The following is a 139,919-nucleotide window of genomic DNA, read 5'->3' as shown; positions in this document are numbered from 1 at the left end:
TATATATATATATATATATATATATATATATATATATATATATATATATATATGCCATATATATATATAGATATATGAGAGTTAGATGATGGATTTGAGAGTATAGATATATGAGAGTTAGATAATGCATGTCAGAGTATAGATATATGAGAGTTAGGTGATGTATGTGAGAGTATAGATATATGAGAGTTAGATGATGCATGTGAGAGTATAGATATATGAGAGTTAGATGATGTACGTGAAGGTATAGATATATGAGAGTTAGATGATGGACGTGAAAGTATAGATATATGAGAGTTAGATGATGGATTTGAGAGTATAGATATATGAGAGTTAGATAATGCATATCAGAGTATAGATATATTAGAGTTAGATGATGAATGTGAGAGTATAGATATATGAGAGTTAGATGATGGATTTGAGAGTATAGATATATGAGAGTTAGATAATGCATGTCAGAGTATAGATATATTAGAGTTAGATGATGAATGTGAGAGTATAGATATATGAGAGTTAGATAATGCATGTCAGAGTATAGATATATTAGAGTTAGATGATGAATGTGAGAGTATAGATATATGAGAGTTAGATGATGGATGTGAGAGTATAGATATATGAGAGTTAGATTATGTACGTGAAAGTATAGATATATGAGAGTTAGATGATGTACGTGAAAGTATAGATATATGAGAGTTAGATGATGGATGTGAGAGTATAGATATATGAGAGTTAGATTATGTACGTGAAAGTATAGATATATGAGAGTTAGATGATGTACGTGAAAGTATAGATATATCCAATCCAATCCACTTTATTTAAATAGCACAGTTTAAATAAACACAAGGTTTCCAAAGTGCTGCACAAAAAGATAAAATAACAAAAATAAATAAAAGTAATAAAATAAAATAAAAGCACTGCCATATATATATATATATATATATATATATATATATATATATATATATATATATATATATATATATATATATATATATATATATATATATATATATATATATATATATATATATATATATATATATATATGCCATATATATATATAGATATATGAGAGTTAGATGATGGATTTGAGAGTATAGATATATGAGAGTTAGATAATGCATGTCAGAGTATAGATATATGAGAGTTAGGTGATGTATGTGAGAGTATAGATATATGAGAGTTAGATGATGCATGTGAGAGTATAGATATATGAGAGTTAGATGATGTACGTGAAGGTATAGATATATGAGAGTTAGATGATGGACGTGAAAGTATAGATATATGAGAGTTAGATGATGGATTTGAGAGTATAGATATATGAGAGTTAGATAATGCATGTCAGAGTATAGATATATTAGAGTTAGATGATGAATGTGAGAGTATAGATATATGAGAGTTAGATAATGCATGTCAGAGTATAGATATATTAGAGTTAGATGATGGATTTGAGAGTATAGATATATGAGAGTTAGATAATGCATGTCAGAGTATAGATATATTAGAGTTAGATGATGAATGTGAGAGTATAGATATATGAGAGTTAGATAATGCATGTCAGAGTATAGATATATTAGAGTTAGATGATGAATGTGAGAGTATAGATATATGAGAGTTAGATGATGGATGTGAGAGTATAGATATATGAGAGTTAGATTATGTACGTGAAAGTATAGATATATGAGAGTTAGATGATGTATGTGAAAGTATAGATATATGAGAGTTAGATGATGTACGTGAAAGTATAGATATATCCAATCCAATCCACTTTATTTAAATAGCACAGTTTAAATAAACACAAGGTTTCCAAAGTGCTGCACAAAAAGATAAAATAACAAAAATAAATAAAAGTAATAAAATAAAATAAAAGCACTGCCATATATATATATATATATATATATATATATATATATATATATATATATATATATATATATATATATATATATATATATATATATATATATATATATATATGCCATATATATATATAGATATATGAGAGTTAGATGATGGATTTGAGAGTATAGATATATGAGAGTTAGATAATGCATGTCAGAGTATAGATATATGAGAGTTAGGTGATGTATGTGAGAGTATAGATATATGAGAGTTAGATGATGCATGTGAGAGTATAGATATATGAGAGTTAGATGATGTACGTGAAGGTATAGATATATGAGAGTTAGATGATGGACGTGAAAGTATAGATATATGAGAGTTAGATGATGGATTTGAGAGTATAGATATATGAGAGTTAGATAATGCATGTCAGAGTATAGATATATTAGAGTTAGATGATGAATGTGAGAGTATAGATATATGAGAGTTAGATGATGGATTTGAGAGTATAGATATATGAGAGTTAGATAATGCATGTCAGAGTATAGATATATTAGAGTTAGATGATGAATGTGAGAGTATAGATATATGAGAGTTAGATGATGGATGTGAGAGTAATAATAATAATAATAATACATTTTATTTCAAGCGCCTTTCAAAACACTCAAGGTCACTGTACATGTAAAAACAATAAATGGTAAAAAGCTGTCGTCATAATTAAAAGAAACAACACAAATTACACAGAGGAAAGTAATATAAAATCATAATGAAAAGGCAATCTTGAACATGTGGGTTTTTGGGTTGTTTGGATTTTGAATAGGGGTTAAAGACTCGGTTTTTGCAGATGTCAGAGGGGAAGAGAATTCCAGAGTGTGGGCGCAGAACGTGAAAAAGCTCTGCTCCTCATGGTTTTAAAAACGGGCTGAAGGAACAACTAAGTGAGTGGTAGAAGAAGATTCTAAGAGTGCGGAGGGAGTAAGTAAATTTGAAGTAAATCAGAAAGGTATGGATGGGAGAGATTGTGAATAACTTTAAAAGTAAGTAGGAGGATTTTGAACTGAATTTATACTTCACCAGGTAGCCATGGAGCTGCTGCAGGACTGGGGTGATGTGATGAAAAGAAGGGGTTCTAGAAATGATGCGAGCTGCTGAGTTTTGTACTGAGTGAAGCATGTGAATGGATTTTTGAGGAAGACCGAAAAGAAGAGAATTACAGTAATCAATGCGGGAAGTGACCAGACTATGAACAAGAGTGCAGGTGGAGCTAGTGGAGAGAAGAGGGGCGGAAGGCGATTGATATTGCGTAAGTGAAAGTAAGCGGTAACGGGTAAGGTTTTTAAATGTGAGAGGGAGAAGGACAAGGTACTATCAAGGATGGACACCCAAAACTCTTGACCTGAGGTGAGGGGGAAATTTGGAGTTGTCAAATGAAAGGGAAAACTGTCAGCTTTGGATAAAGTAGATTTTTGTTCCCACTAAGAGGATTTCGGTCTTGTCATTATTTCAGTTTAAGAAAGTTGGAGGTCAACCAGGATTTTATTTCGGTTAAGCAGGAGATTAATGAAGGAGGTGGGAGTGAAGAGTTTGGTTTACAAGAAAGATAGAGCTGGGTTTTCATCCGCCATAACATTGAAAATTGATGTTGAATTTCCTAAAGATATTGCCAAGGGGGAGAAGTAGATGATAAAAAGTAGGGGTCCTAGAACAGACCCTTTGGGGGGAACACCCGGTGGGTAACTGAGAGGGGGTTGGAACGATATGACTTAATCTGAACAAACTGAGTGCGGCCCGGGAAAGATAGGATTGAAACCAGGCTAGGGGAGTGTGAGTGATGCCAATTGTATAAAGTCGATGGAGTAGGGTAGAGTGTGAAACTGTGTCGAAGGCTGCACTTAGATCAAGAAGAATGAGGATGAAATTAGACCAGAGTCAGCTGCTATTAAAAGATCATTGATTATTTTTAAGAGGGCGGTTTCAGTGCTATGACGGGGACGGAAGCCAAAACTGGAACTGTTCATAAAAGGTTGTTGTGAGTTAAGTGAGAATGAAGTTGAGAACGACTGTTTTTTCCAATATTTTTGAAATAAAAGGTACATTTGAAATTGCCTGGATTATTGTAATTGTTGGGATTCTAGTCCAGGTTTCTTCACAATAGGAGGATAATAGCATTTGAAAAAGAGATGGAAAAAATTCCAGAACCAAGAGAGGAGTGGATTTATGGCAGTTAAAGAAGGGGGAGGAGAGCGTGAAGGCAGGATTTAACCAGGGCAGAACGGGATGGGGTTAAGTGGCCAGGTGGAAGATTTAGATTTTGTTGATAAAATCAGAAATATCGAGAGGGTAGGGAGATAAAAGCTGCAAAAGGCTGGCAGGGTGAAGAGGGTTATAGGGGAAGGGGTGACAGGATAGGAGGCAAGGGACTGGTGAATTATTTTGATTTTATCATTGAAAAACTGCATAATCGAATTGGGGAGGCGTCAGTTGAGCATAGGTGGGGAGGAAGAGAAGCTGGGGATTTGAAAATATTGTTAAACAAACCCAAAAAAAAGAGTCCGAGAATTTCTTTCGTGTGAGGAGATCAGGTTGGAATAGTAAATGGATTTAGTTTTAGTGATTAGTTCTTTTATTGAGTTATCTGAGTTATATACATTTCACTGTGAATTGTTTAAAACCCGGTTTTTTTTTTTAAGTCTTTCAAGTTGACGGCACTTAGCCTTCATGGTCCGAGAGTTTAGGGGGTAAACCAGGGGGCGGAGTGGGAAAAGTTGACAGTCCGGGATTTTGTTGGGGCAAGGAGGTTCAAAATATCATTTAAGCCCGTTATTTTTATTGAGATGTCAGTTCATCCGGTGAGGAAGACGAATCCAGGATTAAAGTTCTTGGATGTGTGAAGAGAGAGTGTCCAAGTTAATGTTCTTATGTTCCGGTATGAAAGGAGCCGTGGGGTCTTTGCTGTGAAAAGACGGGCGGAAATGCTGAATAAAAGGAGGAAATGATCAGATATTTTGGAGATCCTCAGCTGAACAGTTAGAGGGGGTAAGACCAGAGCAACAAATTAGGTCAAGAGTATGACCTTTAGAGTGAGTTGGAAAATTGGAAAACTGATCAAACCAAAATTGTCCAGACAAGATAGGAAATCTCTGGCGAGGGAAGGTTAAAATTGTCCATGTGAATATTAAAAATCCCCCACCAATATTACATTGGGTGAGAGAGAGGAGAGAAGGGTTAGAAGATCTGTTAGTCATTTAAAAAATCACTATGTGGCTTGGGGGGCGAAAAGACGGGCCGCCAACAAACGGTAGGTGTAGGGCCAGAGAGTGTAAAAGGGACAGGCATTCAAATGGTTGTAGGAAGGCACAGTGACGGGAAACCCACCTTCCCTTTCTCGTTGTAGGAGTACCGCGAGGACCGGGCCCCTCGGCGCGTCACGCGGGGCCCGGGAAAGGTAAACAAACCCGGTGGAGTGGAGTCATTTAGTGTGAATAGTTATTAGGCTGTTGCCAAGTTTCCGTTAGAATCAGAAAGTCCAGTTCACGGTCAACAAGGATGTCTTGGACGAGATGACCCTTGTTTGGGAAGCGGAGCGGATATTGAGGAGACCGAAGTTGAGGGTGATGTTTTGGAGTTTTTACTGGAGGCTTAGCCGACCTAGCTGGGCTGGGTAGCACGCTGTGGTTCACAGTCCGATGGATTTACGTTGAGAGCGGCGAGTTTTAAAGGGCCAGTAGGATTTAACAGGTTTGGAGCGCTGGATGGAAAAAGTCGGGGAGATCCGCGGTGTGTGTATTTCCGGCGGGTAAGAGAGCAATTTTCGGGTAGAAGTTTAAAGATGCTGGCGGAGGTTCAGTCAGAAGTGAGCGGATGCGGAGGAGCTCTGTTGCGGTGTACTGGATTAGACCAAAATCCAGGATGGAGAAGAGGCAACATGAAGATCAGGATTATTACGGTCCAGGTGGGAAAAATTTTGGAGGCCACATCATTTGTAGCAGGGAGCTGGTCCGGAGGGTCGAAGGGCTGGATAGAGAGGCAGGTAAATATTACACTTTTGCCGAAACTTGACGAAGCATGAAGAGTATCCGTAACAAAGTTTCAGAGTAGCTCCAAGCGTTGGGTTGTGGAGGATTGTTTATTTAGTCCATGAAATTATTCGCAAAAATTGTAGAGCACAGCTGTCGGAGAGTAGCGGCGCCAGAAATCACGCCAGCGTCCACTCAACCGGATGTATATTAGAGTTAGATGATGAATGTGAGAGTATAGATATATGAGAGTTAGATGATGGATGTAAGAGTATAGATATATGAGAGTTAGATGATGCATGGGAGAGTATAGATATATGAGAGTTAGATGATGCATGTGAGAGTATAGATATATGAGAGTTAGATGATGCATATGAGAGTATAGATATATGAGAGTTAGATGATGCATGTGAGAGTTAGATATATGAGAGTTAGATGATGCATGTGAGAGTATAGATATATTAGAGTTAGATGATGAATGTGAGAGTATAGATATATGAGAGTTAGATGATGGATGTAAGAGTATAGATATATGAGAGTTAGATGATGTATGTCAGAGTATAGATATATTAGAGTTAGATGATGAATGTGAGAGTATAGATATATGAGAGTTAGATGATGGATGTAAGAGTATAGATATATGAGAGTTAGATGATGCATGGGAGAGTATAGATATATGAGAGTTAGATGATGCATGTGAGAGTATAGATATATGAGAGTTAGATGATGCATATGAGAGTATAGATATATGAGAGTTAGATGATGCATGTGAGAGTATAGATATATTAGAGTTAGATGATGAATGTGAGAGTATAGATATATTAGAGTTAGATGATGAATGTGAGAGTATAGATATATGAGAGTTAGATGATGGATGTAAGAGTATAGATATATGAGAGTTAGATGATGCATGGGAGAGTATAGATATATGAGAGTTAGATGATGCATGTGAGAGTATAGATATATGAGAGTTAGATGATGCATATGAGAGTATAGATATATGAGAGTTAGATGATGCATGTGAGAGTATAGATATATGAGAGTTAGATGATGTACGTGAAGGTATAGATATATGAGAGTTAGATGATGTATGTGAGAGTATTGATATATGAGAGTTAGATGATGGACGTGAAAGTATAGATATATGAGAGTTAGATGATGGATGTAAGAGCATAGATATATGAGAGTCAGATGATGGATGTGAGATTATAGATATATGAGAGTTAGATGATGTACGTGAAGGTATAGATATATGAGAGTTAGATGATGTATGTGAGAGTATAGATATATGAGAGTTAGATGATGGATGTAAGAGTATAGATATATGAGAGTTAGATGATGCATGTGAGAGTATAGATATATGAGAGTTAGATGATGGATGTAAGAGTATAGATATATGAGAGTTAGATGATGCATGTGAGAGTATAGATATATGAGAGTTAGATGATGGATGTAAGAGTATAGATATATGAGAGTTAGATGATGCATGGGAGAGTATAGATATATGAGAGTTAGATGATGCATGTGAGAGTATAGATATATGAGAGTTAGATGATGCATGTGAGAGTTAGATATATGAGAGTTAGATGATGCATGTGAGAGTATAGATATATGAGAGTTAGATGATGCATGTGAGAGTATAGATATATGAGAGTTAGATGATGTACGTGAAGGTATAGATATATGAGAGTTAGATGATGGATGTAAGAGCATAGATATATGAGAGTCAGATGATGGATGTGAGATTATAGATATATGAGAGTTAGTTGATGTACGTGAAGGTATAGATATATGAGAGTTAGATGATGTATGTGAGAGTATAGATATATGAGAGTTAGATGATGGATGTAAGAGTATAGATATATGAGAGTTAGATGATGTACGTGAAGGTATAGATATATGAGAGTTAGATGATGGATGTAAGAGTATAGATATATGAGAGTTAGATGATGTACGTGAAGGTATAGATATATGAGAGTTAGATGATGGATGTAAGAGTATAGATATATGAGAGTTAGATGATGGATGTAAGAGTATAGATATATGAGAGTTAGATGATGCATGGGAGAGTATAGATATATGAGAGTTAGATGATGCATGTGAGAGTATAGATATATGAGAGTTAGATGATGCATGTGAGAGTTAGATATATGAGAGTTAGATGATGCATGTGAGAGTATAGATATATGAGAGTTAGATGATGCATGTGAGAGTATAGATATATGAGAGTTAGATGATGTACGTGAAGGTATAGATATATGAGAGTTAGATGATGTATGTGAGAGTATAGATATATGAGAGTTAGATGATGTATGTGAGAGTATTGATATATGAGAGTTAGATGATGTATGTGAGAGTATAGATATATGAGAGTTAGATGATGTATGTGAGAGTATTGATATATGAGAGTTAGATGATGCATGTGAGAGTATAGATATATGAGAGTTAGATGATGGATGTAAGAGCATAGATATATGAGAGTCAGATGATGGATGTGAGATTATAGATATATGAGAGTTAGATGATGTACGTGAAGGTATAGATATATGAGAGTTAGATGATGTATGTGAGAGTATATGTATATGAGAGTTAGATGATGGACGTGAAAGTATAGATATATGAGAGTTAGATGATGGATTTGAGAGTATAGATATATGAGAGTTAGATCATGCACATCAGAGTATAGATATATGACAGTCAGATGATGTACGTGAAAGTATAGATATATGAGAGTTAGATGATGCATGTGAGAGTATAGATATATGAGAGATAGATGATGTATGTCAGAGTATAGATATATGAGAGTCAGATGATGCATGTGAGAGTATAGATATATGAGAGTTAGATGATGCATGTGAGAGTATAGATATATGAGAGTTAGATGATGTATGTCAGAGTATAGATATATGAGAGTTAGATGATGCATGTGAGAGTATAGATATATGAGAGTTAGATGATGTATGTCAGAGTATAGATATATGAGAGTTAGATGATGTATGTCAGAGTATAGATATATGAGAGTCAGATGATGGATGTGAGATTATAGATATATGAGAGTAAGATGATGTATGTCAGAGTATAGATATATGAGAGTTAGATGATGTATGTCAGAGTATAGATATATGAGAGTTAGATGATGCATGTGAGAGTATAGATATATGAGAGTTAGATGATGTATGTCAGAGTATAGATATATGAGAGTTAGATGATGTATGTCAGAGTATAGATATATGAGAGTCAGATGATGCATGTGAGAGTATAGATATATGAGAGTCAGATGATTTGAGATTTTAGAAACAAATTTCAGCAGAGAAGATGATGATGATGATGATGATGATGATGATGATGATGATGATGATGAGGCCCCTCCCTACAAGATGAAGATCAAAGTTCTGTTGAGGAGCGTTGCTCCTCTGGAATCTCAGACACGATGAATGGATGATCCTCAGCTTAGCCTAAAACATTTCTAATTCTGACGTCTTCTCTCTGATTTCATTTTATGGGATTTTCTCTAAAACAAAATTTCTATTCCCTCCATCCGCTCCTTATTACTGTAGATATTAATGTCTAGTTTAAAGCTGTAACAGGTGGGAAACAGTGCAGCTGAACTTCAGTAGAAAGTGTAAAAACGGCGCTCTGCTGCCATCATGTGGCACAGAGGAGGAGTTGCATCTTCACTCCTTTCCCTCTGTGTTGCTGGCATTGCCATGGCAACAGCCTTTGTTGCCCAGGTGAGCCCTGCTGAAGGGAGACAACAGAGCAGAGGAGACGTGTGAGGACAGACGGCAGTTAAAGATGAACAGCTTGTTTTCCAGGTAATTCCTTCATGCTTCTTTGCATCCATAGATGATACCAACATCTAACGGCCTTAGCTCTACATCTATGGTTTTCAATGTGATCTAGAAAGGATGTCCAGATGCAAGCCATGGAGCTGGTTCTGAACAACTCAGAGAAACACCTGGGGGAGCTGTGCTCCATCTTGGCCTCCTACACCAGGAAGACAGCCAAGCTCAGGGACAAGGTGGACATGTTGGTGTCTGCACTCTTTGACTTCTCCCGTTCAGAGGATCCAGAGTTTCAGGTCGGCCTCAACAACCTGGCAGAAGATCTGGCAATGGTTCAGGATTACCGGCACGCTCAGGTACAAGCTCCTCTGGATGCTAAGACCAGACTTTGTTTTTTTATCAGGAAAATCAAACTCCATCCTGCCATTCAATTCATTTTGTTATTGTTCCAGGTAGAGAGACTAGAGACAAGAGTCGTTTCTCCTCTTAAAGCCTATGGAGACATATTCAAACATAAAAGGGTGAGTTTATTATTCCATCGCTGTCCTTCTGCAGGATGCAGGAAAAACTGACATCATCTTCTTCTTTCAGACGGAGCTGAAGAAGTTCAGCGCCGACCTGAACAGAGAGCAGAAGGAGGTACAGAAACTGGAAAAACTCCGTCTGAGGAACCCTGCAGACCGGCAAAGACTCGTATCCTTCATCCAGAAACCGTTCTTCTACATCAAACATGACTCCTTTCACTGCGTCTCTATCCGAGTTAAGGGAACAACATCAACTACTTTCACTGCGTCTCTATACAAGTTAATGAAAACGACATAAACTCCTTTCACTGCATTTCTATCCGAGTTAAAGGAACAACATCAACTCCTTTCACTATGCCTCTATCCGAGTTAAAGGAACGACACAACTCCTTTCACTGCATTTCTATCCGAGTTAAAGGAACAACATCAACTCCTTTCACTATGTCTCTATCCGAGTTAAAGGAACAACATCAACTCCTTTCACTATGTCTCTATCCGAGTTAAAGGAACAACATCAACTCCTTTCACTATGTCTCTATCCGAGTTAAAGGAACAACATCAACTCCTTTCACTATGTCTCTATCCGAGTTAGAGGAACGACACAACTCCTTTCACTGCCTTTCTATCCGAGTTAAGGGAACAACATCAACTACTTTCACTGTGTCTCTATACAAGTTAATGAAAACGACATAAACTCCTTACACTGCGTCTCTATCCGAGTTAAAGGAACGACATAAACTCCTTTCACTGCGTCTCTATCCGAGTTAAAGGAACGACATAAACTACTTTCACTGCCTTTCTATCCAAGTTAAAGAAAACAACATAAACTCCTTTTACTGTGTCTCTATCCGAGTTAAAGGAACGACACAACTCCTTTCACTATGTCTCTATCCGAGTTAAAGGAACAACATCAACTCCTTTCACTATGTCTCTATCCGAGTTAGAGGAACGACACAACTCCTTTCACTGCCTTTCTATCCGAGTTAAGGGAACAACATCAACTACTTTCACTGTGTCTCTATACAAGTTAATGAAAACGACATAAACTCCTTACACTGCGTCTCTATCCGAGTTAAAGGAACGACATAAACTCCTTTCACTGCGTCTCTATCCGAGTTAAAGGAACGACATAAACTACTTTCACTGCCTTTCTATCCAAGTTAAAGAAAACAACATAAACTCCTTTTACTGTGTCTCTATCCGAGTTAAAGGAACGACACAACTCCTTTCACTACGTCTCTATCCGAGTTAAAGGAACGACATAAACTCCTTTCACTGCATCTCTATCCGAGTTAAAGGAACGACATCAACTACTTTCACTGCGTCTCTATCCGAGTTAAAGGAACGACATCAACTACTTTCACTGCATCTCTAGCCGAGTTAAAGGAACAACATCAACTACTTTCACTGCCTTTCTATCCGAGTTAAAGAAAACGACATAAACTCCTTTCACTGCGTCTCTATCCGAGTTAAAGAAAATGACATAAACTCCTTTCACTGCGTCTCTATCCGAGTTAAAGGAACGACACAACTCCTTTCACTGCCTTTCTATCCGAGTTAAAGGAACGACATCAACTACTTTCACTGCGTCTCTATCCGAGTTAAAGAAAACGACATAAACTCCTTTTACTGCGTCTCTATCCGAGTTAAAGAAAATGACATAAACTCCTTTTACTGCGTCTCTATCCGAGTTAAAGAAAACGACATAAACTCCTTTTACTGCGTCTCTATCCGAGTTAAAGGGACGACACAACTCCTTTCACTGCCTTTCTATCCGAGTTAAAGGAACGACATCAACTCCTTTCACTGCGTCTCTATCCGAGTTAAAGGAACGACATCAACTACTTTCACTGCGTCTCTATCCGAGTTAAAGAAAACGACATAAACTCCTTTTACTGCGTCTCTATCCGAGTTAAAGAAAATGACATAAACTCCTTTCACTGCGTCTCTATCCGAGTTAAAGGAACGACACAACTCCTTTCACTGCCTTTCTATCAGAGTTAAAGGAACGACATCAACTCCTTTCACTGCGTCTCTATCCGAGTTAAAGGAACGACATCAACTCCTTTCACTGCGTCTCTATCCGAGTTAAAGGAACGACATCAACTCCTTTCACTGCCTTTCTATCAGAGTTAAAGGAACGACATCAACTCCTTTCACTGCCTTTCTATCAGAGTTAAAGGAACGACATCAACTCCTTTCACTGCCTTTCTATCAGAGTTAAAGGAACGACATCAACTCCTTTCACTGCCTTTCTATCAGAGTTAAAGGAACGACATCAACTCCTTTCACTGCCTTTCTATCAGAGTTAAAGGAACGACATCAACTCCTTTCACTGCCTTTCTATCAGAGTTAAAGGAACGACATCAACTCCTTTCACTGCCTTTCTATCAGAGTTAAAGGAACGACATCAACTCCTTTCACTGCCTTTCTATCAGAGTTAAAGGAACGACATCAACTCCTTTCACTGCCTTTCTATCAGAGTTAAAGGAACGACATCAACTCCTTTCACTGCCTTTCTATCAGAGTTAAAGGAACGACATCAACTCCTTTCACTGCCTTTCTATCAGAGTTAAAGGAACGACATCAACTCCTTTCACTGCGTCTCTATCCGAGTTAAAGGAACGACACAACTCCTTTCACTGCCTTTCTATCAGAGTTAAAGGAACGACATCAACTCCTTTCACTGCCTTTCTATCAGAGTTAAAGGAACGACATCAACTCCTTTCACTGCGTCTCTATCCGAGTTAAAGGAACGACATCAACTCCTTTCACTGCGTTTCTATACAGTTAAAGGAACAACATCAACTCTTTTCACTGCGTTTCTATCCAGTTAAAGGAACAACATCAACTCCTTTCACTGCGTTTCTATCCTAGTTAAGGGAACAACATCAACTCCTTTCACTGCGTTTCTCTCCTAGTTAAGGGAACAAAATCAACTCCTTTCACTGCGTTTCTATCCTAGTTAAGGGAACGACATCAACTCCTTTCACTGCCTTTCTATCCTAGTTAAGGGAACAACATCAACTCCTTTCACTGCCTTTCTATCCTAGTTAAAGGAACAACATCAACTCCTTTCACTGCCTTTCTATCCTAGTTAAGGGAACAACATCAACTCCTTTCACTGCCTTTCTATCCGAGTTAAAGGAACGACATCAACTACTTTCACTGCGTCTCTATCCGAGTTAAAGAAAACGACATAAACTCCTTTCACTGCGTTTCTATCCGAGTTAAAGGAACGACATCAACTACTTTCACTGCGTCTCTATCCGAGTTAAAGAAAACGACATAAACTCCTTTTACTGCGTCTCTATCCGAGTTAAAGAAAATGACATAAACTCCTTTCACTGCGTCTCTATCCGAGTTAAAGGAACGACACAACTCCTTTCACTGCGTCTCTATCCGAGTTAAAGAAAATGACATAAACTCCTTTCACTGCGTCTCTATCCGAGTTAAAGGAACGACACAACTCCTTTCACTGCCTTTCTATCCGAGTTAAAGGAACGACATAAACTCCTTTTACTGCGTCTCTATCCGAGTTAAAGGAACGACATAAACTCCTTTTACTGCGTCTCTATCCGAGTTAAAGGAACGACATCAACTACTTTCACTGCCTTTCTATCCGAGTTAAAGGAACAACATCAACTCCTTTCACTGCGTTTCTTTCCAGTTAAAGGAACAACATCAACTCCTTTCACTGCGTTTCTATCCAGTTAAAGGAACAACATCAACTCCTTTCACTGCGTTTCTATCCTAGTTAAGGGAACAACATCAACTCCTTTCACTGCCTTTCTATCCAGTTAAAGGAACAACATCAACTCCTTTCACTGCCTTTCTATCCTAGTTAAGGGAACAACATCAACTCCTTTCACTGCGTCTCTATCCAGTTAAAGGAACAACATCAACTCCTTTCACTGCGTTTCTATCCTAGTTAAGGGAACAACATCAACTCCTTTCACTGCGTTTCTATCCTAGTTAAGGGAACAACATCAACTCCTTTCACTGCCTTTCTATCCGAGTTAAAGGAACGACATCAACTACTTTCACTGCGTTTCTATCCAGTTAAAGGAACAACATCAACTCCTTTCACTGCGTTTCTATCATAGTTAAGGGAACAACATCAACTCCTTTCACTGCGTTTCTATCCTAGTTAAAGGAACAACATCAACTCCTTTCACTGCGTTTCTATCCAGTTAAAGGAACAACATCAACTCCTTTCACTGCCTTTCTATCCTAGTTAAGGGAACAACATCAACTCCTTTCACTGCGTTTCTATCCTAGTTAAAGGAACAACATCAACTCCTTTCACTGCGTTTCTATCCAGTTAAAGGAACAACATCAACTCCTTTCACTGCCTTTCTATCCTAGTTAAAGGAACAACATCAACTCCTTTCACTGCGTTTCTATCCAGTTAAAGGAACAACATCAACTCCTTTCACTGCCTTTCTATCCTAGTTAAAGGAACAACATCAACTCCTTTTACTGCGTCTCTATCCAAGTTAAAGGAACGACATCAACTCCTTTCACTGCGTTTCTATCCTAGTTAAGGGAACAACATCAACTCCTTTCACTGCGTTTCTATCCTAGTTAAGGGAACAACATCAACTCCTTTCACTGCGTTTCTATCCTAGTTAAGGGAACGACATCAACTCCTTTCACTGCGTTTCTATCCAGTTAAAGGAACAACATCAACTCCTTTCACTGCGTTTCTATCCTAGTTAAGGGAACAACATCAACTCCTTTCACTGCGTTTCTATCCTAGTTAAGGGAACAACATCAACTCCTTTCACTGCGTTTCTATCCTAGTTAAGGGAACAACATCAACTCCTTTCACTGCGTTTCTATCCTAGTTAAGGGAACGACATCAACTCCTTTCACTGCGTTTCTATCCAGTTAAAGGAACAACATCAACTCCTTTCACTGCGTTTCTATCCTAGTTAAGGGAACAACATCAACTCCTTTCACTGCGTTTCTATCCTAGTTAAGGGAACAACATCAACTCCTTTCACTGCGTTTCTATCCTAGTTAAGGGAACAACATCAACTCGTTTCACTGCGTTTCTATCATAGTTAAGGGAACAACATCAACTCCTTTCACTGCGTTTCTATCATAGTTAAGGGAACAACATCAACTCCTTTCACTGCGTTTCTATCCTAGTTAAGGGAACAACATCAACTCCTTTCACTGCGTTTCTATCCAAGTTAAGGGAACAACATCAACTCCTTTCACTGCGTTTCTATCATAGTTAAGGGAACAACATCAACTCCTTTCACTGCGTTTCTATCATAGTTAAGGGAACAACATCAACTCCTTTCACTGCGTTTCTATCCTAGTTAAGGGAACAACATCAACTCCTTTCACTGCGTTTCTATCCTAGTTAAGGGAACAACATCAACTCCTTTCACTGCGTTTCTATCCTAGTTAAGGGAACAACATCAACTCGTTTCACTGCGTTTCTATCATAGTTAAGGGAACAACATCAACTCCTTTCACTGCGTTTCTATCCTAGTTAAGGGAACAACATCAACTCGTTTCACTGCGTTTCTATCCAAGTTAAGGGAACAACATCAACTCCTTTCACTGCGTTTCTATCATAGTTAAGGGAACAACATCAACTCCTTTCACTGCGTTTCTATCCAAGTTAAGGGAACAACATCAACTCCTTTCACTGCGTTTCTATCATAGTTAAGGGAACAACATCAACTCCTTTCACTGCGTTTCTATCATAGTTAAGGGAACAACATCAACTCCTTTCACTGCGTTTCTATCCTAGTTAAGGGAACAACATCAACTCCTTTCACTGCGTTTCTATCCTAGTTAAGGGAACAACATCAACTCCTTTCACTGCGTTTCTATCCTAGTTAAGGGAACAACATCAACTCGTTTCACTGCGTTTCTATCATAGTTAAGGGAACAACATCAACTCCTTTCACTGCGTTTCTATCATAGTTAAGGGAACAACATCAACTCCTTTCACTGCGTTTCTATCATAGTTAAGGGAACAACATCAACTCCTTTCACTGCGTTTCTATCATAGTTAAAGGAACAACATCAACTCCTTTCACTGCGTTTCTATCCTAGTTAAGGGAACAACATCAACTCCTTTCACTGCGTTTCTATCCAAGTTAAGGGAACAACATCAACTCCTTTCACTGCGTTTCTATCCTAGTTAAGGGAACAACATCAACTCGTTTCACTGCGTTTCTATCATAGTTAAGGGAACAACATCAACTCCTTTCACTGCGTTTCTATCCTAGTTAAGGGAACAACATCAACTCCTTTCACTGCGTTTCTATCCAAGTTAAGGGAACAACATCAACTCCTTTCACTGCGTTTCTATCATAGTTAAGGGAACAACATCAACTCGTTTCACTGCGTTTCTATCCAGTTAAAGGAACAACATCAACTCCTTTCACTGCGTTTCTATCATAGTTAAGGGAACAACATCAACTCCTTTCACTGCGTTTCTATCCTAGTTAAGGGAACGACATCAACTCCTTTCACTGCGTTTCTATCCAGTTAAAGGAACAACATCAACTCCTTTCACTGCGTTTCTATCCTAGTTAAGGGAACAACATCAACTCCTTTCACTGCCTTTCTATCCGAGTTAAAGGAACGACATCAACTACTTTCACTGCGTCTCTATCCGAGTTAAAGAAAACGACATAAACTCCTTTCACTGCGTTTCTATCCGAGTTAAAGGAACGACATCAACTACTTTCACTGCGTCTCTATCCGAGTTAAAGAAAACGACATAAACTCCTTTTACTGCGTCTCTATCCGAGTTAAAGAAAATGACATAAACTCCTTTCACTGCGTCTCTATCCGAGTTAAAGGAACGACACAACTCCTTTCACTGCGTCTCTATCCGAGTTAAAGAAAATGACATAAACTCCTTTCACTGCGTCTCTATCCGAGTTAAAGGAACGACACAACTCCTTTCACTGCCTTTCTATCCGAGTTAAAGGAACGACATAAACTCCTTTTACTGCGTCTCTATCCGAGTTAAAGGAACGACATAAACTCCTTTTACTGCGTCTCTATCCGAGTTAAAGGAACGACATCAACTACTTTCACTGCCTTTCTATCCGAGTTAAAGGAACAACATCAACTCCTTTCACTGCGTTTCTATCCAGTTAAAGGAACAACATCAACTCCTTTCACTGCGTTTCTATCCAGTTAAAGGAACAACATCAACTCCTTTCACTGCGTTTCTATCCTAGTTAAGGGAACAACATCAACTCCTTTCACTGCCTTTCTATCCAGTTAAAGGAACAACATCAACTCCTTTCACTGCGTTTCTATCCTAGTTAAGGGAACAACATCAACTCCTTTCACTGCCTTTCTATCCTAGTTAAGGGAACAACATCAACTCCTTTCACTGCGTTTCTATCCTAGTTAAGGGAACAACATCAACTCCTTTCACTGCCTTTCTATCCTAGTTAAGGGAACAACATCAACTCCTTTCACTGCGTCTCTATCCAGTTAAAGGAACAACATCAACTCCTTTCACTGCGTTTCTATCCTAGTTAAGGGAACAACATCAACTCCTTTCACTGCGTTTCTATCCTAGTTAAGGGAACAACATCAACTCCTTTCACTGCCTTTCTATCCGAGTTAAAGGAACGACATCAACTACTTTCACTGCGTTTCTATCCAGTTAAAGGAACAACATCAACTCCTTTCACTGCGTTTCTATCATAGTTAAGGGAACAACATCAACTCCTTTCACTGCGTTTCTATCCTAGTTAAAGGAACAACATCAACTCCTTTCACTGCGTTTCTATCCAGTTAAAGGAACAACATCAACTCCTTTCACTGCCTTTCTATCCTAGTTAAGGGAACAACATCAACTCCTTTCACTGCGTTTCTATCCTAGTTAAAGGAACAACATCAACTCCTTTCACTGCGTTTCTATCCAGTTAAAGGAACAACATCAACTCCTTTCACTGCCTTTCTATCCTAGTTAAAGGAACAACATCAACTCCTTTCACTGCGTTTCTATCCAGTTAAAGGAACAACATCAACTCCTTTCACTGCCTTTCTATCCTAGTTAAAGGAACAACATCAACTCCTTTTACTGCGTCTCTATCCAAGTTAAAGGAACGACATCAACTCCTTTCACTGCGTTTCTATCCTAGTTAAGGGAACAACATCAACTCCTTTCACTGCGTTTCTATCCTAGTTAAGGGAACAACATCAACTCCTTTCACTGCGTTTCTATCCTAGTTAAGGGAACGACATCAACTCCTTTCACTGCGTTTCTATCCAGTTAAAGGAACAACATCAACTCCTTTCACTGCGTTTCTATCCTAGTTAAGGGAACAACATCAACTCCTTTCACTGCGTTTCTATCCTAGTTAAGGGAACAACATCAACTCCTTTCACTGCGTTTCTATCCTAGTTAAGGGAACAACATCAACTCCTTTCACTGCGTTTCTATCCTAGTTAAGGGAACGACATCAACTCCTTTCACTGCGTTTCTATCCAGTTAAAGGAACAACATCAACTCCTTTCACTGCGTTTCTATCCTAGTTAAGGGAACAACATCAACTCCTTTCACTGCGTTTCTATCCTAGTTAAGGGAACAACATCAACTCCTTTCACTGCGTTTCTATCCTAGTTAAGGGAACAACATCAACTCGTTTCACTGCGTTTCTATCATAGTTAAGGGAACAACATCAACTCCTTTCACTGCGTTTCTATCATAGTTAAGGGAACAACATCAACTCCTTTCACTGCGTTTCTATCCTAGTTAAGGGAACAACATCAACTCCTTTCACTGCGTTTCTATCCAAGTTAAGGGAACAACATCAACTCCTTTCACTGCGTTTCTATCATAGTTAAGGGAACAACATCAACTCCTTTCACTGCGTTTCTATCATAGTTAAGGGAACAACATCAACTCCTTTCACTGCGTTTCTATCCTAGTTAAGGGAACAACATCAACTCCTTTCACTGCGTTTCTATCCTAGTTAAGGGAACAACATCAACTCCTTTCACTGCGTTTCTATCCTAGTTAAGGGAACAACATCAACTCGTTTCACTGCGTTTCTATCATAGTTAAGGGAACAACATCAACTCCTTTCACTGCGTTTCTATCCTAGTTAAGGGAACAACATCAACTCGTTTCACTGCGTTTCTATCCAAGTTAAGGGAACAACATCAACTCCTTTCACTGCGTTTCTATCATAGTTAAGGGAACAACATCAACTCCTTTCACTGCGTTTCTATCCAAGTTAAGGGAACAACATCAACTCCTTTCACTGCGTTTCTATCATAGTTAAGGGAACAACATCAACTCCTTTCACTGCGTTTCTATCATAGTTAAGGGAACAACATCAACTCCTTTCACTGCGTTTCTATCCTAGTTAAGGGAACAACATCAACTCCTTTCACTGCGTTTCTATCCTAGTTAAGGGAACAACATCAACTCCTTTCACTGCGTTTCTATCCTAGTTAAGGGAACAACATCAACTCGTTTCACTGCGTTTCTATCATAGTTAAGGGAACAACATCAACTCCTTTCACTGCGTTTCTATCATAGTTAAGGGAACAACATCAACTCCTTTCACTGCGTTTCTATCATAGTTAAGGGAACAACATCAACTCCTTTCACTGCGTTTCTATCATAGTTAAAGGAACAACATCAACTCCTTTCACTGCGTTTCTATCCTAGTTAAGGGAACAACATCAACTCCTTTCACTGCGTTTCTATCCAAGTTAAGGGAACAACATCAACTCCTTTCACTGCGTTTCTATCCTAGTTAAGGGAACAACATCAACTCGTTTCACTGCGTTTCTATCATAGTTAAGGGAACAACATCAACTCCTTTCACTGCGTTTCTATCCTAGTTAAGGGAACAACATCAACTCCTTTCACTGCGTTTCTATCCAAGTTAAGGGAACAACATCAACTCCTTTCACTGCGTTTCTATCATAGTTAAGGGAACAACATCAACTCGTTTCACTGCGTTTCTATCCAGTTAAAGGAACAACATCAACTCCTTTCACTGCGTTTCTATCATAGTTAAGGGAACAACATCAACTCCTTTCACTGCGTTTCTATCCTAGTTAAGGGAACGACATCAACTCCTTTCACTGCGTTTCTATCCAGTTAAAGGAACAACATCAACTCCTTTCACTGCGTTTCTATCCTAGTTAAGGGAACAACATCAACTCCTTTCACTGCGTTTCTATCCTAGTTAAGGGAACAACATCAACTCCTTTCACTGCGTTTCTATCCTAGTTAAGGGAACAACATCAACTCCTTTCACTGCGTTTCTATCCTAGTTAAGGGAACGACATCAACTCCTTTCACTGCGTTTCTATCCAGTTAAAGGAACAACATCAACTCGTTTCACTGCGTTTCTATCCTAGTTAAGGGAACAACATCAACTCCTTTCACTGCGTTTCTATCCTAGTTAAGGGAACAACATCAACTCCTTTCACTGCGTTTCTATCCTAGTTAAGGGAACAACATCAACTCGTTTCACTGCGTTTCTATCACAGTTAAGGGAACAACATCAACTCCTTTCACTGCGTTTCTATCCTAGTTAAGGGAACAACATCAACTCCTTTCACTGCGTTTCTATCCAAGTTAAGGGAACAACATCAACTCCTTTCACTGCGTTTCTATCATAGTTAAGGGAACAACATCAACTCCTTTCACTGCGTTTCTATCATAGTTAAGGGAACAACATCAACTCCTTTCACTGCGTTTCTATCCTAGTTAAGGGAACAACATCAACTCCTTTCACTGCGTTTCTATCCTAGTTAAGGGAACAACATCAACTCCTTTCACTGCGTTTCTATCTGGGTTAAAAGAACAGCATCAACATCAGTCCTGCTGTAGAAGTATTAGAAGCAGACATGTAAACACTCTGACCTGCCCAATGCGCCTTCCCAGGGTTTGGTTTGTCCATCCTGGTCTGATCAGGGGTGCACAGAAGGACCAGGGCTGCCGATACGCTCTGATCAATCATCTAACTGAGATCATTTTCCTTGACTTGCTTCATGTCTGCAGGCTCAGGTAAAATCATTTTGAAAAGCCTGGTATTTCAGAGCCAACAGTCCGTGAGATGAGACCATGTTGCTTTTGCAGGCAGAGGTTGATGCTCAGAGGGCTTCCACCAACGCCCAGCAAAGCATCAAGCACTTCGAGGAGACCATGACCCATTTCCAGAGGCAGAAACTGGAAGATGTTAAAGTCTGGATCTGTTCACATATCGCCGAGCAGATACTGCTTCCTTCTTTAAACCCCCTTTGTTCTTTCTCTTTGCAGAACATTTTCAGAGAGTTCCTCACAGTTGAGATGCTCTTTCATGCTAAAGCATTGGAGGTCTTCTCCCACACGTACCAAAACATGGAGGCCATGAATGCAGAGAAGGACCTGGAGGTCTGTATCTAAGCTGGAACAGTCTGAACAGAAAGAGAACAGAACTATTTCAGATCATCAAATGAACGCTGGCATCAGAAAAGAGGAACCTGAATAAAAAAAATAAACAAATAAAACCAACAACTCAAATAATGAATCAAGAGAGGAAGCGGGAAACTTCAAGGGCCTCATCTACTCAGCAGCATGGAGCTGCTAATTTCCTGTTGCTAGAGTTCCTGGTCCTACAGTTGCTGTTCTTCTAGTTCCTGTTCCTATAGTTCTTGGTCCTATAGTTCCTGTTCTTGTATTTCCTGTTCTTCTAGTTCCTTTAGTTCCTGTTCTTTTATTTCCTGTAGTTCCTGTTCCCCCTGTTCCCGTTCCCATAGTTTCTGTTCCTATAGTTCTGAATGCAGACAAAACAGAAGTTATAGTCTTTGGACCAGAGTCTCTGAAAAAGAAACTGATTAGCCAGTCACTTCATTTGGATGGGATTAAACTGATTTCAGATAATAAAGTAAAAAATCTTGGTGTTGTTTTTGATCAGGACCTGTCATTTAAATCCCACATCAAAGAGGTTTCTAGAATTTCCTTCTTTCATCTGAGGAACATTGCAAAAATTAGAAATATCCTGTCCAGGGGTGATGCTGAGAAACTAGTCCATGCATTTGTTACTTCAAGGCTGGACTATTGTAATTCTTTACTATCAGGAAGTCCACAAACTGTAGTTAAAAGCCTTCAGCTGATCCAAAATGCTGCAGCCAGAGTTCTAATGAAAATTAAAAAGAGAGATCATATCTCGCCTATCCTGGCTTCTCTTCATTGGCTTCCTGTTAAATCAAGAATAGAATTTAAAATCCTCCTTCTCACATATAAAGCCTTAAATGGCCAAGCTCCATCTGATATCAGAGATCTGATTGTTCCTTATGTTCCTAACAGAGCACTTCGCTCTCAATCTGCAGGTTTACTAGTGGTTCCTAGAATTTCTAAAAGTAGAATGGGAGGCAGATCTTTTAGTTATCAGGCTCCTCTCCTGTGGAACCAACTACCAGTTTTAGTCCGTGAGGCAGACACCCTGTCTACTTTTAAGGCTAGGCTTAAAACTTTCCTTTTTGATAAAGCTTATAGTTAGAGTGGCTCAGGTTATCCTGAGCTATCTCTATAGTTATGCTGCTATAGGCTTAGACTTTTGGAGGACATAGGGACCCCCATTTCATCATTCTGCTTCATTCTCTCTCTGTTCTCCTATTCTGCAGAATCTGTTAGTTCAATCTCTAACCTTCTGCTCTCTCTGCTTTTCCTCAGAGTAGCTTTGCCTCGTCTGTTCCTGTTTGGCTGTGACGTCATCCTGGAAAGAAACATCAGCTGTGCTGCTTCTATCAACACCCTTGTTTATAGATGTTGGAGATCGGCCTGTTTTCCAGTGTGGTCCTGTTTCTCTGACCGTGACTGAGTGGATGTGCTTTCTTCGTCCTCTGGCATGGGAGCTGCCTTGGAGCTCGTCTGCCTGGCTGTGTGTTTCCTGGACGGGGCCGCCTTTTACAGCTGCTTTTTCTATGTCTGCTTCTGTCTCCTTGAACCCCAGTCGGCCTCGGCAGATGGCCGCTCACACTGAGCCTGGTTCTGCTGGAGGTTTCTTCCTGTTAAAAGGGAGTTTTTCCTCTCCACTGTCGCTACAAGCATGCTTAGTGTGGGGGATTGTATTTGAGTCAATGAGTCAATGCAATCAACTGGTTTTCCTTAGATAGAAAACTTTGTATCAATTTGATCTGGTTGAACTGTAAAGTGCCTTGAGATGACATGTGTTGTGAATTTGGCGCTATATAAATAAACTGAATTGAATTGAAAAATAGTTCCTGTTGTTATAGTTGCTGTTCCTGTAGTTCCTGTTCCTACAGTTCCTGTAGTTCCTGTCCCTGTAGTTCATGTTCCTGTAGTTTCTTTAGTTCTTGCTCCTGTAGTTCCTGTTCCTATAGTTCCTGTTCCTGTAGTTTCTGTAGTTCCTGTTCTTGTAGTTGCTGTTCCTGTAGTTCCTGTTCCTACAGTTCCTGTAGTTCCTGTCCCTGTAGTTCATGTTCCTGTAGTTTCTTTAGTTCTTGCTCCTGTAGTACCTGTTCCTACAGATCCTGTTCCTGTAGCTCCTTTAGTTCCTTTTCCTAGAGTTTTTGTTCATGTAGTTTCTGTAGCTCATGTTCCTGTAGTTCCTGTTCCTGTAGTTTCTGTAGTTCCTGTTCTTGTAGTTCCTGTTTCTACAGTTCCTGTGCCTACAGTTCCAGTTCCTACAGTAGCTCTTCCTACAGTTCCTGTTGTTTCTGTAGATCCTGTTCCTGTAGTTCCTGTTCCTACAGTTCCTTTTCTCATAGTTCCTGCTACCATAGGTACTGTTCCTATAGTTCCTTTTCCTGTAGTTCCTGTTTCTGTAGTACCTGTTCCTACAGATCCTGTTCCTGTAGCTCCTTTTGTTCCTTTTCCTAGAGTTTCTGTTCTTGTAGTTTCTGTAGCTCCTGTTCCTGTAGTTCCTTTCACTGCTGTTCCTGTAGGTTCTGTTCCTATAGTTCATGTAGTCCCTGTCCCTGTAGTTCCTGTAGTTCCCGTTCCTGTATTTCCTATCCTGTATTTCCTGTTGTTATAGTTCCTGTTCCTGTAGTTCCAGTCTGTGTAGTTAGTGTAGTTCCTGATCCTTTATCTTTCTTGGGACCACAGAAGAACACTTTGCCTTAATGAATGCCATTATGAGACAGAAACACACCTGAATGATGCAAGTCAAATTAGAACTACAAGCTTCAGTGCAATGACTTGAACAGCTGAAGGCCCAGTATCTTTCAGGTTTTCTCCCTCTGTTGATGATGTCATTAGCATTTTTCTGTAACTAATGATGTCTAGATTTGAAAAAAGTTTGAACTCAGGTGTTCTTTGATGCTGCAGCCCACTGGATGATCTGAAATCTCTAGAGTTAGCTCAGTTAGGCTTCAGCAGTGAATGGTATGACCTCCTCCCCTGTCACAGCTCTTCACTGGCAGAATTAGGATGCTTGACTCCCAGATGTGGCCTCTAGAACGCTCCATCAGCAGCCGCTCGCCTCCCCCAACAGCCCATTACTCCAGCCTTCCTCTGGGCTCCTGGAGGGGCCGGGCCCTGGACTCCCCAGAGACCTCTGACCACAGCCGCAGACAGCAGCCCAGTCAGCACCATGGATCAGTGAGCACAGTAAGTCTGAGCATGATCTGGGCTAATGAAGAACACATGCTGGACATGCTGGTCTTCTTTTACAGCCTCACATCAACCCAAAACGCCATGGAGGCATGGAGGAGGAGGAGCTAGCACAGGAAGAGGATGAAGATGAAGAAGAGGAAGATGAAGAGGAGGAATCTGGAGCAGAGATGGAAGGGGATGAGAACATCAGGAGGTCCTATGCTTCGCAGTATGCCCAATCAGCCAAGAGGTGAAGCATCGGCTTTTAACAGGGGCACTGCCCCGTTGTGGATCTGCGGTGCCTGGGTATGCCTGGGGCACTGATTTTTTTATTGATTTATTTAATTATGCCTTTTAAAAAATGAATGGGGAAATCTACAGAATGTATGTTTACATTTTTTTTCTTAAAATAGTCCTATAGACTACCACTGTAGTTAGAATTTAAATCTGACATATGCAGAAGGAGTAATCAGAATCCACTTCCAGTAACGGCCACTCTGAGCATGCAGCAGCCCCAGAGTTGCCTTTAACACAGAGCCAGGAGTTTGTCATATCTTATCATAAAGAAACACAGTGGTCCTAGTAAAGAATCACTGATTATAACATTGATTGTACAACCTAACTGATAACCAGGTGGGAAACAAATGAGGCAAGAGAAAAATCCTCAGGATAGATTAGAAGTGAGCGATGGATGCAGAAACTAAGCCATGTAATGCCAGGTCCGCTCTGGCTCCAACTGTAAGATCCGCAGTACAGATGGATGAGCTGCCAGGCCTCACCAGCTCAACAGACACTCCTCCAGCCGGGTGAGCGCTCCCACCGCTGAGAGGAGAAAGAGGAGAAACGGCAGCAAGTTTATAATTAATGCTGATTACCGTTCAATACAGAAAACAATGTATGAATCCCGTTGGGCAGAAATTTAATTAAGATCATAATTATGAGGAGCAGAATGGGGCAAGACAGCCTTCACCATCCGCCATCATGTCGGTTGGTTTGGAGAACTCTCCAAATTAAGCCAGTCACAGCTGATCGACAGCTTCGCTAAAACGTAGCCGAGACGCTAACTCCAGCTTTCCCATCTTTCTGGCCATGATATACACCATCATAGGATCATCACCATCACACCGTCATAGGATCTTCACCATCAGAACCGTCATAGGATCATCACCATCACACCGTCATAGGACCATGTCTTTTGTTTGTTGTTTTCTTTTACAGTTGCACATTTCAAGTTTTCAGGTTCATGTTTGCTGACAGATATTTATGGAGATAAATTGTGCTTTCATCAGTAGTTGATTACATACAGTTAAGTTCACAAGTGGGTCAATTCAATTCAGTTTGGTTCAGGTAGATATTTAATGATGCAGAAAATAATCTGATTGTACAATAAATTTATGACGCTTTATAATAATAAATAGGTGCTTTAAAGTATTTCCTTGCATGCTTGCATTAATGATCTGAGCCAATGCTTTTTTTAAATAAATAATTTCCCAAAAAAATGTTTTGCCCAAGCGCCTTGCGTGCCCGCATTTTTTTTTTTGGTGCCCTATTGTGCCGCTGTATAGTATTGACGCCCCTGAGGTGAAGTAAGCGTCCTGAACAGAGGGGAAACATCTTTCTAGGGCAGCAGCTCAGTTCCAGTCTGCCCTTGTTTTGTTCTCCATCACGCACACAGCCTCATATAAAATATGTCTGCCTCATCTTAGCTGGATTTAGATATTAGGCAGAAAACTTTTAATGCCCTTTAGATTCTGCTGAATCCTATACCATCCTAACGTTGGAACTGCTGTCTGCTACATCTACTGAGCTAGACCTGTTTCCACTGTTATACTGCCACATAGCTCTGAGAATTTAGAATAGCATCTTGCTTCAGTAGTTGGTGTAACTCTGTTATCATGAGCAGATGATATGGAATATTATACAATAAAATTTTAACAAAGTCCCAACTTCCTGTTTCTGTAATGCGAACTTTGTGAACCTCTGCATGGCTCCACACTGCATTTCTGAAGAACTTTAACGGTCCTCTGCCGACAAAGTCTCCTATTAGATGTCTCTGTTTTTCTACCGTTAGGCTACTACTGTTAGGGCTCTACCATAAGGGCTCTACCATTGGGGTTCTACCGTTAGGGCTCTACCATTAGGGCTCTGACATTAGGTGTCTACCATTAGGGGTCTACTGTTAGGGCTCTACCATTAGGGCTCTGACGTTAGGTGTCTACCATTAGGGGTCTACTGTTAGGGCTCTACCATTAAGGGTCTACCATTAGGTGTCTACTGTTAGCAGTCTACTGTTAGGGCTCTACCATTAGGGCTCAACCGTGAGAGGTCTACCATTAGGGGTCTACTATTAGGGATCTACAGTTAGGGCTCTACCATTAGGGCTCTGACGTTAGGTGTCTACCATTAGGGGTCTACTGTTAGGGCTCTACCATAAGGGCTCTACCATTGGGGCTCTACCGTTAGGGCTCTACCATTAGGGCTCTGACGTTAGGTGTCTACCATTAGGGGTCTACTGTTAGGGCTCTACCATTAGGGCTCTGACGTTAGGTGTCTACCATTAGGGGTCTACTGTTAGGGCTCTACCATTAAGGGTCTACCATTAGGTGTCTACTGTTAGCAGTCTACTGTTAGGGCTCTACCATTAGGGCTCAACCGTGAGAGGTCTACCATTAGGGGTCTACTGTTAGGGATCTACAGTTAGGGCTCTACCGTTAGGTGTCCAACATTAGGACTCTACAATTAGGGGTCTACTGTTAGGGCTTTACCATTTGGGGTCTACCGTTAGGTGTCTACCATTAGGGGTCTACTGTTAGGGCTCTACCATAAGGGCTCTACCATTGGGGCTCTACCGTTAGGGCTCTACCATTAGGGCTCTGACGTTAGGTGTCTACCATTAGGGGTCTACTGTTAGGGCTCTACCATTAGGGCTCTGACGTTAGGTGTCTACCATTAGGGGTCTACTGTTAGGGCTCTACCATTAAGGGTCTACCATTAGGTGTCTACTGTTAGCAGTCTACTGTTAGGGCTCTACCATTAGGGCTCAACCGTGAGAGGTCTACCATTAGGGGTCTACTATTAGGGATCTACAGTTAGGGCTCTACCGTTAGGTGTCTAACATTAGGACTCTACAATTAGGGGTCTACTGTTAGGGCTTTACCATTTGGGGTCTACCGTTAGGTGTCTACCATTAGGGGTCTACTGTTAGGGCCCTACTGTTAGGGGCCTACCATTAGGGCTCTACCGTGAAGGGTCTACTGTTAGGGTTCTACTGATAGGGGTCTACCATTAGGGCTCAACCTTTAGGGGTCTACTGTTAGGGCTCTACCATTAGGGGTCTACCATTAGGGATCTACCATTAGGGCTCTAATGTTAAGTGTCTACCATTAGGGCTCTACCATTAGGTGTCTACTGTTAGGGGTCTACTGTTAGGGCTCTACCATTAGGGCTCTACCATTAGGGCTCTAACGTGAGAGGTCTACCATTAGGGGTCTACTATTAGGAATCTACTGTTAGGGCTCTACCGTTAGGGGTCTACCATTAGGGCTCTACCGTGAGAGGTCTACCATTAGGGGTCTACTATTAGGGATCTACTGTTAGGGCTCTACCGTTAGGGGTCTACCATTAGGGCTCTACCGTGAGAGGTCTACCATTAGGGGTCTACCATTAGGGGTCTACCGTTAGGGCTCTACCATTTGGGGTCTACCGTTAGGTGTCTACCATTAGGCTCTTTCATTAGATTCTACCATTAGGTTCTACCATTGGGCTCCGTCATTAGATTCTACTATTAGGTTCTACCATTGGGCTCTACCATAGGGATCTACCATTTGGCTCTACTATCAGTTTCTGCCATTAGGCTCTACCATTAGGCTCTATGGTTAGGTTCTAACATTGGGCTCTACCATTGGGCTCTAACATTAGCCTCTACTATTAGAGTCTATCATTAGCCTCTACCGTTAGATTCTACTATTAGGCTCAACCTTTAGAGTCTACCATTAGCCTCTACCATTAGATTCTACTATTAGGCTCTACCATTAGAGTCTACCTTTAGGCTTAAATTAAACTTCATTGCTGACACAGAGCAGAGGGTAAAACCAGCAGGAAGGCCAGAATCATAACAACTAGCCTCTACCATTATGTTCTACCACTAGGCTCTACCATTAGGCCCTTCCATTCAGCTATACCATTATACTCTAGCTTTAGATTATACCATTATAATTTACCATTAGGCTCTACCATTATGTTCTACCATTAGATCCTACAATTAGGTTCTACCATTAGACTCTACCTTTAGATTCTACCATTAGGCTCTACAATTAGGTTCTACTATTTGGCTCTACCATAGGGATCTACCATTAGGCTATACCATTAGGTTGTACCATTGGGCTCTACCATTAGGCTCTATGGTTAGGTTCTAACATTGGACTCTACCATTGGGCTCGAACATTAGGCTCAGCTATTAGAGTCTACCATTAGCCTCTACCATTAGATTCTACTATTAGGCTCTACCATTATGTTCTTTTAATAGGCTCTACCATTAGGCTCTACCATTAGATTCTACTATTAGGCTCTACCATTATCATCTACCATTAGAGTCTACCTTTAGGCTTAAATTAAACTTCATTGCTGACACAGAGCAGAGGGTAAAACCAGCAGGAAGGCCAGAATCATAACAACTAGCCTCTACCATTATGTTCTACCACTAGGCTCTACCATTAGGCCCTTCCATTCAGCTATACCATTATACTCTAGCTTTAGATTATACCATTATAATTTACCATTAGGCTCTACCATTATGTTCTACCATTAGATCCTACAATTAGGTTCTACCATTAGACTCTACCTTTAGATTCTACCATTAGGCTCTACAATTAGGTTCTACTATTTGGCTCTACCATAGGGATCTACCATTAGGCTATACCATTAGGTTGTACCATTGGGCTCTACCATTAGGCTCTATGGTTAGGTTCTAACATTGGACTCTACCATTGGGCTCGAACATTAGGCTCAGCTATTAGAGTCTACCATTAGCCTCTACCATTAGATTCTACCTTTAGGCTCTACCATTAGGTTCTTCCAATAGGCTCTACCATTATGTTCTTTCAATAGGCTCTACCATTAGGCTCTACCATTAGATTCTACCTTTAGGCTCTACCATTAGGTTCTTCCAATAGGCTCTACCATTAGTTTCTACCATTACGCTCTACATTTAGGTTCTACCATTGGGCTCTACATTAGGGATCTACCATTTGGGTCTAACATTGGATTCTACCATTACGCTCTGCGATTTGGTTCTACCACTGGGCTCTACCATTAGATTCTACCATTACGTTTTACCATTAGGTTCTACCATTGGGCTCTACCATGGGGATCTACCATCTGGCCCTACCGTTAGGCTGTACCATTGGGCTCTACCATTAGCCTCTACCATTAGGCCATGACATAAGGCTCTACCATTAGGCTCTACTGTTAAGTTTTACTATTAGGCTCTATCGTTAGGTTCTTCCAAGGGGCTTTACTATTAGGCTCTACCATTTGATTCTACCTTTAAACTCTACCATTAGGTCCTACCATTGGGCTCCAACATGAGTCTCTACCATTAAGTTCTACGGTTAGGTTCTAACATTGGGCTCTGCCATTGGGCTCTACTATTAGGCTCTAACATTAGGTTCCACCATTAGGCTGTAACATTAGGTTATAACATTGGGCTCTATCATTGGGATCTTCCATTAGGTTCCACCATAAGGTTCTACCATTGGGCTCTGCCATTATGTTCTACCAGTAGGCCCTACCATTAGATTCTACTATTAGGCTCTACCATTACACTATAACAAAGATTTTAACATAGATATGTTTTTATAATCTTTATGTTAAATTATAATCTAAAATATTTCAAAATATATAGATTTTTTTTACATGTGCAAGATCAATATTTTATCCTTAATGATAAGGAAACGTCATTTCATTTTTCGGTACTACTTTTAGGCTCCACCATTTTGCCTTACCATTACAGTCTAGCATTAGGCTCTACTATTAGGCTCAACCATTAGGCTCTACTATTAGGCCTTACCATTAGAGTTAACCATTACGCTCTAATTTTAATTAGAGATTTCCAGGATCTGGTCCACCACCTACAAACACTGAGAAATAAAACAAAGTTGTTAGAATATAGAGCTGGAACCATGTTAATAAGGAGTCAGTGTTTCTGTAAGGAATGTTTAATATCAGATAACATTTGAACAGAAAGTAGAAGTTGTTGACATAGCTGCTGTGCTGATCTGAGGCCAGACTCCAGCACGGAGCAGGAACACTGGAGACGAGAAGCACTGCTAGATCAAAGAACCAGAAGAGGAGGAGGCTGCTCGGTTACATCAGCACTCACCAGAGTTATAAAAAACACTTCTTCACAGTATAGTTATATCTATGTGTGTCACATCTCAGATGGCACTGTGTAAAACAACAGAACATGGCATGGAGAGGAGCTCAGAGCGGCTGGTTTCTCTCAGTCAGTGGGAGACGAGAGGAGAGTCAAACATCAGACTGAAGCAAAGCGCTAATGGTTCCTCCGGACCTCGGACCTTCGTCTGATGAGGAAATGGAATTTCCTTATCTTCTTTGGCTGGAGTCAAGTTTGGTGCATCGTTCTTCCAAAGAAGAGCCAAAGACAGAGTCCACAAGACACTGAAAACAACTTGGAAAGGATCCAAAAACACAACCTGTTTCCCTTTTAAAGCAGACAGAACCAGCATGAACATGGAGGCAACCATATCACATTATCAGATAATAACAGAAGAAGAAGTTGGCAAATCATAGAACAGAAGCATAGAGAAGTGGAGGAAACTTTTTCAGTCAGAAGTCCATTACACCCAGCAGAGGTCGAAGGTCTAAAGAAGCAGAGCGGTTCCCTCTGCTGTTTAGACCAGTGTCCACAGAGACTGCTCCCATGTCTGATTGTTATCCAACCAATAAAGTGCTTTCAAACCAGCCCGCCCCCATCCCATCACAGTCAGCTTCACCTGTCCGGTCCATGAGCCATCAAAGGTTTAGATGGGAAAGAAAAGAGGAACCATTGAAAGGGTCCATGCAGGCACCAGCAGAGAGCTCCTCTCTGCTTTGGTTCATTTCTTGAAAGGTGTCAGTCTACCTATGTTATGCCAGAAGGTGGTTTTGCGCTTTGGCTCGGCCAGCATGAAGACCTGCTGCTGGGGCAGGGCGGTGGGGAGGGACGGATGTTTCTGACGTAGCAGGAAGTCACAATACGGCCGGGTCACTGCGGGCAGAGAGAGCAGAACATGAGAGGCTGGACCAGCACTGCTGCCTTCAAACACGGACTCTACAAGTGAAGCTCCATCATTTATCAATGAGCAGAACATCCAGAACCACTGGACCCATTTGTTACTTCAAGGCTGGACTATTGTAATTCTTTACTATCAGGAAGTCCACAAACTGTAGTTAAAAGCCTTCAGCTGATCCAAAATGCTGCAGCCAGAGTTCTGATGAAAATGAAAAAGAGAGATCATATCTCGCCTATCCTGGCTTCTCTTCATTGGCTTCCTGTTAAATCCAGAATAGAATTTAAAATCCTCCTTCTCACATATAAAGCCTTAAATGGCCAAGCTCCATCTGATATCAGAGATCTGATTGTTCCTTATGTTCCTAACAGAGCACTTCGCTCTCAATCTGCAGGTTTACTAGTGGTTCCTAGAATTTCTAAAAGTAGAATGGGAGGCAGATCTTTTAGTTCTCAGGCTCCTGTGGAACCAACTACCAGTTTTAGTCCGTGAGGCAGACACCCTGTCTACTTTTAAGGCTAGGCTTAAAACTTTCCTTTTTGATAAAGCTTCTAGTTAGAGTGGCTCAGGTTATCCTGAGCTATCTCTATAGTTCTGCTGCTATAGGCTTAGACTGCTGGAGGACATAGGGACCCCTTTTTCATCATTCTGCTTCATTCTATCTCTATTCTCCTATTCTGCAGAGTCTGTTAGTTCCTCAGAGCTCATTTGCCTGGATGTGGTTTCTGTACGGGGTCACCTGTCACTTAAATGTCATCTAAGAAAGTAAATCAGACAGCTGATCTAGATGCTGCTGCCTGCATCCTCACTAGAACTAAGAAAGTAGATCAGACAGCTGCAGTTGATCCAGACACTGCTGCTGTTGTCCTCAGTAGAACTATGAAAGTAGATTAGACAGCTGCAGTTGATCCAGACACTGCTGCTGTTGTCCTCAGTAGAACTATGAAAGTAGATTAGACAGCTGCAGTTGATCCAGACACTGCTGCTGTTGTCCTCAGTAGAACTATGAAAGTAGAGAACATCTGCCTGGTTCTAAAGTTTAATTACCTGTTCTAACATGACCTGAAGATAAAAAATCTTGCAGCATTGCATCTCTGTGTGGTTTGTCTTATTCCCAAAAAGGACAGGTCCAATCTAAAAAGTCTGCAGGGGACCATCAGGGCCAGCTGTCCCGCTGTCTGTACCGGTACCGGTCCAAGGTCAATACTTTATTTCTATGTTTTGACATTAGAAATTTTCCCTCCCACCGTATTTAATGTTTGTTTATTGAGCTCAGAGTGGCAGAAAGGTCAGATTCCTTGGTTGTGGTCCAAACTCTTCCACTGTCACCCTGAAGAGGGCCCAAAGAGGTGTTTGCTGATGTTGGATGGTCTACAGACTGGATGTTCTGCTCTGGAACTATAAGAGCAACCAGGCTGCTGACCTTTGGGTTTCCCTGCTGGATGACCTCTGAAGGCATTCACCATGGCTTGTTTCTTCTGGACTTCGGTGAGAGAGAAGCCTGAAAAACAGATGGAGAAACGTTCTTAAGCAGAGATCAGCCTTCAGATTACGTCCTTCATCTCATCCAGGTCAGAAGGACAGCAGTAAGCTGATCTGCTGCCATCAGCACTTAAGACTGTTACCGTTAATAGAGAAAATGCTTATAGATCAGAGCTTCTATGTTATTTTTCTCTGTCCCCATGAACACCAGTCAGTCTCAGCAGATGGCCGCCCACACTGAGCCTGGTTCTGGTTCTGCTGAATGAACTGATTGGATTGTTTCTGGAGAGCGACTCCAGACTAGATGTTGTGGGCTAGAGCTGTAGAAATAAACTGAATAGAATGGGTCACCCAGAGGAACCTCGAAACAACCTGAAAGTCAAAGATAACTGCTGAACCTGTAGAACCTGGATGGAAGTTCTGGTTCTGGCCTCTGGTTCTTCAGAGAACATCAGCATCCTGCGGACCTGCAGATGGGTCGGGAGGAAGTTCTGCTTTGAACGGCTCCCTCTACCCTGAACTAAACCGGAAGCTGAGATAAAGTCAAACCTGTCTCCTGATCCTGGTGGACCTGCTTCCTCTCCTCTGCGAAGGCCCGGATCCAGCGCTGCTTCTGTTCGGGTTTCTTGGTACACAGGAGGTGGACCTCGTCGCTGCCCCGGACCCGCAGCTTCAGACCGTTCTTCACACTGATGTTGAAGTCCTTCTCTCTGCCATCCTCCACGTCCATCACATCTATCAGGTCCATGTCCATGCGTCCCTTGTAGTACAGGATGTCTCTGCGCAGAAGGTCCTGAAACAACAACAGAAGGTTCAGCACGAAGCCCCCTCCTGGCCCTGTCCTTCCTATTCAGCTTCTTCTGTCTCCCACCGGTCTCCTCTGGCTGAACTGGACCTGGACTCTGGATCCTGGATCACAGCTCATCTATTCCTCTCCAGGATGGATCCACTAAAGGCGAACATAGAAAGTTCCTCTGGTTGAGGAGAACCTGACCTGAATGCTGCTTGCTTCGAGGGATTGCTGCAGAATCAGTGACCTTCTGGGTTTCAGCGTTATAGGAACCGGTTCCTACCTGAGATCCAGCCAAAACGGACCGACAGACTGATACTTCAACAGGAATACCCCTACGTCACTCATGGTTTAAAACTCAGAGCACAAACTAAATCTTCCTCCTTCTCCTGGGTTCCATCGCCTGTAAGGAGAGACCCCATTTCACATGAAATGCTAAAAGAAAGCTAACTGGAAGTAGCTTTCATTTTCCTGCATCAAAAGTCACGGATCGCAGTGTCCCATCGTGCATAGCGGCCGCGCTAACTGGGGAGACAGAAACCTCCGTAGCTGAATGCTGAGTGGAGTCCCCCCCCCCTTCCTTTTTTTTGAGGACCTCGCTGCAGAAATCACGGCCTATCAGCAAAGGGACGCCTTTTTTTTTATAGTCTCCGTAAGTTAACTTCCTCCACCTACAACCACATCAGGCCCTCTGCTGTAGCATCAAACTGAAACTTTTCTGAGAACGGATCCTGTGGTGGAGAAGACCCACGTGTGGCTGGAGCCGGACCATCGTAACCCCCAGCCCCCCCTCCCGGACCGAAGGCATCTCAAAGTAATATCCCTCCACTTTTCTTTTGATGCATTAATGAGGTGCTGCGCTCGGCGAGAGAGACAGGTGATCAGGGATCTAAATTGATGCTGATGTTAATCTGTGTTGGTTATAAGAGTTCTGGTTCATTGGTTGAAATAACTGTGCTGTGAAAGCTGCAGGCGAGATTTCTTCCTCCTTCTCTTTCCTGTCCTGGTTTTGGTTGTTTCTGCTTTAAAGTAGTTATAGAGTTATCACATTCAACCGTGTGTGGTCACGTGGGTGAGGGCCAGTGTTACCACCCCCCCCCATCACATGAAGAGGGAGTCTCTCATACATTAACATGCCTTCCCCACACACACATACCTTTGCTAAAACGACTTCTGCTGCTGTTTGTTTAATGCATTTTAACTATTTGAAGCTGAATGTATTATTTTAATGTTGATTAATTGTACTGTTATTATACCTGCTGCTATTCCAACAGACATTAGTGAATGTATTAACATCTGGCCTATCTTCAACAGTCTCAGAAGCCACTTAAACTGACTCTTAGGGTTTTATTTTTAAACTATTCATTTATTCCTCCTTGTGTTTATTTTCTAGAGTGTAGTGTTTGCATAGATGTTAGATTTTCTGTAATCCTGAATTATTAGAATAAAGACGTCATTGTTTAACTTGTAGTAGTTCTGTGTTTCATATAGCGGACGATTTATCACTCAGGTCAGATCCACCCCCTTTGGTAACAGTGTGAATAAACAGAGATAAAAGCTTCTTTATTGGTAATTAATAGCTCTGCTGATAACTTAGCCTGGGTCACTAGATTGGTGGATACCTGGACTTAAACAGCCTTTCCAGGAACTATCCAGAGGTGAAACCACAAACCCTGGTAAGTAAGCAGACTAAAGCTACAATTATTCAACTAAGAACACAAAATTGATTTTACCCCCAATTTTGAATAAGTTAAATAATTAACTATAACTCCAGTTCTAGTTAATCATTTATTCATTATCTGCAGGATATAATTTTGCACAACAACTGTATACTAGCTGCTCTAAGAAGGCCTCCCCTCTGCTAGGAGGACAACCAAATGGCTGGAAGGTGAAGACCATTAATACTTTCTGAGCCTCAGATTTAATAGAAAATGGCTTCAGTACCTTTTTGCAATAAACCATCTGATGGTCAAAGAGGAAGAACATCCTCTGCTGGCCCTTGGTCTGTGGCTGGGATAGCTTGGTCATCTCCCCAGAGAAGATGAGCTCAGAGCTTCTGACCAGAACGTCCTCACCCTGCGGGAGCCAGAACAGACACTCATGCTACCTTTTCCTCAGCCCGCTAACAGATGTCAGAACAGCGTTGGGGACAGACCTCCCAGTCTTCTATTGAACTCTGCCACTGGGCGATCTTGTCAATGTTTTCCAGGCGCCGTTTCCTCTCGTTGATGAGCCTGGCCACGTTCTTCATGGCGTCCAAGGCTGCCTCCACATCCTGGTAGTCCCTGCAGGAATCAGAACAGTCCTTCAACACCACCGTTCAGGTCCCTCCGTATCTGATATGATTGCTGACTTTAATATTTAGACACATCTACAATCTAGAGGCCGAAGAAGGTCTCTGATCTCTGCTGGGAGAGATTATTAAAACCATAGAGACAATTTACCTAGAACCGATGGATAGAGCAGATTTTAGTTAGATAGAAGCTGCTGGTTAGATCACTGGGTTCACTGATTGATTAGGTAAATACCACCAAGGCCCACAGTAAAGGTCAGCCAGGACTGAAGACTGGTTCAGTTAGACTAGTCAATGTAGACTGGTTGATCTAGACTGGTTCAGTAAAACTGGTTGATGTAGTCTGGTATATCTAGACCGATCCATCTAGACCGATTCATCTAGACTGGTTCATCTGGACTGATTAATTTAGACCAATTCATCTAGACCGGTTCATCTAGGCTGGTTCATCTGGACAGATTCATGTAGACAGAATTCATCTAGACTGGTTCATCTAGACCGAGTCATCTAGACTAGTTCATCTGGACCGATTCATTTAGACTGATTCATCTAGACTGGTTCATCTGGACCGATTCATCTAGACTGGTTCACCTAGACTGGTTAATCTAGACCGAGTCATCTAGACTAGTTCATCTGGACCGATTCATTTAGACTGATTCATCTAGACTGGTTCATCTGGACCGATTCATCTAGACTGGTTCACCTAGACTGGTTAATCTAGACCGAGTCATCTAGGCTGGTTCATCTGGACCGATTCATCTAGACTCGTTAATCTAGACAGATTCATCTAGACTGGTTCTTCCAGACCAAGTCATCTAGGCTGGTTCATCTAGACCGATTAATCTGGACTGGTTCATTTGGACCGATTCATCTAGACCAAATCATCTAGACTGGTTCACCTAGACTGGTTAGTCTAGACCGAGTCATCTAGGCTGGTTCATCTGGACCAATTCATCTAGACTGGTTCATCTAGACCGATTCATCTAGACTGGTTGATCTAGACAGATTCATCTAGACTGGTTCTTCCAGACCAAGTCATCTAGGCTGGTTCATCTAGACCGATTAATCTGGACTGGTTCATTTGGACCGATTCATCTAGACCAAATCATCTAGACTGGTTCACCTAGACTGGTTAGTCTAGACCGAGTCATCTAGGCTGGTTCATCTGGACCAATTCATCTAGACTGGTTCATCTAGACCGATTCATCTAGACTGGTTGATCTAGACCGATTCATCTAGACTGGTTCATCTACACAAAGTCATCTACGCTGGTTTATCTGGACCGATTCATCTAGGCTGGTTCATCTAAACTGAGTCATCTAGACCGGTTCATCTAGACTTGCTGATCTAGATTGGTCTGTCTAGACCTTATTATATATAATTTCATTCTATTTTATTATTCTATTTTATGGAATGGATGACTGAATCAATGAATACTAGGCTGAACCGCAAGAGGAGCCAATAAAACCTCAGCGAACAAGCTCAAACTCTAAGCTTCCTTTGGGAAAACGTCTGTCATTCTGGATGACAAAGATGGCTGAACAGGTTGCTCTAGATCTAGATCACAAAAACCTGATCTACAGAGAACAGGAGAGCTGATTCTGGTCCGTTTCTACTTCGAGGAGGGGGAACCCGACCGAGTGCAGAACCCACATGAAAACTAAATGTTTACCATGCTTTAGCCTCTTATTATCCACCTCATTTCTGGGAAATTCGCCTATTTTGCATACCCAAATGGAAAAGCAAATAACTGAGTAACTGTAAGCCCAAATAACATGTGTGATACGTTATTTGAAAGCTAACACCTTCTAGATTCTGAATATATACATGAAACTTCGGTGAGTAAAATATCCAAGCTGCATCAGTTCAAACAAGACTCAAAGTTATTTTTTTATTCGCCAAATCAATAGGTCATTTTTGAACAGCAGTAATAAAGACATGCTTGCTTGTTAGGGCTGCTTTGTCATGCTACAGTATGACATGCTGCTGTGATTGTGCTTTGGTGCTCGCTATGTCCAAAAAATGAACTAGGTGGTTGAATTGTGGAGAATCTAAGCTTTCCAAAGATGTCTAACATGTTAATAATGGTAAACATTTTACCGCTGGAAATGTCATGCTTTCTGAGTTATAATATGTAAACCCTTTAAAATGGAGGGTTTTGGAAGGTTAGAGCGGTTCTGCTAAAGAAAACATCTCAACAGACCTGTTGGGTTATATTAACACTAGGTTGTGGACGGTTCTACCCGGCTCTAGGTTCTGACGGGTTCCGCTCAGCCAGTCACCTGTGCTGGGGGTTGGTGTACTTGAGGAGCTCGGCCAGCTGCAGAGGGTACTTGCAGATCTTCTGCACCGGGGTGAGCAGGAAGCCATCTAAGGAGATGTGGATCATCCTCTGTAGCAGCCGACAGGCCTCGAAGAAAAACACATACTTGTTGACTTTCATCAGCCTGGAGAGCTGGACGCAGGCGTTGGGGTGGTTGTTGCAGTACTCGGAGTAAATCTGGAAATCTGTTTGCTGGACAGAAGAGATAGGCAGTCAGGAGGCCTACCTCCAGTAGGGGTGCCCCGTCTGAGGGAGGCTGAACTGGAAGCAGGAACTCACGTGTTCCAGGAAGCAGCAGCCGATCTCGCTGAGGTGGGGCTGATCTTGGTTAAACCTTCTTTCCAGGCCCTTCAGGAACTTCCTCTGGAACCTATAGATGTCCTCAATGTTGCCAAAGATGGTCCGAAGCTGCTCCTCACTGAACATGTCTGTCCTCCTCCGGCACTGTTTGATGTAGCCCTGAGAGAACCAGAACCAAGGTCAGAGCACAACTACAACCAAGGTCAAAGCAGAACCACAACAAAGGTCAAAGCAGAACCACAACCAGGGTCAGAGCAGAACCACAACCAGGGTCAGGGCAGAACTAGAACCAGGATCAGGGCAGAACTAGAACCAGGGTCAGAACAGAACTACAACCAGCGTCAGAGCAGAACTACAACCAGGGTCAGGGCAGAACTAGAACCAGGGTCAGGGCAGAACTAGAACCAGGGTCAGAACAGAACTACAACCAGCGTCAGAGCAGAACTACAACCAGGGTCAGGGCAGAACTAGAACCAGGGTCAGGGCAGAACTAGAACCAGCGTCAGAGCAGAACTACAACCAGGGTCAGGGCAGAACTACAACCAGGGTCAGGGCAGAACTAGAACCAGGGTCAGAACAGAACTACAACCAGGGTCAGAGCAGAACTACAACCAGGGTCAGAGCAGAACCAGGGTCAGAGCAGAACTACAACCAGGGTCAGAGCAGAACCAGGGTCAGAGCAGAACTACAACCAGGGTCAGGGCAGAACTAGAACCAGGGTCAGAGCAGAACTACAACCAGGGTCAGAGCAGAACCACAACCAGGGTCAGAGCAGAACTACAACCAGGGTCAGAGCAGAACTACAACCAGGGTCAGAACAGAACTACAACCAGGGTCAGAGCAGAACTACAACCAGGGTCAGAGCAGAACCAGGGTCAGAGCAGAACTACAACCAGGGTCAGAGCAGAACTACAACCAGGGTCAGGGCAGAACTAGAACCAGGGTCAGAACAGAACTACAACCAGGGTCAGAGCAGAACTACAACCAGGGTCAGAGCAGTACTACAACCAGGGTCAGAGCAGTACTACAACCAGGGTCAGAGCAGAACCACAACAAGGGTCAGAGCAGTACTACAACCAGGGTCAGAGCAGAACCACAACAAGGGTCAGAGCAGAACTAGAACCAGTGTCAGAGCAGAACCACAACCAGGGTCAGAGCAGAACCACAACCAGGGTCAGAGCAGAACTAGAACCAGTGTCAGAGCAGAACCAGGGTCAGAGCAGAACTACAACCAGGGTCAGAGCAGAACTAGAACCAGTGTCAGAGCAGAACCAGGGTCAGAGCAGAACTACAACCAGGGTCAGAGCAGAACCACAACCAGGGTCAGAGCAGAACTAGAACCAGTGTCAGAGCAGAACCAGGGTCAGAGCAGAACTACAACCAGGGTCAGAGCAGAACTAGAACCAGTGTCAGAGCAGAACCAGGGTCAGAGCAGAACTACAACCAGGGTCAGAACAGAACTACAACCAGGGTCAGAGCAGAACCACAACCAGGGTCAGAGCAGAACTAGAACCATTGTCAGAGCAGAACTAGAACCATTGTCAGAGCAGAACTAGAACCAGGGTCAGAGCAGAACTAGAACCAGGGTCAGAGCAGAACCAGGGTAGGAGCGGAACAAGGCTCAAAGATGGCTGAGATGGCCTGCACCATGGATTGTTCCTACCAGAACAGGGCTGGTAGGAACCATAAAACTGCGTGAGACCAGGTGAGGAATAACTTTGCTCTGCAAACTGGATTGTTGCAAGATCTGAGTTTTGAGTCTCACAACAGCTCCTATCTTGAAAGGCCCCCGGTAATACGTCTGTCTTGTAACAATCAGCGGGTCGGACCAATGAGAGGCCAGCAGTGTTTTTAGGGGCGGGGCATGTAAGAATGAGGACAGTCAGAAGGGCAAACATGGCTACGCTGGAGGACTCACCTGTTGATATCGCAATTCTAGCTTGGTTTTAGCTAAAATACCAACAATTTCTAGTTTTAAAAAGGAGCAAAGAAGCACTTTGTGCATTTGATGGAAAAGATGTCTGTATTTTTCTTCCCAAAGGATTTGATTGATCACCTTAATCCACTGAAACATCCCGATTCGCTGCTACGATTGGCTGAAAGCGTATTATGGAAGGCGGCTCTTAGCTGATACTAACCTGGCCAAGTTAGGTCAGGGAGGGTTCCACATCAAAACCAGGCTGCAGAACCTCACACGGAAACTTAGAAATGACCTGAACACGGGAAGCTGCTCTAAGCTGGTATCTCTGGTTCCTAAGCGTCTGTTCTAGACTCAGCCGGTCACTCACCTCACAGATGTCCTTCAGGTGCTTGATGTAGTCCCGCTCCGTGCTCATGATCTCGTTGATGACGTTGGCCCTCATCTCCTCTTTGCAGGGTAATCCAGGTCCTAGCAGCCGGCCCAGAGCGGCTAGGTCCTGCTCTCCACACTGGGCCTCATCCAGGTGGCTGGAGAACTTCTCCATGGGTTCGTCCTGATTCACCCGCAGCTATGTGAACAGAGGTAACACACAGGCAGCGTCAGCACCTAAAGAGCAGCTGAGGCTCCAGGCGTCAGGAAACGGTTCTGGATCACTCACCCGAACAAAGCTGGCAGGAAACCAGCCCTCGCTTTCCACGATGCGGCCCCACCACCACTCCTTGTTTGTGGCGTCGATGACCTCGATGACATCACCGACCTTGAAGCCTAGCTCCTGGATGTCCATGGTGACGTGGTCCCACAGGGCTTCGGCGTACACCACGCTGCCGTCGCTGATCAGCTGAGGGATCAAACAGACAACAAGACAGCAGGTCGGTCAGAGCAGGCGGGACTACCCGTTTCTACCATGTCTGCCTGCTGACCTCTGAACTTCTGCATCATGAACACCATTTCTGGACATACGGATCTAGGAAAGGTTAGCCGGTAGCTCCTGGGGAGGCAAAGGTTTCCCAAGCCCAGCCCGACCGGGCCAAACCAGTGGCTGCCATAAGGTCGCTGCCTATGATCCAGGGCCCCTGTGCTGTCTGACAGTGCTTTAGGTCCTGGGGCCCCTGGTTGGGGTTAAGGGGGCATATCCAAGCATCACGCTGAGAGTGATGAAGATGGTCAGAATGACTCATGATGACTCATTGGGTCATCTCAATGATCCATTGACTGGTTCATCCCATGCTTGTGTTTCGTGTATGCAAAGCTCTGACCAGCCTGGTGTCCCTGTGATGGCATTAGTGATGTCAGAGCCGAGAGACACAGCGGGACTCATCAGGATGAGGAACCAGACAACAAAGCAGAATAGGAATGAAAATGAAGCCAATGAAACAAGAAGATGATGTTGGTGATTTTCATTGCACTGTCAAATGTCCAGCGGGACGCATAGTTGTCCTCCCTTATTAGGGAACTGGGCTTAAAGCCTTATTTCCATTTTTGCTGCGCTGTAGCCCAATATCCACTCATAGAATGTAAAAAATGCATTGACTATCTGTTCTAACAGATGATTGGCTAAAGCCTGGTTTATGCTCAGAAACCAGGTCGTCTGCATGTGTGTCGCAGTTAACGCAGACATGCCCCGCCCCCTCAACAGACACTCTGCTGCACCTCTCAGCTGTAGCTGACCGCAGACCGTGCCGCACACAGGGGGCCTCTGATTGGTCAAATCCACTTCCGCTCTACACTATGCGTATTTCCTGTTTGGTACCTTACCGGCTTGTTTTGTTCATATGACCGCCATTGAGGAAAAGGACTGATGAAGATGGACCAGCTAGAAGAGCGAGTCTGCATGGTCTTCTATTTCTAGATGGATCAGCTGCATCTCAGTCAATGTGCGCATCGCTGCAGTCTCCATTGTTGTTGAATGACCTCCGTAACTGGAAGAGAAACACGCCACCCACCATCCTAGCTAGTTCCTGATTGTCCCTCTGGCGTTGTGGCGTGGAATAACATAGCGCAGACCAGGCTTCAATATTGGGCATAAATCTAAGATATCTGCGTCATACCTGCAACATGCTAACTGCAACACACTGCTGCGGGAGGATAACCAGGCATTTAGAGTGGTGCCGTGTCAGATTAATATCTGCGTGTCATTGGTTAGATAAGCACACAGGCATTAGAGTGCTGCTAAGGACATTAATAGAAAGTTAGCATCATGCCAAGACTGAACAGACAAAAGAGCAAGAAACTATTACTTCTGCAGACTTGGTTGAGGAAAAGCTGCAGTTTAAAAACATGTGAGGATGGATTAGCATAAAAGTAATAAACGTGCGGGAGGTAGCTCGTCAATGAGTGCTTTATTTCATGACGTTTTGTTCGCCCTGGATGCTTAAATAACTGCTGCAGAGCTGCAAGGTTGACAGACTGTAAAACATTAGCAGTCCTACAGAAGTGGAGACTGTGGAGATTTTCAGGGACTCTCCCACAGCTAAACCTTAAAGTACACTGAAGAACTTTAGAAACAAATTTTTTGTTGTTTAAATAAATATTAGGCTTTTTTATTATGTATTTAAATATATATATACACTGCCTGGCCAAAAAAAAGTTGCCACCTGGATTCAACTAAGCAAACAGGTAGGAGCCTCCTATTGGATAATCACTGCATGGGCGATTATCTTTCAGCTGGAAACAAGTTATTTAACCCCAACTGGTGCAATGACTTGCTTCTCATTTCCTAAACAACCATGTGGAGAGAAACATCCCGTGGTCGTGGAAAAGATGTTAGTCTGATTGAGAAGGGTCAAATCATTGGCATGCATCAAGCAGAGAAAACATCTAAAGAGATGCAGAAACTACTAAAATTGGGTTAAGAACTGTCCGACGCATTATTAAAAACTGGAAGGATAGTGGGGACCCATCATCTTCAAGGAAGAAATGTGGCCGGAAAAAAATCCTGAATGATGGTGATCGGCGATCACTTAAACGTGTGGTGAGATCAAATGGTAGAAAAACAACAGTAGAACTCAGGACTATGTTTAATACTGAAAGTAAGAGCATTTCCACACGCACAATGGGAAGGGAACTCAAGGGACTGAGACTGAACAGCTCTGTAGCCGTAAGAAAACCACTAATCATTGAGAAAAAGGCTTCAGTTTGCAGGGAGCATAAAGTTTGGACTGTGGAGCAATGGAAGAAGGTCATGTGGTCTGATGAGTCCAGATTTACCCTGTTCCAGAGTGATGGGCCAATCAGGGTAAGAAGAGAGGCAGGTGAAGTGATGCACCCACCATGCCTAGTGCCTACTGTACAAGCCTGTGGGGGCGGTGTTATGATCTGGGGTTGCTGCAGTTGCTCAGGTCTAGGTTCAGCAACAGTATGAGCTCAAAGAATGAGGTCAACTGACTACCTGAATATACTGAATGACCAGGTTATATTCCAAGATGGCAATGCCAGGATTCATCGAGCTCAAATAGGGAAAGACTGGATCAGGGAGCATGACTCATCATTTTCACACATGGATTGGCCACCACAGAGTCCAGAGCTCAACCCCATTGAGAATCTTTGGGATGTGCTAGAGAGGGCTTTGCGCAGCGGTCAGACTCTACCATCATCAATGCAAGATCTTGGTGAAAAATTAATGCAACACTGGATGGAAATAAATCTTTTGACATTGCAGAAGCTTATCGAAACAACGCCACAGTGAATGCGTGCTGTAAAGAGCTAAATGCGGTCCAACAAAGTATTAGAGTGAATGACCTTTTTTATGGTGGCGACATTTTTTTTGGCCAGGCAGTGTGTATTTAACCTTTAAATCCACATGTTATGCTTTGTGGATTTCTACAGTTTGAAATATTGATCTCAGTGATAATTTTTGAACACCACAATGTATTTAGTAAATACAAATACTATGAACCAGTAATTTTCATTCATATATTTCCACATTCAGCTACAGAAGCATCCTCTTGAAACCCTTCAAAATTGTACTATTAATAAGAGTATGCAAGATTTGTTTTTTCCCCTTAGTATTTTAATGCTATGCTGCATAATGTCTTCCTTTTTGGTGATAAAGAAATGACCACCCTAGTTGTAGACTGTCTGCTCAGACCTGACAGACCTAACCCCAACAACCTGCTCTGTAATGATGGCGGCTCTCTCTGCCTGCACATCAGCTCCATTTTCCTGTTCCCTTCAGCTCAGTGCTGCTTTAAAAGCCAGGCTGCTACACTGAGCTCTCATGCTAATGAGGACAACAGGCTATGTGGCTGTTGCTAAGCAACACATGCACACCATCTAGCCGTTTTGATGCCACATCTGAAAAATCCCACTTTGACTGCATGTCACCACAAACTGTGGCAAACATGATGCTGTTATGCTACATAGGTTGTTATGTCAGTAATGGGGACATGACAAAAAACCCGACAATAAACTTACCATCACCATAGCATAGCTAAGCCTAACCCTAGAGTCACCATAGCATAGCTAACCCTACCCCTACAGTCACCGTAGCATAGTTAACCCTAACCCTCACCCACGACTGCCCACGATTGTGGGTGAGCGGTTAGGGTGTCAGACTTGGATCCCAAAGGTTACCGGATCGACTCCCGACCCGCCAGGTTGGTGGGGGGAGTAATTAACCAGCGCTCTCCCCCATCCTCCTCCATGACTGAGGTACCCTGAGCATGGTACCGTCCCGCCACACTGCCATTGAGGGCTGCCCCCTTGCACGGGTGAGGCATAAATGCAATTTCATGGTGTGCAGTGTTCACTTGTGTGTGCTGTGTCACAATGACAATGGGAGTTGGAGGAGTTTCCCAAAGTCACCATAGCATAGCTAACCCTACCCCTACAGTCACCATAGCATAGCTAACCCTAACCCTACAGTCACCGTAGCATAGCTAACCCTAACCCTACAGTCACCATAGCATAGCTAAGCCTAACCCTACAGTCACCATAAACTAGCTAAGCCTAACCCTACAGTCACCATAGCATAGCTAACTCTAACCCTACAGTCACCATAGCATAGTTAACCCTACCCCTACAGTCACCATAGCATAGCTAACTCTAACCCTACAGTCACCATAGCATAGCTAAGCCTAACCCTACAGTCACCAGAAACTAGCTAACCCTACCCCTACAGTCACCGTAGCATAGCTAACCCTAACCCTACAGTCACCATAGCATAGCTAAGCCTAACCCTACAGTCACCATAAACTAGCTAAGCCTAACCCTAGAGTCACCATAGCATAGCTAACCCTAACACTATTATCACCATAGCATAGCTAACCCTACCCCTACAGTCACCATAGCATAGCTAACTCTACCCCTACAGTCACCATAGCATAGCTAACCCTACCCCTACAGTCACCGTAGCATAGCTAACCCTACCCCTACAGTCACCGTAGCATAGCTAACTCTAACCCTACAGTCACCATAGCATAGCTAAGCCTAACCCTACAGTCACCATAAACTAGCTAACCCTACCCCTACAGTCACCGTAGCATAGCTAACCCTAACCCTACAGTCACCATAGCATAGCTAAGCCTAACCCTACAGTCACCATAAACTAGCTAAGCCTAACCCTACAGTCACCATAGCATAGCTAACCCTACCCCTACAGTCACCATAGCATAGCTAACTCTAACCCTACAGTCACCATAGCATAGCTAAGCCTAACCCTACAGTCACCATAAACTAGCTAACCCTACCCCTACAGTCACCGTAGCATAGCTAACCCTAACCCTACAGTCACCATAGCATAGCTAAGCCTAACCCTACAGTCACCATAAACTAGCTAAGCCTAACCCTAGAGTCACCATAGCATAGCTAACCCTAACACTATTATCACCATAGCATAGCTAACCCTACCCCTACAGTCACCATAGCATAGCTAACTCTACCCCTACAGTCACCATAGCATAGCTAACCCTACCCCTACAGTCACCGTAGCATAGCTAAGCCTAACCCTACAGTCACCATAGCATAGCTAACCCTACCCCTACAGTCACCGTAGCATAGCTAACTCTAACCCTACAGTCACCATAGCATAGCTAAGCCTAACCCTACAGTCACCATAAACTAGCTAACCCTACCCCTACAGTCACCGTAGCATAGCTAACCCTAACCCTACAGTCACCATAGCATAGCTAAGCCTAACCCTAGAGTCACCATAAACTAGCTAAGCCTAACCCTACAGTCACCATAGCATAGCTAACCCTACCCCTACAGTCACCATAGCATAGCTAACTCTAACCCTACATTCACCATAGCATAGCTAAGCCTAACCCTACAGTCACCATAAACTAGCTAACCCTACCCCTACAGTCACCGTAGCATAGCTAACCCTAACCCTACAGTCACCATAGCATAGCTAAGCCTAACCCTACAGTCACCATAAACTAGCTAAGCCTAACCCTAGAGTCACCATAGCATAGCTAACCCTAACACTATTATCACCATAGCATAGCTAACCCTACCCCTACAGTCACCATAGCATAGCTAACTCTACCCCTACAGTCACCATAGCATAGCTAACTCTACCCCTACAGTCACCGTAGCATAGCTAAGCCTAACCCTACAGTCACCATAGCATAGCTAACCCTACCCCTACAGTCACCGTAGCATAGCTAACTCTAACCCTACAGTCACCATAGCATAGCTAAGCCTAACCCTACAGTCACCATAAACTAGCTAACCCTACCCCTACAGTCACCGTAGCATAGCTAACCCTAACCCTACAGTCACCATAGCATAGCTAAGCCTAACCCTACAGTCACCATAAACTAGCTAAGCCTAACCCTACAGTCACCATAGCATAGCTAACCCTACCCCTACAGTCACCATAGCATAGCTAACCCTACCCCTACAGTCACCATAGCATAGCTAAGCCTAACCCTACAGTCACCATAAACTAGCTAAGCCTAACCCTACAGTCACCATAGCATAGCTAACCCTACCCCTACAGTCACCATAGCATAGCTAACCCTACCCCTACAGTCACCATAGCATAGCTAAGCCTAACCCTAGAGTCACCATAGCATAGCTAACCCTACCCCTACAGTCACCATAGCATAGCTAACCCTAACCCTACAGTCACCATAGCATAGCTAACCCTACCCCTACAGTCACCGTAGCATAGCGAAGCCTAACCCTACAGTCACCATAAACTAGCTAAGCCTAACCCTAGAGTCACCATAGCATAGCTAACCCTAACACTATTATCACCATAGAATAGCTAACCCTACCCCTACAGTCACCATAGCATAGCTAACCCTACCCCTACAGTCACTGTAGCATAGCTAAGCCTAACCCTACAGTGACCATAGCATAGCTAACTCCAACACTATTATCACCATAGCATAGCTACCTCCAACTCTACAATCACGATAACATAGCAAACCCTAGACCTACTATCACCATAGCATAGCTAACCCTACAATAACCACAGCATAGCAAACTCTAACTCTACAATCACCACAGCATAGCTAACCCTAGACCTACTATCACCAGTACTTATCTTACCATAAACCTAACTACAGTATACTCCTTAGTCCCAAACAAATTTTTTTACATGGCCCACTTCACAGCAGACGCTGCACCAATCTGCCTATCAATCTCCCGCTCTATCTTCCCAAGTGAACAAGACCCCAAGATACTTAAACTCCTCCACTAGGGGCAGTACATCCTCTCCAAACCCGGAGAAGGCACTCTACCCTTTTCCAGCTCAAGACCAGGCACTGATCCTCATCTCAGCTGCTTCACACTCGGCTGTGAACCACTCCAGTGAGAGCTGTAGATCATGACCTGATGGAGCCAACAGAACCACATCATCTGCGAATAACAGAGCAACAACATGCAATCATGAGGCCACCAAGACAAATGCCCTCAACACATTGGCTGCACCTAGAAATTCTGTCCATAAAAGTTCTGAACAGAATCGGTGACAAAGGGCAACCTTGGCGGAGTCCAACCCTCACCGGAAACAAGTCCGACTTACTCCTGGCAATGCGGACCAGACTCTGACACCGGTAATACAGAGACCTAACAGCCCCTATTAAAGGGCCCGGTACTCCATACTCCCGGAGTACCCCCCGAGGGACACGGTCAAATGCCTTCTCCAGATCCACAAAACGCATGTAGACTGGTTGGGCAAACTCCCATGCACCATTCAGAATCCTGCTGAGGGTATAGAGCTGATCCAGTGTTCCACGGCCAGGATGAAAACCACACTGCTCCTCCTGAATCCCAGATTCAACTATCCGACAGACCCTCCTTTCCAGAACCCCGGAATAGACCTTACCACGGAGGCTTAAGGCTTGTGATTCCTCTGTAGTTGGAGCACACCCTCCGCTCCCTTTTTTTAAATAGAGGGACCACCACCCCAGTCTGCCAATCCAGGGAAACTGCCCCTAATGTCCACGCAATGTTGCAGAGCCGCGTTAACCAGCACAGCCCCACAACATCCAGAGCCCTAACGTACTCAATGTGAATCTCATCCACCCCTGGAGCCTTGCCACCGAAGAGCTTTTTAACCTCAGTCACTACAGCAACAGAGATGGGAGGACCCAAGCCGGAGCCCCCAGGCTCTGCTTCCTCGATGGAAGACGTGTTGGTGGGATTAAGGAGGTCTTCGAAGTACTCCGCCCACCGACATACGACGTCCCGAGTCGAGGACTCGGGACGTCGTACACTATGGTTCTTACACTGACATGAAATCATGAGCACACACAAACCCAGAAAAACACACACCTATGTTTTAGTTACCAGTAGAGGATCTGCAACTGACTTCCAGTTATTTTCACCCTTATCTGTTGCCTAACCCTAACTGGGTCTAAAGTCTTACCCTAAGTCTAAGCTTGGCCTTAGCACCTTAGTCCCTGCTCTAGAGAACAACAAGGACTAGAAGAAGGTTCTCACTTTATTTCGTAGTCCTCACTTTACAAGTAACAAATGGTGTCTCATCATCTGCAAGCATGGGCGTAGGTTTGCATAGAGACCATAGGGACATGTCCCTACCAAAATTTTGGACCGACCTATTTGTCCCTAACAATAATTCGATTTGAATAAAATGTTTATATAACATGTTTATAATTTACAATTCAGCGTGGTGGATCACACACAGCCACTGTGTTAGTAGCTGCTGCCGCTCCGTCTAACTGCTGGCCCGTCTGTCCTGTCCCTTAAAGTCAGTAACTGTGCTGTTTAACTCCACTCTCATTGGTTGTTTTGCCTCAAGTTCCGCCTTCTCTCTTCCTGATTGACTGTTTTCTAGTTCGTGTGTGTGTGCGTGCGTTTTTGGAGCACGAAATAAGACTTTTATTCACGCTAGTTACATCAAATAATATTAGGCTACGAAACTAGTCCTAATGAAAAAAATTGAATTCTATCTACACTAAAACAGGTGAAAGCTGCTGATTGCTGACTCTTAGCCACAGCTGACTGAAAAAGAAAATGTGAGGGTTTCCCTTTTAACAATAATTCATTGCAATTACGGTTTTCATTTTATGACGACCCTTTAAGGGCAGTTCAGCTATAAATAGCAGGTGTTATTTCTTTCATAGAGTATAACAACACAAGATGGCGCTTTAACGTCTGATATTTTTTGTTTAGAAAGCATAATTATGGTTCCACATAATGTTGCTTTTTTTTCTTTGACTATTTCTACTTTTAAAAATAGAATTAAGCCAATAACAAACTGATTTTATTTTACATAGATTTCCACACGGTCCATAAGTTAATTAAACATTAACGTTTGGTAAAAATGCTTGATTCCGGCTGTTTTTTTGGGGATATCATTACATTACAGGCAAGATGACGTTATATTTTCTGTTAATAATTGTTAAAAGTGATTTTATATTGGAATAAATTTAATCCCATTCTCGGTGTTGTGTTTTGCAGATGATGCCACTAAATGTAAATAAAATAAATGTATTTGCAGTTTTATTTTATTTTATGCAGTTCATGATACAGAGAGAGCATTAAAAAAAAGAATGTGTTTCACCTGTTTACCTTTGCACAGTTATATATCTGCAAAAGAAAATACAGGATAAATCCTATATAACAGGCATATTTAGACTATATGTGGTTAAACTGGCACATATTTGCCTACTTCTTAGTCACTGGTACGTTTAAATGCAAACCTTTTTAAAGTGGAGAAAAGTCCTAATTCCACATTGATCAGAGCCAGTTAAGCTTCAGTCATCGATAAACAACATCTAGTGTGTGTAGTGCTTATAAAATTAGTATAAAGGTAGCAACAGGTGCTGCTTTTCTCTTTAAACGAAATACCCCTCTGATGCTCACGTCAAGCATTAAAAAAGCATGCATATTTTTGCATAGATAAAATGAAATTAATGAAACTGAGGACCAATAGTGTCCCTACCAAAGTTTTTTTTCTGCAAGTAAACAAACCAACAGACAAACTGTTTTTTTCTGTATTTACTAGGACTGTGTATTATCTTCTATTCATCCCCTGATCCCTAAGCATTCCCAGAGCGTAGCTAACCCTAATGGAGCGTCTGGTTAACATGGGAAAACTATTAGAGATGAAGTTTAGGAGCATTCAGAGGTCCAGCTGCACCATTCTAGCAGGAGACGGGACTACAGTTTTGTTTCTAGTGGCTGTAGCGGTCCAGCTTTCAGCATCCTTTTGCAGCTGCATGTAGAGCGTCAGCCAATGAGAGAAGCTGCTACAGGAGCTGCCTGGGAGACAGAAACTACATGAAAGCAGAGACCTCAGCATCTACAGAGCAGTGAGCAGGAAACTATGCAGAATGAAACAACTCCAACGCTTTTAAAAAGGAAGAATTTTATATGTACAAAGATCTCTGGTCATTATTAGTCTTCTAAAACTTTTTTATAAACAGCTAAATTAACTAAAAATGTTAAAACCTTTAAAGAAAAATGATTAAATTGTATATTTTGGTATCTTTTACCACAAATCAAAAAACTCTCTGATGATGAAGAGACCATTTCCCTAACCCTATACCGTCACCACTGTCGTACACCTAAAACCAGATCCAGAACCCCCGTATGATGCCTAGACTTTGGAAGGTAGAAGAAGAGGTCTGTCTTTACATTATGGTCTATGCTAAATAAATGGGTCTAACCCTGGAGCAGAGCAGAGCACCTGACCCTGTTAGCTGACGCACAGCTACGAGGACATGCTCTGTTCTTTGAGGGTCTGACCCCATTTTTACACACAATGAAACGTTAAAACATTGCCTTTGATGCAGAACTTCCTGTAGAACTCATTAGACACCAGCCTCACCACCGTCACCACTACTGCCACTACCATTATCACCACCATCGTTATCATCACTACATCAATATCATAACCACCATCCCTACCACCACTATTATCACCATCATAGTTATCATCACTACATCACCATTATCACCACTACCATCACCACCATTATCACCACAACCCCCATCACCATCATAACCACCATCCCCACTACCACTATTATCATCTTTATCATTACTACATCACAATTATCACCATCATAGTTATCATCACTACATCACCATTATCACCACCATCCCCACCACCACTATTATCATTATCATCACTACATCACCATTATCACCACTACCACCACCACCATTATCACCACAACCCCATCACCATCATAACCACCATCCCCAGCACCACTATTATCACCATCATCGTTACCATCACTACATCACCATTATCACCACTACCACCACCACCATTATCACCACAACCCCCATCACCATCATAACCACCATCCCCACTACCACTATTATCATCTTTATCATTACTACATCACTATTATCACCATCATAGTTATCATCACTACATCACCATTATCACCACTACCACCACCACCATTTTCACCACAACCCCCATCACCACCATAACCACCATCTCCAGCACCACTATTATCACAATCATCTTTACCATCACTACATCACCATTATCACCACCATCCCCACCACCACTATTATCATTATCATCACTACATCACCATTATCACCACTACCACCACCACCATTATCACCACAACCCCATCACCATCATAACCACCATCCCCAGCACCACTATTATCACCATCATCGTTACCATCACTACATCACCATTATCACCACTACCACCACCACCATCATAACCACCATCCCCACCGCCACTATTATCAGTATCATCGTTATCATCACTACATCACCATTATCACCACCATCCCCACCACCACTATTATCATTATCATCACTACATCACCATTATCACCACTACCACCACCACCACCATTATCATCACAATCCCCATCACCATCATAACCACCATCCCCACCACCACTATTATCATTATCATCACTACATCACCATTATCACCACTACCACCACCACCATTATCACCACAACCCCATCACCATCATAACCACCATCCCCAGCACCACTATTATCACCATCATTGTTACCATCACTACATCACCATTATCACCACTACCACCACCACCATTATCACCACAATCCCCATCACCATCATAACCACCATCCCCAGCACCACTATTATCACCATCATCGTTACCATTACTACATCACCATTATCACCACTACAACCACCACCGTCATAACCACCATCCCCACTGCCACTATTATCATTATCATCGTTATCATCACTACATCACCAATATCACCACCATCCCCACCACCACTATTATCATTATCATCACTACATCACCATTATCACCACTACCACCACCACCACCATTATCACCACAATCCCCATCACCATCATAACCACCATCCACACCACCACTATTATCACCATCATTGTTACCATCACTACATCACCATTATCACCAATACCACCATCACCATTATCACCACAACCCCCATCACCATCATAACCACCATCCCCACCACCACTATTATCACCATCATCGTTACCATCACTACATCACCATTATCACCACTACCACCACCAGCATTATCACCACAATCCCCATCACCATCATAACCACCATCCCCACCACCACTATTATCATTATCATCGTTATCATCACTACATCACCATTATCACCACCATCACCACCACCACCACTATTATCACCATCATTATTACCATCACTACATCACCATTACCACCACTACCACCACAACCCTTATCACCACAACCACCATCACCATCATCACGATCCTCACCACCATAACCACCATCTTCACCCTCACCCCACCATCATCATCACTATCATGATTAGCATTATATTTACGACCACCATCTTCACCACCATCATCATCAACATCCTTATTACCACTATAACCCTCACCATTAGCATTTGACCACCATTACCACAATTATCACCACATCCATTGTCAACATCATTATTACCAATATCATTATCACCACCATTATCACCATTACCATCATCATCAGCATTATCACCAACATCCATCATTATTACCACTATCACCATTAGCATCATCACCACAAACAACTTTTTCACCATCAACATTATTACCACCATCACCATTATTATCCTCACCATGACCACCATTATCACCATAATTATTATTACCACTATCACCATTACAACAATCACCACCAACATCATCATCAACATCCTTATTACCACCATCTTCACCACCACAATCATAAAATGTATTAATACCACTATCACCATCTCCAGCATCATCACCATTATCATAACCACCTTCACCACTATCATCTTCACCACCAGTACCACCATTAGTGACCAAGCTAGAGGGCAGAGCTGGTCTCCTCTCCTCGTGGAGACTACCTAAGCAGACAGGTTCTTACTCTCCCTCGGTTCCTCAAGGTGGACCTGGGTTCTGCTGCAGGCATCATGGACCTCCAGGAGCTCCGCCTCCATCCGCTCTCAGAAACTCAGCGGCTCCTCCTGTGCGACCCAGGTGTCTGTTTTTGGGTCGGGTTCTACTGGAAGGCCAGTAGGAACATCAGCACCACGTTGATGATGATGAGCAGCATCATGATGACAAACACCACCACCTTCTGGGTGTCTGGGGGGAGGTTACAGCGCAGGAGGGTGTTAAAGAAGCCTATCTTCTGCCTGCTCCACCTCCCAGAGCCATTTCCACGAGCCATGAGTGCCCTGGCTTCCTCCTCCTCCTCCTCCTCAGCGCCCCCCGTCCCAGGCCGCCGTTCTCTGAGCACTGAACCTCCACACCACACCGCGTCACCTCGTCCCGCTCCTGGATCGTCGTCCTGTAGAAGGGCCACCTCCCCTGCTTCTCCTGCCACTTTGCCGCTGCTCTCTGTGGCCCCTGGAGGCTGGGAGCCAATCTATGTCAGTCAGGGTGGATCTATAGAGCTATCTCTGGGAGCTCAGCACCATTTGCTTTCCTGTCTGTGCTCAGGAAGCGCCCCTCTGTTGGCTTCGTCTCAGGCTGCCTTTAGTCAGGATGTCAGGATGAAGACTGGGGGAGGGGATGGTCCTTCTCCTCCAGACATGATCATTCCTCCTGCTCTCCTCAGTCTCTGTGCTGCTTTTCTAGAAAATTGCTCTGCTTCTCTGTCCGACACGCTTTGCTGTCTCTGGATGTCAGCGGCTTTCCTCTCTGACTCTAAGATGGAGCTCAGCGCTGCTCCCTCAACCATCCATCTAACCACCACAACTGGAGGATTTTTTTCCTCCTTCCTTTCCTTCTGTCTTTGTGGGCCCGCCCCTGCATCGCCAACAGCCAATCAGAGTCTGTAGTGTGTCAGCACATCCTGGATACCAGACTGGTTGAGACAAGACCATAGCAACCCCTGGGAGGGAGGGAGGGAGGGAGGTGAGCAGAGTGGGGGTGGGGTGCAGAGGAGGCCATGCAGGCTGATCTGTAATAAAGAACGGTGCGGTTGGTTGGATGGGGGGGGGGGGGTAATGTGGCTGCCCTCCCTTTAAGCATCAGCTAGAACATAGAATATCAAAGTCTGCAGAGGTTCAGATCTAGAAAACACAATTCTGATTTGGCTTCAACCAGGAGATCAGATAGAGAAATATGTTTTTATTGTTTGCATCCTGCAGCCATCCATTGAAAACCTGCTGCAGGACATTAAAAACTACAGAGCTGGAGAGGTTTGATCCAAAACTTTTCAGCAGGGAATAAAAAAAGGAAAACAAGACTGAAAAAAGTGAAAAAAGATCTGAAACTGAAAAGATTAAAAATTAAAATAAAAACATTTTTGAAACTGAAACAAAGATTTGAAACCAAAAACATAAAATACTTTAAAAATAGACTTGAAATATATAATCAGAGGAACTGAAAATAAAAATTTTAAACTACTTTTTCTTTCAAATTGTGCTTTTAGTTTCAGTTTATGTCTGTTTTAGAGGCAGAGCTGGCAGTCCTCCCCCAGTGCCATCCGACCCCCACTGAGAGCCTTTTCATGTCCTTCCCTGGTTTACTGTGATCATTTACTGCTGACTTGCTGCATCCATCAGGAAAACACAGAAAAGCTGAATGAAAATCAGCTGTTTTTAATAAACTGCTCCATAAACTGCTGCTGCTTCGGTCCCAGATGCTGCTCTGCAGCGTTTAGAGCAAACTGTCAGATTTTTCATAATATGCCGAGGTTGACTTGATGCCAGTTCACTTCATTTCATCTCAGGTCACTTTCCAGTTCACCAGATCATCCAGTCAGATTGGTTTAAAGTTTTCTATCTAAGGAAAAACAGCTGATTGCATCGACTCATTGACTCTTCAGCAATCCCTCACACTAAGCATGCTTGTAGCAACAGTGGAGAGGAAAAACTCCCTTTGAACAGGAAGAAAGCTCCAGCAGAACCAGGCTCAGTGTGAGCGGCCATCTGCTGAGGCCCACTGGGGTTCAAGGAGACAGAAGCAGACATAGAAAAAGGATTCCCATAGGAATCCAATATAATCCCAAAGGAATAAAATAGGAATCCAATAGAAAGCCCAAAGGAATCCAAAAGGAATTCTATAAGAATCCTATAGGAATCCCATAGGAAACCAAAAGAAGTTAGATAGGAATCCAATAGACGTCCTGGAGTCGATTCCAGGCCTGGAATCTAGGGTCTCCCTGGGTACTCCAGCTTCGGTCTACAGTCTTAATCATGAACTTAAATATGTGGTTTTCCATCAATGGAATGTTTGTTCCAGAAATGGTTCCGTTCTACCCTTCTATGTCTATTTGCCATCTCCTGTTTCAACCAATTGGTTGAAGGCAGCGCTGGTCGTGAGCAGCGGGCGTTGCTCTATGGATGGTAGCAGCAGGACAGTGGCTTCGTTTCCGTCTGAGTTCACGTATTCTTTAATGGCTGAAGGAACAAAGCAGGAGCAGCGCCACCATGTGGGAACAATTACTTTGACCCAGGATGTGGAACCGGAATGGTGAGATAGCATTTAAAATGGATGGAAGAAAAGGAAACCGACAAAAGATTTAATCATCAAGGATTTTCTTACATAGATTTAATTCCTATTATTAAATAATCAAAGCAGAGAAACTGAAGGTTCATTAGTGCAGACGTGTAACTGAGCTGTGATATACTGGTTATACTGGTCTATAGAAAGTTTGCAGGGGGTCAGCCTATAGGGCTCAGGTGGAGGGCTTGGTTCTGCACCCAGTGTTTCCCCCCTGCTCGACTCTTCACCTGCCTACCTGCTGTTGGACGTCAGAGGGCACCGCTGGCAGCCTGGTTTCTGTTAGCATAGCTCACCACTGGCAGCGTGTGGATGACTGAATGCAAAGGGAAGTGCTATGGGGCACTCTCTGAGAATATAAGTCATTTACAATAGCAAGAAATGAACCCTTCTTTCTGGGATGGATAGGGCTGCATCGTCTGCATAAAGGTGGCATGTTTTGGTTGAACAGTTTGATGTGAAAAAGCTGACTACTCAGGGACATAGAACAGATCCAGGTCCCTGGATTGGCTCATGTGATTTTCAGAGGTCTGGAGACTGACACAGACCAACAGCCCAGCAGTCTTTATCCAGAAATAGTTACCTCATTAATGGCCAGCTGCTCCCCTCCGCCTCCACCCGGCTGCCCAAACCGATGTCCAGAAGAACGGAACTCCTCGTACAGGAAATCCTCCTCAGCGCCCAGTTCGTCTCCAAGGCCCGACTTTTCAGACGTGCCGTCGGGAACAACCAGTGCTAATCCAAAGGAGAAAAAGAAGAAAGGAGGGATGAGTGAATGAGAGAGCAGTAATCCAACAAAGTAAGAACGTCCATCAGGAGACAAAAGATGAAAAAATACTAAGTGGTAGAGACTGGAGTAGGACAACATGTGAACTCCAAAACAGCAACATCATCTCTATCAGACAGACTGTCTTCTTTTCAATCAGATAGAAACTGGAGCAATGGAATCCCAAAATATCCGCTCTCTGGACCGTTCTCTGGACCGCTCTCTGGACCGTTCTCTGGACCGCTCTCTGGACCGTTCTCTAAACCGCTCCCTGGACCGTTCTCTAAACCGCTCCCTGGACCGCTCTCTGGACCGTTCTCTAAACTGCTCCCTGGACCGCTCTCTGGACCGTTCTCTAAACCGCTCTCTGGACCGTTCTCTAAACCGTCCTCTAACCGCTCTCTGGACCGTTCTCTGGACCGTTCTCTAAACCGCTCTCTGGACCGTTCTCTAAACCGCTCCCTGGACCGCTCTCTGGACCGTTCTCTAAACCGCTCTCTGGACCGTTCTCTAAACCGCTCTCTGGACCGTTCTCTAAACCGCTCCCTGGACCGTTCTCTGGACCGTTCTCTAAACCGCTCCCTGGACCGTTCTCTAAACCGCTCCCTGGACCGCTCTCTGGACCGTTCTCTAAACCGCTCCCTGGACCGCTCTCTGGACCGTTCTCTAAACCGCTCTCTGGACCGTTCTCTAAACCGTTCTCTAACCGCTCTCTGGACCGTTCTCTGGACCGTTCTCTAAACCGCTCTCTGGACCGTTCTCTGGACCGTTCTCTAAACCGCTCTCTGAACCGCTCTCTGGACCGTTCTCTGGACCGTTCTCTAAACCGCTCTCTGGACCGTTCTCTAAACCGTCCTCTAACCGCTCTCTGGACCGTTCTCTGGACCGTTCTCTAAACCGCTCTCTGAACCGCTCTCTGGACCGTTCTCTAAACCGCTCTCTGGACCGTTCTCTAAACCGCTCTCTGGACCGTTCTCTGGACCGCTCTCTGGACCGTTCTCTGGACCGCTCTCTGGGTTTCTCTGGACCGTTCTCTAAACCGTTATCTGAACCGCTCTCTGGACCGCTTTCTGGACCGTTCTCTGGACCGTTCTCTGGACCGTTCTCTAAACCGTTCTCTGAACCACTCTCTGGACCGTTCTCTGGACCGTTCTCTAAACCGTTCTCTGAACCACTCTCTGGACCGTTCTCTAAACCGTTCTCTGAACCACTCTCTGGACCGTTCTCTGAACCGCTCTCTGGACCGTTCTCTGGACCATTCTCTAAACCGCTCTCTGGACCGTTCTCTAAACCGCTCTCTGGACCGTTCTCTGGACCGCTCTCTGGGTTTCTCTGGACCGTTCTCTAAACCGTTATCTGAACCGCTCTCTGGACCGCTCTCTGGACCGTTCTCTGGACCGTTCTCTGGACCGTTCTCTAAACCGTTCTCTGAACCACTCTCTGGAGCATTCTCTGGACCGTTCTCTGGACCGTTCTCTAAACCGCTCTCTGGACCGCTCTCTGGACCGTTCTCTAAACCGTTCTCTAAACCGTTCTCTGAACCGCTCTCTGGACCGTTCTCTGGACCGCTCTCTGGACCGTTCTCTAAACCGCTCTCTGGACCGTTCTCTAAACCGTTCTCTGAACCGCTCTCTGGACCGCTCTCTGGACCGTTCTCTGGACCGTTCTCTGGACCGTTCTCTAAACCGTTCTCTAAACCGCTCTCTGGACCGTTCTCTAAACCGCTCTCTGGACCGCTTTCTGGACCGTTCTCTGGACCGTTCTCTGGACCGTTCTCTAAACCGTTCTCTGAACCACTCTCTGGACCGTTCTCTGGACCGTTCTCTGGACCGTTCTCTGGACCGTTCTCTAAACCGTTCTCTGAACCGCTCTCTGGACCGTTCTCTGGACCGTTCTCTAAACCGTTCTCTGAACCGCTCTCTGGACCGTTCTCTGGACCGTTCTCTGGACCGCTCCCTGGACCGTTCTCTGGACCGTTCTCTAAACCGTTCTCTGAACCGCTCTCTGGACCGCTCTCTGGACCGTTCTCTGGACCGTTCTCTAAACCGTTCTCTGAACCGCTCTCTGGACCGTTCTCTGGACCGCTCTCTGGACCGTTCTCTAAACCGCTCTCTGGACCGTTCTCTAAACCGCTCTCTGGACCATTCTCTGGACCGTTCTCTAAACAGTTCTCTAAACCGCTCTCTGGACCGTTCTCTAAACCGCTCTCTGGACCGTTCTCTGGACCTTTCTCTAAACCGTTCTCTGAACCGCTCTCTGGACCGCTCTCTGGACCGTTCCCTGGACCGCTCTCTGGACCGTTCTCTAAACCGCTCCCTGGACCGCTCTCTGGACCGTTCTCTAAACCTCTCTCTAAACCGCTCTCTGGACCGTTCTCTAAACCGTTCTCTGAACCGCTCTCTGGACCGTTCTCTGGACCGTTCTCTAAACCGCTCTCTGGACCGTTCTCTAAACCGTTCTCTGAACCGCTCTCTGGACCGTTCTCTGGACCGCTCTCTGGACCGTTCTCTGGACCGTTCTCTGGACCGTTCTCTAAACCGTTCTCTGAACCGCTCTCTGAACCGCTCTCTGGACCGTTCTCTGGACCGTTCTCTAAACCGCTCTCTGGACCGTTCTCTAAACCGTTCTCCGAACCGCTCTCTGGACCGTTCTCTGGACCGTTCTCTAAACCGCTCTCTGGACCGTTCTCTGGACCGTTCTCTGGACCGTTCTCTAAACCGTTCTCTGAACCGCTCTCTGAACCGCTCTCTGGACCGTTCTCTGGACCGTTCTCTAAACCGCTCTCTGGACCGTTCTCTAAACCGTTCTCTGAACCGCTCTCTGGACCGTTCTCTGGACCGTTCTCTAAACCTCTCTCTAAACCGCTCTCTGGACCGTTCTCTAAACCGTTCTCTGAACCGCTCTCTGGACCGTTCTCTGGACCGTTCTCTAAACCGCTCTCTGGACCGTTCTCTAAACCGTTCTCTGAACCGCTCTCTGGACCGTTCTCTGGACCGCTCTCTGGACCGCTCTCTGGACTGTTCTCTGGACCGTTCTCTAAACCGTTCTCTGAACCGCTCTCTGAACCGCTCTCTGGAACGTTCTCTGAACTGATCTCTAAACCGCTGTCTGTACCGTTCTTTGGACCGTTCTCTGGACAGCTCTCTGGACCGTTCTCTGAACTGCTCTCTGAACTGCTCTCTGAACTGCTCTCTGAACCGTTCTCTGTACCCCTCTCTGAACCGCTCTCTGAACCATTCTCTGAACCGCTCTCTTAACCACTCTCTGAACCGTTCTCTGTACCGCTCTCTGAACCGCTCTCTGAACCGTTCTCTGGACTGCTCTCTGAATCGTTCTCTGAACTGTTCTCTGGACCGCTCTCACTGAAGGGTTCTCTGGACCGTTGTTTGGTCCAGAGAACTGTCCAGAATCAAGTTTGATGATCTGTTCTCTGAACTGTCCTCTGGACCTTTCTCTGAACCGTACTGGTCTGTGTATCTGTCAGGATTTGATGTTGGATTGAGGACCCAAATGCAGAGGCAAGTAGGCAGAGGTGAATTTAGGTGGGTTTAATGAGGTTCACAGGAACAGAGGCAGGAATAAAAAAAATCCAACAAAAAATAACAAACAAACCAGAACCAAGGAGACATCAGGGGAAAAACCAAACTCTAGGAGCCAGGGAGAGACGAGGTAAGCAGACAGACGTTAGACGAGGATCCAGCAAACAGGAACTGAAGAGGGAGGGCTTTTAAAGGGGACAGAGACAAAGAGAGGGCTAACAAGAGGATTGAAAACAGGTGAGGACAGAGCAGAAAACAGAGCAAGGGAAAGCGGACACAAGAGGGCAGCAGAGGACAACAAATGGAAAACCTGGAAGACAGGAACTAACAAGAAAATAATAATTAAAAACACTAAAACAAGAAGCAAAGTAAAGCTGAATACTCTAAATAAACATAACAAAACCAAGACTGTGACAGTATCGGATTGTCATTTGGTGAATGTGGATCTAGTAAAAGAGCTCTGAGGGCCAGTTTCACCAGAAAAGCAGAAAAGCACTTTTAAATTCAATCTGTTCACAGAAGTGATTGAGGGGAGTAAATTTGTGATTTCTATAAACCAGAAGCAGTTAAAATCAGTAATTATTTGAATCGAGGTCTAGTGAGAACATCAACTGTGACATGCCTACATCATTATTGGCGTATATAATAACATCATTATTTCACTAAAAACTTTGGTTCTTGTACATACAGGATTGTTTTGATAGATTCTGAGTTTTTGCAGCAGTTTAAAATGTATGAAGAGGTTCTGTCCTCAGAACTCGCTGCACTCGTTGCTTTCTATGTGCTTGGTCTGTTCTTCAACAAGCTCGTCCTGCTGGATCTCAGTGCTGCATTTGATCCAGTTGATCATAATATTCTTTTAGAAAGACTTGAATATTTTGTTGGAATTAAAGGAACAGCACTAGACTGGTTTAAATCTGATCTATCTGATCGAATTCAGTTTGTTCATGTTAATGATAGATCTTCCTCATGCTCAAAGGTTACCTGTGGAGTACCACAGGGATCAGTGCTAGGACCAATTCTCTTTACTTTATACATGCTCCCAATCGGTAGAATTATTAGACAGCATGGGATTAATTTCAGCTCAAACAAACAACTTTATTCATCCCGTAAAAGCTCAGTTCAGCTTGCAGCCTCCTCTGGTCAACATAGTAATCAATTCAGTAAAATAATAGAGTATAAACAATCTCATTCACAGAGTAAAAGGAACCAAAAACCAAGAGAGAGGAGCCAAGTGGCAAAACAGAGCTTAAAACCAACGTAGTGCCAAAGTAGGGGCATTAGCATCAACTGAGCTCTTAGGACATGGTTAGCTTAGCTTAGCTTGGATTTAGTTTTCAGAAGGACACTTTTCTTCCAATGGAGCTCAGGTCTGACATCTGGATTCCTGTAATCTGGCTACACATTTTAGCCACTGTTCAGACTGTTTTTGTCTTTGACGGGTAGTCCATGGTATTGACGTGTAACAGAAAAGAATGACTGGAAAAAAAGGTGTTTCATGCTGACGCCTTTTAATGATCGGCTCTGTTTTTAACAATCTGAAGGGAAGAATCAAACTCAGGATGAAGATAATTGTCACCTTTCATTGTTATGCTGATGATAGATACAAATATGTCTATAGATCCTGGTGAAACACGTCTGTTTAACAATTCTATTCAGTTTATTTCTATAGCGCCAATTCACATCATGTCATCTCAAGGCTCTTTCCAGTTCACCAGATCATCCAGTCAGATTGATTCAAAGTTTTCTAAGGAAAACCAGCTGATTGCATCGACTCATTGACTGGTCAGCAATCCCTCACACTAAGCATGCTGGTAGTGACAGTGGAGAGGAAAAACTCCCTTTGAACAGGAAGAAACAGTTACTCAGATGAACTCTGAGTCAGTTTTCAGTCAAAAGATTAAAAATAGCACAGCCAGTTAGTCACAGTCAGAGAAACAGGACTACACTGAAAAACAGGCCAAGCTCCAACATCTAGAAGCAAAGGTGTTGATGGCAGCAGCACAGCTGATATTTCTCTCCAGGATGGAGTCACAGCCAAACAGGAACAGACCAGATGAAGCTACTATGAGAAAAAGCAGAGAGAGCAGAACGTTAGAGATTGAACTAACAGATTCTGCAGAGTGGGAGAATAGAGATAGAATGAAGCAGAATGATGAAAAAGGGGTCCCTATGTCCTCCAGCAGTCTAAGCCTATAGCAGCAGAACTATAGAGATAGCTCAGGATAACCTGAGCCACTCTAACTAGAAGCTTTATCAAAAAGGAACGTTTTAAGCCTAGCCTTAAAAGTAGACAGGGTGTCTGCCTCACGGACTAAAACTGGTAGTTGGTTCCACAGGAGAGGAGCCTGAGAACTAAAAGATCTGCCTCCCATTCTACTTTTAGAAATTCTAGGAACCACTAGTAAACCTGCAGAGCAAATAGTTTTTTGATGTGTTAATGTTGTCTGGAACCTGAGTTTTGTTTTTCTATATTTCCTCCTAGAGGATCTCCAGCAGTGGTGCCATGATTCACATGTGTGGTGAAGGTGAACTAATCATTCTTCTCATGCTTTAAGACTTTAAACATCAAATTATCAAGTTTTGAACCCTAACTTTCATTTAGAGATGAAACAGTCAATGGGATCATCTGACTGAAGCATGAATGTGTTTAACTTCCACCCAGTGTTTGATCTCCATGTGAAAACTGATTATGATTTACACAAGTATTCACACCCAGAGATTTATGCTGCTGTCACCTTCATAGTCAAACACTCAGTTTTTCCTAACAGTCCTGGTTGAGTTTCTGCTGGCCTCTCAGGCCTGACGGCTTTACACAAGGAGGCGCTTTAACAGTACCTGTGTGACAGCCTGAAGCAGGCCGTGACCAGATGAGAAACAAACTCCTCCATCGGTCGGGAACAGTTGTTCCCTCAGAGAGCCGCAGTAAGAGAACTGATCTTCCACATGACAACAGTAGCTCAGAGGAATACATCCCTAGCAAATCGTCATCGTCTGGCTAGGAGCAGGGGCCGATTTAGGAAATGTGGGGGCCTAGGGAAAAGACAGGCAGGGGCCCTCTGAATGGAGAAGACATAAAACAGCCCCATTCTCCAGATAGAGAAATGTTAATAGAATAGACATCCATTATCTGTTCTAGGTTGTGTCCCTCTCTTCTTGTCCCTTTTCTTCTTGTTTTCCTCTCTATGTTTTGTACTCAGCTGACTTTTCATGCTGTCTCTAAAGGAATGAAAGATTTTTTCCAAGCACTAAGCTCACTTAGCTGATTGCTCCTTCCTGTGTTTCCAAAAAGGCCAAAGTAAATAACCCAGTCCTTCTTTTCACTGTAGACAAGCCATGATCTGCTTATCTGTTCTCCATTTTTCATTTGGATGAAATAATAGCTGCATGAATCATGACAGCAGACAAGATAGAGGAGAGCAGGAGGCGGGGTTACCAATCTACTCGCTCTGAGAGCAGAGTTCGCTGCTTTTAGATGTTGTCTCCAAAGTCTCCAGTAGCAGAAAAAAGTCTCTAGATTTGGCGCTAGGAGCTTTTTAGAAATCAAAGTGCTAGAGGGGTCTGAAAAGTGGCTAAATATAGCGACTAAAGCGCTAAGTTGGCAACACTGCTCTTTGCATGGTTTGTTTTCAAATGGTTTGCTGCTGTCTGTTTGGACCTTTCTGAACATGTGCAGCAAATGGACTGATCCAATATGGTGGACACTGAGGGGGGGGCTGAGACACACTTAATATTATCAGCGTTCTGATGGCATTTTAGTGAAAGGATCTTTATAATTAATGTGCAGAAATAAGGAATAGTTGTATTAACCACACATGGAAACAGAGTTTTATGGGGCCCCCAGGAACTTGGGGCCCTCAGCAGCTGCCTAGTATCGCCTAATGATAATTGTAAGGGACATCGTTATAAGAAGGAATGGAAGGTAATGATCCCACCATAGCTCAGACTCCTTCCTCTCCACGTTCTTTCATCATTTTACTGTTTTCCTTTTTTTAAACCTGAATGAGAAAAAAAACCTCTGCAGCTTTTTCAGGTTTCTTAATGAGAAAGACCAGATCTATGTCCTTCATTAATCTGTTCATTACTCAATGAAAAACCGTTCTTTTCTGATGACATAACACTGAGATAACAGGAGGTGAGTCCATGAAGGTCCACAGTTTGGCATCCTGTAAACCTTCTCTCTCCAACCTGGAGGCACGTGTTGTCGCCGTGGTGACGGAGCCAAATGAGGACTGATTGAAAGGGACTGAGGGACCTGCCACTGACTGCACCGTGATCCTGAGGGGGACCAGAGCCATGAATCAGCCTCTGAATGTAGGGTAAATCATGCTAGCCTTCACAGACAGAGCTGCAGATATGGATTGGTGTGCGTTGGGCCAGTTGGAGCGGAAGAGCAGCGCTTCCATTAGAGCCGCGTGTCTGCAGGCAGCGAGGGCGCGCTCCGGAACCACTCAGGCCGCCCCGTGGTCCCTCAACAATGGCTCCACTGCTTTTAGACACAGATATAATGCTGGTTTTAGAGACTTCACCTAACAACTTTAGTTTATATGTTCTAAGATCAGCTGAGAAGCTGTGCTCCATATGCTGGGAATCCATCCATCCTCATTTTATCTACTTTTATTCTAAAAGCTTGAAAAAAAATAAAATAGTGGATCAACAAAATGACAAAAGTAGATTTTTAAGAAGAATCAGAGGTTGTTGAAGTGCTGTAAAAACTCAAGGATTATTCATACGGTTATCAAACGCCTCGTCCATCTTCCAGCCTATCAGGATCCTCAGAAGAGGTCCTAATGTCCATCTCCCACCATCATCTGGACTCTGCACCAGTAAAGGTGTTAAACTGGTTTCAACCTGGGTACAGTGGTGACACTGGGGTGGCAGCACAGAGAGTAAACCAGTGGATCCAATGGTATGTGGTCATCTATGTTTTGCAGTTTGACAGCGACGGTGCTGAAAGCCTGGTGGCTGTGGAGGCCCTCAGAGTCCAGCAGCAGAAACCATAAATAGATGGATGTGAGTATGTGTCAATGTGCATCCGCGTTTTTTTTTCTTTTCTTTTATTTTTTCCTGTGTGGTGTGAGTGGGGGCATTAGGGTGGCCCCAACCCTTTAAAGTTTTTATATCCACCTGCCTGATGAGCTAAACCACTATTGAGCATTTTTCCTTTGGATAAACTTTACATGCACAAGTGCACCCTCACAAACAACTACAGGTGCTTGGTTCCAGGTACTTAGAGATTCACTTCCACACAGAAAGCCCATATTCTGATCTTCAGGTAACACAGAGTACATGTCAGACTTAATAATACTACTTCAGCGATAGTATCTAGGTGTTACTTTATTGTATGTCTCGAACCATGTCTGTTGGTTGTGCTGTTCTTTTTACATCTCTTTGCAGGTGATGAAGCAGACTGAAAATCATTATCTCCCTATTATCTCCTCTTTCTGTCATCTTTTCTCCTTTTTTCTGTTTTTCCTTTCCTGTTCTACTGACATTGCAGTGTCCATACAATCTGTAAAACTCCCTGCATAATCATAATAAAGCTATTTATACGCATAAATCAAGCAGAACACTATAGCGATAGCCGTACTGCTCCACTTGTGAAAGTAAAATCTGCTGGGCTCTTTTTGGCATCAAGACAATTATTCTTATTGCCACATTGCCAGACAGGACACTGTAAAAAAAAATAATTAATGGTGGATCTGGGCATGTTGTTAATAATGCTACTGTTATTGTTCCAGTTTGCTTCCAGTTTGTCTCCAGACATCCAGAACACTGAAACCAACAACCAGCAGAACAAACAAGCACGGATTCCTGCCTTATCAATACCAGCCAACAGGACCCAGACAGAATCAGAGCTTATCTAACATGCTGAGCATTTTTAGACCTTCTGCCTTTTGTTTACTGAAATTTTGGCAAATATCACAAATCAGAGCAGAAGTTCAGTTCTTTTCACTTTGAGTAACTCTAAAACAGGTCACAAAATGAGAAATGAAAAATTTCCAGTGACTGTGTCCTGCTCTATTTCTTAGCAAACCTACGTAAGGCCTTTCTTAGGATTTTACAAGCTAGACCACATGCTGCACATGCTCACAATGAGCAAATAAGGAAGTTACTGGAGCCAAGGAACTCCCAGTGAAAAGGTCCAAGAACTCCCAGTGGAAAGGTTGAAAAACTCCCAGTGGAAAGGTCCAAGAACTCCCAGTGGAAAGGTTGAAAAACTCCCCGTGGAAAGGTTGAAAAACTCCCAGTGGAAAGGTCCAAGAACTCACAGTGGAAAGGTCGAAAAACTCCCAGTGGAATGGTCCAAGAACTCACAGTGGAAAGGTCCGAGAACTCACAGTGGAAAGGTCGAAAAACTCCCAGTGGAAAGGTCCAAGAACTCCCAGTGGAAAGGTCCAAGAACTCCCAGTGGAAAGGTCCGAGAACTCCCAATGGAAAGGTCCAAGAACTCCCAGTGGAAGGTACAAGGACCTCCCATAGAAAGATCCAAGATCCGGTGGAAAGGAGCAGAAGAATGTTTGACACTGAGAGGGATCATAGATGAGAAACAATGGAACACAAGGTGAAGGTTTGTTCACTGATGCAGAGACGATGGAGCAGTGAGTCAGTCCCGCCACCAGATGGCGACTTTGGAAGCTTTCAGGCCTTGAAAGGACCGGGTGAACCCTGTATATGTCTCTGTGGAGATGGTGGGTCCCCTGGAATGGTCCCTCAGTGGACCCCATGATGCTTCAGCAGTAGATCAAACCATGATGTTCAAAGGCGTTAAACCAGCAGAGTGACGTGTGCAGATTGATTAAACACGCTCTAACAGAACTCACTGCAGGCTTTGTGTTCCTGGACTAAACTTGCAGTGAAACTTCAGCAGGAAAACAGACGCCTCGGGCTCAGCGCTACAAAGGCGACCTATTTTCTACAAAACCGCGCGTCTGAATGTCTCTGTGATGGATGCTTTCAGACAGTCCTCTCATCACTGCTTCCTGCCTCAGTTATGAGGGCGGCGGGTAATGTGTGTGTGTGCCTGGGCAGCCCAGCGTTCTCCTCCATTACTGCTCAGCTTCCTACTAGAAAGGCCCTGGGTCATTCAGGTGCAGAGGACGATAGGCAGGGAGATACTTGGTTCCACATCAGGAGGGCAGCGCTGCTAAGCCAGACAATCAATCACTTCATTAATGGATCAGCAGCTGCAAAGCTCAGTTAGGTCAGGCTTAGCTGGAGCGGCTCGGTCCTCTGATCTCTAGAAGGGCTCTTTCTGGTTCTCAGCACCTCCTGTGAATCACTGGAGGCAAAATCTTCATTATCATAAAAGCTGTCAGATCCTTCTTAGCATCTGAATCCCAGAATTCCACACTGGGAAGAAGCAAAGCACCCTCCTGATGCACTCTGGGTAAAAACACAGAGAGCAACAGAGAAGGAGAGGCCTGGGAAGAAACACAGCCTTTACAGAGTGTTTCTAGACATGATTTGAAACGTTAAAGTTCAGGGATTTAAATTAACAGCTGGCTAAGAAGGAACTAAAGCCCAAAGCAGAACGTTTCTGTGGATAAATCGTCCGTCTGTTCAGTTCTGCACCATCCATCCTAAAACCTCCCAGCTAGCAGCTAACATAGCCAGCTAATGTAGCCAGTTAACGAGGCCAGCTAACCCAGCCAGCAAACATTAGCCAGCTATTGATGAGATTTTTTCCTGTTCAAAGGGAGTTTTCCTCTCCACTGCTGCTGCAAGCATTCTTGGTGTGAGGGATTGCTGAAGAGTCAATATCTTCTGTCTCTAGATGCTCATCCAGGAGGAAAAAATCCTGTATATCCTGATGCAATGAGCTGGTTTTCCTTAGATAGAAATGTTAAACTTTTAATCTCAGTGGGTGATCTGATTTATCTGGATCTATACAGTGACCAGAGAGTGAATGCGGTGTAAAAATTCCAAGCCTGACAGGAGAAAACAGCAGCACATGAAACCTTGATTACCATGGCAACAGCCCAATGCTTAAGCTCAGGTCGACCTTAACAAACTAAGGCCTGCATCCTTTAAGAAGGAGAAGCTAAAGCTCCAGTAACATCCACGCACATCTGAAGCAGACCACAGTCTGATGGAAGCTCTGTAGTTGTGGAAGGAAAAGGTCAGGATCATTGGACACCATAGTGAAAACAGCAGCAGGAAGTTTTCTAGGCAAAGCTGTAGCAGATATGAAGAACTGGGATTCACCATCATCCATGTTTGCTATGAATGCTGTTACCTCCCTCACGCTCTACTACATGCTAACAACACTTCATTAGCCTCATCACCATGACAACATCCAGCTGTGTTGCTGTGTTTATCGTCAGGCCCAGTTTGATCCCAGTAGCTCTGCCCCCTCCCAGTTGACCCTTGCTTCCACTGCTATGGGAAACGCTCCACAGCAGGAGGAGAGGAGTCCATCAGCTCAGAAATGGGCCGGCCGGCTCCAGGTCCAAATCCACACAGAACAGGACGTAGACATGCTTCACCTAGATAGGACACAGATTAGCTTAGTGCTCCTGGCTCTGACCCTGAACCTGTGAATAAATAACCCTGTGTTCCAGTACAATACCAGCACTAATACTGGTAACAGTAGCAGTAGCAGTACTAATACTGGTACCATTAGCAGTACCAGTACCAGCATCAGTGCCAATATCGGTACCAGTACCAGTCCACTGGATTCCTAGGGTCCCTAGCTGCTCATTGGACATGTTCTCTGGGCCCTTTGGACCAATCAGTTCTGCTGCTTCTAACACCTTCTAGAATAATCCAGGCCGTTCATTAGAAACAGGATCAGGAACATGGATCCTACTACAAAACCACAGCCAGACCACTGTGATCTGCAGAGCTTTCCTTGTCCCAGTCTGCTTTATGGGTGGAGGTCCAAACCACAGCTGGGTTCTGGTGATACAGAACCTGATGACTACAAACGCTTGGCTTCCTCTGCCACAGGTCTGGATTGATCTATTTTCCTAAAGTTTCGCAAACACTGCCCCCTCTGCAAAGACTTAGCTCTGAACTTTTACTACTGGGCCCAACAGGACGATGCCTGGTGTGCAGGAGGACGCTATCGGTGTGCAGCAGGACAGTACCGGGCCCAGTAGGATGGTATCGGTGTTCAGCAGGACGGTACCATGCCAAACAGGACGGTACCAGTGGGCACTAGGTCGGTACCGGGCCCAGTAGGATGGTGCCGGTGTGCAGTAGGACGGTACAGGGCCCAGTAGGATGGTGCCGGTGTGCAGTAGGATGGTACCGGGCCCCAGAGGGCGGTATCAGTGTGCAGCAGGACGGTACCATGCCAAACAGGACGGTACTGGCGTGCAGTAGGACGGTACCGGGCCCAGTAGGACGGTGCCGGTGTGCAGTAGGATAGTGCTGGTGTGCAGTGGGACGTTACCGGGCCCAGCAGGATGATGTCTGGTGTGCAGAAGGACAGTACCGGTGTGCAGTAGGACGGTACCGGGCCCAGCAGGACGATGTCTGGTGTGCAGAAGGACAGTACTGGTGTGCAGTAGGACGGTACCGGGCCCAGCAGGACGATGTCTGGTGTGCAGAAGGACAGTACTGGTGTGCAGTAGGACGGGACCCGGCCAAACAGGACGATACCTGGTTTGCAGTAGGTCCAGTGGACCAGAGAGCAGGATCCCAGTGAACCCAGAACTCCCAGCTGAGCAGGTGACATCCAGTCCTGCAGCTCTAGGCCCACTGGGTTTGGACCTGGACACGTCTGCTTCCTGAACGTTCCTAAAGGGGCTGAGCTGAGGTCAGGTGTAGCAGGTGATGTCGGCTCAGATAGCCGGTAAAGGGACAGCATCATGCAGGATGAACCGGAGCGATCAGGTGATGTTCTCCCTAAGGTGGTTCTGATAGGACAGCTCCCTGCCAACACCCAGAGGAGGCTGTGGATGCCACCTGACCATCCTGATGCAGAGCAGCCTTACCTGTGGTGGAGTGCAGACTCTCCAGGCTCCAATAGCGAGACAGGACGCCCCTCAGAGTGCCGCCCAGGCTGCCTCCGCCTCCACCCATGCATCCACCCAGACCTCCGTCCGCCGCTCTGGCCGGGCTCCCTCCGCCGGACTCGGAGCCAGGCGACAGACAGGAGCTGCCGCTACTGTCCCCGGGCAGGGGCTCGCCCCCCTCCGAGCCCTGCTGGGTCCGCATCCCTGCGTGGATGCTGAACAGGGAGGGGGGGCCAGAAGTTCACAGGGAGGATGTGGAGGAAGCGAAGAGGAGCAGAGGAGGAAGAGGAGGGGGAGGTGTGGTAGCTTCAGAGCCTCCCTGCTCTCTCCCTAAGCTGCTGCCTCACTCTGTGCTAAAGGACCTGCATGCCTCCCTCTCCTCCCAGCTCTCCCTCCCTCTCTCTGCCTGACATCAGTGGGGGCCCTGCAGGGGGGTTTTCGCTGCTCGCAGAGCTGGCTGGCCGGCAGTGACTGGAAGCTGCACTGAACCTCCATGAAGGGACTGCAGCCCCCCCCCATCACCCCCCCACCCATCATGTCAGCTAAAAGTTCAGCCTGATGACCGTCCTTTGGTTCTGTTCTAGCATCTGGTTATGTGGTTCTAGCAGATGGTATCAGATCTACCGCACGTCCTGCTGCCGCTTTCATTCAATGATTGACTTTTTTTTCTGCGTCCCTCCAGCTGTAGGCTCTGATCCAAGCCTTTTAGCCCAGTTCTTCTATCCTGGTTCTTCTAGCCTGGTCAGGAAAACTTTAAAGAAGAATTATAAAAGATCACTAATGGTTAAACAAAGGAGATTACTTAACTACAAAAGAAGAGTCGCACATTCCAGATTAGTGTAACCCTTTATAGGGGAAGTCAGCATTTTTAATCATTTGCATACCCCTTACAAATGGAGTCCCAACGACAGATAAAGACAGGAAGTCCCTCTCCAACATGGCCGAAAGGTGAAGGTGGTTGGTTATAGAAAACGGACGACTGGGTGAAAAATATCCAAAAGTTTAGGTTCTACTCTTCAGACGTTCTGCAGCAAAGGTAACTGCTACAACTCCTGGAAGGCCGATGTTCTACATGGACAAGGAGAGTTTCTCCATGACTTACAGGGTTTACTAACAGGTTTATCCCTGCTTTAAAGCCAGGAGCAGACAACAGATGGAGCCAAAGGTCTTCTTGCTGGATGGTTTATGATCTCAGCCTCAGAGAGGAGAACAGGAACTTCTGCTAGGCTGCAAACTCCAGCGATCATGAGCGCCTCAACTACGACCAATCAGCTTTATAGAATATTGTTGGAAAATTTCGATTTCTCTTCTATTATATATTAAATTATCCTATTTACTCACCATAAAAGTTTTCACTCAGTCTGTTTTTCTCTGAAGGCCACACAATTCTCAGCTGGATGGTGTTTGTAGACCAGACATAGCTTCTTCCCATAACAAACCAGGTTCTTTCTTAAGGTTTATTCATAACATGTTACTGTTTAACCAAAGTGTTTGTAATTAGTTTTGACTCTGACTGCTTTCCATTGTTGTCAGTAAGGAGGAAAGAACGCTGCCCAGGCAGAACAGGGCAGAATGCTGCCATTAGGGCTGATATGATGAACTGTTCTCTCTTTGCAAAGACATGAATAAATGTGCCGACTGAGTGAAATCCATCGATCTCCATGCAGGGTGAATAGTTGAATACTTTTTTCCCACTACAAGAACCACGTCTGTCACCTAAACTCCAGCAAAACCCTGCTTGAGTCTCCACCGTTATGCGCCTAATGCTGCCTGTCCAGCTGAAAGTAGAGAAGCATGTTTCTACGGATGTACAGAGATGAAACCCATCTATGTCACCTGGTTACCTGTGAGGTATTAAACAATAGTGTTTGGGAACAATAAAGGATTTAGTTTGGTTGAGGGTGAATGAAAGACCTTTTAATAACAGTAGCATACTTTCTCTGAGGTTAGGGTGGAGAAACAGACAGTTAGTCGGTGTGTGAGGCGTTTAAGTCGGCCTTTCACTGTACGATCATCAGAAGCTAGCAGGTGTTCTTCAAACTGCTAACGTGAATTGTCTATGCCATGCTACAATGTGGGATTCAGAAAAAGATGCTGAAATGTCTGAAAGGTCGGACACAGGCGAGAGCGTATCGGGAGACGGAGACCAACCAGACCTCCCTCATCCTTGGCCCTATCTCAGAGGATTTTTAAGAAATCTAAGAATTGAGCTTTCAGTTCATATAGTGGCATCACGCTGGTTTTTTTAAAGGTTACTTTATACTTTTATAAGTAGTGATACTTCAACTTTTACCAGAGTGTTTTTAAACTGCAGCATCTATACTTCTACTGAAGTAACAAATGTGTGAACTTTTGACACCGCTGCCTATTCTCCAGTCGTGCGAGAAATTTTTTGATCGGGCTGAATTTCAGCCTGATGGCTTTCAGCACAAAATAATCCAAATATCCAAGGCAGCGCGTTTCACTCTAGTGAGCTTCATATTCCTCTTCTACTGGTTTAGCTTCTGGATAGACGAGTCTGAGTAGCGCCATCTCACTGCGGAGCTTAGTCCCACCTGGTTTTTAGCCGTACAGTGTGAGCAGGTAGATCACATCAGAGCATCGGGTCGCACAGTGTGAGAGCAAACACGTTGAGCTTTGAACTTTTCATCGTACAGTTGAGCTGTAGCTGCGTGCAATGATTAAAAAAAATCGTACAGTGTATGCCCGGCTTTAGGAAAGGAGAAAGATGGACAGCTTCCTGGAACCGAGGTGAAAGAATGGTCTCAAGGCATTTTAAATCGTCTTCATTTTTTAAAGCAGTTAGTCTGTTATATCCCTGGGAGAGGATATTGGCTAAGGGGATCTTTCTTTATTTTAGTTTTATTTATTACCAGCATTTTATCATCATTCCACCATCACACGTACAAAGAAACGAAATTCACTCTCTGCTTTAAACCCATCCCGTTGGAGAGCAACCCAGTCTCATGGGAAAATGTACCCTCACTACGTTGGTCCACACTGCAAAACGTAGTGGAGGTACATTAATGGCCATTTTTTTGTGGTACTGTTACGTTTCTTCTGCCTATACGCTTTCTATTGTTTTACGTCCTAGTCACGTGACTTTCAAGATTCCAGCTGGGAGAAGAAAAAAATATATATATGGCCGACATTCGCTCATTTTTTTGTGGAAAGATTAATAACTTGAGTTTGTTTTTGCATTAAAATTAGTTTTGATTACATTTCTAGTGAGAAATGTATAGTTTGTTGCCAGAATATTTACTCAGGGAATGTACATATTCACTTGCTTGTTCGTTTCTTGCAAAGATTTTTCAAGATAATGTGAAACTGTAACATTTTGGTATAAACATGGCTGAGATTTCTCTAACTTTTAGTGGGAAAATCAATAATTTCAATCAGTTTCTGCATTTAAATGGGTTTTGATTACATTTATAGCGAGAAGTGTAGGGTTTATTTACATAATATTTACTTAGTGAACATACATAATCACCCGCTTGCTAGTTTTTGCTACAGTTTTTCGGATCTCGTCAGGATTATGTGAAATTGCAACGTTTTGGCTGCTACCCATCGCCTAGCATTTAGCTGCCGCCCCGATTCAACATTGAATCCTTTGTGATTTAACTCCATCTGACGGATCAAACCCTCGCCACTGCGTGCGTTGCGTCTGAGGATGATTTTCAGATCAATGCATTACGGATTCCAAAGCAGTTTTAGAAAGTATTCAGGGAGAAGGAAATAATAAGAAAGATTTAGTATTAGAAATTGAGATTATACAGGAGTGGCATTGATATTTGGTTTTGTTGGGTTCCAGCACATGAAGGGGTAAAAGGAAACAAATTAGCAAAAAGGGCTTTAGAGGAGGCAATAACAATTACAATTCCTTTAGGGAAAGGGGAAGGAAAATCATTTAAGAGGAAAGAAACTAAAAAATGGCAAAAAAGGTGGAATGAAGATAAAAAAGGAAGAAGGTTATATAAAGTCAGTATTAAATAGAAATATTAATGAGAGAAACCGAAGGGAAGAAATAATAATGATCAGATTAAGAGTAGGTCATACTTATTTAAATGACAATTTATACTTAATAGGGAGGAAAAATAATGATAAATGTGAAGGATGTGGAGAGATAGAAAATGCAGATGTATTGATGAACTTTAAAACATCTGGACCTGAAAGGAAGAAATTGAAAAGAGGACAGGCCAAGAATGGAGTCTTAAAGGATTATTGGGAAATAAAGGAAATATAAAAGATATTTATAGATTAAGGAAAGCATTATTTATTTATGTTCAGAATACAAAATTAAAAAATAGAATTTAATAGATGTAAAACAATGTTGCTACACACTCAGTAACAGTAGGTGGCGGTATGCCCGCCCCTTCCCTAGAGCCCGGTGGGAGCGAAAACATTTTGAATGGAAATCAGTGGGGAGAAATTAATAAACTTCTGGTCCCAGTCGCTCTCTGTCACTGATTCCAGATATGCTGGTTGTGTATTCAAATTGTTTTTTGTTTTTTTGAGTTCCTCTTTGGTCAAAATCTGGTCAAAACCCATCAATGAGATCGCACCAAACAGGAAGTTAATTGCACAAAGGATCCGGTAGATTTCCAAATAAAACACATCCGATCTTAACCCATGATCCTTTTTTTAACTAGTTTAATTAGTTTCTCCCGTATGCCACGACGTAATGCATTGATCTGAAAATCAACCTCAGACGCAACGCACGCAGTGGCGAGGGTTTGATCCGTCAGATGGAGTTAAATCACAAAGAATTCAATGTTGAATCGGGGCGGCAGCTAAATGCTAGGCGATGGGTAGCAGCCAAAACGTTGCAATTTCACATAATCCTGACGAGATCCGAAAAACCGTAGCAAAAACTAGCAAGCGGGTGATTATGTATGTTCACTAAGTAAATATTATGTAAATAAACCCTACACTTCTCGCTATAAATGTAATCAAAACCCATTTAAATGCAGAAACTGGTTGAAATTATTGATTTTCCCACTAAAAGTTAGAGAAATCTCCGCCATGTTTATACCAAAATGTTACAGTTTCACATTATCTTGAAAAATCTTTGCAAGAAACGAACAAGCAAGTGAATATGTACATTCCCTGAGTAAATATTCTGGCAACAAACTATACATTTCTCACTAGAAATGTAATCAAAACTCATTTTAATGCAAAAACAAACTCAAGTTATTAATCTTTCCACAAAAAAATGAGCGAATGTCGGCCATATATATATATTTTTTTCTTCTCCCAGCTGGAATCTTGAAAGTCACGTGACTAGGACGTAAAACAATAGAAAGCGTATAGGTAGAAGAAACGTAACAGTACCACAAAAAAATGGCCATTTATGTACCTCCACTACGTTTTGCAGTGTGGACCAACGTAGTGAGGGTACATTTTCCCATGAGACTGGGTTGTGGAGAGCAGTGGGCAGCCATTGTGCAGCATTCGGGGAGCAGTGTGCAGTTAAGGGTCTTACTCAGGGACCTAGAGTGGCAGGCTGTGGGGCTCAAACTCAAAACCTAAGGACCCCCACTGGCAGCTCATTCCCCCCAGTTGGGATAGGAACCCAGGCTTCCTGTTTGCAGGACGGGGGACTCACCACTTTAACTAGCCAGTGGCTTCCATTGGGGGTATACCTTTAAATGTGGGCCATAAATGTTTCTTTTAGAGCTTCGTCTCCTGCTCTGGATAGCAGTTGGCCATTGCTCTGCTCATGTCTTCTCTATAGATGGTGTTTCTGGCATTATTTCAGGTTTCAGTGAAAGCTGTTCCACACCAGGGGGAGGAGGCACTAAACCTGGACATAGCTGAAGGGAGGAAAACTCTGAGGAGAGTCAACCCAAGGAAGGCCCCAGGGCCTGATAACATACCTGGGCAGGTGTATAAGGAGTGGTCAGATCAGCTGGCTGGTGTCCTCACAGACATCTTTAACACCTGGCTGGACCAATCCATAGTGCCAGCATGCTTCCAGTCTGCCTCCATTATTCCAGTCCCAAAGAAGCCTCAGGTCGCCTCCCTCAATGATTAGCGGCCTGTCGCTCTGACTCCCATCATGATGAAGTTCTTCCAAATGCTGGTTAAAGAACACATCGTCTCCAGTCTGCCGCCAACATTCCACCCGTTCCAGTTCGCCTACCAACGGGACCGCTCCACTGAGGACGCCATCTCTGCTGCTCTCCACCTGAGCCTGGCACACCTGGAGGAGAAGATCCCCCACGTGGGGATGCTGTTCCTGGACTTCATTCAGCTTTCAGCACCATCATCCCACAGCATCTGATGGGCAAACTGGAACAGCTGGGCTTCAATACACCCCTCTGCTATTGGCTGCTAGACTTCCTCACCAACAGACCTCAGTCAGTCCGGGTCGCACCAAGCTCTTTAGACGCCATTTTAAAAAATGTTTTGTGGCGGTTACTGATGTGCTTTCCCACCATCTATGGATGTCCAATAAGCATAATTATGTAATATCTCTCCATATTCTTATTGATTTTTCCCCTGATAATGAAAAGCCGATAATATAATGCCTAGATTTTTGTGAAATATGCCAGAATTAGCACTTCCACTGCCGCTCCCAGATCCCGGATGACGTCATTAAACCCGCCAAACAAGTAGAAGAACAAGAAGAAGTCATCATTAAACTGCATCACCCGACTAACTGTGTAGCAGAAGGCAGCTAACAAATATAAAAATGTCTGCAGTGTGGAACTTTTCTGAAAGTTTCAGATGATGACTTGAATTTTGCGGTTTGCAGTGCATGTGAGGTCCTTGTCATGCATGGGGGAACCCGGACTTTGTCCTTCAACACTTCTAATTTAATATCTCAGGCAGGGAAGCTCTACCGTAAGGACACACCTCCGCTTCACCTAGACTCCACGTAAAAAAATAAAAAATCCCAAAAGTGGGTGGGGCTAAGCTACACAGAGGTCCAGAAGGGGTGTGGTTTCTCCTGGTTTCTAAAATCAAAGCGTCTGCTGACTAACTGATAAAGGTTCCTCTGATTCAGTGACATGGACCCTGGAGAACTGCTGTACTCACAGAGGGAGGAGACGTGCTTCGTCCAGCCCAGGCAGTCCAGATCAGTGGGGGTGCTGTGAGAGAAGCAGTGGTTCTGCAGAGACCTCCCCCAGAACGCCCCGCTGTGCTCCATGGAGACTGCCTGAGGAAACAACAGGACTTTATATTAACAAAGTGAGCATGAAGCAGGAGGAGGTTAGGGTAGAAAGAGCTGGAAGACATCAGATGGAGGCGGAGGGCAGGTCTGATGGAGCCAAACTTCCTGTCTTACTTTGGGAAGGTTGTCAGAGATGAGAGGCGGCCATGCTGCCTCTCCCTCTGCATGGCCTCAGCGCCTCCATCCAAACAGCATCTGAACACTTTGCTCTTTGTTGCTCGGGAAATGCTGTGGAAGCTCTCCTCCAGCCAGGAGCTGGTGCTCCCACAGCCACACACAGAGGCCTTTGTCTGGGCTGGCAGGCAGGGCGGCATTGTTCTGTCACCTTTAGAGCGCAGAATGAGCGGTTAGTCAAAGCAGCTCCATCTACCGCCGCACTTCCCATAGAAACTCTAAAACAGTCAGAAAATAAAAGAGAGGAAACGGGATCTGCAGCCTGTTGGTCTGTGTTTGCTGGCATCACTTAGATCACAGGAGCATTTAAAACACACCAGGAGGGAGATTCTATCAGTCAGGCTGCAGAAAGCAACAATGGGAGGATCTCTGACACTCAAAGAGAAACTGAGGAAAACATATTTCTAGCAGAGATCGGATGAGAAACTAGATCTAAAAACACCAGATAGAAAAAACACAGACAGCTTTCAGAGGAGCAGAGAGAAACAGTCAGAGTCTAAGAAAAGGGAAGTGCTTTTATTTGATTATTTATTATAAATTATCTTTCAAAAATCTTATCTAATCAGCTTATTTCTATAGCTCCAATTCACATCATACCATCTCAGGTCACTTTATAGATCCAGATAAACCAGACCATCCAGTCACATTGATTCAAAGTTTTCTATCTAAGGAAATCCAGCTGATTGCATCGACTCATTGACTCTTCAGCAATCCCTCACACTAAGCATGCTTGTAGTGACAGTGGAGAGGAAAAACTCCCTTTGAACAGGAAGAAACCTCCAGCAGAACCAGGCTCAGTGTGAGCGGCCATCGGCTGAGGCCGACTGGGGTTCAAGGAGACAGAAGCAGACATAGAAAAAGAAGCATAGATACAAAAGGCAACTGTCAACCAGCTCCACAGGCGGCCCCGTCCAGGAAACACACAGCCAGGCAGACGAGCTCCAAGAAACTAACAGATTCTGCAGAGTGGGAGAATAGAGATAGAATGAAGCAGAATGATGAAAAAGGGGTCCCTATGTCCTCCAGCAGTCTAAGCCTATAGCAGCAGAACTATAGAGATAGTCAATGACGTCTCGCTTCCCATTCCAGAAGCTTTGTTGCAATGAAAGCTGGATTTTTAAGTCCAGCCACTCTGTTTATGGTTGGTTTTTCTTTCTTAACATAGATGGCATGTTGGACACAGAAGACAGGAGTTTGAGAGGCGTGTGAAGGCAGCCAACCAACAACCTTAACCGTAAACCGAGGGGGTCGACTCTGATTTCAGATTTCAAAAATCTACAATGCATCGATAGAGTTGATTCCCATTATCATTGCAACGCCACCCCCCTATTCAGCCAGGCCAACAATTCCCTCCAGCAACCCCCCCTTTCAGAGACATAGACAGGTATGGGGCATTACAGGTGATGTGATACATTGTCCCTGACCCGCAGTAAAAACACTAGCTTCGTATATTAGTGTTCTATTTTGGCGGTGGCTCTGCACTGCTAACGGCTAGACAGAAGCGCTCCCAGCTGAAGGCTACGCTACATACTAACCAAATCAGAGAAGTCTGTGGTAGCTGGACTGAGCCAGACTGCCTTTTTCCTGCGATTCAGAAGGAGCTGAACGCAGTGTATCCTGAAACCTGCTGCATCAGGATTCAGGACAAAACAGCTAATCCAGCTCTGCTAACCACCGAACAATGGGCGCCCTGATCTCTGTTCGCCAAAGGAGCTGTGGACCGTGACCGCCTGTGAGGCAGAGAGATGGAGTAGTGCTGAAGAAGTGCTGCTAAAGGCTGCAGCTACGTGCTAACCACCGTAGCTAAAAGGGAGACGTCCGGCATGCTACTATGAGTTATAAAATGAACCCCCTTGCAAATCGCCTCTAATTGTTGCATCCGATTGATCCAAATCTCTTTGAGCTGCTGTTGGACGAACAGACTGGACTGAAGACAGGCCTGCAGCGAACCGGACCGAGCTGAAGGCCTTCCCTCCACCAAACCAAACAGTACCCCTGGGGCCAGCTAAGCTAACGTTCTTTCAGCCTCATCATAGTTTAATGCATTCCTGACTCATTATTCATTTTCCACAACGGAATGAAACTTCACTGTTTTGACTGCAGTTAACATCTGTGTGTGTGTCAGGGTTTATTTACATTTTATCTGCTCCTGTTATAAAGGACACTTTCAAATGCATTAAGCTTAAACTTCAAACATCAATAGACTATGAACGGACTCTTAAACCCTTCTTCCCCTTTTATTTCTTTATTCCACTTATTTTCAGTAGTGTTCAGTGTTTGGCTTAGATATTAGATATAATACTGTGTGATTGTAGCTAATAAAGGTGCATTTTAACTCGTGGTCTTTTGCGCTTATTATACACAGTGAACGATTTATCACTCAGGCTGGATTCACTCTTCTTTCAGTAGCATCTGAATGAACTGAGACACATTTATTTGGTTGGTGATTAATAACGCTGCTAAGAGCCAAAGCCTAAATTACTAAACTGGTGAAAGACAACTGGATTTTAAACAGCCGATTGAGGAGTCCAACCTTTTAGGAAAGAGGCTAAAACCCTGGTCAGTAAGCAAGTTACAGTTATAATCAACTGATAATAATAACTAGTTTTACCCCTGGTTTGAATAACTCATTGATTAACTAACTTCAAGTTCTAGTTATTTAATATATTCATAATCTTCTGGTTAGCTAAGTGACACAACACAGGCCAACAAAAAACCCAAACGACCCCCATTGCAAAGGGATGGACACTTCTGTTTGAATTTGCATGTTTTCTAAACTTAAACAAGGCTTTGTTGGGCTACTGTATAAAACCTGGAACTCAACGCTATTTCTGACATTTTGAATTGAAAAAGCTTCATGGGTGGGAAGAGAAACGTCTCTAACTTGGAAACAAATCGAGTGGATTTTTTTTTTTTTTACTTTTTTGGAAGTAGAATAAGATTACATTCAGTAACAGCAAAGCTTCACTGCAAATTAATCTGACATCTAACGACAGGAGAACAGCAGACAATGAATCAGTCCTATTTAACATAAACTGTACATTAAAACAAGTCATTATTCAGTAAAGTTACTCATTGTTAGTAACCAGACATTTTACTCCAGTAATTGTAACCGAGTAATTATAACTAGTTACTGCTCACCTCTGAAAATACTGAAATGATCCCAAAGCAAAATGAATAAGACAGATAAAGGACACGTCTCCAAGTACAGAGGGACTAAATGAGAACCGGCTTGAAGCCAGTTACATGGATTTTTTAAACACAAGTTCAAGCCTAACCAAAACACATGAAGGCCCGAAGCTAATCCACCACCACCCTCCGCTAGAGCTAAAAACATCCTATCTAGGCTGACAGGGCAGAGTGAGGCCGCTCCTGATACTCTGACCCATTACCCCACAGCCACCATGTTAACAGGTACTCCATATCAGTCAAGTTACAGTCTGTTGACCTAGCAGATGTTTTCTCTCTCACCTGCAGCTGATGGATGGAGCCGCCGTCGTAGAGGCAGATGTGGCACTGACTGTCTGTCCACCTTCTGGTTCCCTTCAGAAGTCTGAACCCCAGAGCCAGAGGCCTAACAGCTGGTTTGAGGCTCTTGGGTCGTTGAGGAAGGCGTGTCCGTTGCACCACAACGGCTGATGGACCTCTCAGATTGGCTCTGGTGCAGTGAGAGGAAGGAGCTACCAGCCTTCGGCTGTTAGTCTTTGGGCTGTCTGGACTCAGAGGACTCTCAGTCACACCGTGAAAGGCTCCTGGCTGGAGCCTGGACTGACCGGACCAATGCTGATGACTTCCTATGGTTGATGAGGACAGACTGGAATCGTCTACAACAGGTTGGCTAGAAGTGCAGTCCGTCCTCTCTCCCTCACTGACCGGGGAAGGCATACGGTCTCCCTGGAGACCAGGCCTCATCTCTGACTCCAGCTCTGCCTTTTTCAACCCAGTCGGGTGGTTTAGGAGACGAGAGCAGTGGATGTCTCCTAAAAGGGGTGAAGCGTCTATCAGTCCCTCAGAGGATATCAGGTATCCTGGGCACGCACTGATGCTAGCAGGCAGACTGAGGCCCATAACAGAACATGGATGCTTAAGCGTGTTGACTTCTGGTGGTGAGGTTGAATGTGTCTTCTCTTGGTTCTGAGCTGGTCCATCATCAGATGAGGCTGAGAAGTTCTCTGTTGTTTGGTAAAGGCTCCTGTGAGATGGCAAACCCATAGAGCACTCTGCTTCCTTCAGCTGACTCTCAGACTCTGAACTCTCTGGGGTATCTGGTTCATTAGAGACCACACCTTCACCCACGGTATCCAAACCAGCTGGGCTTCTGTACAGATGACAGTGACCACTGATCTCTTCCTCCCTCTGAGGAACTGGTTCTTGTCTAATGAAAGACCCAACACTGAAAGCTCCAGAGAACAGCGAGGGAGGTTCCTCCATTTCTCGGATGTCAGACAAACTAATCCGGTTGTCATAGGAATGGCTCCGGCATACCAACAGATCCTTACCGATGACTACTGTTGTCCAAGTTGAAAGGCTATAGGGCTGATCATCCTCTGCAGCCTCCTGCTCTAAGCATGAATCAGAGCCTGTCTCCTCCTCAAGGAGTTCCTCCCCCATGGACATTGAAGGAGGTGGGTCATCCTGAGAAACCTTCTGAGCTACATGTGGAGGAGAGGATGTTCTCTCTGTAGATGAGGTGTCATTCAGTGGGGCGGGTTCTGGCTCTTCTGGGAGACACGGATCTGACCCGCATGTTGTTGGCAGGGTCACTGTGTGTGAGCCACAGACATCCTCCAGCACCTGAACCTCTTCTTTCTGCCTTTTTGTGTTCGTCTTTGTGCCAGGTACCTCTGGGGTCTTTAGGCTCATAGAACCACCTTCTTTAAGGGGTTGACAGACTGTGAATATATTCATTCTGTCACATTCTGTTACATGATCAAACTTTGTAAAACATTGATCTGTTTTGTCTTTATAATCCTCCACCATTTTATTCTCCACAGAAAGGGTTTTGCCTCCAGAACTGTTGCATCTTTCTAAGGCAGAGTTTTTGTCCTGGTAGAAGCTGCTGAACACGTTTCTGTTCTCACCATCCAACATTTTAGACGCCTCGTCATGTTTCATCCTGGGAATTTTCAGATCTATCTCTCTGATGAGAGGCCATGATTTGTGATTAGGCGAGATTTGCTTTTTCTTTGTGTCCCTAATGTTGTCCTTGGTTGGATCTATTGGTACAGTGCAGGTCTCTGAGTGATGATCTCCATCCAAAGGACGGAGATTGCTTTCTACAGGATGCTCATGCATTGTAAGACTTGGAGCCTCCTGCAGACGTTTAACATTGCCATCAAATATTTCTGGCCTCAGGAGGAGCTTGAAGGAAATATTAGCCTCTATATCTGGGCTTCTCCTTCTGCTACAACTTGACCGCCTTGCATAAGTCTCTGTTGCTTCTATGTAGCTGGTTCTGACTAAAACTGACTCTCTCCTTTGAGGGTAGGTCTCTCCTAACAAGCTAACACAGTACCCTCTGAAGGAGTCAACATTTTCCTTAAATGTGCCGCCTTCCTCTATGCTTCTCTCACATCGGTCCAGAGAATAACACCCCTCCTTCAGGGCCAGCTGTTCACCAAGGCTTAGCGGCCCTCTGAGGGTCTCATGGGACTGCAGAGAAGGAGAGGGAAAGACAGACGTCAGTCATGTAGAATAAGCAGGAATTTACTCAAAACAGAATAAATTCTGGGTTTTAAAATGTGAGAGCAACTTCATTTCATTTCACATGATTACATTTTGGTGGCTGAATTCTGATGATGGTCACTTTCTAATCATTGTTGTCCTTAACTTAAGATAGAGGGGAGAATGGGTTCGGCTACACCAAAACCAGTGAACACAAACAATAAACAGATATGTTGGAGGTGGTAAATGTTGTCTTATCTGGAGAAAAAACTCTGGAGAAGCACTTGGTTTGTGTTCATCAGATTAATTTATTTGATCTCACAGAAACCTGGCGGCAGCTTTTCATTTTTAGATTACTTCATGCTATATTATTCCTCTTTTACCTCTTTTACCTTTGGTTTATTTTGTATAACAAAGGAGAAATATCACAACCGTAGTTGGATGTTTAATTGCAATGCGACCCCACAGTCCAAAGTGAAATGAGCTGCAGAGACAAAAACACAGCAACATCCTAGACTGAAGCTCAGCATGCGGTCAAGTTCTCCAGAACGCATGCTTGACTAAGGCCCCGTCCACACGAAGTCAAAACGAACACGAAACGCTGATATTTTCCAAAACGTTTGCCGTAAAGACGGAGACGTAAAATAAATGTGAGCGTCCACACGAATGCATGAAAACGCTGCAAAATGTATGCCAGGCCTGTAAGTGGCGCTGTGGTGCCAAAGCAAAAATAAGCGACGAAATGTTGGGCATGCGCACTAATATTTATACATGGTTGCCCTGCGGGTCCATTTTCGTGGTTCAGTCAAATTCAGGTGCTGAACTATGTGGTCGATATTGCTCTGTTCTTCCTGGAGATATTCCAGAAGAAGAAGATTCTGTTGTAAGCCCGACAGCAGGGTGAGTAGCATTAGCAGCAACGGTGCCATTGTTGTTGTGATGTGTCGCGCATGCGTGTTTAGAGGCGACGCTATGATGCATGCGTGTAAAAGAAAATATGTGGTTAGAGCGTAAAGATGAAAACGCGAAAACGGCGTTTCAGAATCTTCCCACTCTGAAGGCTGAATAAAAAAAAGATCGTTTACAGACCCCCGAAACGCCGGCTTCGTGTGGATGAGAGGCTGGTTTGGTGAAAAATTTGTGCGTTTAGGCCAGGGTTCGTCTTCGTGTGGACGGGGCCTAAGGTGTGTTAATGCAGAGGCACATCTAAAAGGCACATCTAAAAGATCCAGGATCTTGAGAGCTGTAATTGTGGAACTGTGCAACATACTGTTACAGGTGAAACTGCCTCCCTGACCAACCATTGATCTATCGATCGTTTTCTTTGCTACTCAGAACAAATGAGCTACAAGAAAAAAAAAGCGACTTTCCAAGTGGAAAACCCCAATAAAGAAGTATTGTAGAGAGTTGTTCTAAGTTGGTGCTAGTGGATGAGTGGCATTAAACTTAATTGAATGTCCTACAAAACATCCATTCAGCTACTCATGTTTATAGTCATACTTTGGACCTTGTTCTGACACAGGCTTTGCTTGATTAATAACAGTACGCCCTCACAACCCTGTCCTGTCTAACCGCTTTGTTTACTTTTGAGTTTAGCTTATGAGAGCAAATCAGCTTTGAAACCAAATTTCATTTTAGCTGATAATTATCATACAATTTAAAAAAAAAAAACAGCTTAGCCAAAGTCCGGCTGCCTGTAATTGACAGCTGTTTTGTGGCTCTAGAGAAGATTTTACTCAGAAGAATGGATCCTAAAGGGAAGAATATTGTGGACAACCCTGAGCATTTTCACTGTCAGACTGTTGAACATCAAAAGAGTGTCTTCAGACAGAGGCTTCTTGAAAGCTACAGCAAGACAGACCTTTCAAGACAGTGTTTCATATAGAATAGAATAGAATATTTGGGAGGTTCACAGAAGACAACAAATAAAGAAAATAATTTAAAAAATTCAATCACCTGTAATTTAGACATGAAGACAAGGGGTAGCATGATTGGTAGGGTCCCTATGTCCTTCTTAGGAGAAACATTAAACATTTTTAAAGTTCTACTTACTCTCCAGATTCTCAGTGCATCACTAGTGCTCAGAACTGCTGCACAAATACGTGCAGCAAACCAGCTCAGAGCTGCTCCCATGGTTCCTCTGCAGGCTTCTCCTACCACCACCACATGCTAGTACCTTCTGCCTGCATGGTTCCTCCTTGTCTCTATGCGTATTATACCAATCCCCAAATCTGAAATGATGCATCCATCCATTTCTCTTCAACCTGAAAAGAAGCCATCAGGAAGAGGAACTCATCCACAAGCTCTACTGAAAGTAACAGTGTGGTCCTTCAGCAGCTCCGCCCTAATCCAGCCTCCAAACATTATAACAGTGACCTGTGCGTAACGGAGAGAGACGCTTAGCAGCCCTGCTATAAATACAGCGCTGCAGCTTCAGGCCGTTAGCTCCACCACATGAGGACACGCTCTCTAATGAGAGCTAACACAAATCAGATTAGCTAACATTACAGGCCAGGAATTAAGCACCATGGAGTCATTGAGCAAAAACCCATGTGCTGCAGTCTTCTCAATGCTGCCTCTTCTAGTTAGTTAGTAAGTTAGTTTTTCATGTCCCTGAGCAAGACCTTTAACTCCACACTGCTCCCGGCGGGCGCCACACAATGGCAGCCCACTGCTCCCCTAGGGGATGGGCTAAATGCAGAGGGATAATTTCCCCATAGTGGGACAATAAAGGATTTACATTTTTTTTTGATGAAGTCAACACTTAGTTTTGTGGTCCCCTCACTCTGAGTTGTATCAAATGACAGTAAATCCACCCTGAAGGAGCTGGTTTTCCAATCTGCATGTTCTGCTTCTAACCGACCATGCCTGTGAACCACACTAGTTCATCAACATTTTGATTTCCCTTGAATCAAGCACAGATGAGTGTTTATAAAGAGCTTAAAAGCTTAGCAGAGCTACCTTTCCAGCAAATAGTGGAGTAGTAGATTGACTCCTCACTGCGGCCATCTGAGCCTCAACATAATCCAGATTACCAACGTGCTAAAATACTCCAGTCATGACAAAGTGCAAAGGAGGGGGAAATATTGACCAATAAAAGAGTGGAGACACTTTATGGTCTTATGGTTATCTTCCAGACTCCTTCTCTGCTTTAGATGTTACTAACAGACCAGAACTATTTTGTGTCACTTGATATTTGTGTTTTATGACAAACAAGGATCCTTTCTTGACCTCTTTTTAAATTCTGTTTACGTAAATACGCTGATGATGAGATTATTTTTGCGTCCCCACAGAGTCCTGTACAATACCTGAGTCAGAACGTCCACTAGATCATGGATGGACAGGTCAGACTCTCCTACAGCTTAGTACAGAACAGACAGATGTTATTAGTGTTGTCCCTAAAAGAGCAGCACTAAACTGTGGTGTTGTCTGGCATTGGCCTAACTTTAGCAGACATGAAGCCAAATAGAACCGATAAATCAGTAATCCCATGGCTGTACCAGGCTAAACATTCAACATGATCAAGTTATATCCCAGGGCTTGATGTTAACCATCGCCCGATCGCAAGTAGTTTTTATTGTCGGGAGAGTTTATAAACCCATAAACAGACCATTGGTGAGTTTATAAACCCATAAACAGACCATTGGTGAGTTTATAAACCCATAAACAGACCATTGGTGAGTTTATAAACCCATAAACAGACCATTGTTGAGTTTATAAACCCATAAACAGACCATTGGTCAGTTTATAAACCCATAAACAGACCATTGGTGAGTCTAAACCCATAAACAGACCATTGGTGAGTTTATAAACCCATAAACAGACCATTGTTGAGTTTATAAACCCATAAATAGACCATTGGTGAGTTTATAAACCCATAAACAGACCATTGGTCAGTTTATAAACCCATAAACAGACCATTGGTGAGTTTATAAACCCATAAACAGACCTTTGTTGAGTTTATAAACCCGTAAACAGACCATTGGTGAGTTTATAAACCCGAAAACAGACTATTGGTGAGTTTATAAACCAATAAACAGACCATTGTTGAGTCTAAAGATTCATAAATAGACCATTGTTGAGTTTATAAACCCATAAACAGACCATTGGTCAGTTTATAAACCCATAAGTAGACCATTGTTGAGTTTATAAACCCATAAACAGACCATTGGTCAGTTTATAAAACCCATAAACAGACCATTGGTGAGTTTAAAGATCCATAAATAGACCATTGGTCAGTTTATAAACCCATAAACAGACCATTGGTGAGTTTATAAACCCATAAACAGACCATTGGTCAATTTATAAACCCATAAACAGACCATTGGTGAGTCTAAAGATTCATAAATAGACCATTGTTGAGTTTATAAACACATAAACAGACCATTGGTCAGTTTATAAACCCATAAATAGACCATTGTTGAATTTATAAACCCATAAACAGACCATTGGTCAGTTTATAAACCCATAAACAGACCTTTGTTGAGTTTATAAACCCGTAAACAGACCATTGGTCAGTTTATAAACCCATAAACAGACCATTGGTCAGTTTATAAACCCATAAACAGACCATTGGTGAGTCTAAAGATTCATAAATAGACCATTGTTGAGTTTATAAACCCATAAACAGACCATTGGTCAGTTTATAAACCCATAAATAGACCATTGTTGAGTTTATAAACCCATAAACAGACCATTGGTCAGTTTATAAACCCATAAACAGACCATTGGTGAGTTTAAAGATCCATAAATAGACCATTGTTGAGTTTATAAACACATAAACAGACCATTGGTCAGTTTATAAACCCATAAACAGACCTTTGTTGAGTTTATAAACCCGTAAACAGACCATTGGTTAGTTTATAAACACGAAAACAGACCATTGGTGAGTTTATAAACCCCTAAACAGACCATTGGTCAGTTTATAAACCCATAAAAAGACCATTGGTGAGTCTAAAGATTCATAAATAGACCATTGTTGAGTTTATAAACCCAAAAACAGACCATTGGTCAGTTTATAAACCCATAAACAGGCCATTGGTCAGTTTATAAACCCCTAAACAGACCATTGGTCAGTTTATAAACCCATAAACAGACCATTGGTGAGTCTAAAGATTCATAAATAGACCATTGTTGAGTTTATAAACACATAAACAGACCATTGGTGAGTTTATAAACCCATAAACAGACCTTTGGTCAGTTTATAAACCCATAAACAGACCATTGGTCAGTTTATAAACCCATAAATAGACCATTGTTGAGTTTATAAACCCATAAACAGACCATTGGTCAGTTTATAAACCCATAAACAGACCATTGGTGAGTTTAAAGATCCATAAATAGACCATTGTTGAGTTTATAAACACATAAACAGACCATTGGTCAGTTTATAAACCCATAAACAGACCTTTGTTGAGTTTATAAACCCGTAAACAGACCATTGGTTAGTTTATAAACCCGAAAACAGACCATTGGTGAGTTTATAAACCCCTAAACAGACCATTGGTCAGTTTATAAACCCATAAAAAGACCATTGGTGAGTCTAAAGATTCATAAATAGACCATTGTTGAGTTTATAAACCCATAAACAGACCATTGGTCAGTTTATAAACCCATAAACAGGCCATTGGTCAGTTTATAAACCCCTAAACAGACCATTGGTCAGTTTATAAAACCCATAAACAGACCATTGGTGAGTCTAAAGATTCATAAATAGACCATTGTTGAGTTTATAAACACATAAACAGACCATTGGTGAGTTTATAAACCCATAAACAGACCTTTGGTCAGTTTATAAACCCATAAACAGACCATTGGTGAGTCTAAAGATTCATAAATAGACCATTGTTGAGTTTATAAACCCATAAACAGACCATTGGTCAGTTTATAAACCCATAAATAGACCATTGTTGAGTTTATAAACCCATAAACAGACCATTGGTCAGTTTATAAACCCATAAACAGACCTTTGTTGAGTTTATAAACCCGTAAACAGACCATTGGTGAGTTTATAAACCCGAAAACAGACCATTGGTGAGTTTATAAACCCATAAACAGACCATTGGTCAGTTTATAAACCCATAAACAGACCACTGGTCTGTTTATAAACCCATAAACACACCTTTGTTGAGTTTATAAACCTGTAAACAGACCTTTGTTGAGTTTATAAACCCGTAAACAGACTATTGGTCAGTTTATAAACCCATAAATAGACCATTGTTGAGTTTATAAACCCATAAACAGACCATTGGTCAGTTTATGAACCCATAAACAGGCCATTGGTCAGTTTATAAACCCATAAATAGACCATTGGTGAGTTTATAAACCCATAAACAGACCATTGGTCAGTTTATAAACCCATAAACACAACTTTGTTGAGTTTATAAACCCGAAAACAAACCATTGGTGAGTTTATAAACCCATAAACAGACCATTTGTCAGTTTATAAACCCATAAACAGACCATTGGTGAGTCTAAAGATTAATAAAGAGATCATTGTTGAGTTTATAAACCCATAAACAGACCATTGGTCAGTTTATAAACCCATAAACAGACCATTGGTGAGTTTATAAACCCATAAACAGACCATTGGTCAGTTTATAAAACCCATAAACAGACCACTGGTCTGTTTATAAACCCATAAACACACCTTTGTTGAGTTTATAAACCCGTAAAAAGACCTTTGTTGAGTTTATAAACCCGTAAACAGACTATTGGTGAGTTTATAAACCCGAAAACAGACCATTGGTGAGTTTATAAACCCATAAACAGACCATTGGTCAGTTTATAAACCCATAAATAGACCATTGGTGAGTTTATAAACCCGTAAACAGACCATTGGTGAGTTTATAAACCCGAAAACAGACCATTGTTGAGTTTATAAACCCATAAACAGACCATTGGTCAGTTTATAAACCCATAAACAGACCATTGGTGAGTCTAAAGATTCATAAATAGACCATTGTTGAGTTTATAAACCCATAAACAGACCATTGGTCAGTTTATAAACCCATAAATAGACCATTGTTGAGTTTATAAACCCATAAACAGACCATTGGTCAGTTTATAAACCCATAAACAGACCATTGGTGAGTTTAAAGATCCATAAATAGACCATTGTTGAGTTTATAAACACATAAACAGACCATTGGTCAGTTTATAAACCCATAAACAGACCTTCGTTGAGTTTATAAACCCGTAAACAGACCATTGGTTAGTTTATAAACCCGAAAACAGACCATTGGTGAGTTTATAAACCCATAAACAGACCATTGGTCAGTTTATAAACCAATAAACAGACCATTGGTGAGTCTAAAGATTCATAAATAGACCATTGTTGAGTTTATAAACCCATAAACAGACCATTGGTCAGTTTATAAACCCATAAAAAGACCATTGTTGAGTTTATAAACCCATAAACAGACCATTGGTCAGTTTATAAACCCATAAACAGACCATTGTTGAGTTTAAAGATCCATAAATAGACCATTGGTGAGTTTATAAACCCATAAACAGACCATTGGTGAGTTTATAAACCCATAAACAGACCATTGGTCAGTTTATAAACCCATAAACAGAACATTGGTGAGACTAAAGATTCATAAATAGACCATTGTTGAGTTTATAAACCAATAAACAGACCATTGGTCAGTTTATAAACCCATAAATAGACCATTGTTGAGTTTTCAAACCCATAAACAGACCATTGGTCAGTTTATAAACCCAAAAACAGAACATTGGTGAGACTAAAGATTCATAAATAGACCATTGTTGAGTTTATAAACCAATAAACAGACCATTGGTCAGTTTATAAACCCATAAATAGACCATTGGTGAGTTTAGAAACCCATAAACAGACCATTGGTCAGTTTATAAACCCATAAACAGAACTTTGTTGAGTTTATAAACCCATAAACAGACCATTGGTAAGTTTATAAACCCATAAACAGACCTTTTGTCAGTTTATAAACCCATAAACAGACCATTGGTGAGTCTAAAGATTCATAAATAGACCATTGTTGAGTTTATAAACCCATAAACAGACCATTGGTCAGTTTATAAACCCATAAATAGACCATTGTTGAGTTTATAAACCCATAAACAGACCATTGGTCAGTTTATAAACCCATAAACAGACCATTGGTCAGTTTATAAACCCATAAACAGACCATTGGCGAGTTTAAAGATCCATAAATAGATCATTGTTGAGTTTATAAACCCATAAACAGACCATTGTTGAGTTTATAAACCCATAAACAGACCAATGGTGAGTTTAAAGATCCATAAATAGACCATTGTTGAGTTTATAAACCCATAAACAAACCTTTGGTGATTTTTTTTTAAACCCATTAACAGATCATTGGGGAATTTATAAACCTGTACATTTTACAGAAATCTTTTTTTACTTTTATTTTTATCAGGACCAGACAACCTTGGCAGAGATCAGCGTCCCCGTTGGAATTCCAACCAAACCCACTTCCCTGCTCTTGCCCATGTTGCACCTACCTGTGCCCTGCACGGGTAGAGACAGTGAGCAGCTGTCTGCTGCTGTTTCCCGTGTCATTGATGAGAAGAGGAATCGTATACATTGCAATAATGTTGAGATGCTCATTTTTCATCAAGAAAAATCCTTCTCTTTTACATTAGTACAATGGTAGGTACTATCATTGTAATAGTAGGACTATCTTAATCCTCATTTTTTGCGCTTCATAGGCAGGACTAATTCGGAAAAAAGGAAATTTTAAATTAAGCTGTTTCTATTTTTGATGCTTTTTGAATCTCTCTGTTCTTTTTATCTACAAATCAGAATGAGCCTGTCATGATGGGTTCTCAAATGGAGACCCAGTTTTGCAGAACACCACAAGGCGGACACGAGGATAAAAGTTTAACAGTTTATTTAAGCACAAACACAGAGTGTACTGGAATCTGGTTCGGACCTGGGTCCTGGTTTCACTGGAGTCTGCGTGAGAGACAGAGCTGTTATGAACTGCTGGCAGGGTTTGGTTTTCAAGTGAGCTCAGATAGTACCTTGAGGGTTCTTGAGTTATTCTCCTTGGGAGAGTTTCTGTTGGTTCTGGAGAAGAGTTTATCAGCAGAGTCCGTAGCTGCTTCAGCGTCTCACGTCTAGCTCGTACAGACCTTGGTTTGGTTTTCCAGCTCTAGTCCTGAGCTGCTTGGGGGTTCTCAGAAAGTCTTCAGGGTTTGGCTCAGAGGGTCGGCTCGGCAGGTTAGCTCTCCTAGAGCTTTCACAGAGGAGACTCGGGTTTCCTGGGAACACAGAGAGAGAAGTTAGAATCCAATCTGGATTCAAAGTCATGGAGATTCACAAGGAGCAAGGCTTTAGCGCTGACCAACTGGAACAACACTGCGGCGTTGAGGCAAGGTCTGAAGGCAGCTTAAGTAGTGGATCCTCTGATGGTCTTGATGAGCTGCACCTGTGCAGGAGGCTCCCTCAGAGGATCCACGGCGGACTCTGCTGGAGAAAGATGGGATTTTCTCCAGCTCCCAACAGAGCCCAGTTTACACTTCACAATAGCCGAAATAATGGGCTGTTCCATTTGCTTCTTACCTCTTTTATAAAAGATCTTTTGTATCTTAATGTAGGAGGTTTGATATTTTCAGCGATCCTTTACTGCCAGTCTGTCAGTTCCAGACCTGCTCTACCATCACAGTTGAGATGATGTGCACCCTATTTATAGAATAGAATTCAACTTAATTGTCATTACACTGTCACAATCACATGGCAACAAAATGAATTCTCTGCATTTAACCCCTCCCCTTGGGGAGCAGTGGGCTGCCATCTCACAGCGCCTGGGGAGCAGTGTGGGGTTAAGGGTCTTGCTCAGGGAGCCAGAGTGGCAGCATGTGGGAGTGGGGGATTGAACTGAGAACTTCAGGATTCCAAGCTCTATGCCCTAACCACTAGGCCACCACTCCCCAGTTGTATATCGATACCCATATCCAGAAAACAACATGGGATTTTATCAGTTGCTGTCTAAAATCTCCAATATTTTCATGCTGATAGAAACTCTCTCTTTCTGTTAGAAGTTTCTGCAACTCATTGGTTATTTTTACAGGGGTTGGTTGTTTCCTGTCAGTCCTGCTGGGATGAAAGGAAAAGATTCAAGTCCAACTGATAAAATGTAGAATATCTTCTAAAATGTGCTGGTTTAAATAAATAAAGCTGTCTGTCAGTCTTCTCCATCATCCATAGTTACCCATTTTGTGCCGTCATCAACAAACATCCATCATCTTTCCCTGCGCTGCTCCAGTCCTGGTCTGTAGCCTCGTTGCACCCGAGCGTCTGCAGCTCTCTTCTTGTTGGTCTTCCTATCCATCAGCTCCAGAACTCAACGGCTCATTTAATCATCAAAATCTTTCATTCCATCTCTTCACCTCAGTCCAACAGGATCTTCACTGTCTTCCTGTAGCTTCAGTATCCAGTCAGTTCAAAATCCTCCTGTGTGCTTCAAGGTCCTCCCTCCATACTCTTTCTGTAGAAACATCTCAGATCTCCTCGTAACCATGAGGAGCAGCGCTTTCTCCTGCTCTGCTCCCAAACTATGCATTCACACCCTCCTGATATTTCATAATAATGAAACTTTAGGTCTGTGTAAATCTGGTTGCCTCTGATTTAAGCCTCTTGGTTATTCTTTAAACCACATTTTAGACTCAAATAATAAGTTATTGTTTAAAACGAAGCAATGTGAGCCAACATTAAAGCTGATTACATACTGATCCCTGCTTCTGGAACAGCAAAACACAGTTCTATGCTTAGTGACAGAGTTGGCTTAATTTATTTTGTTGTACAGCTGGAACAGCGAGGAGTTCCTGGTGAACTCTGACAGATTTAGGCCTCTACTCTTTGGGACACAATGCTGACTTTAATTTGCAGGTACTCTTTTATTGATTCATCCTTACACTACACCATTTCACAACACATGTGAACTCAATCGCTTCAAAGATTATCTAGAAACAAAGGTGTTGATGGCAGCAGCACAGCTGATGTTTCTCTCCAGGATGGAGTCACAGCCAAACAGGAACAGACCAGATGAAGCTACTATGAGAAAAGCAGAGAGAGCAGAACATTATTGAACTAACAGATTCTGCAGAGTGGGAGAATAGAGATAGAATGATGAAAAAGGGGTCCCTATGTCCTCCAGCAGTCTAAGCCTATAGCAGCATAACTATAGAGATAGATCAGGATAACCTGAGCCACTCTAACTAGAAGCTTTATCAAAAAGGAAAGTTTTAAGCCTAGCCTTAAAAGTAGACAGGGTGTCTGCCTCACGGACTAAAACTGGTAGTTGGTTCCACAGGAGAGGAGCCTGAGAACTAAAAGATCTGCCTCCCATTCTACTTTTAGAAATTCTAGGAACCACTAGTAAACCTGCAGATTGAGAGCGAAGTGCTCTGTTAGGAACATAAGGAACAATCAGATCTCTGATATCAGATGGAGCTTGGCCATTTAAGGCTTTATATGTGAGAAGGAAGATTTTAAATTCTATTCTTGATTTAACAGGAAGCCAATGAAGAGAAGCCAGGATAGGAGAGATATGATCTCTCTTTTTCATTTTCATCAGGACTCTGGCTGCAGCATTTTGGATCAGCTGAAGGCTTTTAACTACACTTTGAGGAAGATTTATCATTACTCTGATATTCATTACCTCTTCATCACTCTGTCACCCGTAGAACCACTGAGATCTAAACTAGCTAGATATTGCTGAGAAGTTTTCTTGGAGGCTTTCTTGAATATCCAATTCTACCAATAAATGCTCAACTCTCTACAAAAAAAGAACATCTTGCTTGAGAAGAAAGAGGCCAAAAGCATGCCCAATCAGAGCCTTTCATCAACAGTACAGGAAAGAAAAATGCAAATGAGTTGGAGGGACGCTGAGGGGTCTGTAGCTCTGAGCTTCAAGGTCCTGTTTGCACCTCAGCACCCGTTTGTTATGCAGATTAATGAGCGGATAAATGATGCTGACTTCCTGTAACCGTTGGTTACGCATTAGACATCAGAGCCAAACTGCCATTTTCTGCCTCAGGGTAGAAGGCAGGTCTGGGTCAACGGCGCCATCTAGAGGCACAGCTTTACAGAAAGATGACCTCCATCCCTGCAGCTCATCTCTGAAGCATTGCTGGTTCCTGCAGGGAATCTGTTTTTTATTTAAACCTATGGATTCAAAAGGCTCTACTTTATCACTTTATGATCAGAAGTAAACTCTAACTAAAGCTTTTATCTGAGCTAGAAAAACATTTTCATTTTAAAGAGGAAAAGGAACTATGTGGATCAATGTTGGCCTTCAAACTAAAACCTGACCAAACTGTGATGAATAAAATGGAAAACAAGAGGAATTTGATGTGGTTATGATGGAGGAGACGTATGCAGATGTGCCTACAGGCATGTATGAGGAAGCTCTGCACTGGTGGTCACATATAGCTCTGCTGGTGGACACATAACTTTGCACTGGTGGTCACATATAGCTCTGCTGGTGGTCACATATAGCTCTGCACTGGTGGTCACATATAGCTCTGCTGGTGGTCACATATAGCTCTGCTGGTGGTCACATATAGCTCTGCTGGTGGTCACATATAGCTCTGCTGGTGGTCACATAACTCTGCACTGGTGGTCACATATAGCTCTGTACTGGTGGTCACATATAGCTCTGCACTGGTGGTCACATATAGCTCTGCTGGTGGACACATATAGCTCTGCACTGGTGGTCACATATAGCTCTGCTGGTGGTCACATATAGCTCTGCTGGTGGTCACATATAGCTCTGCACTGGTGGTCACATATAGCTCTGCTGGTGGACACATAACTTTGCATTGGTGGTCACATATAGCTCTGCTGGTGGTCACATATAGCTCTGTACTGGTGGTCACATATAGCTCTGCTGGTGGTCACATATAGCTCTGCACTGGTGGTCACATATAGCTCTGCTGGTGGTCACATATAGCTCTGTACTGGTGGTCACATATAGCTCTGCTGGTGGTCACATATAGCTCTGCACTGGTGGTCACATATAGCTCTGCACTGGTGGTCACATATAGCTCTGCTGGTGGTCACATAACTTTGCATTGGTGGTCACATATAGCTCTGTACTGGTGGTCACATATAGCTCTGCTGGTGGTCACATAGCTCTGCACTGGTGGTCACATATAGCTCTGTACTGGTGGTCACATATAGCTCTGTACTGGTGGTCACATATAGCTCTGCTGGTGGTCACATATAGCTCTGCTGGTGGTCACATATAGCTCTGCTGGTGGTCACATATAGCTCTGCTGGTGGTCACATATAGCTCTGTACTGGTGGTCACATATAGCTCTGCTGGTGGTCACATATAGCTCTGCTGGTGGTCACATATAGCTCTGCACTGGTGGTCACATATAGCTCTGCTGGTGGTCACATATAGCTCTGCTGGTGGTCACATATAGCTCTGCTGGTGGTCACATATAGCTCTGCTGGTGGTCACATATAGCTCTGCTGGTGGTCACATATAGCTCTGCTGGTGGTCACATATAGCTCTGTACTGGTGGTCACATATAGCTCTGCTGGTGGTCACATATAGCTCTGCTGGTGGTCACATATAGCTCTGTACTGGTGGTCACATATAGCTCTGTACTGGTGGTCACATATAGCTCTGCTGGTGGTCACATATAGCTCTGCACTGGTGGTCACATATAGCTCTGCTGGTGGTCACATATAGCTCTGCTGGTGGTCACATATAGCTCTGCACTGGTGGTCACATATAGCTCTGCTGGTGGTCACATATAGCTCTGCATTGGTGGTCACATATAGCTCTGTACTGGTGGTCACATATAGCTCTGTACTGGTGGTCACATATAGCTCTGCTGGTGGTCACATATAGCTCTGCACTGGTGGTCACATATAGCTCTGCTGGTGGTCACATATAGCTCTGCACTGGTGGTCACATATAGCTCTGCACTGGTGGTCACATATAGCTCTGCTGGTGGTCACATATAGCTCTGCACTGGTGGTCACATATAGCTCTGCTGGTGGTCACATATAGCTCTGCACTGGTGGTCACATATAGCTCTGCTGGTGGTCACATATAGCTCTGTACTGGTGGTCACATATAGCTCTGCTGGTGGTCACATATAGCTCTGCACTGGTGGTCACATATAGCTCTGTACTGGTGGTCACATATAGCTCTGTACTGGTGGTCACATATAGCTCTGCTGGTGGTCACATATAGCTCTGCTGGTGGTCACATATAGCTCTGTACTGGTGGTCACATAGCTCTGCACTGGTGGTCACATATAGCTCTGTACTGGTGGTCACATATAGCTCTGTACTGGTGGTCACATATAGCTCTGCTGGTGGTCACATAGCTCTGCACTGGTGGTCACATATAGCTCTGTACTGGTGGTCACATATAGCTCTGTACTGGTGGTCACATATAGCTCTGCTGGTGGTCACATATAGCTCTGCTGGTGGTCACATAGCTCTGCACTGGTGGTCACATATAGCTCTGTACTGGTGGTCACATATAGCTCTGTACTGGTGGTCACATATAGCTCTGCTGGTGGTCACATAGCTCTGCACTGGTGGTCACATATAGCTCTGTACTGGTGGTCACATATAGCTCTGTACTGGTGGTCACATATAGCTCTGCTGGTGGTCACATATAGCTCTGCTGGTGGTCACATATAGCTCTGTACTGGTGGTCACATATAGCTCTGCTGGTGGTCACATATAGCTCTGTACTGGTGGTCACATATAGCTCTGCTGGTGGTCACATATAGCTCTGCTGGTGGTCACATATAGCTCTGCACTGGTGGTCACATATAGCTCTGCTGGTGGTCACATATAGCTCTGTACTGGTGGTCACATATAGCTCTGCTGGTGGTCACATATAGCTCTGCTGGTGGTCACATATAGCTCTGCTGGTGGTCACATATAGCTCTGCTGGTGGTCACATATAGCTCTGCTGGTGGTCACATATAGCTCTGCTGGTGGTCACATATAGCTCTGCTGGTGGTCACATATAGCTCTGCACTGGTGGTCACATATAGCTCTGCTGGTGGTCACATATAGCTCTGTACTGGTGGTCACATATAGCTCTGCTGGTGGTCACATATAGCTCTGCTGGTGGTCACATATAGCTCTGCTGGTGGTCACATATAGCTCTGCTGGTGGTCACATATAGCTCTGCTGGTGGTCACATATAGCTCTGCACTGGTGGTCACATATAGCTCTGCTGGTGGTCACATATAGCTCTGTACTGGTGGTCACATATAGCTCTGCTGGTGGTCACATATAGCTCTGCTGGTGGTCACATATAGCTCTGCTGGTGGTCACATATAGCTCTGCTGGTGGTCACATATAGCTCTGCTGGTGGTCACATATAGCTCTGCTGGTGGTCACATATAGCTCTGCTGGTGGTCACATATAGCTCTGCTGGTGGTCACATATAGCTCTGTACTGGTGGTCACATATAGCTCTGTACTGGTGGTCACATATAGCTCTGTACTGGTGGTCACATATAGCTCTGTACTGGTGGTCACATATAGCTCTGCTGGTGGTCACATATAGCTCTGCTGGTGGTCACATATAGCTCTGCTGGTGGTCACATATAGCTCTGCACTGGTGGTCACATATAGCTCTGCTGGTGGTCACATATAGCTCTGCACTGGTGGTCACATATAGCTCTGCTGGTGGTAGCTAACCCTGCTGGGACGTGTTCATTAGAAACAAAACTGACAATTTTAAAGGTTTTTCATCTGTTTAATGGATTTCTGTGACAAACAGCAGAAATCTGCTGGAAATAGCAGCAGTTAGAATCATAAAGTACTAAACAGCATCACTGATTCTGCTGTTCAGTCACAATGAAAACAATCAGGATTAAACGATCCAAACATGGAAACCAGAAACAAGCTTTTCTTCTCCTCCAAACACACTGGGGACAGGTCAATGGTTTCCAATGCTCTGCAGGTCCTCCATGGTGATGAAGACCACCTGAAAAATCAGAAAGGAGACCATAAACATTATGTAGCAGATGGTTGAAGACAGCAAAGAATGCTTCAGGCTGCATCAAGGTAGACCTGTTAGCCCTGACCAAAAACAAGAGTTTATTGGTTGGTTAAAACATCAGCTGTTTATTAACACTCTGCCCGCTGCCATTCCTGAGCAAGCTCTGCACTGCTGGCAGCCCCATCCCGCAGCTGAAACACTTTTCAGAGACGGTCCTGGCGCTTGCTGGTCTTTCTTGGGTGACTTGGAGCCTGTTTGGCAACAATGGAACCTCTCTCCTTGAAGTTCTTGATGATGCCATAGATTGTTGACTGAGGTGCAATCTCTCTAGCTGCCATTCTCTTTTAAATAAAATATTTACCACCCCTACCAGTGTTAAATATGGAAGCTAGGTCCCCCTGAAGGCGGCTGCGCCTCGGGACTTCCCTACCGGTTCTTTTCCTGGGAGCAAGTTATCTACTACTCTTAACTCAAACTAAACAGGAGTAAAAAAGTAACAGAGTTTATTCCAGAATAGGTCGTTACAGGACAGAGAAAAATGCTTCGAGCTATGCACAGCTGTGGTCTCAAAAATCACGTCCGCAAGCGTCCGGCAAAGTTTGAGCCCCTCGAACAACGTCATCACCTGCTTCTTATACCTTCTGAGTCTGTGTTGCATCATGTGGATGCTTAGCTGTCCGTATCAGAAACTGACACGCCATCCATGTCTTGAACTCCATGCAGGTTGCCTCTCTGTCTCAGGGTTACAGATACAGCAGCTCTCCTATCAGACCGGCTCCAAGATGTGCCCATATTCTGTATACTCTTAGAGACACGAAGGCTGTCCTGATTAGATGACCTCCGTACACACCACGACATCCACAATGTGAAGGAAGGCCTTCTGCTCTGTCTAATCTGACTAACAAATTAACAGTGCACATGATGTATAAATAATAAAACCTAACAAAATATAGAATTAAAGATAGGTTTTTTTTAGACTGTAAGTAATTTGCTTTTTAGCCAGAAACAACCTAACATTGAAAAAACTGCCGTCTCAATATCAAAGATGGTATTTAGTATTTTTCTTAGCATCTGTCTGGAGTTTGTAATATCATGACAACCCTAGTCTGTAGTTATTGTGTCGTTGTTTCTCCATAAAGTTGTGGTAAAGCGGAACTACAGGACAAAGCTCTGGGTTCAAAGACTCTAACCCTCTCCTGGAGAACATTAGCGGGATCCAGCTCCTTGTCCGGTCCAGATCCTGACCCAAAAAACAAATGACAGAAGACCCCAATGAAGTCCCAGAACTCACTGTAGGATAGGAGCCTCCTTCTGGCCACTGAAACTTTAGAATCTAAGAGGCATTGATGGAGAGAAAGTGGTTCTAGTTCCATAAACAGTTCCTGTCTACAGGATGACCTCAGATATGCACCAGAATGAACCCCAGGGTCTAAAATAGTGTAAACTCACATGGTCATGGTCGGGGTCAGCGTAGCCACAGACGTCGTCTGGGAAGGCAGAGCGCAGCAACATCTTGACTTCCTCAGGGTAAACGTAGGTAGGTGGGCAGTGATTCCCCTCTTTAACACCAACCCCATGACGCATCTGGAACAGGCAGAACAGAGAACGCTGAGGGAGTTCTGCTACAGGACAAACGCTGACTTCTACCAGGCAGGTCATGTTTAACTGGGGTTGGCTTGCTCTTTGCTTAAAAAATATCTCGTTTTATTCCTTCAGACAAATTAATAAAAAGTCAGAGGAGTTATTCTGAGTATTTAATACCACTATCTATCAATATGAGACCCAAACATCACCTAGAACACCCAGAGAACCAGGTGAGAAACGACAGAAACACCTGGAGGGGCGTGATCTGGACAAACAGACCCCCAGCTCTGAACCTATATTATAGTATTCAATATGAAACCTTAGTAACTTATTTAATAGTTTCCATGTTGCTTTCATATTTCCTTTGTCTCTAAGTTTCTTATTATAATAATCTTTGAATCTCTTAAAATCATTATGAGGTTATTTTTGCATGCGCTTTATTTGAAAAAAACTACTTCTGTCTGAGTTTCAGGAACTTTCAGATGCTTGAAGATGTTGGAGGTGTGGAGCATCTATTCAATTCAATTCTATTCAGTGTATTTCTATAGCTCCAATTCACATCATGTCATCTCAGGTCACTTTCCAGTTCACCAGATCATCCAGTCAGATTGATTCAAAGTTTTCTATCTAAGGAAAACCAGCTGATTGCATCGACTCATTGACTCTTCAGCAATCCCTCACACTAAGCATGCTTGTAGCGACAGTGGAGAGGAAAAACTCCCTTTGAACAGAAAGAAACCTCCAGCAGAACCAGGCTCAGTGTGAGCGGCCATCTGCTGAGGCCCACTGGGGTTCAAGGAGACAGAAGCAGACATAGAAAAAGAAGCATAGATACAAAAGGCAACTGTCAACCAGCTCCACAGGCGGCCCCGTCCAGGAAACACACAGCCAGGCAGACGAGCTCCGAGCCAGCTCCCATGTCAGAGGATGAAGAGAGCACATCCAGTTAGTCACAGTCAGAGATCAGATCAATCAGATTCTGCAGAGTGGGAGAATAGAGATACGAAAAGTGGTCCCTATGTCCTCCAGCAGTCTAAGCCTATAGCAGCACAACATCAACATCTGAGAACAAAGGACTTCCTGACATTCTAAGATGCTAATACTGGTAAACATAGCTTTTCCTAAATGGAGACCAGCACAGGTAGAGGACTGGCACATTTAGAGAAAGAGTTTCCAGTTAAACATTTTGTCTTTCTGGTGATTTTTGACCATTCAATCAAGACAAGCTAACAGGTTTAGCAGAATGTTTGGAGCTGTTGTCTATAAAGCTTAAACAAGCTTTATTTCACTAAGGATTAAACACTAATATGATATCACTGTTCAGGTGTTTCCTCATTATAATTCATTATTAAATTACTAAATCAGCTAGCTATTAGCTCGGTCAAAGACGACTTATAATCATTTAAAGGTTATTGATCTTTGATTAAGCAAATCATTCAATAAAACATTATTTGGCTAAATAATGTTTTATGCACCTCATGGATTTTCAATGGGAATTAGTTTAAAAACATTCCGGTCGCTCTAAATTAGCTTATTTGATCTCATCCTAAATTCTTCAAGATAAACTTTGATTCTCAAACTTTAAATCCAGATAAACTGTGATGTCATTGCTTCATTTTATGGCTTTCAACAATGTATCATTCCTTCCTCTTTGTTCATAGTAGTTTAGTTTAGTTGAGTTTTACTAGTTTTAGCTAAGAGTTTTTAACTAAAATCTGTTTGACTTGGATCTGATTAATTTCTGTTAATAAACTCTTATATTTTAATGGAAGTTGTGGTGAATTTATTCCATATCTGTGCAGATTTATCTGTTTGACCATGATTGGAGCTCCAATCACTCTTTCAATTGTTGTTCTAACATACAGCCAGCAGGGGGCGTGGTCATAAAACATTTATCACAGTCTAAATGTTATCTGATTAAATGACATAATACCCAGCCTTACTGGGTAGGTATTAAATTCATCATAATAAGTATCCTTTTACTGATCTAAGTCGTGTTTCACAGATTGATTTAAATCGATTCCTAAATGTACGACTTTAAATATGTTGAAATCAAACCAAAAACAGCCGATCGTAACAAAACAGTGGAAAAATGAAACGGTTAAATGTTAACCGCTGGCATTATTTAACCAACTGCTTTTAATGAAGATGAGCCAAATGCTGGTAGTTCAGAAAATTAAACATTTATTTTTTTTATTGCTGTCTGATAATACCTGCTGGTTATGTGTTAAAGATAACGTTTTCCATGTAGTTTATCTAATTAGGACGGTTCTTCTGTCAGGATGAACAGTTATCATCTTCATTATGTTCATAACAGGGATTTGGGAATGAGGGAGAACAGACAGAGCGAGTCTATGGCAGGCCATATTGACATTTATTAGAAGCGCTGTCCTGTCATCTGTTGATCTCTAAAGAACATTCTTCCTGGTCTAAACTCGTTCCTACCTGGAAAACTGCACACATAGATATCCTGAATTACATTTTTGGAAGCAAAAATTACATTTCAGGATGCTAAAACTATTATTGTACTATTAAGAATAAACGTTAAGATACCTTGAAATCTTTACAAATTTTAGGCGGCCCTTTTCACATCTACTAGCTTGACTGAATATATATTCCACATGTCTCAAATGCATTTCTTCTGAGTCAAAATGAACATCTAAAAAAGAACTCTAATGAGGATAGACTCTAATTTCAGATCTCTATAATAGAGTTACAGCTAGATAAGAATTGGATTACAGAGATCTGAAATTCATTTTTAGACTAAAGTGTTTACATTAGATGTGAGTGATGTCATTTCAGTTATCTGAAAGTAACGGCCCAATGAACAAGCTGCGTGAAGCTGACACCCCACCCACGTCAAAAAACTCTGCAAATAGACTGAATGGTTAGTGCAACGTTAGTGCAGATTTGTGCAGAAAAAAATATTGTTTGTGCTACTTTTCTTTAAGAGATATTAAAGATTATTTCTTAGGTCATCCAGAGGTCACCATCCCCCCATTAAACTCCAATTTGAACGAAACTGGTCTCCTTTTTTAGTGCTTCTTTGTGCTGATTTGTGCCGTTAAAACGGTCATTTGTGCTATTTTAGTTTTTAAGTTATAATCATTTTAATTTTTGGCTGATGACGTCACCATCCCCCCATTAAACTCCGATTTGATCCAAAGTGGTCTCCTTTTTAGTGCTTCTTTGTGCTGGTTTGTGCCGTTAAAACCAACTGTGTGCTGCTTGCATGTCCGATTCAAACTATATTCTCTATACTTGCAGGTGATGATCACAACCGACTACATTTATTACACATCTACAACTAATTTCACCTGCTGCTGTTTTTTTTTCAGGCCGCTTTTTATCCTGTAAATTCAGTCAGTAATTTAGTCTGGGACTAAAGTAAATTATATCTCACTGCCAACACTGGAAAGAAGGGAAGTCTTTTTAAAATGTTTCTACTGATAAATCAGAGTCATTATTATGAAGATTACCGAGCCTGTTTGTCCCCTTCTTGTTAGATTATTTATATATTCATGCTATTGGCAAAGATCTCTAGGGAAACGTGTTTTTATTGTTATTTTATTTTTTTTTTTTTTGTACTTTCCACTGTTATAAGAATACTTATTTTCTACAGTGGCTTGGTTGCCCCATGCTGGAAAGGAAAGTATTTATTCAACAACAGCAGTTGTTGTCCGCTGTCAGAACGCCTTGGTGGAAGAAGATGTGGCCAGATGCACCGTTTGGTCTAACCACTGTTCTCAAGAAAGCAGTTAATTTCATATATTTGTTTTATATTGCAAGTTGTTTTAGCTGTTATTGTAAAATGTGTTTTATATTGTTTTGTATTCCCTAATAAAGATTGATTGCAGCGAGATTTATTGTGCCTCATTTAAAGAACTTTGCTTTAGATAGCAATGTCAACAAAGCCACCAATATATTAACCTTTCTCCACAGAAATGCAATATTGTCGTCTCACAAATGGAGAGGGGGACACACCAGCCTGAGCCTGCACATGATCTAATCCTCACATTCTGCAACAGTTATATACTTATACAAACTTCTACAAATATTTTACCTGTTACTTATATTCCTTTATTATTATTCTAATATTGTAACTGTGATTTCTTTTAAGGTGGTTTTGATAGTCGTATTCACATTGTTGACCCCTATTTTCCGCACATTGAGCAGCAAACTGGTTTAAAAAGATAACTGAGATGCGCCAGAAGGATGAAGTTAGAAGTGCACAGCGCGTAGGCAATATAGTGTCATTTCAATTAACCAACTTCTTTATGCTTAAATAAAATGCATCAAGCTTTAATTTGTAACTTATGACATTAAATGTAAGAGTTATTAAAACGGCATTGACCGTTTGGCAAATTTGAAGTCCTCACAAGACTTTACAGGGAGTGTGTGTAACTGATGACTTACATGTCATCAGTTACACACTTGAAACATCCACTAACATGCAGAGGTGACTCTAACTAACTTAGACGAGACTCCTTTGCTTTGCTGCTGACTTGTTCACTTCCGCAGCTCTCTAATAGGGGGATGGCGACGTCCCCGGCCTAAATTTTTATTTATTATATCTTAAAAACTAAAATAGCACAAATGGCCGTTTTAACGGCACAAATCAGCACAAATGAAGCACTAAAAAAGGAGACCACTTTGGTTCAAATTGGAGTTTAATGGGGGGATGGTGACCTCTGGATGACCTAAGAAATAATCTTTAATATCTCTTAAACAAAAGTAGCACAAACAATTTTTTTTTCTGCACAAATCTGCACTAACGTTGCACTAACCATTCGGTCTATTTGCAGAGTTTTTTGACGTGGGTGGGGTGTCAGCTTCACGCAGCTCAATGAGCATGATATCCAAACCAATATATGTTAAAATGGCCGCCTAGAATAAGTCAAGTTATAGATGTCTGAAATATAGTTCTGACCAATACAAATCTGATTCCTGAATACTTGGTTTGATTTCTGCTGGTAGAAATGTAATTAGTGAAATCTAAAATAGAATTCTGGCTAGGAGTGATGTCATTGGGACTAGGTAGAATGCTTCAGTTCTATCTATAATAGAAATGTGACTAGGTAGAATGCTTTAGTGCTATCTATAATAGAAATGTGACTAGGTAGAATGCTTTAGTGCTATCTATAACAGAAATGTGACTAGGTAGAATGCTTTAGTGCTATCTATAACAGAAATGTGACTAGGTAGAATGCTTTAGTGCTATCTATAACAGAAATGTGACTAGGTAGAATGCTTTAGTGCTATCTATAACAGAAATGTGACTAGGTAGAATGCTTTAGTGCTATCTATAACAGAAATGTGACTAGGTAGAATGCTTTAGTGCTATCTATAACAGAAATGTGACTAGGTAGAATGCTTTAGTGCTATCTATAACAGAAATGTGACTAGGTAGAATGCTTTAGTGCTATCTATAACAGAAATGTGACTAGGTAGAATGCTTTAGTTCTATCTATAACAGAAATGTGACTAGGTAGAATGCTTTAGTGCTATCTATAACAGAAATGTGACTAGGTAGAATGCTTTAGTTCTATCTATAATAGAAATGTGACTAGGTAGAATGCTTTAGTTCTATCTATAACAGAAATGTGACTAGGTAGAATGCTTTAGAGCTATCTATAATAGAAATGTGACTAGGTAGAATGCTTTAGAGCCATCTATAACAGAAATATGACTAGGTAGAATGCTTTAGTTCTATCTATAATAGAAATGTGACTAGGTAGAATGCTTTAGTGCTATCTATAACAGAAATATGACTAGGTAGAATGCTTTAGTTCTATCTATAATAGAAATGTGACTAGGTAGAATGCTTTAGTTCTATCTATAATAGAAATGTGACTAGGTAGAATGCTTTAGAGCTATCTATAACAGAAATGTGACTAGGTAGAATGCTTCAGTTCTATCTATAATAGAAATGTGACTAGGTAGAATGCTTAAGTTCTATCTATAATAGAAATGTGACTAGGTAGAATGCTTTAGTGCTATCTATAACAGAAATATGACTAGGTAGAATGCTTTAGTTCTATCTATAATAGAAATGTGACTAGGTAGAATGCTTTAGTTCTATCTATAATAGAAATGTGACTAGGTAGAATGCTTTAGAGCTATCTATAACAGAAATGTGACTAGGTAGAATGCTTCAGTTCTATCTATAATAGAAATGTGACTAGGTAGAATGCTTAAGTTCTATCTATAATAGAAATGTGACTAGGTAGAATGCTTTAGTGCTATCTATAACAGAAATGTGACTAGGTAGAATGCTTTAGTGCTATCTATAACAGAAATGTGACTAGGTAGAATGCTTTAGTTCTATCTATAACAGAAATGTGACTAGGTAGAATGCTTTAGTGCTATCTATAACAGAAATGTGACTAGATAGAATGCTTTAGTGCTATCTATAACAGAAATTTGACTAGGTAGAATGCTTTAGTTCTATCTATAACAGAAATGTGACTAGATGGAATGCTTTAGTGCTATCTATAACAGAAATGTGACTAGGTAGAATGCTTTAGTTCTATCTATAACAGAAATGTGACTAGGTAGAATGCTTTAGTTCTATCTATAACAGAAATGTGACTAGGTAGAATGCTTCAGTTCTATCTATAACAGAAATGTGACTAGGTAGAATGCTTTAGTGCTATCTATAACAGAAACGTGACTAGGTAGAATGCTTTAGTTCTATCTATAACAGAAATGTGACTAGGTAGAATGCTTTAGTGCTATCTATAACAGAAACGTGACTAGGTAGAATGCTTTAGTTCTATCTATAACAGAAATGTGACTAGATGGAATGCTTTAGTGCTATCTATAACAGAAATGTGACTAGGTAGAATGCTTTAGTTCTATCTATAATAGAAATGTGACTAGATAGAATGCTTTAGTGCTATCTATAACAGAAATGTGACTAGGTAGAATGCTTTAGTTCTATCTATAATAGAAATGTGACTAGGTAGAATGCTTTAGTTCTATCTATAACAGAAATGTGACTAGGTAGAATGCTTTAGTTCTATCTATAACAGAAATGTGACTAGGTAGAATGCTTTAGTGCTATCTCTAACAGAAATGTGACTAGGTAGAATGCTTTAGTTCTATCTATAATAGAAATGTGACTAGGTAGAATGCTTTAGTTCTATCTATAATAGAAATGTGACTAGGTAGAATGCTTTAGTTCTATCTATAACAGAAATGTGACTAGGTAGAATGCTTTAGTGCTATCTATAACAGAAATGTGACTAGGTAGAATGCTTTAGTTCTATCTATAATAGAAACGTGACTAGGTAGACCGCTTTAGTGCTATCTATAATAGAAATGTGACTAGGTAGAATGCTTTAGTTCTATCTATAATAGAAATGTGACTAGGTAGACCACTTTAGTGCTATCTATAATAGAAATGTGACTAGGTAGAATGCTTTAGTTCTATCTATAATAGAAATGTGACTAGGTAGACCGCTTTAGTGCTATCCATAATAGAAATGTGACTAGGTAGACCGCTTTAGTGCTATCTATAATAGAAATGTGACTAGGTAGAATGCTTTAGTTCTATCTATAATAGAAATGTGACTAGGTAGACCGCTTTAGTGCTATCTATAATAGAAATGTGACTAGGTAGAATGCTTTAGTTCTATCTATAACAGAAATGTGACTAGGTAGAATGCTTTAGTTCTATCTATAACAGAAATGTGACTAGATAGAATGCTTTAGTTCTATCTATAATAGAAATGTGACTAGGTAGACCACTTTAGTGCTATCTATAATAGAAATGTGACTAGGTAGAATGCTTTAGTTCTATCTATAATAGAAATGTGACTAGGTAGACCGCTTTAGTGCTATCTATAATAGAAATGTGACTAGGTAGACCGCTTTAGTGCTATCTATAATAGAAATGTGACTAGGTAGAATGCTTTAGTTCTATCTATAATAGAAATGTGACTAGGTAGACCGCTTTAGTGCTATCTATAATAGAAATGTGACTAGGTAGAATGCTTTAGTTCTATCTATAACAGAAATGTGACTAGGTAGAATGCTTTAGTTCTATCTATAACAGAAATGTGACTAGGTAGAATGCTTTAGTTCTATCTATAATAGAAATGTGACTAGGTAGACCGCTTTAGTGCTATCTATAATAGAAATGTGACTAGGTAGAATGCTTTAGTTCTATCTATAACAGAAATGTGACTAAGTAGAATGCTTTAGTTCTATTGTTGTGATTCTATAGTTAAATTCTATTCCCAGCCCGCTGGGAATTTATGTTTCTGATACTGTAAGATGTTTATTGCCCTCCCCTGTAGGGGTGGTGAAATATCTTATTTAATCAGATATTATTTCAGCTGTTATATACTGTTTATGACACACAGTCCTACTAACTGTGTGTTAGAACAATAGATGAAAGAGTGATTCGAGCACTAATCATGGTCAAACAGTCATTTCTGCACATACATGGAATAAATTCACCACAACTTCTGTTCAAAATATAAGATTTTATTAACAAAAATCATTCAGCTCCAAGTCAAACATATTTCAGTTTAACACTCTCAACTAAGACTAGTAAAACTCAACTAAACTAAACTAACTACTATGTACAAAGAGGAAGGGGAAAACGGTTGAAAAACATATTACAGTTTAAGATGGATTCTGTGTTTGAAACCAATGTTTATCTGGAATAATTTGGAATGTGATCAAATTAGCTTTTCACTAATTTTAAAGAAATTGGAATGTTTTCAGACCAATTCACAATGCAAATCCATGAGGTGAATAAAACATTATTTGGCTAACTAATGTTCTATTGAATGATTTGCTTAATCAAGAACCAATAACCTTTAGCTAAATGATTCTTTACCCTCTTTGAAATAGCTAGCAGCGAATAGACATCGGGATTCCACTAAATGACTCTTGGTCATACTTGGCAATGGAAATGTAATGAGCATTTGAGGAACACATGAACACTAATGTTCTATCAGTGTTAAATCCTTAGTGAATAAAGCTTGTCTAAGCTTTAGCAACAGCTCAACACATATTCCTGTAGCATAGCGTAGCATGCAGTCCATTCTTTAGCATCAATTAGCGTTGTCTTTACTCAGCAGTAAACACACGATATGATTAGCATCATCAAAAGACATATTGCTTTTCCTGTCCCTAATCATGCCAGACCTGCAAACCTTTTTTCCATGTCCATTTGGAAAGCTTGAGTTTCATCCAGTTTTGCAGCTCTGCAGTCAGGGACTCATTGTCTCAGTCTCACAGCAGGGGTCCTCTCAGTCTCACACCAGGGCATGCTCCTCATCCAGTTTGGCTCTGTAAGTTCTGAAACTCAAGAGAAATGTGTTGCAAAAGTTCTGTTTGCAGCAGTTAGGTTCTGAAGAGTTCTGACTCATCCTTGATGGTTCTGGGGATCTGGTTCCCCTGGGGCCTGCATCTCCACTGTGGGCCACAGTGGGCCCCAGCTTTGAGAGCAGGAGCAGAAGCAGGCTGGATCAGACGAGGGAGAAAAAGTGAAGAGGCCAAAAGAGGAAGAATCCTGTGTGCTCTGTGGTTTTGTTCTGTTCTCACAGGGAGGGGGGTAGGTTTTCACACCTCTGTGACTTCCATGTGACTGCTTGTGGCTGCTTTGGCTGAAAAAGGGGGGCTGCAGAAGTCCCCCAGCTGTTATTCACCAAAGCTGCGTTTTCTTCTCTGGTCATCCTATCAGGATGAAATATGGACACTGCTTCCCAATGTCCAAAAAGTATGATCATGGCAAATGGCATAACACTATCTATAATAGAAATGTGACTAGGTAGAATGCTTTAGTGCTATCTATAATAGAAATGTGACTAGGTAGAATGCTTTAGTGCTATCTATAATAGAAATGTGACTAGGTAGAATGCTTTAGTGCTATCTATAATAGAAATGTGACTAGGTAGAATGCTTTAGTGCTATCTATAATAGAAATGTGACTAGGTAGAATGCTTTAGTGCTATCTATAATAGAAATGTGACTAGGTAGAATGCTTTAGTGCTATCTATAATAGAAATGTGACTAGGTAGAATGCTTTAGTGCTATCTATAATAGAAATGTGACTAGGTAGAATGCTTTAGTTCTATCTATAATAGAAATGTGACTAGGTAGAATGCTTTAGTGCTATCTATAATAGAAATGTGACTAGGTAGAATGCTTTAGTGCTATCTATAATAGAAATGTGACTAGGTAGAATGCTTTAGTGCTATCTATAATAGAAATGTGACTAGGTAGAATGCTTTAGTGCTATCTATAATAGAAATGTGACTAGGTAGAATGCTTTAGTGCTATCTATAATAGAAATGTGACTAGGTAGAATGCTTTAGTGCTATCTATAATAGAAATGTGACTAGGTAGAATGCTTTAGTGCTATCTATAATAGAAATGTGACTAGGTAGAATGCTTTAGTGCTATCTATAATAGAAATGTGACTAGGTAGAATGCTTTAGTGCTATCTATAATAGAAATGTGACTAGGTAGAATGCTTTAGTGCTATCTATAATAGAAATGTGACTAGGTAGAATGCTTTAGTGCTATCTATAATAGAAATGTGACTAGGTAGAATGCTTTAGTGCTATCTATAATAGAAATGTGACTAGGTAGAATGCTTTAGTGCTATCTATAATAGAAATGTGACTAGGTAGAATGCTTTAGTGCTATCTATAATAGAAATGTGACTAGGTAGAATGCTTTAGTGCTATCTATAATAGAAATGTGACTAGGTAGAATGCTTTAGTGCTATCTATAATAGAAATGTGACTAGGTAGAATGCTTTAGTGCTATCTATAATAGAAATGTGACTAGGTAGAATGCTTTAGTGCTATCTATAATAGAAATGTGACTAGGTAGAATGCTTTAGTGCTATCTATAATAGAAATGTGACTAGGTAGAATGCTTTAGTGCTATCTATAATAGAAATGTGACTAGGTAGAATGCTTTAGTGCTATCTATAATAGAAATGTGACTAGGTAGAATGCTTTAGTGCTATCTATAATAGAAATGTGACTAGGTAGAATGCTTTAGTGCTATCTATAATAGAAATGTGACTAGGTAGAATGCTTTAGTGCTATCTATAATAGAAATGTGACTAGGTAGAATGCTTTAGTGCTATCTATAATAGAAATGTGACTAGGTAGAATGCTTTAGTGCTATCTATAATAGAAATGTGACTAGGTAGAATGCTTTAGTGCTATCTATAATAGAAATGTGACTAGGTAGAATGCTTTAGTGCTATCTATAATAGAAATGTGACTAGGTAGAATGCTTTAGTGCTATCTATAATAGAAATGTGACTAGGTAGAATGCTTTAGTGCTATCTATAATAGAAATGTGACTAGGTAGAATGCTTTAGTGCTATCTATAATAGAAATGTGACTAGGTAGAATGCTTTAGTGCTATCTATAATAGAAATGTGACTAGGTAGAATGCTTTAGTGCTATCTATAATAGAAATGTGACTAGGTAGAATGCTTTAGTGCTATCTATAATAGAAATGTGACTAGGTAGAATGCTTTAGTGCTATCTATAATAGAAATGTGACTAGGTAGAATGCTTTAGTGCTATCTATAATAGAAATGTGACTAGGTAGAATGCTTTAGTGCTATCTATAATAGAAATGTGACTAGGTAGAATGCTTTAGTGCTATCTATAATAGAAATGTGACTAGGTAGAATGCTTTAGTGCTATCTATAATAGAAATGTGACTAGGTAGAATGCTTTAGTGCTATCTATAATAGAAATGTGACTAGGTAGAATGCTTTAGTGCTATCTATAATAGAAATGTGACTAGGTAGAATGCTTTAGTGCTATCTATAATAGAAATGTGACTAGGTAGAATGCTTTAGTGCTATCTATGATAGAAATGTGACTAGGTAGAATGCTTTAGTGCTATCTATAATAGAAATGTGACTAGGTAGAATGCTTTAGTGCTATCTATAATAGAAATGTGACTAGGTAGAATGCTTTAGTGCTATCTATAATAGAAATGTGACTAGGTAGAATGCTTTAGTGCTATCTATAATAGAAATGTGACTAGGTAGAATGCTTTAGTGCTATCTATAATAGAAATGTGACTAGGTAGAATGCTTTAGTGCTATCTATAATAGAAATGTGACTAGGTAGAATGCTTTAGTGCTATCTATAATAGAAATGTGACTAGGTAGAATGCTTTAGTGCTATCTATAATAGAAATGTGACTAGGTAGAATGCTTTAGTGCTATCTATAATAGAAATGTGACTAGGTAGAATGCTTTAGTGCTATCTATGATAGAAATGTGACTAGGTAGAATGCTTTAGTGCTATCTATGATAGAAATGTGACTAGGTAGAATGCTTTAGTGCTATCTATAATAGAAATGTGACTAGGTAGAATGCTTTAGTGCTATCTATAATAGAAATGTGACTAGGTAGAATGCTTTAGTGCTATCTATAATAGAAATGTGACTAGGTAGAATGCTTTAGTGCTATCTATAATAGAAATGTGACTAGGTAGAATGCTTTAGTGCTATCTATAATAGAAATGTGACTAGGTAGAATGCTTTAGTGCTATCTATAATAGAAATGTGACTAGGTAGAATGCTTTAGTGCTATCTATAATAGAAATGTGACTAGGTAGAATGCTTTAGTGCTATCTATAATAGAAATGTGACTAGGTAGAATGCTTTAGTGCTATCTATAATAGAAATGTGACTAGGTAGAATGCTTTAGTGCTATCTATAATAGAAATGTGACTAGGTAGAATGCTTTAGTGCTATCTATAATAGAAATGTGACTAGGTAGAATGCTTTAGTGCTATCTATAATAGAAATGTGACTAGGTAGAATGCTTTAGTGCTATCTATAATAGAAATGTGACTAGGTAGAATGCTTTAGTGCTATCTATAATAGAAATGTGACTAGGTAGAATGCTTTAGTGCTATCTATAATAGAAATGTGACTAGGTAGAATGCTTTAGTGCTATCTATAATAGAAATGTGACTAGGTAGAATGCTTTAGTGCTATCTATAATAGAAATGTGACTAGGTAGAATGCTTTAGTGCTATCTATAATAGAAATGTGACTAGGTAGAATGCTTTAGTGCTATCTATAATAGAAATGTGACTAGGTAGAATGCTTTAGTGCTATCTATAATAGAAATGTGACTAGGTAGAATGCTTTAGTGCTATCTATAATAGAAATGTGACTAGGTAGAATGCTTTAGTGCTATCTATAATAGAAATGTGACTAGGTAGAATGCTTTAGTGCTATCTATAATAGAAATGTGACTAGGTAGAATGCTTTAGTGCTATCTATAATAGAAATGTGACTAGGTAGAATGCTTTAGTGCTATCTATAATAGAAATGTGACTAGGTAGAATGCTTTAGTGCTATCTATAATAGAAATGTGACTAGGTAGAATGCTTTAGTGCTATCTATAATAGAAATGTGACTAGGTAGAATGCTTTAGTGCTATCTATAATAGAAATGTGACTAGGTAGAATGCTTTAGTGCTATCTATAATAGAAATGTGACTAGGTAGAATGCTTTAGTGCTATCTATAATAGAAATGTGACTAGGTAGAATGCTTTAGTGCTATCTATAATAGAAATGTGACTAGGTAGAATGCTTTAGTGCTATCTATAATAGAAATGTGACTAGGTAGAATGCTTTAGTGCTATCTATAATAGAAATGTGACTAGGTAGAATGCTTTAGTGCTATCTATAATAGAAATGTGACTAGGTAGAATGCTTTAGTGCTATCTATAATAGAAATGTGACTAGGTAGAATGCTTTAGTGCTATCTATAATAGAAATGTGACTAGGTAGAATGCTTTAGTGCTATCTATAATAGAAATGTGACTAGGTAGAATGCTTTAGTGCTATCTATAATAGAAATGTGACTAGGTAGAATGCTTTAGTGCTATCTATAATAGAAATGTGACTAGGTAGAATGCTTTAGTGCTATCTATAATAGAAATGTGACTAGGTAGAATGCTTTAGTGCTATCTATAATAGAAATGTGACTAGGTAGAATGCTTTAGTGCTATCTATAATAGAAATGTGACTAGGTAGAATGCTTTAGTGCTATCTATAATAGAAATGTGACTAGGTAGAATGCTTTAGTGCTATCTATAATAGAAATGTGACTAGGTAGAATGCTTTAGTGCTATCTATAATAGAAATGTGACTAGGTAGAATGCTTTAGTGCTATCTATAATAGAAATGTGACTAGGTAGAATGCTTTAGTGCTATCTATAATAGAAATGTGACTAGGTAGAATGCTTTAGTGCTATCTATAATAGAAATGTGACTAGGTAGAATGCTTTAGTGCTATCTATAATAGAAATGTGACTAGGTAGAATGCTTTAGTGCTATCTATAATAGAAATGTGACTAGGTAGAATGCTTTAGTGCTATCTATAATAGAAATGTGACTAGGTAGAATGCTTTAGTGCTATCTATAATAGAAATGTGACTAGGTAGAATGCTTTAGTGCTATCTATAATAGAAATGTGACTAGGTAGAATGCTTTAGTGCTATCTATAATAGAAATGTGACTAGGTAGAATGCTTTAGTGCTATCTATAATAGAAATGTGACTAGGTAGAATGCTTTAGTGCTATCTATAATAGAAATGTGACTAGGTAGAATGCTTTAGTGCTATCTATAATAGAAATGTGACTAGGTAGAATGCTTTAGTGCTATCTATAATAGAAATGTGACTAGGTAGAATGCTTTAGTGCTATCTATAATAGAAATGTGACTAGGTAGAATGCTTTAGTGCTATCTATAATAGAAATGTGACTAGGTAGAATGCTTTAGTGCTATCTATAATAGAAATGTGACTAGGTAGAATGCTTTAGTTCTATCTATAATAGAAATGTGACTAGGTAGAATGCTTTAGTGCTATCTATAATAGAAATGTGACTAGGTAGAATGCTTTAGTGCTATCTATAATAGAAATGTGACTAGGTAGAATGCTTTAGTTCTATCTATAATAGAAATGTGACTAGGTAGAATGCTTTAGTTCTATCTATAATAGAAATGTGACTAGGTAGAATGCTTTAGTGCTATCTATAATAGAAATGTGACTAGGTAGAATGCTTTAGTGCTATCTATAATAGAAATGTGACTAGGTAGAATGCTTTAGTGCTATCTATAATAGAAATGTGACTAGGTAGAATGCTTTAGTGCTATCTATAATAGAAATGTGACTAGGTAGAATGCTTTAGTGCTATCTATAATAGAAATGTGACTAGGTAGAATGCTTTAGTGCTATCTATAATAGAAATGTGACTAGGTAGAATGCTTTAGTTCTATCTATAATAGAAATGTGACTAGGTAGAATGCTTTAGTGCTATCTATAATAGAAATGTGACTAGGTAGAATGCTTTAGTGCTATCTATAATAGAAATGTGACTAGGTAGAATGCTTTAGTTCTATCTATAATAGAAATGTGACTAGGTAGAATGCTTTAGTGCTATCTATAATAGAAATGTGACTAGGTAGAATGCTTTAGTTCTATCTATAATAGAAATGTGACTAGGTAGAATGCTTTAGTGCTATCTATAATAGAAATGTGACTAGGTAGAATGCTTTAGTGCTATCTATAATAGAAATGTGACTAGGTAGAATGCTTTAGTTCTATCTATAATAGAAATGTGACTAGGTAGACTGCCTATTTTATGTTAATACGAAGCCTCATTCTTTTCAAAATATCTAAAACTGCATTTTATGTAATCATTATTAAAATGTAGATATCTGAAATTACAATTAAAGTTGTTATAAAGTATAAAATAAGTAGTTTACATCTATAATTATATTTCTACTAGCAGAAATATATTTTTGATGTCAAGAATTGAAGGGGCTCTTCTGCCAGGCCAACAAGGCTGGTGGAGGGGGTTACAGGTGAATAGAAGACCTCGTCTATTATCCAGGCCAACAATTCCCTCTAACGACCCCCCTTTCAGAGACATAGACAGGTATGGGGCATTGCAGGCTAACAAAGAAGCCAAACGACCCCCATTCCAAAGGGGGGGACCCGTTCATCCATTTCTATTTGCATGTTTTCTAAACTTGTCTCGTCTTCAAACTTGGAAACAAAGTCCAGTGGATTGTTTTTAATTGTTTTCGAACGCTAAAGCTAAACGCGTTTTAGCATGACATCATCAGGTTATTGGAAGAGCTTATCTCAGTTATTTTAGATTCACTGATATGGATAATCTGCTGCCTACACCCATTCTTCTATTAGTCCTGGTGACGCCTTCACTGAGCAGACATATAAAGCCGGACAGACTGCCCAGTATAACAGATATCCCTCTACTGTGACTGCCTGCAGGACGCCGAGTCGTTTCCACCTACCAGTCTCCTCTGCATGAGGCGGTAGACCTTCTTACGTCGAGCGTGGTCACTTCTGAGGCGCTGAGCAGCGCAGAGAAGAGATGCAATCCACACAGGAAGTCTGAACCAAGAGGACCAAATCAAAACAGCTCAAATCCACTTTATCACAACAGCCATCATTGATATCACTGAAATATTACAGTTTCTGATATTAAATCTGATAATTCCACATTCATTTAGTATTAGAGAAGTTTGTGTTATTCTATTTCTGTGTGAGCAAACCTATTAAATCCTTTAATAACCCATTTTCTACAATACAGACAGACTGGCCTTGTATTGAAAAGACTGTAATATATATAGAACAACTTTATTTGAATTCATTTATTGTCATTCAGAATAGCAGTAAAGACTGATATCACTGCACAACACCATGGTTACCAGTGGAGTACCACAGGGATCAGTGCTAGGACCAATTCTCTTTACTTTATACATGCTCCCAATCGGTAGAATTATTAGACAGCATGGGATTAATTTCCACTGTTATGCTGATGATACCCAGCTATATCTGTCTATAATACAGATGAAGCTAACCCATTACATAGATTACAGGCATGTCTGAAGACATAAAAACCTGGATGACTCTTAACTTTCTGCTTCTGAATGCAGACAAAACAGAAGTTATAGTCTTTGGACCAGAGTCTCTGAAAAAGAAGCTGATTAGTCAGTCACTTCATTTGGATGGGATTAAACTGATTTCAGATAATAAAATAAAAATTTTGGTGTTGTTTTTGATCAGGACCTGTCATTTAAATCCCAGATCAAAGATGTTTCTAGAATTTCCTTCTTTCATCTGAGGAATATTGCTAAAATGAGCAATCTCCTGTCCAGGGGTGATGCTGAGAAACTAGTCCATGCATTTGTTACTTCAAGGCTGGACTATTGTAATTCTTTACTATCAGGAAGTCCACAAACTGTAGTTAAAAGCCTTCAGCTGATCCAAAATGCTGCAGCCAGAGTTCTAATGAAAATGAAAAAGAGAGATCATATCTCGCCTATCCTGGCTTCTCTTCATTGGCTTCCTGTTAAATCCAGAATAGAATTTAAAATCCTCCTTCTCACATATAAAGCCTTAAATGGCCAAGCTCCATCTTATATCAGAGATCTGATTGTTCCTTATGTTCCTAACAGAGCACTTCGCTCTCAATCTGCAGGTTTACTAGTGGTTCCTAGAATTTCTAAAAGTAGAATGGGAGGCAGATCTTTTAGTTCTCAGGCTCCTCTCCTGTGGAACCAACTACCAGTTTTAGTCCGTGAGGCAGACACCCTGTCTACTTTTAAGGCTAGGCTTAAAACTTTCCTTTTTGATAAAGCTTCTAGTTAGAGTGGCTCAGGTTATCCTGATCTATCTCTATAGTTCTGCTGCTATAGGCTTAGACTGCTGGAGGACATAGGGACCCCTTTTTCATCATTCTGCTTCATTCTATCTCTATTCTCCCACTCTGCAGAATCTGTTAGTTCAATCTCTAACGTTCTGCTCTCTCTGCTTTTTCTCATAGTAGCTTCATCTGGTCTGTTCCTGTTTGGCTGTGACTCCATCCTGGAAGGGACCTCTGATCGGTGCCCCAAGCCAACATCTTTGACTTTTCCTTCTGTACATGATACAGATACATCTTATTTTCCTGGTTTAATCTTATCCCTCAACCAGCAAACTAATAGAAATGGTTCAGCTGATTAAAGGTGAAACATCTGGTTTGATTCCATGGCCTTTTAAACAGGCCTAAATACTAAACCCAGGTTAATGCATCTTTTATAACTGTACTAAATCAGGATAATGATCAACTATAGTTGGTTTGTATGTCTCCAGTGGACCAGTGGCCCCATATATAGATAAAGATGGATGGGTGATAACTGCTACCTGTTATTAGCTATTTCATCTTATGCAGGAAATAACATTTGAAAAATCCCTGATAGATGTTAACAGACCGTCTAAATGTTTCTGGACCTCTGCATCTGGTTATCTATACAGTCAATAAATGCTAGTACACTGTCCAGCCATAGCACAGATGGATAAATGAAACATTTCACTCACCCAAAGGAGAGGCAGAGGTCAACATAGGCCTCCATCAGCAGGTGGAGGCAGAGCTGCAACACCTGCAAGCTAGAAACCACAGAGGACTGAAGGATCGACCAGACCTGCAGGGAGACAGAAAACCTGCTAAACCGTTTATTGTTCCTGCATAATCTCAGTAGTTCTAATCCTCACATGATGCATCAATTATTGTATTTCCTGCTCGCTCTCACTCGCATAAAAAAAAAAAAACTCCTCCTCCCGTAGTTTAAAATCCAGGATCATTGATCAGACTCGCGCGCATCAGTGAACAACTATCGCTATCAGAGAGACTCCTGAACTTCTGGGAGACTTTGATGTCTGCCTTAGTAGACCCAGACCTGGACCAGTTACTGGGAACCAGTCTGGTTCCTGCACAGCGCCTCGCTGGAACCAGTTTGCTCAGAGAAAAAAGCTGATTTATTTCTGCTCTGGTTCGGTTCGGTTCGGTCTGATTAACCCAGCCTAAACTCACCTGGTGTTGTTCAGCAGAGCTGCGGTACCCGACCTGACCGCTAGAGGTCAGTGTTTCCTCAGGAAGGGACTGCTGGTTCCTTCCAGAACCAGAACCTGCATGAAGGCTGCAGCCTGATCCTGAGTCAGAGGGTCTGGATCGGGAAATTATACACCTCAGCATGAAGCAGCTTATTAAAGGAAATAACAGGCAGGGATTGCTGCGGAGCCATGGAAAGTACTGCAGGTTAGATCTATAACATGTAGAATGATAGAGACATTCATCCTCCATGTGTTCCACTGCGACCTGCTCAGCATAAAGAAACACACTGATGGACAATTAGAGATAAAGCCACAGATAATCTGTCCTGTTCCTCCATCACAGGCTGAAGGGCGGGAAAACTGAAAAAGAGAAAGTTAGGAAAAAAGAGGAGGAAAGTTTATTTAAAAAAATATATAGATACACATTTATACAGACTTCTAAAGTGTTGTAATTCAGTGGCAGCTGGTGAAAAATATTTTTGGTGGGGCTGATATAGCCTAGTGTATGTCTCCAACTAATCCAGAATAAGAATTCAAATAAACAATTGGACAATACATACAATTTAACAGTAATGATTTAATTTACGATATAATAACAGTAACAGTGATGATTTGGGTCACTGTGACGGGGTTCTTTGGCCTTCAAGAATCCAGTCTCAGTCGGGTTACCGGTGTTGGTGATTTATTGTGCTCAAAAACTCAAAACAGGGTGCAAAAGAAACTAAACATTTACAAGATCCTCTGGGCCTCAGCCTCCCTCCAGTTACCAGCAATGGAACAAAGAAATAGAAAACAAAAATGGCCGCTCTTCTTCCCACAGCCCTCATTAAATAGTTTAATTGTTGGGATCTGGAGATCTGCCTCCTTTCTCCAGCAGAGAGCGCCCTGGGTCTCCTGAGATGAAGCCACCTACACACCTGAGGCTGATTCACCTGATTAGGAGACCAACTATTTAAGCAGCGGCCAGACCTCTCTTCAGTGTTGGAGTGTTGCATCTAACAGCACTTCTGTTTTTTCTGGATCTCTAGAGCCCAGTACCAGACCAAGGATTAAGAATCAATCGTCTTCTGCTCCTGTTCATTCCACTCACTTTGTCTCCTCGTCCACTGAAGGAACTGAGGTCGAACCCATGCAGATTGGGCATACAAGGCTTTCCAATGAAGAAAGACAACGAAGATTCAAAGGAAACTTGTGTCTGTATTGTGGTGAGCCTGGCCACTTTATTGCTACATGCCCGGCTAAATCAAAACCCGGGGTCCGTCAGAGGATGTGAGGAGTCTGACGGACCATCTAAGATCTGAAAAAACTCCTCACCTACTGTTACCTGCGACTTTGTTCTGTTCTGATCAGATTCTCACTTTGTCAGCTTTCATAGACTCTGGGTGTGAGAGAAACCTCAATGACTCAAGCCTGGTTCAACAGTTGAAGATTGAGACTATTCCTCTGAAAAAACCTCTTAGTTTCAGCTATTGATGGGAAGAAGCTGCATCAAATCACTCATCAGACACGACCATTAGAGCTCCTTATCTCTGGAAACCACCGTGAGACTCTAACATTTTTTGTTTTTCCCTCTGCATGTTCTTCTCTGGTGCTTGGATTCGAGTGGTTGGAACTTCCTGTTAGAGTGATAACTATCCTGTGTTTCAACCAGAAGGGTCATAAACTTTAATGACCTCCTGTAGGTCATGAGGCAGAATCACACGGCTGTGTGACTTCCATCCAGCCAGTTGGTCAATTCACACTATCTTGTTACCTGCATCCTCCCAGACAATGATTACTGGCTCTTCTGTTTTAGGCCCGCCTGTTTGATGTTGTAAACTGTTAATAAAAGGCTTTGCCATGAAGGGATCTGTGGGAGAAGGTGATGGCTTTCCAAGCCAGCATCTTCTCTCCACCCGGCACACGCTGACGTCACAAAATCCCGTCTCTGTGTTGATCATTTTCCTTTTAATCTTTTAAACTCACATTTCTCTGGATTAAAAACCCAACATTTTTGGTGCTGAAACTCCGGGAGTCAAGATCCAATTGTCCAGGACCGTGCGGGACCAAGGCCAAGAAACTGACGACAGCCGTCCACCCTTTGCCGGACGGAGCCAATAGGTTGGTCCAGCCCTGCCCTGGACATCCTGGTGACGACTCAAGCTGAGGACTGATCTGCACAGAAACGGTACGCCTAAGGTTTTTTATTAAAAGCTGGTCTGGGACCATGTGAAAGCTATAACTAGTTGTAGTCGCTAGAATATTTGACAAACAGGGTTTGTTGTGAGAGATCTGGGATCGGTATTCTATGCGTTTGGGTCTGGGACCCTTTGTGTTCAAGCTATAACTGGTTGTAGTTGCAAGAATATTTGACGAAACCAAATTTTGTTTACAGGTCTGGGACCTGGGTATTCTGTGCATTCGAGTCTGGGACTCTATGTTGGTTAAAAAATAAAAAATATTAGGCCTTAGGTGTGTGTGACTGTGTGAAAGTGTGTGAGGAAACAATCAAACCGCTGTGTTCTGGACTAAATTCTTTAAAAATGGGACAAGGCAGTAGTAAGAAGGAAATGCCAGGTGATGTTAGATGGATGGTGGCGTGTTGTGGTGGTGACCCAGAGTTTGCCAGAAAGTGGATTGAGAAGGAGGACTGGGATGGAAAGTTGAGAGTTGAGCCGCTGACAAAGATTCAGCAGAAGGTGGAGATGAAGTTGGTGTATAAATCAAAAAGAAAACAAGCTAAATACAGAAAGGAATTAGAAGAGTTAAATAAGTGGATTATGCAAGCAAAAAATAGGGAAAGCCAAATACAACAGAAGAAGGATAGAAAGACAGCTACAATTGCTGCTGTAAAAGTTAAAGCTGATGAAGAAACTGTTGTATCCCGTATGCTTCCTCAATATCCTGACCCTAATCAAATTCAAGGGGGTGATGGGGTTCAAGCAGTGGCATCAGCTGCGCAGGAAGGTGGAGATAAACCCCATCACGGTGAATATGAACACAGCCATGCCACTGTTCCTCCTCCAGTAGCCCCACCATCGTGTGGTGATATTGGAGGAGCAGGAGCAGGCCCCCTGTCCGTGTCGTCCTCTGTGGATGGTATGGAACTCAGTGCCTCTGACTCTTGTGAGCATGAATTAAGAAAATCAGGGGGGGATGTGAAGCTTGATTCGAAGTGTTACAGGGATGATTATCAAGTGGAGGCTTGTGGAAGGGGCCCATCTGCCCCTATTTATCCAAGATTGGCTGAATTAAAAAAACAAGAACAGGACCAAGATCCTGGGAGGGGGGCATGTGCTTTTCCGGTGTTGGAGGTGGCCAACCCTCATTGTGGTCAACGCACGGGACCCCAAGATGGTGACCCACTGGATTGTGGACCCACTGTTCTTGTGTGTGGGCCATGGACAGATGCAGAGATGCGGACTGCCTGTCGAGGTTTACCTCCAGCCAGACAGAACCCAGTTAAATGGTTCGAGGATGTTAAAAATAGATTGAGAAAATTCATGGCAGAAACAGGAAAGCCATGGGCAGAAAACGAACAAGATGACATTGACCCGCTAACTAAGTGGATGCTGAAGCTTTTCAGCGACAAAACTGTTCGGAAAACATGTAATATGCCTAGTGCTCCTTTTGTTTCCCCACAGGAAGGCCTGAAGCCTGGAGACCGAGTGCTGATTAAAATCATCAAAAAGGAAAACTTGGAAAGCTCCGAGGTGGGAAGGACCCTACATAGTGCAACTAACAACCCCCACTGCCGTGAAAATCCAGGAGAGAGACACTTGGATCCACCAGAGTCATTGTAAACTGATTAAAAACTTTCCACAGCAAGAAGCCCAATTACCTTCACAGGAACCCCATAACTAAGAGCTGATGAAGATGGAAAAACTAATGACATTCATCTGCCTGGTGGTGACCGTTGGAGTGGTGTCTCTAGGGACTCAAACTGACCGTCTGAAACAAAGGAAGAGCAGGATGATTTTTGATGGATCCACAGAAAGTCATCCATCCGGTGCAGTTCCAGCACCATGGACAGTTTGGTTCACCATGGGATCATGGTGGCAGGTACTGATGAAGATAGCTTTACCATTTATAGGATTGTTAATCATATTTTTCCTTTTTATTTGTTGCTTAATACCATGCCTGCAATCAATGTTTCAGAAAATGATAGGAACCACTCTAATCCAATATTCAGCTATCAATTATGCTCAACTCCGCCGAGATGCTGATGAAGATAATGATGATGATGAAGTTATGTAATCTTTTACAGGGATAATGGTCGCCTCCTCGGGAGGGGCTGGGTAGGAATTTTTTCTCTATTGGAGAGTTTTTGCCTACTCAAGGGACAGATTATTTTTAAAGTTTTTACATTCTTTTTTACCTTTGTGCTTGAATTTTCCTTTTAATATTGTTGTGTTTTGCATATTAAACTTTGATTACTGAATTCCCTATCTGCAATGCATTCATGATGTATGTAGTGAAAATCTTTTTAGAAGTGCTATATGCTGATGTTTTTATGTATAAGAGGAGGGAAATGTTAGAGTGATAACTATCCTGTGTTTCAACCAGAAGGGTCATAAACTTTAATGACCTCCTGTAGGTCATGAGGCAGAATCACACGGATGTGTGACTTCCATCCAGCCAGTTGGTTAATTCACACTATCTTGTTACCTGCATCCTCCCAGACAATGATTACTGGCTCTTCTGTTTTAGGCCCGCCTGTTTGATGTTGTAAACTGTTAATAAAAGGCTTTGCCATGAAGGGATCTGTGGGAGAAGGTGATGGCTTTCCAAGCCAGCATTCTTCTCTCCACCCGGCATACGCTGACGTCACAAAATCCCGTCTCTGTGTTGATTATTTTCCTTTTAATCTTTTAAACTCACATTTCTCTGGATTAAAAACCCAACACTTCCCAATCCCCACATCAACTGGGCTGAACGCCACATTGAGTCTTGGTCCGCTTCCTGTCACGTCTCATGTCTCCGTTCTGCGGCTCCTGCTATTCAGTCCCCTAGAGGTAGGGGGGAGATGGACTCTCCTGACCTTTCTTCCGTTCCTTCCGAATATCACGATCTGGCACCAGTCTTCAGCAAGGTCAGTGCAACGTCTCTTCCACCTCACAGACCATATGACTGCACCATTGATTTATTACCAGGAGCCCCCCTGCCCAGCAGTAGACTGTTTAACATCTCCAAACCTGAGCGAGAAACCATGTAGAGATACATCAACGAGTCTCTAGCTGCTGGTATTATTCGACCATCTTCATCTCCTCTTGGTGCTGGTTTCTTTTTTGTGGGAAAAAAGGACGGTTCTCTCCGACCCTGTATTGACTACAGGGAATTGAATCAGATAACTGTCAAAAATAAGTATCCCTTACCATTACTAGCATCAGCTTTTGAACCTGTTCAAGGTGCGACAGTGTTCACTAAACTCGACTTAAGAAACGCATATCATCTTCTTAGAATAAGGGAAGGAGATGAATGGAAGACGGCATTTAAGACCCCCATTGGCCAATTTGAATATTTGGTCATGCCTTTCGGTCTTACTAATGCTCCTGCCTGTTTCCAAGCTCTAGTCAATGACGTCCTCAGAGACTTCCTCAATGTTTTTGTTTTTGTATACATTGATGACATCCTGATCTACTCAAGAAATCTGTCTGATCACAAGAAACACGTTCGCCTGGTCCTTCAAAGACTGCTTGAAAATAAACTCTTCGTAAAGGCTGAAAAATGTGAATTTCACCAACCTTCTGTCACTTTTCTAGGGTTTGTGCTCGAGGGCGGGCAGGTGAAGCCACCTGAAGACAAAATACAAGCAGTTCTGGACTAGCCTACTCCCGAGAACCGTAAGCAGCTTCAAAGATTCCTGGGGTTTGCAAAGTTCTATAGACGTTTCATCCGAAACTACCGTCAAACAGCTCTACCCCTCACAGCTCTAACTTCTGTTAAGAAGACGTTCCAATGGTCTCCAGAGGCTGAAGCAGCTTTTAACAAACTAAAGGCTCTCTTTTCCAGCGCACCCATATTGATTCAACCTGACCCCTCTAAGCAATTCATATTAAATGTGGATGCATCTGATTCTGGAGTGGGAGCTGTGTTGTCTCAACAATCTGACTCAGACCAAAAAACTCACCCTTGAGCCTTTTTCTCACGCAGACTTTCTCCAGCAGAGCAGAATTATGATAACCTGACAACAGCCAGATGCATGTCTCGCTCCGCCCAGCTCCACTCACATACATCTGGGAACCCGCCATAGGAATTGCCTTTACTGAAGGCTGGGCCTTATCAAAACTCCTTGCACATGCATCTGGCTGTTGTCAGGTTAGAATTATGATGTTGGTGACAGAGACTTACTAGCCATCAAGCTAGCCCTGGAAGAGTGGAGACATTGGCTCGAGGGCGCCGAACACCCTGTCTTGGTTTGGACGGATCATAAGAACCTATCTTATATTCAGTCTGCAAAGAGATCCAACCCACGTCATTCCCGATGGTCTCTGTTCCGTTCCAGATTCAACCTAATTATCTCTTACAGACCAGGTTCCAAAAACATCAAGCCCGACTCTCTCTCTCCTCTTTATTCATTTGATCAACCTGAAACACCCGAGCCTGTCCTCCCTGCCACTTGCACGGTTGGAGCCGTTTCCTGGGAGATCACTGATCTCATCAACCTAGCCTTGGCCTCTGAACCTGACCCAGGTAACGGACCTCCAAACAGAACTTATGTTCCAACTTCTGTCAGATCCCGTCTCATCCAGTGGATGCATGCAGCAAAGTTCTCTGCCCAACCTGGTCCCACATTGCAGTGGATTTCGTTACCGGTCTTCCAGTTTCCAGGGGTATGTCAACCATATTAACCATTGTTGATCGTTTTTCCAAGGCCTGTCATCTGGTTCCCCTCAGGACGTTACCTACAGCTTTCCAAACCGCTCAGCTCCTGGTCAAGCATGTCTTCTGCCTGCATGGTATCCCACAAGAGATCCTTTCCGATCGAGGTCCCCAGTTCATCTCTCAGGTCTGGAAAGCTTTCTGTTCCGCTCTTAACTCAAAGATCACTCTCACCTCTGGCTATCATCCTCAGACTAACGGTCAAACGGAGAGGATGAATCAGGAGCTTGAGTCCACTCTCCGTTGCCTTACCTCCAATAACCCGACTGACTGGAGTCAGTTTCTGGCATGGGTTGAATATGCACACAACACCCAAAGATCTGCTGCTATCGGTCTGTCTCCCTTTCAGGTTTCAATAGGCTATCAACCACCACTCTTCCCAGCAGACAGAAGAGAGATATCGGTCAGGTCCGTCCATCATCACATCCGTCGTTGTCACAGAGTGTGGAATGAAACCATCACTGCCCTCAACCGTACCTCTGTTTTGAACAAGAGATCAGCTGACAAGAAACGTCGTCCTGCACCTGACTATACCCCTGGGCAAGAGGTATGGCTATCTACTCGAAACATCCCGTTAAGATCCATGTCCAAAAAACTCTCCCCCAGATTCATAGGTCCGTACAAGATCGCTCAGGTCATCAACCCATCTGCTGTCCGTCTGCACCTGCCACCCACTCTCCGCATACACCCCACCTTCCACGTCTCCCAGATCAAGCCAGTACTCACCAGTCCAATCCCTCCCTGCAGATTACTCTGTGATACCAGTCCCGGACCAGTACCAGAACCTGTTCAATCATTTTACTCTGTGTGTGCTTCTTAAATAAACTGTTGAACTTTTATCCAGTCTCCTGTTGTGTTCTGCATGTGGGTTAAATCACAGAGACCCATCATGACATTAAGCCCCTCATCTCAGGCTCTCTTATTTCTGATTTCTTCTCATAAATCAGTTTTGTCCATATATTACCTCCACAAACAATTGATATACAAAAACAAATAATTTTACAACTTAATTCCTTTACACAGATTCTTTAACTTATTCAATTGCACCAAACTGGGTTTGAACCCAGCAAAGACGCAGCCAGACTGAAGATGACACGTCCCCGTAGCATAAACATGTACACACACACACACCCACACACACCCACACACACACACACGGCTAACCCCACTGAAATATTAAGTGTGCACCCTCAATACGCCAGCAGGTAACCAGGAACAGCTTGTGTGTTTTAAGTTCATGGATCTACTGGGCTCAGCGCGAGTGAATTGGTCCTCAAAAACACAGTATAACAGGAATGTGTGTGTGGCACGCAAAGTTAGAGGTTATTTTAAGTGACGAGGTGGATTCGTCACAGTCACAATAACCATGACAGGAAATTTTCATATCCTACAACAGGGATGTTCTTCTAGCAAACGGGTAGATAAATAAGGATCTCACCGAATTTGGTGGAAGCTGCATCTCGCTCGTTACGTTCGCCATCGTCCCTCTAATTGTCTGCACCTGCGCATTGGGTGCAGAAGCCTGTTAAAGTGCAGTATTTTCAGAGCACCAAGACCATAAAGTTCTGAGACGCTGATTGGCCATTAAATTATTAAATTGACCTTGCAATAGTACATGATTGGCAGATTCTCTGCACATGTGGGGCAGTCTGATCAGCGCCCCCAGAACAGAGACGGTAGGAGTCTGTCTGTGGAAATCCACAAATTAATGACAGTAGATAGGGAAATGTAGTTTATAGAATTTGTTTTGCTTATAGGTACACACTCTAGAGAGTAAAACTGACATTTATGAGTTAATTTCTAAAAATATATTTTACATTTCTCTCTTCTTATCAGGGAGGGCGGTGCCCCAGCGCCCCCTATGGGCCGGCCGCTACTGTTGTAAATCCAGATTTATATATATAGAGGCTGTTTATAAAGGTGAATTAATGTCTTTCTAATGGACTGAGGAAAAACCAGTTTTCATTTGTTAAGATTCAAGTAGCATTTTAATAAATATTAATGTGGTTTAATTCAGAATAAAGGAAAGATATCATTTTAGACATTATTCAATTATTTTTAGGATTAAAAATGATGTTTCTAATGTTAAACAATTAAGAGCCAAGGACTAGCCAAGGACCAACCAAGGACAAACCAAGGACAAGCCAAGGACCACCCAGGGACCAGCCAAGGACAAGCCAAGGACCACCCAGGGACCAGCCAGGGACCAGCCAAGGACCAACCAAGGACCAGCCAGGGACCAGCCAAGGACCAACCAAGGACAAGCAAAGGACCAACCAAGGACCAACCAAGGACAAGCCAAGGACCACCCAGGGACCAGCCAGGGACCAGCCAAGGACCAACCAAGGACCAGCCAGGGACCAGCCAAGGACCAACCAAGGACAAGCAAAGGACCAACCAAGGACCAACCAAGGACAAGCCAAGGACCACCCAGGGACCAGCCAAGGACAAGCCAAGGACCACCCAGGGACCAGCCAAGGACAAGCCAAGGACCAGCCAAGGACCAACCAAGGACCAGCCAGGGACCAGCCAAGGACCAACCAAGGACAAGCAAAGGACCAACCAAGGACCAACCAAGGACAAGCCAAGGACCACCCAGGGACCAGCCAAGGACAAGCCAAGGACCACCCAGGGACCAGCCAAGGACAAGCCAAGGACCAGCCAAGGACCACCCAGGGACCAGCCAAGGACAAGCCAAGGACCACCCAGGGACCAGCCAAGGACAAGCCAAGGACCAGCCAAGGACCAACCAAGGGCCAACCAAGGACAAGCCAAGGACCACCCAGGGACCAGCCAAGGACAAGCCAAGGACCACCCAGGGACCAGCCAAGGACCACCCAGGGACCAGCCAAGGACAAGCCAAGGACCACCCAGGGACCAGCCAAGGACAAGCCAAGGACCAGCCAAGGACCAACCAAGGTCCAACCAAGGACCAGCCAGGGACCAGCCAGGGACCAGCCAAGGACAAGCCAAGGACCAGCCAAGGACAAGCCAAGGACCAGCCAAGGACAAGCCAAGGACCAGCCAAGGACAAGCCAAGGACCAACCAGGGACCAGCCAAGGACTAACCAAGGACCAGCCAGGGACCAGCCAAGGACAAGCCAAGGACCAACCAAGGACAAGCCAGGGACCAGCCAAGGACCAACCAAGGACCAACAAAGGACAAGCCAGGGACCAGCCAAGGACCAACCAAGGACAAGCCAGGGACCAGCCAAGGACAAGCCAAGGACCAGCCAAGGACCAACCAGGGACCAGCCAAGGACTAACCAAGGACCAGCCAGGGACCAGCCAAGGACAAGCCAAGGACCAACCAAGGACCAGTCAATAAAAGTGGAGAAATTTTGAATATCTACCACTGTAGGAATGATGGGTTTTGGGGTCTCCAGACTGCCCTACTTCCATTATCTCCCAGTTTTTTGTTTGTAAAATCGTCTCTATTTCTGCTTCCAGACAATCAAGTACCTGATAGAAAACACTTTTATTGAACTCTTCATTATTTTTAACTCACAGAGCCTTTGTCCAGCAGTGCTCATTACAGGTGACCCAGAAATGTGGAATCAGTCTTTGGTTTTGAGCTTCAGTGACAACGTTGCAGTGGTTGTTCAGTCTCCTTCCAAATGCACCATCACTTCTGGAGCTTTTTAATGTGTCTGTAAACTTACCAACCAGAACCAGACTTCTAGATTGGAGCAGGTCAGACCGGATCCCCAAACACTACAAAAAATAAACTAAAGACCTTTAAACTGGAGGTCAGTTTGGGCTAAAACACCCTTTGCTTCTATTTTCCTGTCTCCACTATTCTTCTCTAATGAAATGTCTAGATCCTGAGCATAGCTGGAAGTCTGTCTCTCATAGTTCTACATGCCGTGTACCAGCAAGCCCAGGGGTGGATATAGGAAATGATGGGCAGCTGCCAAGTATTGCCTGATGCTAAACCAGCCCACCAAACATCTGAAAGTGGTAGAAGTTCCCTCGGCTCTTCATGTGCGTACATTTCTTTTGTTGTTGAGTTTTTACACCACTAGTGGATTGTATTTATGGACAGTAGGCTGAAAGGGAAAGGGGAATGAGAGAGAGGGAGAGACATGCAGGAAAAAAACCACAGGCCGGATTCAAACCCGGGGTCGCCCGCATCAAGGACTAAGGCATTTTACTTCCTGTCAAAACAGCCCTTTGTTTAATTTAATTCCATTAACCATTCTCACCAGCAGAGGAAATGCTTCTCATTGGTCCTGGGTGCAGCTGCCATGTTGTGTTTTGGAGCAAGAAGGAGCTGCAGGTCAGACCAACCAATGAAAAGTGTAGCAGCAGCATGCTGCATAAGGATGCATTCAAGTCTGCTAGGAAATTTGATTGTTTTCTTCACTAATGTCCGTAAAATTCAAACTGTAAATGTTTTCAGCGAGGTGGCAACAGGGGGGGGGGGGGGGCAAGGATTTCTCCTGGTGTGGTGATTGGCTCCAAAGCTACCCCTCTGGCTCCGCCCCTGGAACAGGAAGAGATTAATCCCATCTAAAATCCACACATCATCCATCCATCATCCATCCATCATCATCCATCCATCCATCCATCTATCAATCATCCATCCATCCATCATCATCCATCCATCCATCCATCCATCTATCAATCATCCATCCATCATCCATCCATCATCCATCCATCCATCCATCCATCCATCTATCAATCATCCATCCATCATCCATCCATCATCCATCCATCCATCCATCCATCCATCCATGCATCCATCCATCATCATCCATCCATCATCATCCATCAATCATCCATCCATCCATCCATCATCATCCATCCATCATCCATCATCATCCATCCATCCATCCATCCATCTATCAATCATCCATCCATCATCCATCCATCATCCATCCATCCATCATCCATCCATCCATCATCCATCCATCCATCCATCCATCTATCAATCATCCATCCATCATCCATCCATCATCCATCCATCCATCATCCATCCATCCATCATCCATCCATCCATCATCCATCCATCCATCCATCCATCATCATCCATCCATCATCCATCATCATCCATCCATCCATCCATCCATGCATCATCCATCCATCATCATCCATCCATCCATCCATCCATCTATCAATCATCCATCCATCATCCATCCATCCATCATCCATCCATCCATCATCCATCCATCCATCATCCATCCATCCATCCATCTATCAATCATCATCCATCCATCCATCATCCATCATCATCCATCCATCCATCCATCCATGCATCATCCATCCATCATCATCCATCCATCCATCCATCCATCTATCAATCATCCATCCATCATCCATCCATCCATCATCCATCCATCCATCATCCATCCATCCATCATCCATCCATCCATCCATCCATCATCATCCATCCATCATCCATCCATCATCCATCCATCATCCATCCATCCATCATCCATCCATCATCATCCATCCATCCATCCATCCATCTATCAATCATCCATCCATCATCCATCCATCATCCATCCATCCATCATCCATCCATCCATCATCCATCCATCCATCATCCATCCATCCATCCATCCATCATCATCCATCCATCATCCATCATCATCCATCCATCCATCCATCCATCTATCAATCATCCATCCATCATCCATCCATCATCCATCCATCCATCCATCCATCCATGCATCCATCCATCATCATCCATCCATCATCATCCATCCATCCATCCATCTATCAATCATCCATCCATCCATCCATCATCATCCATCCATCCATCCATCCATCCATCTATCAATCATCCATCCATCCATCCATCATCATCCATCCATCCATCCATCTATCAATCATCCATCCATCATCCATCCATGCATCCATCCATCATCATCCATCATCATCCATGCATCCATCCATCATCATCCATTATCCATCCATCCACCCATCACCCACCCCTCATCCATCATCCACCCCTCATCCATCCATCCATCCATCAATCAATCCACCCATCCATCCATCCATCATCCATCCATGCATCACCCACCCCTCATCCATCATCCACCCCTCATCCATCCATCCATCATCCATCCCTCATCCATCCATCCATCATCCATCCATCATCCATCCATCCATCCATCCATGCATCCATCCATCATCATCCATCTTCCATCATCATCCATCATCATCCATGCATCCATCCATCATCATCCATTATCCATCCATCCACCCATCCATCGATCATCCATCCATCATCATCCATCGATCATCCATCCATCCATCACCCACCCCTCATCCATCATCCACCCCTCATCCGTCCATCCATCCATCCATCAATCAATCCACCCATCCATCCATCCATCCATCCATCATCCATCCATGCATCACCCACCCCTCATCCATCATCCACCCCTCATCCATCCATCATCATCCATCCCTCATCCATCCATCCATCCATCCATCCATCCATCCATCATCCATGCATCCATCCATCCACCCATCCATCGATCATCAATCCATCCATCACCATCCATCCATCCATCATCCATCAATCAATCCACCCATCCATCCATCCATCATCCACCCCTCATCCATCATCCACCCCTCATCCGTCCATCCATCCATCCATCAATCAATCCACCCATCCATCCATCCATCCATCCATCCATCCATCATCCATCCATGCATCACCCACCCCTCATCCATCATCCACCCCTCATCCATCCATCATCATCCATCCCTCATCCATCCATCCATCCATCCATCATCCATCCATCCATCCATCCATGCATCCATCCATCATCATCCATCATCCATCATCATCCATCATCATCCATGCATCCATCCATCCACCCATCCATCGATCATCAATCCATCCATCACCATCCATCCATCCATCATCCATCAATCAATCCACCCATCCATCCATCATCCACCCCTCATCCATCATGCACCCCTCATCAATCCACCCATCCATCCATCCATCCATCATCCATCCATCCATCACCCACCCCTCATCCATCATCCACCCATCATCCATCCATCCATCCATCATCCATCCATCCATCGATCATCAATCCATCCATCACCCACCCCTCATCCATCCATCCATCATCCATCCATCCATCACCCACCCCTCATCCATCCATCATGATCCATCCATCACCCACCCCTCATCCATCATCCACCCCTCATCCATCCATCCATCCATCCATCCATCATCCACCCATCATCCATCCATACATCCATCCATCCATCCATCCATCATCCATCCATCCATCACCCACCCCTCATCCACCCATCATCCATCCATCCATCCATCCATCCATCCATCCATCCACATCCATCCATCCATCCATCCATCCATCCATCAATCCATTCAATTCAATTCAATTCAGTTTATTTATATAGCGCCAAATTCACAACACATGTCATCTCAAGGCACTTTCCAGTTCACCAGATCATCCAGTCAGATTGATTCAAAGTTTTCTATCTAAGGAAAACCAGCTGATTGCATCGACTCATTGACTCTTCAGCAATCCCTCACACTAAGCATGCTGGTAGCGACAGTGGAGAGGAAAAACTCCCTTTGAACAGGAAGAAACCTCCAGCAGAACCAGGCTCAGTGTGAGCGGCCATCTGCTGAGGCCCACTGGGGTTCAAGGAGACAGAAGCAGACATAGAAAAAGAAGCATAGATACAAAAGGCAACTGTCAACCAGCTCCACAGGCGGCCCCGTCCAGGAAACACACAGCCAGGCAGACGAGCTCCGAGCCAGCTCCCATGTCAGAGGATGAAGAGAGCACATCCAGTTAGTCACAGTCAGAGAAACAGGACCACACTGGAAAACAGGCCAAGCTCCAACATCTAGAAACAAAGGTGTTGATGGCAGCAGCACAGCTGATATTTCTCTCCAGGATGGAGTCACAGCCAAACAGGAACAGACCAGATGAAGCTACTATGAGAAAAAGCAGAGAGAGCAGAACGTTAGAGATTGAACTAACAGATTCTGCAGAGTGGGAGAATAGAGATAGAATGATGAAATGGGGGTCCCTATGTCCTCCAGCAGTCTAAGCCTATAGCAGCAGAACTATAGAGATAGATCAGGATAACCTGAGCCACTCTAACTAGAAGCTTTATCAAAAAGGAAAGTTTTAAGCCTAGCCTTAAAAGTAGACAGGGTGTCTGCCTCACGGACTAAAACTGGTAGTTGGTTCCACAGGAGAGGAGCCTGAGAACTAAAAGATCTGCCTCCCATTCTACTTTTAGAAATTCTAGGAACCACTAGTAAACCTGCAGATTGAGAGCGAAGTGCTCTGTTAGGAACATAAGGAACAATCAGATCTCTGATATCAGATGGAGCTTGGCCATTTAAGGCTTTATATGTGAGAAGGAGGATTTTAAATTCTATTCTTGATTTAACAGGAAGCCAATGAAGAGAAGCCAGGATAGGAGAGATATGATCTCTCTTTTTCATTTTCATCAGAACTCTGGCTGCAGCATTTTGGATCAGCTGAAGGCTTTTAACTACAGTTTGTGGACTTCCTGATAGTAAAGAATTACAATAGTCCAGCCTTGAAGTAACAAATGCATGGACTAGTTTCTCAGCATCACCCCTGGACAGGAGATTGCTCATTTTTGCAATATTCCTCAGATGAAAGAAGGAAATTCTAGAAACCTCTTTGATCTGGGATTTAAATGACAGGTCCTGATCAAAAACAACACCAAGATTTTTTACTTTATTATCTGAAATCAGTTTAATCCCATCCAAATGAAGTGACTGGCTAATCAGTTTCTTTTTCAGAGACTCTGGTCCAAAGACTATAACTTCTGTTTTGTCTGCATTCAGAAGCAGAAAGTTAAGAGTCATCCAGGTTTTTATGTCTTCAGACATGCCTGTAATCTATGTAATGGGTTAGCTTCATCTGGATTATAGACAGATATAGCTGGGTATCATCAGCATAACAGTGGAAATTAATCCCATGCTGTCTAATAATTCTACCAATTGGGAGCATGTATAAAGTAAAGAGAATTGGTCCTAGCACTGATCCCTGTGGTACTCCACAGGTAACCTTTGAGCGTGTTGAAGATCTATCATTAACATGAACAAACTGAATTCGATCAGATAGATCAGATTTAAACCAGTCTAGAGCTGTTCCTTTAATTCCAACAAAATATTCAAGTCTTTCTAAAAGAATATTATGATCAACTGTATCAAATGCAGCACTGAGATCCAACAGGACGAGCACAGATACAAGTCCATTATCTGAGGCCATGAGAATATCATTAGTGACTTTCACCAGAGCTGTTTCAGTGCTATGATGAGCTCTAAAGCCAGACTGAAACTCTTCAAAAAGTTCATTATGGTGGAAGTGATCACACACTTGGTGGCAACTACTTTCTCAAGAATTTTAGATCAGAAAGGAAGATTGGATATAGGTCTATAATTGACCAAGTCATCTGGGTCAAGAGACGGTTTCTTAAGCAGAGGTTTGATTACAGCAACCTTAAAAGCTTTAGGTACATATCCCTGTAACAGAGATAGATTAATCACATCTAAAATGGAGGAGGAGATCAAAGGGAATACCTCCTTAAATAACCTGGTTGGAACTGGATCTAACATACAAGTTGAAGGCTTAGATGAAGACAATAGTTTAGCTAATTCTGAAAGTTCAACTGGATCAAAGCAGTCTAAACCCGGTTCAGATTCCATGACTACCTCAGGTACAATCGCGGATAGAGGAGTGCTTATGATCTTATTTTTAATAAGATCAATCTTATTTATAAAGAATCCCATAAAATCATTGCTGCTAAGAGCAGGTGGAATGGACGGTTCAACAGAGCTATGGCTCTGGGTGAGTTTGGCAACTGTATTAAAAAGAAATCTAGGATTATTCTTATTCTACTCTATTAATGAGGAGAAGTATGCTGCTCTTGCTTTACAAAGGGTCCTCTTATACAGCAGTAAACTATTTTTCCAGACTAGGAAGGACTCCCGCAGGCCTGTGGAGCGATATTTTCTCTCCAGTTTCCTAGCATTTTGCTTCAAAGTACGCAGCTCTGCATTAAACCAAGGAGCAAGCTTTCTATTATTAACGGTTTTCATTTTCAAAGGAGCTGCGTTGTCTAAGGCAGTACGCAGAGAACTAGCAACCCCATCAACAAAATCATCAACCTGTGAAGGGGAATACGCTATGCTTTTGCACTCTGCAGCACTGCTCAGCGACACAGAGGAGAGAGAAAGTGAAGCAGATTCTTTAAAATTTATAACTGCACTATCTGATAAAGATCTACTAAAATTGAACCTTCTTTTGGGGGAGGAGAACTCTGTTAAAGTAACCCTGAAGGTTATTAGAAAGTGGTCAGAGAGGACAGGGTTGTGAGGAAATCCTGTTATTTCTTCACATTCTATGCCGTATGTCAGCACAAGATCCAAAGTATGAAGATGAGAATGTGTGGGACTATTCACATTTTGAACAAAGCCAATAGTGTCTAAGATAGCATTAAAGGCTGCTCTTAAGCTATCACCTTCAATGTCAGCATGGATGTTAAAATCTCCCACTATGAGTATTTAATACCAAATCAGAAAGGAACTCTGAAAACTCATCTAAACATTCAGAGTAAGGACCTGGTGGACGATACAAAGTTACAAAAAGAAGAGGTTTTCTTGCCTTGAAATCTGGATCAGGGAAATTAAGGGTAAAATGTTCAAAAGAGTTGTAGGTATTAACTGTTTTGGGAGTAATCAGTAAGTCAGACTGGAAGATTGTTGCTACTCCTCCTCCTCGTCCAGAACTTCTGGGGATGTGAAAATTTAAATAGCTTGAAGGAGTTGCCTCATTTATGCTCACATAATCCTCTTGCTGCAGCCAGGTTTCTGTAAGGCAAAACAAGTCAATGTGATTATCACAAATCAAGTCATTAACTAGCAGACTTTTAGAGGAAAGCGATCTTATGTTAAACAGACCGCATTTAATTGTTTTAACTTTTTCCCCAATTGGAGTTATTTTGATTTTAATTAGATTATCATGATTTACTCCTTTGGGAATCTTTGCTAATTTATTAGATTTTGGTCGTGGGCAAGACACTGTCTGGATGGAGTAAAGAGTGGGTAACAGTAGAGAAGCTGCAGAGATGTGTGTTAAACTACAACTCTGCTTCCTGGTCTGCACCCTGGGTGGTCAGGGTTTTGGAGGACTAATAAATGTGGCCAGATTCTTAGAAAGAAGAGCTGCACCATCCAAAGTGGGATGGATGCCGTCTCTCCGAATCAGACCAGGCTTTCCCCAAAAGGATTGCCAATTATTAATGTAGCCCACGTTGTTTTCAGGACACCACCTAGACAACCAGCGGTTGAATGACGACATGCGGCTAAACATGTCATCACTGGTCAGATCAGGGAGGGGACCAGAGAAAATTACGGAGTCCGACATTTTTTTGGCAAACTTACACACCGAAGCAACACTAATTTTAGTGACCTCCGATCGGCGTAACCGGGTGTCATTACCACCAGCGTGAATAACAATCTTACTGTATTTAACCTTATCCTTAGCCAGTAGTTTCAGGTAGGATTTGATGTCGCCCGTTCTGGCCCCCGGCAAACATTTGACTATGGTCCCTGGTGTCTCTAATGCCACGTTTCTGACTATGGAGCTGCCAATCACCAATCCATCCAACCATAATCCATCCATCCACCCTTCATCCATCCATCCATCCATGTGATGATGAAGATGAGGTACCAACAGAACCTCTCCACTCGTCTCCATGTTGGTTCTGTTCTTCAGTTGTGGTCCATCTTTTCTACATC

General features: G+C 42.5%; 3 protein-coding genes across 9 annotated transcripts; 1 reads left to right on the top strand and 2 right to left on the bottom strand.

Moving 5' to 3' along the window:
• Positions 1 to 9,154: 9,154 nt before the first annotated feature.
• On the top strand, positions 9,155 to 26,816 carry LOC119780123 (CBY1-interacting BAR domain-containing protein 2-like). 3 transcript variants are annotated; one of them, XM_038280046.1, is made up of 9 exons: positions 9,181 to 9,673; positions 9,762 to 9,999; positions 10,096 to 10,164; positions 10,235 to 10,336; positions 21,194 to 21,199; positions 21,272 to 21,376; positions 21,452 to 21,565; positions 24,548 to 24,748; positions 24,814 to 26,814. In XM_038280046.1, exons 1-9 carry the CDS (start codon positions 9,654 to 9,656, stop codon positions 24,985 to 24,987), a joined length of 1,029 nt encoding a protein of 342 aa, XP_038135974.1. In that variant the 5' UTR covers positions 9,181 to 9,653; the 3' UTR covers positions 24,988 to 26,814. The 3 variants fall into 3 exon arrangements, with proteins under 3 accessions (XP_038135969.1, XP_038135960.1, XP_038135974.1); XM_038280041.1 differs by having other exon boundaries at positions 9,155 to 9,673; positions 9,766 to 9,999; positions 21,272 to 21,565; positions 24,814 to 26,816; XM_038280032.1 differs by having other exon boundaries at positions 9,161 to 9,673; positions 21,272 to 21,565; positions 24,814 to 26,815.
• A 4,116-nt stretch (positions 26,817 to 30,932) lies between these two features.
• On the bottom strand, positions 30,933 to 87,066 carry arhgef4 (Rho guanine nucleotide exchange factor (GEF) 4). Of its 5 annotated transcripts, XM_038279995.1 has the most exons (13): positions 86,819 to 87,066; positions 82,574 to 84,754; positions 78,793 to 78,913; positions 58,065 to 58,216; positions 41,790 to 41,969; positions 41,499 to 41,699; positions 39,190 to 39,369; positions 38,870 to 39,102; positions 36,450 to 36,579; positions 36,239 to 36,370; positions 34,054 to 34,297; positions 33,446 to 33,523; positions 30,933 to 32,000 (listed from the first exon to the last, which is right to left on the bottom strand). In XM_038279995.1, exons 1-13 carry the CDS (start codon positions 86,897 to 86,899, stop codon positions 31,849 to 31,851), a joined length of 4,065 nt encoding a protein of 1,354 aa, XP_038135923.1. In that variant the 5' UTR covers positions 86,900 to 87,066; the 3' UTR covers positions 30,933 to 31,848. The 5 variants fall into 5 exon arrangements, with proteins under 5 accessions (XP_038135923.1, XP_038135935.1, XP_038135940.1 ...); XM_038280007.1 differs by lacking the exon at positions 82,574 to 84,754 and having other exon boundaries at positions 86,819 to 87,035; XM_038280012.1 differs by lacking the exons at positions 82,574 to 84,754; positions 86,819 to 87,066 and adding an exon at positions 79,043 to 79,148.
• A 13,444-nt stretch (positions 87,067 to 100,510) lies between these two features.
• On the bottom strand, positions 100,511 to 121,607 carry LOC119780082. The gene is made up of 5 exons (XM_038279985.1): positions 121,251 to 121,607; positions 120,758 to 120,861; positions 118,690 to 118,789; positions 102,213 to 102,347; positions 100,511 to 100,748 (listed from the first exon to the last, which is right to left on the bottom strand). Exons 1-5 carry the CDS (start codon positions 121,518 to 121,520, stop codon positions 100,701 to 100,703), a joined length of 657 nt encoding a protein of 218 aa, XP_038135913.1. The 5' UTR covers positions 121,521 to 121,607; the 3' UTR covers positions 100,511 to 100,700.
• Positions 121,608 to 139,919: the final 18,312 nt, after the last annotated feature.

The sequence above is a fragment of the Cyprinodon tularosa genome, unplaced genomic scaffold, assembly GCF_016077235.1.
Source record: "Cyprinodon tularosa strain WSP-4 unplaced genomic scaffold, ASM1607723v1 ctg1022, whole genome shotgun sequence".
Lineage (NCBI taxonomy): Eukaryota > Metazoa > Chordata > Actinopteri > Cyprinodontiformes > Cyprinodontidae > Cyprinodon > Cyprinodon tularosa.
Note: the sequence above shows the minus strand (reverse complement) of the source record. Positions and strands in the feature narration are given on the sequence as shown.

Coding starts and splice junctions, on each gene's coding strand:
- arhgef4 (XM_038279995.1), bottom strand. CDS start 86,899: ATGGGAGCAGCTCTGAGCTGGTTTGCTGCACGTATTTGTGCAGCAGTT. Junction 78,914..82,573: donor GCTCCATCCATCAGCTGCAG/GTGAGAGAGAAA, acceptor TTGTTTCCTCAG/GCAGTCTCCATGGAGCACAG. Junction 58,217..78,792: donor GAAGCACGTCTCCTCCCTCT/GTGAGTACAGCA, acceptor CCTTTGGATTAG/CACTGGTTGTTCCCGACGGC.
- LOC119780082 (XM_038279985.1), bottom strand. CDS start 121,520: ATGGAGGATGAATGTCTCTATCATTCTACATGTTATAGATCTAACCTG. Junction 102,348..118,689: donor GCCTCATGCAGAGGAGACTG/GTAGGTGGAAAC, acceptor TGCCTGTTCCAG/ATGCGTCATGGGGTTGGTGT. Junction 100,749..102,212: donor CTGACCCCGACCATGACCAT/GTGAGTTTACAC, acceptor CTGATTTTTCAG/GTGGTCTTCATCACCATGGA.
- LOC119780123 (XM_038280032.1), top strand. CDS start 9,654: ATGAACAGCTTGTTTTCCAG. Junction 9,674..9,761: donor ATGAACAGCTTGTTTTCCAG/GTAATTCCTTCA, acceptor AATGTGATCTAG/AAAGGATGTCCAGATGCAAG. Junction 21,566..24,547: donor ATGCAGAGAAGGACCTGGAG/GTCTGTATCTAA, acceptor CCCCTGTCACAG/CTCTTCACTGGCAGAATTAG.